Raw genomic sequence first — 144,179 nt, forward strand, 5'->3', positions numbered from 1 at the left:
TTGGCCATTCTAACACCTGGATATGTATATTTTTGAACCATTCCATTGTAGATTTTGCTTTATGTTTTGGATCATTGTCTTGTTGGAAGACAAATCTCTGTCCCAGTCTTTCTTCCAGAATGGTCCTGTATTTGGCTCCATCCATCTTCCCATCAATTTTAACCATCTTCCCTGTCCCTGCTGAAGAAAAGCAGGCCCAAACCATGATGTTGCCACCACCATGTTTGACAGTGGGGATGGTGTGTTCAGGGTGATTAGCTGTGTTGCTTTTACGCCAAACATAACGTTTTGCATTGTTGCCAAAAAGTTCGATTTTGGTTTCCTCTGACCAGAGCACCTGGTGTGTCTCCCAGGTGGCTTGTGGCAAACTTTAAACGACACTTTTTATGGATATCTTTAAGAAATGGCTTTCTTCTTGCCACTCTTCCATAAAGGCCAGATTTGTGCAATATACGACTGATTGTTGTCCTATGGACAGAGTCTCCCACCTCAGCTGTAGATCTCTGCAGTTCATCCAGAGTGATCATGGGCCTCTTGGCTGCATCTCTGATCAGTCTTCTCCTTGTATGAGCTGAAAGTTTAGAGGGACGGCCAGATCTTGGTAGATTTGCAGTGGTCTGATACTCCTTCCATTTCAATATTATCGCTTGCACAGTGCTCCTTGGGATGTTTAAAGCTTGGGAAATCTTTTTGTATCCAAATCCGGCTTTAAACTTCTTCACAACAGTATCACGGACCTGCCTGGTGTGTTCCTTGTTCTTCATGATGCTCTCTGCGCTTTTAACGGACCTCTGAGACTATCACAGTGCAGGTGCATTTATACGGAGACTTGATTACACACAGGTGGATTGTATTTATCATCATTAGTCATTTAGGTCACATTGGATCATTCAGAGATCCTCACTGAACTTCTGGAGAGAGTTTGCTGCACTGAAAGTAAAGGGGCTGAATAATTTTGCACGCCCAATTTTTCAGTTTTTGATTTGTGAAAAAAGTTTGAAATATCCAATAAATGTCGTTCCACTTCATGATTGTGTACCACTTGTTGTTGATTCTTCACAAAAAACATACAGTTTTATATATTTATGTTTGAAGCCTGAAATGTGGCAAAAGGTCGCAAAGTTCAAGGGGGCCAAATACTTTCGCAAGGCACTGTATGTGGCACTCTGTACATGGTTGGATGCCTGGGTCTCGGCGCCAGCCGACAGGCCCTGTAATATACTGTAATCCTTGCAACAGCTCATCTCCCTTCCACATCACATCTCATGATAGATTCATGATGTGGGAGCCTTTGGAAATGTGAAATTGCACTATTCCAGACTTCATCATTTAATGCAGACTATACCAGAACCTATGGCAATGCAGTTCTTCTGAAGACTTGATCCTGTAACTCAATGGAGCACAGTGAGATGAGGACATGGATCTCTCGCAGTAAACATGTAGACATGCTGTAAAGGGGAACTCACTCTCAGTGAACAGTAGATTAAATACGCTCACTGGCCAGTTTATTAGCTACACCCATCTAGTACCGGGTTGGACCCCCCTTTAGCTCCAGAACAACCTGAATTATCTGGGGAATGGATTCTAGAAGTTGAACATGTTCCACAGGTATGTTGGTCCATGACATCACGCAGTTGCTGCAGATTTGACAGCGGTACACCACCACCACCAGCCTGTACTGTTGACACCAGGTCATGCTGCTTACGCCAAATCCTGACTCTGCCATCAGCAGGACGCAACAGGAAGTGGGATGCATCGAACCAGGCAATGTTTTTTCACTCCTCAATTGTGCAATGTTGGTGATCGCATGCTCACTGGAGCAGCTTCTTCTTGTTATTAGCTGATATGAGTGGAACCTGGTGTGGTTGTCTGCTGCAATAGCCCATCCGTGACAACGATCGACGGGTTATGTGTTCTGAGATGTCGTTCCGCACACCACTGTTGTACTGTGCTGTCATTTGTCTGTTTTTGGTCCGCCCATTAGTTTGCCATTCTCCTTCCACCTCAGCTCAATGAGCTCTTTTCACCCACAGGACTGCCACTGACTGGATTATCTTTTGACACACCATTCTTGGGAAACCCTTGACACTGTTATGCGTGAAAAGCCCAGGAGGTCGTTTCTGAGATACTGGATCCAGCGTGCCTGCCATCGACGATCATACCCCACTCAAAGCTGCTTAGGTCACTCGTTTTGCCCATTCTAACTTTCAATCAAACAGTAACTGAATGCCTCGATGCCTGTCTGCCTGTTTTATATACTATAGCAAGCCATGGTCACGTGACTCTGTCTGTAGAAGTGAACGGGGTAGTGTACCTAATAATAATAAACTGGTTGGTAAGTGTATAGTAGTAGTGGTATCGAATTCCAATGTGGAATGTTAACTGCTACACAGTTACCATTCCATTTACATAAGTATTCAGACCCTTTACTCAGTGCTTTGTTGAAGCACATTTGGCAGCAATTACAGCCTTGAATATTCTTGGATATGACTCTACAATCTTGGCACACCTGTATTCTGGGAGTTTCTCAAGCTGTCAGGTTGGATGGGGAGCGTTGCTGCACAGCTATTTTCAGGTCTCTCCAGAGATGTTCGATCGGGTTCAAGTACGGGCTCTGGCTGGGCCATTCAAGGACATTCAGAGACTTGTCACGAAGCCACTCCTGCATTGTCTTGAATGTGTGCTTAGGGTTGTTGTCCTGTTGGAAGGTGAACCTTCGCCTCAGTCAGGTCCTGAGCGCTCTGGAGCAAGTTTTCATCAAGGATCTCTCTGTACTTTGCTCCGTTCATATTTGCCTAGATCCCGACTAGTCTCCCTGACACTGAAAAACATCCCCACAGTATGATACTGCCACCACCATTCCTCACCGTAGGGATGGTGCCAGGTTTCCTCCACAAGTGACGCTTGGCATTCAGGGCAAAGAGTTCAGTCTTGGTTTCATCCGACCAGAGAATCTTGTCTCTCATGGTCTGAGAGTATTTAGGAGCCTTTTGGCAAACTCCAAGCGGGCTGTCATGTGCCTTTTACTGCGGAGTGGCTTCCGTCTGGCCACTCTACCATAAAAGCCTGATTGTCCTTCTGGAAGTTTCTCCCTCCCATATCCACAGAGGACCTCTAGAGCTCTGTCAGAGTGACCATCGGGTTCTTGGTCACCTCCCTGACCAAGGCCCTTCTCCCCCGAGTTTGGTCGGGTGGCTACCTCTAGGAAGAGTCTTGGTGGTTCCAAACTTCTTCCATTTAAGAATGATGGAGGCCATTGTGTTCTTGGGGACCTTCAATGATGCAGACATTTTTTCGTACCCTTCCCCAGATCTGTGCCTTGCCACAATCCTGCCTCGGAGCTCTACGGACAATTCCTTCGACCTCATGGCTTGGTTTTTGCTCTGACATGCACTGTCAACTGTGGGACCTCAACACAGGTTGTGTGCCTTCCAAATCATGTCCAATCAATTGAATTTACCACAGGTGGACTCCAATCAAGTTGTAGAAACATATCAAGGATGATCAATGGAAACAGGATGTACCTGAGCTCAATTTCAAATCTCATCGCAAAGAGTCTGAATACTTATATTTAATTAATAAGTTAGTAAGTTATTTCAAAAAAAACTTGCTTTCGCTTTGTCATTATGGGGTATTGTGTGTAGATTGCTGAGGATTAGTATATTTTAATCCATTTTATAATAAGGCTGTAACATAACAAAATATGGAAAAAGTCAAGGGATCTGAATACTTTCTGAAGGTGCTGTATGCCCATACATCCACATTAATACAGGCCTGGGTTGATAAATAATTCACAGTGTGCATGAGTTTGAAGGTAGGAGAAAGAGAGAACTGGTGTACAGCCCCTTCAGAAAGTATCCACACTGCTTTACTTTTTCAAAATGTTGTTGTTATACCATGAATTTAAAATGTATTACATTTTGTTTTCTGTCACTGTCCTACACCAGAGCATGTGAGAAGAGTTGAGTGGTCGGAAATCCCGCTCATCACTCATGGAAAGGTGCTTGAACAGCTCCAGCTCTCCACATCCTTCTGCTCCACTAAAAAACACTCCTCTCTCACAGAAAAAAACTGCTGCTCCAAATTCGCTCCATTCATTAAAATCACAATTTAACCACAACATTCATCCGTTTTTTGGACTATCTCCACCTACCATTTGGTTTTGAAGTATTTAAACTAAACCATATGATTTGAATGAAAAGTATTATAATAAACACTAAAAAGGATGAATGTAAGAAGCGCTCATAATTTCAAATAGGCTACATACACCTTTCTTAGGCCGCCTCTCCTTCCAGTTCTCTGCTGCCAATGACTGGAACGAACTACAAAAATCTCTGAAACTGGAAACACTTATCTCTCTCACTAGCTTTAAGCACCAACTGTCAGAGCAGCTCACAGATTACTGCACCTGTACATAGACCATCTATAATTTAGCCAAAACAACTACCTCTTTCCCTACTGTATTTTATTTATTTATTTATTTATTTTGCTCCTTTGCACCCCATTATTTTTATTTCTACTTTGCACATTCTTCCACTGCAAATCTACCATTCCAGTGTTTTACTTGCTATATTGTATTTACTTTGCCACCATCACCTTTTTTTGCCTTTACCTCCCTTCTCACCTCATTTGCTCACATCGTATATTGACTTCTTTCTACTGTATTATTGACTGTATGTTTGTTTTACTCCATGTGTAACTCTGTGTTGTTGTATATGTCGAACTGCTTTGCTTTATCTTGGCCAGGTCGCAATTGTAAATGAGAACTTGTTCTCAACTTGCCTACCTGGTTAAATAAAGGTGAAACAAATAAAAATAAAAACATGTCATATTAAACAACATATAAACACTATAAACACTCTAAAGGTCAGGACCACTCTAAAGGTCAGGAGCCAGACAGGGAGCCTAATTATTTAGGCTATATTATTTCAATTATTTCAAGGCTATAGCCTACAAAGAAAAACATCGTGAAGCATTTGCAAGTGCAACACACTAGACTGGTAGGGAGTCAGGGACATTAAGTGTTCAGCATTTAAACAACATTTAGCTGTATTAAATCATTAAATTGCAAATTTTTGCTGTGAATTACTCAGAATTAAATATACATTTAACAAAAAGTGCCTTATCAGGCTCAGTCTACATAGCCTCTTAATTCATTTTTAGAAACACTGCGCTAGCAGAGCCACTGGGGATGCTAAACACCGTTTTGGCCACACTTGCCAGACTGGGCATGGATGCAGATGGTTTTTTCTTCTTCTATAGGTAGGCCTAAAGGTTTTTAGGCAAAATAACCAAATCAAAATGGAAAGCTCCTTGAAAGTTGGATTATGACCTATTGTATAGAATAGATAGAACAAAAATGAACAAAACTTTTAAGAGATCAGATTTTTCATGTATAAATACTTTGCTACAATGACACACTTAGTTATCTACCTGCCTACCTCCTTCCTTTGTTTTAGCATTATCACATACATCTCCAATTGGCAGATGAGTAAAACATTTAAAGCATTCATTGAATATTTATTTGAGCATTATGAAGTTATTAATTAAACTTTGGATGGTGTATCAATACACCCAGTCACTACAAAGATACAGGCGTCCTTCTTAACTCAATTGCCGAAGAGGAAGGAAACCACTCAGAGATTTCAACAGTTACAGAGTTAATGGCTGTGATAGGAGAAAACTGAGGATAGATCAGTAGCATTTTAGTTACTCTGACTTGCTAACTTAATACTAACTTAATTGACAGAGTGAAAAGAAGGAAGCCTATACATAATACCAATATTCCAAAAGATGCATCCTGTTTGCAACAAGGCACTAAAGTAATACTGCAAGAAATGTGTCAAAGCAATACATTTTGTGTCCTGAATACAAAGTGTTATGTTTGGGGCAAATCCAATATGCTTGTAATTATTATGAACCGGGGAGTTTTTCAGCATAAAAAGAAATGGAATGGAGCTAAGCACAGGCAAAATGCTAGAGGAAAACCAGGCTAATGGGGCTCCTAATAAATTAAATCAAAATTCAGTCTGTTTTCCACCAGACACTGGGAGACGAATTCACCAACCAGCAGGACAATAACCTAAAACATAAGGCCAAATCTAAACTGGAGTTGCCTACCAAGAGGAGAGTGAATGTTCCTGAGTAGCCAAGTTACAGTTACACTACTTAAAAATCTATGGTAAAACCTGAAAACAGCTGTCTAGCCATGATCAACAACCAATTGGATAGAGCTTGAACATTTTTGATAGAATAATGGTCAAATGTTGTACAATCTAGTTGTGGAAAGCTCTTCGAGACTTACCCTGAAAAACTTACAGCTGTAATCGCTGCCAAAGGTGCATCTACAAAGTAAATGAGATATTTCAGTATAAAATGTTCAATATATTTGCTAAAAATGTCTAAAAACATGTTTTTACTTTGTCATTATGGGGTATTTATTGTGTGTATAGAAAAAAACAATTTCATCCATTTTGAATTCAGGCTGTAACAAAACAAAATGTGGAATACATCAAAGGGGCATGAATATTTTCTAAAGCCACTGTACATAAAGGTAAGATCTAATGGGAGGGACTCAGATAAGCGACAGGAAAAGTAATACATGATGCCCCCAACTCAACAATGCAATTTACAGCATGGATCTCCCCACTTCAGTCACCACGGCTAAGTTTCACATTTTCATATTTTTATACTGTAACAACCCTACAGAGCAAAAGTATTACAATTCGGGCCCTCATGGTCCAATAGCATCACTGGGTTTCATTCTTCCCCTTTAATCAACCAATCTCGGACCTATAGCTTGATCCGATCCCTGAGCCAGTTAAGTCCTGATACCTGACATGCTATCTCTTTACATCATGAGATTCTACAGCTCAATAGTTCCACATCTCTTAGAAGGCGGCAGGCTCTGTCCAGGCAACCCTGGGAACTGGGCCGCTAAGAAGACAGAGCTGGAGGTTCTTCCCCACTGCCCTTTTTACACCCCCTGAGGGAGAGGAGGCAGTAGATGGAGCCATGAAGACTTTAACTCCAGACCAAATCAATTTGCCTGAGGCTTCCTAGCTGCCCAGACTGTCCAGCGGCCCCCTTACACCACACAACAGTGACCAGTGTTAATGACGTGACAGAGAGCGGCTGTTGATGATGCTATTTCTCTCCTTTATCTATCCAGTAAGGCTTGTCTCATGATCTCTAGGTGCAGTAAATTAGAAGCACCAGAAATACTACATGATTTAGAGAGAAAAACAAAGCAGCTCATTCAACTAATTGATGTTGACGTTATAACAGAACAACTATCGTGGGAATATTTAACAGGCTTTTCTGGTCTTCTGCTTCATGGATAGATAATGGAATCATTGTCCTAATGGTGTTGGGGTTTCTTGTGTCCAGTCTTGAGTCCAGTCACATAATTTTCAAGTGCAAACATCGTACTGTTTCTCTTTCTGGTTTAAAAGGACTCCTTATAAACACAACACAGTGCTAGTGATTTATAGTGGGGGAAAAAAGCAGCATATTCCCTTGCTGCTGACTTCATGTTACTAAAATTGTCAGCGTAAGATTTGAATAGACTTTGTATGCTATCCATTGAAAGGGGATGATGAGATCATGTATTGTACTGTGGATTGTATAGGTTATATAAAAAGAAAGCACAGAGGTTTACATTGTTATCAAACAGTCAATAGAAACTGGAGAAATCCAGAGCCATCTAGTGGACATTTTTTAAATTAATTTTTTATTTAACTAGGCAAGTCAGTTAAGAACAAATTCTTATTTTCAATGACGGCCTAGGAACAGTGGGTTATATGCCTGTTCAGGGGCAGAACGACAGATGTGTACCTTGTCAGCTCGGGGATTTGAACTTGCAACCTTTCGGTTATTAGTCCAACGCTCTAACCACTAGGCTACCCTGCCGCCACATGACTTATTACTGTGCAGTGAACTCACTATTAGCCTGAGTTCTACAGTGCCTTGCAAAAGTATTCACCCCCTTTGCTATGAAGCCCACTATGAAGCCCCTAAAAAAGATCTGGCGCAACCAATTAACTTCATAAGTCACATAATTAGTTAAATAAAGTCCACCTTTGTGCAATCTAAGTGTCACATGATCTGTCACATGATCTCAGTATATATAAAGCTGTTCTGAAAGGCCCCAGAGTCTGCAACACCACTAAGCAAGGGGTACCACCAAGCAAGCGGCATCATAAAGACCAAGGAGCTCTCCAAACAGGTCAGGGACAAAGTTGTGGAGAAGTACAGATCAGGGTTGGGTTATAAAAAAATATCCAAAACTTTGATCATCCCACGGAGCTCCATTATTTAAAAAAAGGAAAGAATATGACACCACAACAAACCTGCCAAGAGAGTGCCGTCCACCAAAACGGACCAGGCAAGGAGGGTATTAAATCAGAGAGGCACCAAAGATAACCCTGAAGAAGCTGCAAAGCTCCACAGTGGAGATTGGGGTATCTGTCCATAGCACCACTTAAAGCAGTACACTCCACAGAGCTGGGCATAAAAAAATAAGCCAACATGTTTGGTGCTCGACAAAAAGCATGTGAGAGACTCCCCAGACATATGGAAGAAGGTACTCTGGTCAGATGAGACAAAAATGTAGCTTTTTGGCCATCAGGGAAAACGCTATGTCTGGTGCAAACACAACACCTCCCATCAACCAGAGAATACCATCCCCACAGTGAAGCATGGTGCTGGCAGCATCATGTTGTGGGGATGTTTTTCATCGGCAGGGACTAGGAAACTGGTCAGAATTGAAGGAATGATGGATGGCACTAAATACAGGGAAATTCTTGAGGGAAACCTGTTTGTCTTCCAGAGATTTGAGACTGGGATGGAGGTTCACATTTCAGCAGGACAATGACCCGAAGCATACTGCAGAAGCAACACTTGATTTAAGGGGAAACATTTAAATGTCTTGGAATGGCCTAGTCAAAGCCCAGACCTCAATCCAATTGAGAATCTGTGGTATGACTTGAAGATTGCTGGACACCATCGGAACCCATCCAACTTGAAGGAGCTGGAGCACTTTTGCCTTGAAGAATGGACAAATCTTGTGGCTAGAAGTGCCAATCTTATAGAGACATGGGGGGTGAATAGGTTTGTGACACTCAAGTTTTCTGTTTTTTTAGTAGTGTTCTCTTGTTTGTTTCACAGTAAAACTTATTTTGCATCTTCAAAGTGGTAGGCATGTTGTGTAAATCAAATGATACAAACTCCCCCAAAATCTATTTTCATTCCAGGTTGTAAGGCAACAAAATAGGAAAAATGCCAAGGGGGGTGTGAATACTTTCGCAAGCCACTGTATTTGTTCCAACGTTTTTCTACTAGATACCATAAGAAAACTGAGCATTTTCTCACACATTATGCATGTTTACAGTTTTCACTACTGTGCAGTATAATATCCACATCCTCCCATTTCTTTTACCTTTATTTAGCCTAGTGGTTAGAGCGTTGGACTAGTAACCGGAAGGTTGCAAGTTCAAACCCCCGAGCTGTCAAGGTACAAATCTGTCGTTCTGCCCCTGAACAGGCAGTTAACCCACTGTTCCTAGGCTGTCATTGAAAATAAGAATTTGTTCTTAACTGACTTGCCTAGTAAAATAAAAAAAAATAAAAAAAATTGGAGGTGTACCTGTGGGTGTATTTCAAGGTCTACCTTCAAACTCAGTGTCTCTTTGCTTGACATCATAGGAAAATCAAAAGAAATCAGCCAAGACCTTAGAAACAACATGTAGACTTAAACACATCTGGTTCATCCTTGGGAGCAATTTCCAAATGCATGAAAGTACCACGTTCATCTGTACAATTAATAGTACGCATGTATAAACACCATGGGACCACACAGCCGTCATACCACTCAGGAAGGAGACGTGTTCTGTCTCCTAGTGATGAATGTACTTTGGTGCATTCAGAACAGCAGCAAAGGACCTTGTGAAGATGCTGGAGGAAACACAAAAGTACAAAAGTATCTATATCCACAGTAAAACGAGTCCTTTATCAACATAACTTGAAAGATCGCTCAGCAAAAAAGAAGCCACTGCTCCAAAACCGCCATAAAAAAGCCAGACTACGGTTTGCAACTACACATTGGGGACAAAGATTGTACTTTTTGGAGAAAGGTCCTCTGGTCAGATGAAACAAAAATAATTATGTTTGGCCATAATGACCATCGTTATGTTTGGAGGAAAAAGGGGGAGGCTTGCAAGGTGAAGAACACCATCCCAACCGTGAAGCACAGGGGTGGCAACATGTTGTCGGGGTGCTTTGCTGCAGGAGGGACTGGTGCACTTCACAAAATAGATGGCATCATGAGAAATTGAATATATTGAAGCAACATCAAGACATCAGTCAGGAAGTTAACGTTTGGTCGCAAATGGGTCTTCCAAGTTGTTTCAAAATGGCTTAAGGACAACAAAGTCAAGGTATTGGAGTGGCCATCACAAAGCCCTGACCTCAATCCTATTGAATATTTGAGGGCAGAACTGAAAAAGTGTGTGCGAGCAAGGAGGCCTACTAACCTTACTCAGTTACACAAGCTCTGTCAGGAGGAATGGGCCAAAATCCACCCAATTTATTGTGGGAAGCTTGTGGAAGGCTACCCAAAACGTTTGACCCAAGTTAAACAATTTAAAGGCAATGCTACCAAATACTAATTGAGTGTATGTACAATTCTGACCCACTGGGACTGTGATAAAATAAATAAAAGCTGAAATAAATCACTCTACTATTATTCTGACATTTCACATTATTAAAATAAAGTGGTGATCCTAACTGACCCAAGACAGGGAATTTATACTAGGATTAAATGTCAGGAATTTTGAAGAACTGAGTTTAAATATATTTGGCTAAGGTGTATGTAAACTTCTGACTTCCAAATGGATCTATACTGAACAAAAATATTAATGCAACATGTAACAATTTCAATGAGTTACAGTTCGTATAAGGAAATCAGTCAATTGAAATAAATGAATTAGGCCCTAATCTATGGATTTCACGACTGGGCAGGAGTGCAGCCATTGGTGGTTCTGGGAGGGCATAGGCCCACCAATTTGGGAGCTTGACTTAGCCAATCAGAATGAAGCTTTATTTCATCACCTGTCTGTGTGACTGGTCTCAGACGATCCCGCAGGTGAAGTCGGATGTGGAGGTCCTGGGTTGGCGCTGTTACACGTGGTCTGTGGTTGTGAGGCTGGTTGGATGTACTGCCAAATCTCTAAAACAATGTTGGAGATTGATTATGGTAGCGAAATTAACATTAAATTCTGCAGTCATCATGCCATTTACATGCTCCCTCAACTTGAGGGATCTGTCACATGTTGTGACACAAAACTGCACATTTTAAAGTGGACTTTTATTGTCCCTAGCATAAGGTCATGCTGTTTAATCAACTTCTTGATATGCCACACCTGTCAGGTGGATGGATTATCTTGGAAAAAGAGAAATGCCCACAACAGGGATGTACACAAATTTGTGCACCAAATTTGAGACCATAAGCATTTTTGTGCATATGGAACATTTCTGGGATCTTTTATTTCAGCTCATGATACATGGGACCAACACTTAATATTTTGCTTTTATATTTCTGTTCAGTATATTTGAAAGTGGAGTCAATTTGGAGAGAAACCTAAACTGGTACCTCCACTGACGACCCTGATCGTGTAGAGGCTAATGGCCAGTAGAGGGTGCTGCTGCCACACTCCACATGCTTTTCCCAGATGTGCAGGTTTTGGTTCCAGAGCAGCGATTGATTCAACAAAAAAAAAGTATAATAATCAAGCCTTTGAGAAGATGCCATTAGTTGAATCAGGTGTTGGTGTGCTACTTTTACTAAGTAGAGGTTGAAAGTTAATGTTTGTAATTACTCATTAAACCCTGACTAAAAATGAGGAAAATGATTGGCAAGAAAGCTGTAAAGTGATGGAGATCACTGCTGCTCTGAAATGGAACCATATTACATATTGCATTTGAAGTCATTGAAAAAATGACAAACCTAAAAGGTAATTACGTGATCAGAGGATTTATAAAGGGGACTGAGATTAATTTGTGCCACAACTCATGAGGATCTGTCCCAAACAATCAAACTGGGCCCTTCAGTTGTCAATGGTTTGAAGCAGAGTCTATATTTACAAAACATTGCCATAGGTTTTGGCTTGGAAGTGCTAGAATGCACCCTCCACATGCTAACAATTAATAAATTATCTTGTTCTTAAACCCATGTCTTCAAACACAGCCTGCCACCCGATAGGGGCAGGAGGATTGAGATGGAGGCCCTGAAAAATTAACAGCCCAGCATAATTTTTTATTTTATATATTTAACCTTTAATTAACTAGGCAGGTCAGTTAAGAACAAATTCTTCTTTGCAATGACGACCAAACCCTAACCCGGACGACGCTGGGCAAATTGTGTGCCGGCCTATTGGACTCCCAATCATGGCCGGTTGTGATACAGCCTGGGACCAAGCCAGGGTTTCTGTAGTGACACCTCTAGCACTGAGATGCAGTGCCTTAGAACGCTGCGTCACTCGGGAGCCCAACTAAAAAAGGTGCCACCAACCTCCTGTGATATATACATATATAGTTCTGGTCTGACTACTTCGTGACCACTGATCTCAAAAGGACTATACAGCACTGTAAAGTAAGAAAAATCCTATAAAATTTTACTCAAATGGTGCGCCAAAATGTACTTTCATCTATCAGTGGTCACAGACCAAAAGGAGATGAATATACATTTACATGTTTTATTGGGACAGTCAGTGGAAAAATAGGATGACACACCGCAGCAAAGCTACCACCACTAACGCAAGTGCCAGCGTTGCGTAATCGTACGCCACCTCCTGCTTGGCTCACACTGCTAAAAATACCAGTGTCTCTGCAGATCCATCCGATATGATCATGTGTGTCTAGGATCAAATGACTTCACCATTCCTCTGTGTCAGGCAGTCGCTAGCCTGCCCAGTGTGTGAAGATGCAACTAGAGCTTATTTTGGGTCCAATTCGGGGCCAACGTCAGGACAAGCTGCTAAGGCTTGGCTGGAAGCAAAGGGCTCTAGTGGCTACCATGGAGAGCTTGACTCCAGGTGACAAGGCCTATAACTAACTCACATGTCCAAGACTCTCTTTAAAAGTTTTTTTTTTAATGCTAAATTCAATTTGTACTGTACATAGATACTCCCCACTGCATGCTCACACAAAACAGAATCCTGTGGTAAGCAGTAACAGCTCAAGAGGAAACAGATGGATGAATGGGTCCAGGAGCAGTAAATCACTAAATAACAGGTAGAGTCAGACCTTTATTCTAGGATTGAAACACTCATAAGACTGTAGAAATAGTTGAGGGCAATGAGACAGTACATTCACAAAAAGATAAAAGAAAATGTCCAGAAAACAAATAATTGAACTGGAGGGTATAACAAAGCTGCCACTGAAGGAGCGCTCAGGTTTCAGAAAGTTGTGTTGTGTTTTTACAAAGAAATCATTCTCACAGAGAATGTTTTATTATTTTTTTAAACAAATCAAAAATCACAAGTCCATCTGAATATTGTTCTGAGAAAATAATGGATAGAACACGTAATACCATGAGCACACGACATAGACGTGTGCACTAACTTTAGAGGACATTCAATACCAGCAGCATTTGATCAAGTGCAGGCAAAGCCATTAAACCACAACAAACAGGATCTAAGAATTTCTGAAGATTGATGAATCTATTACAGATAAAACTTGAAAAATACATGCATGTCTTGCCCACTGTTACAGGATTAGGTGCATGTGTGAGAGATGGAGACAGAAATTGAGAGTTACTAATTCCTGGTTGTAGATATCATTCCAGATGTAAATGTGCTGGCCTGAGTAGAGTTATGCTATTAACTGCTACTTTGACATTTTTTTAAATGAACCAGTATTAGTCTAAGCTCTGCTAACACTTAAAAAGTGGAAATTGTTTTTACAGTACTTACAAATTAAACTCGTAACATACATACACACAAAGTACCAGTCAAAAGTTTGGACACACCTACTCATTCAATGGTTTCTTTATTTGTACACTTTCCTACATTGTAGAATAATAGTGAAGACATCAAAAATATGAAAGAACACATATGGAATCATGTTACCAAAATGTTCAATCCAAATATATTTGAGATTCTTCAAAGTAACCACCCTTTTCCTTGATGATAGAATGCTAAGAGTGTGCAAAGCTATCAACCAGCTTCACGAGGTAGTCACCTGGAATAAATTTCAATTAACAGGTGTGCCTTGTTAAAAAAGTTAATTTGCCTCCTCCTTAATGCATTTGAGCCAACCAGTTCTGTTGTGCCAAGGGTGGTATACAGAAGATAGTATATACTTGGTATTTTACCAAATAGGCCTATGGCAAGAGCAGCTCAAATAAGCAAAGAGAAACGACAGTCCATCATTACTTTAAGACATGAAGGTGAGTCAATCCGGAAAATGTCAAGAACTTTTGAATGTTTCTTCATACGCAGTCAAAATAAAATCATCAAGCGCTATAAAAATGGCTCTAATGAGGCCCGCCATAGGAAAGAAAGACCCAGAGTTCCCTCTGCTGCAGACGATAAGTTCATTAGAATTACCAGCCTCAGAAATTGCAGCACAAGTAAAAGCTTCAGAGTTCAAGTAACAGACACAACTCAACATCAACTGTTCAGAGGAGTCTATGTGAATCAGGCCTTCATGGTCAAATTGCTGCAAAGAAACCACTACTAAAATGACACCAATAAGAATAAGAGACTTGCTTGGGCCAAGAAACATGAGTAATGGACATTAGACCAGTGGAAATCTGTCCTTTGTTCTGATGAGTCCAAATTTTAGATTTTTGGTTCCAACCGCTGCGTCTTTGTGAGACGCAGAGTAGGTGAATGGATGATATCAACGTGTGTGGTTCCCACCATGAAGCATGGAGGTGTCGTGAGGGTGCATTGCTGGTAACAGTCAGTGAAAAATGTAGAATTCAAGGCACGATACCACAGCATTCTGCAGAGATACGGCATCCCATCTGGTTTGCGCTTAGTGGGACTATCATTTGTTTTTCAACAGGACAATGACCCAACACACCTCCAGTCTGTGTAAGGGCCATTTGACCAAGAAGGAGATTGATGGAGTGCTGCATCAGATGACCTGGCCTCAACCCAATTGAGGTGGTTTGGGATGAGTTGAACCACAGAGTGAAGGAAAAGCAGCCATCAAGTGTTCAGCATATGGGAACTCCTTCAAGACTGTTGGAAAAGCATTCCAGGTGAAGCTGGTTGAGGCATAACGTGGCTATTTTGAAGAATCTCAAATATATTTGGATTTGTTTAACCCTTTTTTGGTTACTACATGATTCCATGTGTTATTTCATAGTTTTTTTTCTACACTATTATTTTACAATGTAGAAAAAAGTTATAATTTTTTTTTTTAAACTTGAATGAGTAGCTGTGCCCAAACTTGACTGGTACCGTGTGTGTGTGTGTGTGTGTGTGTGTGTGTGTGTGTGTGTGTGTGTGTGTGTGTTATATATATATATATAAAACTCAGCAAAAAAGAAACGTCCCTTTTTCAGGACCCTGTCTTTCAAAGATAATTCATGGGAATCCAAATAACTTCACTTATTTTATTGTAAAGGGCTTAAACACGGTTTCTCTTGCTTGTTCAATAAACCAGACAATTGATGAACATGCACCTGTGGAACGGTCGTTAAGACACTAGCAGCTTACAGACGGTTGGCAATTGAGGTCCCAGTTATGAAAACGTAGGACACTAAAGAGACCTTTCTATGGACTCTCTATGACAAACACCAAAAGAAAGATGCCCAGGATCCCTGCTCATCTTCGTGAACGTGCCTTAGGCATGCTGCAAGGAGGCATGAGGACTGCAGATGTGGCCAGGGCAATGAATTGCAATGTCCGTACTGTGAGACGCCTAAGACAGCACTACAGCGAGACAGGACGGACAGCTGGTCATCCTTGCAGTGGCAGACCACGTGTAACAACACCTGCACGGGATCAGTACATCTGAACATCACACCTTTGGGACAGGTACAGGATAGAAGCAACAACTGCCCGAGTTACACCAGGAACACACAATCACTCCATCAGTGCTCAGACTGTCCTCAGTAGGCTGAGAGAGGCTGGACTGAGTGCTTGTAGGCCTGTTGTAAGGCAGGTCCTCACTAGACATCATCGGCAACAATGTCGCCTGTAGGCACAAACCCACCGTCGCTGTACCAGACAGGACTAGCAAAAGTGCTCTTCACTGACGAGTCGTGGTTTTGTCTCAAAGGTGATGGTCGGATTCATGTTTATTATCGAAGGAATGAGCGTTACACCGAGGCCTGTACTCTGGATCGATTTGGAGGTGGAGGGTCCATCATGGTCTGGGGCGGTGTGTCACAGCATCATCGGACTGAGCTTGTTGTCATTGCAGGAAATCTCAACACTGTGCGTTACAGGAAAGACATCCTCCTCCCTCATGTGGTACCCTTCCTGCAGCCTCATCCTGACATGACCCTCCAGCATGACAATGCCACCAGCCATACTGCTCGTTCTGTGTGTGATTTCCTGCAAGACAGGAATGTCAGTGTTCTGCCATGGCCAGCAAAGAGCCCAGATCTCAATACCATTGAGCACGTCTGGGACCTGTTGGACCGGAGGGTGAGGGCTAGGGCCATTCCCCCCAGAAATGTCAGGGAACTTGCAGGTGCCTTGGTGGAAGAGTCTCACAGCAAGAACTGACAAATCTGGCGCAGTCCATGAGGAGATACACTGCAGTACTTAATGCAGCTGGTGGGTGGCAACACCAGATACGGACTTACTTTTGATTTTGACCCCTCCTCCCCTGCTTTGTTCAAGGACACATTATTCAATTTATGTTAGTCACATGTCTGTGGAACTTGTTCATTTTATGTCTCAATTGTTGATACTTATGTTCATACAAATATTTACACATGTTAAGTTTGCTGAAAATAAACACAGTTGACAGTGAGAGGACGTTTCTTTTTTTGCTGAGTTTATATCACACAAATATTGCAGTGTTATGCAACGTCCATTCCAAAACAGCACATTTCCACTATTTCAAGTAGATATAAAAGACTGTCAAGTATTGCAACACACTGGAAAGTTCCAACCATGACAATGTTGTGCTTCTTCTCCTTCTTGGATTGATGTCTGCTCAGAGAGATGGGTCCCGATTGGAGTGGAGAATTTGGACAGCCTTAGTAAGGTAGATAAAGCCTGGTCAGACAGGAAACGGGAAGTTTCAAAATGTCAAGTCATCCCCCACTGGCTGCGAGATCAGAAGAAATCCTGAGGACCCAGGTGAATTATAATAGGAGTGGCAATTGTCTGTGGCTGGTAAAAGGCACTATCAATGTACAAACCACCTACAGAGAGAGGGAGAAAGAAGGGGAGGGAGCAGAGAGACTTTAGTTACAACCGTGGCCTGTGGGAATCAGTGTTACACACTAGTAGACATGACGCCATTTTTGGTCAGGATTTGCTGTGTTGGATCAGGTGAAGAATGAGAGGATTGCAGTGGATATTTAAAACAAAAAAGTGGTGACTTGGGTCTAGCTGTGAATTTCAGAACACTAGGCAAGAAGTAATGATATACAATTGAACAAAAATTAATTAATATTATTTATCTCAAAATACATCTCAAACAACTCAAGTAACCAATTAAATGTATAGATGTATAGAAATCAAGAGAAAACTGCAAGACTCAATAGAAGACAAAACAAGGAACAAACTAAACAAGACAGGCTTTTGAAAAATTAACTATTTTTTTCATAAAATTGTACAGTTATCTTAGCTAGGTGAATTGCTAGCAGAATTGTTTACTTGTTGCTAAGCAGTTGCTAGGGACTCTCCTGGAAGAAGCTAGCTAGCTTACAAAGAATAACAACAAAAAATATCTAGTTAACAGAAGAAAGGAAGACAAAATAAGGACAAAAGAAGGACAGAAGAAAAAGGAAAAGAAAGAGGACAACAAAGTGAAACAGTCAGCACTTCTATTGCAACTTCGTATTTCGTCGTCCTAACGTAGTCTACACTGCTATCTGCCCAGCAGCTAGCCAGCTAGCAAACGTCCACCGTCTACCGAATAGCAGCACTGTAGAAACTATTACACTCAACTGAACGACTTGATTAGTGTAGTGTTAGCTAGCTACATAGTTGTCTTTGCTGTCTTCGTATCCAAAATAATTGTGTAGTTTAGAGCGTGTAGTCTTAGAGTGATTATCTTAATTTACCGAGGTTAGCTAGCCAGCTATTTGTCGTCCTTAACGTAGGAGACACTGCTAGCTAGCCAACAGCTAGCCAACGTCTACTGAATAGAACTTCCACTCAACAACCCGGTCGCATTCCGCTTCGCTCCACAGGTAGTATCACATTTTTCATTTCATTTCATTACAGCACAACGGTTTGATTTGTTTGATCGTAGCTAGCTACATAGCTAGCTACATAGCCGTCTGTGTATCAAAGATAATTGTGTAGTTTAGAGCGATTTTCTAGGTTAGCTAGCCAGCTATTGTCGTTCTTTTAACGCAACGTAACGTAATCAACACTGCTAGCTAGCCAGCTAGCCCCGAATAGCAGCACTGTAGAAACTACTACACTCAACGGAACGACTTGATTAGTGTAGTGTCAACAACGCAGCCACTGTCAGCTAGCCTACAAAGTCAACAACGCAGCCACTGCCAGCTAGCCTACTTCAGCAGTACTGTATCATTTTTAATAATTTTAGTCAATAAGATTCTTGCTACGTAAGCTTAACTTTCTGAACATTCGAGACGTGTAGTCCACTTGTCATCCCAATCTCCTTGCATTAGCGTAGCCTCTTCTGTAGCCTGTCAACTATGTGTCTGTCTATCCCTGTTCTCTCCTCTCTGCACAGACCATACAAACGCTCCACACCGCGTGGCCGCTGCCACCCTAATCTGGTGGTCCCAGCGCGCACGACCCACGTGGAGTTCCAGGTCTCCGGTAGCCTCTGGAACTGCCGATCTGCAGCCAACAAGGCAGAGTTCATCTCAGCCTATGCCTCCCTCCAGTCCCTCGACTTCTTGGCACTGACAGAAACATGGATCACCACAGATAACACTGCTACTCCTACTGCTCTCTCTTCGTCCGCCCACGTGTTCTCGCACACCCCGAGAGCTTCTGGTCAGCGGGGTGGTGGCATAGGGATCCTTATCTCTCCCATGTGGTCATTCTCTCTTTCTCCCCTTACCCATCTGTCTATCGCCTCCTTTGAATTTCATGCTGTCACAGTTACCAGCCCTTTCAAGCTTAACATCCTTATCATTTATCGCCCTCCAGGTCCCCTCGGAGAGTTCATCAATGAGCTTGATGCCTTGATAAGCTCCTTTCCTGAGGACGGCTCACCTCTCACAGTTCTGGGCGACTTTAACCTCCCCACGTCTACCTTTGACTCATTCCTCTCTGCCTCCTTTCCACTCCTCTCCTCTTTGACCTCACCCTCTCACCTTCCCCCTACTCACAAGGCAGGCAATACGCTCGACCTCATCTTTACTAGATGCTGTTCTTCCACTAACCTCATTGCAACTCCCCTCCAAGTCTCCGACCACTACCTTGTATCCTTTTCCCTCTCGCTCTCATCCAACACTTCCCACACTGCCCCTACTCGGATGGTATCGCGCCGTCCCAACCTTCGCTCTCTCTCCCCCGCTACTCTCTCCTCTTCCATCCTATCATCTCTTCCCTCTGCTCAAACCTTCTCCAACCTATCTCCTGATTCTGCCTCCTCAACCCTCCTCTCCTCCCTTTCTGCATCCTTTGACTCTCTATGTCCCCTATCTTCCAGGCCGGCTCGGTCCTCCCTCCCGCTCCGTGGCTTGACGACTCAATGCGAGCTCACAGAACAGGGCTCCGGAAGGCCGAGCGGAAATGGAGGAAAACTCGCCTCCCTGCGGACCTGGCATCCTTTCACTCCCTCCTCTCTACATTTTCCTCCTCTGTCTCTGCTGCTAAAGCCACTTTCTACCACTCTAAATTCCAAGCATCTGCCTCTAACCCTAGGAAGCTCTTTGCCACATTCTCCTCCCTCCTGAATCCTCCTTCCCCCCCTCCTCCCTCTCTGCAGATGACTTCGTCAACCATTTTGAAAAGAAGATCGACGACATCCGATCCTCGTTTGCTAAGTCAAACAACACCGCTGGTTCTGCTCACACTGCCCTACCCTGTGCTCTGACCTCTTTCTCCCCTCTCTCTCCAGATGAAATCTCGCGTCTTGTGACGGCCGGCCGCCCAACAACCTGCCCGCTCGACCCTATCCCCTCCTCTCTTCTCCAGACCATTTCCGGAGACCTTCTCCCTTACCTCACCTCGCTCATCAACTTATCCCTGACCGCTGGCTACGTCCCTTCCGTCTTCAAGAGAGCAAGAGTTGCACCCCTTCTGAAAAAACCTACACTCGATCCCTCCGATGTCAACAACTACAGACCAGTATCCCTTCTTTCTTTTCTCTCCAAAACTCTTGAACGTGCCGTCCTTGGTCAGCTCTCCCGCTATCTCTCTCAGAATGACCTTCTTGATCCAAATCAGTCAGGTTTCAAGACTAGTCATTCAACTGAGACTGCTCTTCTCTGTATCACGGAGGCGCTCCGCACCGCTAAAGCTAACTCTCTCTCCTCTGCTCTCATCCTTCTAGACCTATCGGCTGCCTTCGATACTGTGAACCATCAGATCCTCCTCTCCACCCTCTCCGAGTTGGGCATCTCCGGCGCGGCCCACGCTTGGATTGCGTCCTACCTGACAGGTCGCTCCTACCAGGTGGCGTGGCGAGAATCTGTCTCCTCACCACGCGCTCTCACCACTGGTGTCCCCAGGGCTCTGTTCTAGGCCCTCTCCTATTCTCGCTATACACCAAGTCACTTGGCTCTGTCATAACCTCACATGGTCTCTCCTATCATTGCTATGCAGACGACACACAATTAATCTTCTCCTTTCCCCCTTCTGATGACCAGGTGGCGAATCGCATCTCTGCATGTCTGGCAGACATATCAGTGTGGATGACGGATCACCACCTCAAGCTGAACTTCGGCAAGACGGAGCTGCTCTTCCTCCCGGGAAGGACTGCCCGTTCCATGATCTCGCCATCACGGTTGACAACTCCATTGTGTCCTCCTCCCAGAGCGCTAAGAACCTTGGCGTGATCCTGGACAACAAACTGTCGTTCTCAACTAACATCAAGGCGGTGGCCCGTTCCTGTAGGTTCATGCTCTACAACATCCGCAGAGTACGACCCTGCCTCACACAGGAAGCGGCGCAGGTCCTAATCCAGGCACTTGTCATCTCCCGTCTGGATTACTGCAACTCGCTGTTGGCTGGGCTCCCTGCCTGTGCCATTAAACCCCTACAACTCATCCAGAACGCCGCAGCCCGTCTAGTGTTCAACCTTCCCAAGTTCTCTCACGTCACCCCGCTCCTCCGCTCTCTCCACTGGCTTCCAGTTGAAGCTCGCATCCGCTACAAGACCATGGTGCTTGCCTACGGAGCTGTGAGGGGAACGGCACCTCAGTACCTCCAGGCTCTGATCAGGCCCTACACCCAAATAAGGGCACTGCGTTCATCCACCTCTGGCCTGCTCGCCTCCCTACCACTGAGGAAGTACAGTTCCCGCTCAGCTCAGTCAAAACTGTTCGCTGCTCTGGCTCCCCAATGGTGGAACAAACTCCCTCATGACGCCAGGACAGCGGAGTCAATCACCACCTTCCGGAGACACCTGAAACCCCACCTCTTTAAGGAATACCTAGGATAGGATAAAGTAATCCTTCTCACCCCCTCCCCCCTTAAAATATTTAGATGCACTATTGTAAAGTGGTTGTTCCACTGGATGTCATAAGGTGAATGCACCAATTTGTAAGTCGCTCTGGATAAGAGCGTCTGCTAAATGACTTAAATGTAAATGTAAATGTAGATTAGGAACAAAAGACGTATTAATAACAAAAATGTATGGACAATCAATATCCATGGAACAAGATCAATTTTACAGTGCTTTCAAGTGAGTATTTTTGTACCCTTAAAAATATATCATACAAAAACTACACAAAATATAAAATAAAAACAATCATGTTTTTTAAAGTCTCTGTCCAAGTTGTACACATGGGGTGAACAGCCATCCTAAATCGGAGAGTTGTGGTGCGTGACGGAAGACGGAACAATTGTAGAACAGGGAACATTACAGAGGGCATTCTCGAGCAAAAACCTACAAAGATTTTTACATTTAAAAAAAATGTAGTCTATCCATTAAAATTAAACTTAGAACATAGTCTAGTCCTGTGTATCAGTCAAGTGGACTGAACCAGTCAAGAAATCAAAAATGGAAAAGTGCAGATATAATACTGATCTCACATTCGACTGTTCTATGTCTGACCACCCTCATTAAGAAATCAGGAAATGGAAAGGTGAGGTGGATCAACAAGGACATGCATGACACGGTCTAGTAGCTGCTGGCCCCTGCTTACCATAGGCAGGGAAGGGAGCTGCAGGACCATAGCCAAATGGAGCTCCATAGCCTGAAAACAGAGGTCAAGGAACTTGAGTTACAGGAGTAGTACTTCTACACCGAGTATACCAAACATTAGGAACAGCTTCCTAATATTGAGTTGCACCCCCCCCCTCCCTTTTGTACTCAGACAAGCCTCAGTTTGTCAGCGCATGGACTCTAGAAGGAGTCAAAAGCGTTACACAGGGATGCTGGCTCATGTTGACTCCAATGCTTGTAATAGTTTTGTCAAGTTCGCTGGATGTCCTTTGGGTGGTGGACCATTCTTGATACACATGAAACTGTTCAGCATGAAAAACCCAGCAGCGTTGCAGTTCTTGACACAAACCAGTGTGCCCGGCACCTACTACCATACCCTGTTCAAAGGCACTTAAATCTTTTGTCTTGCCCATTCACCATCAATGGCACACATACACAATCCATGTCTCAAGCCTTAAAAATCCTTCTTTAAATGGTCTCCTCCACTTCATCTACAGTGTTAATCCCATTTAAATTCAATCCCATTTAAATTCCAGTCAATTCAGAAAATGCACCAAATTCCAAAACATACCAATTTTAAAGCATTGAAGAGAAATGACATTTCAGTGTTGTTCCTGAATTGATTGGAATTGAAATTAATTTGACCCCAAACCTGACGGACCACGCACTTACACACCAAGCCCCGGGTCTTACCTGGTGGGAGGTACCCATGGGTAGGTGGAGCGCTGATATAAGGTGCTCTGTGCATCACTGGCCTGGTTCTAGGCCTGCTGTGGGCATGAACTGGGATAGACACGGTTGACGACATAGTTCTCTTCACCTGCAAACACAAATTCATTACGGTTATGGCGTCACCTTTCCATACATTTGGACGTATGCTGCACGACTAATATGAATTCTATGGATGTGCTGACAGTGATGTTTGTCCACCCACCGGTGTCCTGTGCCCCCTTGTATTGTTGTGGGGGTCTTTTGAGTCAGAGAAGAGTCTCTTCAGAGCAGCGAGGGCAGCACTAGCCTTCGCTGCTTTCTTATTGGGCCCAGAGCCTCTGAACTTCTGTTTATCAACTTCCACCTACAGTACACACCACACACTGTTAATCATTCAGAACTACACTAGGGCCATCTCACAGCCCAGTGAAATAGCAAAGCTCAAGATTCATTTTTTTGTTTTCAGATAAGTCAGATAACTTATGTAAAGTGAAAGGTCAAGCAGGTGCATGGCTGTGGTGTGTGTGTGTGTGTGTGTGTGTGTGTGTGTGTGTGTGTGTGTGTGTGTGTGTGTGTGTGTGTGTGTGTGTGTGTGTGTGTGTGTGTGTGTGTGTGTGTGTGTGTGTGTGTGTGTGTGTGTGTGTGTATATAAAGACCTCTATGATGAAGCGTTTGTCGTAGCTGCCGCCAGTCTCTGATAAGAGTTCATACTTCAGGCCTCTGCGTTTCTCGTTCAGCTCCATCACTGGGTTCTTGCCCCCTGGCGTGAGGAGAGGGCCTGGGATGCGGGACTAGGGATGATAATATGGGGGGAAATCACTACCCCCGTATAGTTGAACTGAGCAATGTTAGGGATGAGTCCAGTCGGTGAACCACACAAAACATTAATCCGGGATGTATACCCTTCTAACATCATTCTCACTTATAAGCAAACACAACGAAAGTCAGACAATCTGGACCTGAATAATGAGCTTTCAAATGCTGTTATGACAGAACAGGTTGTCATGTTAGGGTGACGGTTGTGTGGTTAGCTCGTGCGGTTAGTGTGACGGTTGTGTGGTTAGCTCGTGCGGTTAGTGTGACGGTTGTGTGGTTAGCTCGTGCGGTTAGTGTGACGGTTGTGTGGTTAGCTCGTGCGGTTAGTGTGACGGTTGTGTGGTTAGCTCGTGCGGTTAGTGTGACGGTTGTGTGGTTAGCTCGTGCGGTTAGTGTGACGGTTGTGTGGTTAGCTCGTGCGGTTAGTGTGACGGTTGTGTGGTTAGCTCGTGCGGTTAGTGTGATATAGGGCTGGGCGAGATGGCCCAAAAATATCATGGTATTTTTCCATTTTTTTACGGTATTTTATGTTTTGATTAATAAAAGTAATACATTTGCTTTATGAGAAGTGCGTGACCCTTGGGTGGCAACACATCTATTCTAAATTATTTTAATGGGTCTTTCTCCATTCTGATTGTTTTATACGGTTAAATCCAACCTAAAATAATTTCCTGCATTTCCTGCACTCATTTGAGAATTTTCACACTGCCCCAATATGGGCAAAAATACTAGGCCTTATTTTTAACCAAATGTTGAAATTTCGACTTGCATCAAAGCACTTGGGTGAACTATAAAAATGGAAGTTACACGCCGCATATCACATTTAACAAACCAAACATTCAAATAACCTTATAGAAGGTAAAGTAAAAACTCAAACCAGTCCGTGCATTACTTCCGGTATATAGTAAAATACGGTATACTCAGCCCAAGTGTGACGGTTGTGAGGTTACCTCGTGTTGTCAGTGTGACTGTTGTGAGGTTACCTCGTGTTGTCGGTGTGACGGTTGTGAGGTTACCTCGTGTTGTCGGTGTGACGGTTGTGTGGTTACCTCGCATGTGTCTGTGGAGGTGACAGAGTTGCTTCTGGAGCTGTTGGACATTCTGTCGTTTCTCTCACTTGTGTGGTTGCGTCCCTCACCGTCAGACCTCTCATCAGCGCTCAGGGAGTCCAGGTCCACGTCGAAGCCAGCTGGGTAACCAAGAGCCTGTAGGACCTGGAGACCATGAGCAAGAGGAACAAAGGTGTGGTCAAATAATATGCACTGTAAGATCTAGAGGAGCAGCACTTACTTGGACACAGTGTGTTATCATGATAGAGAGCACCCCAAAGTTGTCATATCTGCCATGAGTCCATGTAATACTGTCCGTGCTACAGTACAGGTACAGATGATTCTACGTCTTTGTTCAAAATCCACTTCTGTCCTCTGCCTGTCCTAACTGTTAATCTTCATCCTCTCGTAACATGTATCCCATTCACAGGAGGCTGCTGAGTGGAACAGCTCATAATAACATCCAGAACGGAGCTAATGGAATGGCATATTCCATTCCACTGATTCCGCTCCAGCCATTACCACAAGCCATTCTCCCAAATTAAAAGGTGCCACCAACCTCAAGTTACTCCATTTGTTTATCCTGTGACATTTACAGAAATAGGTTTGTTACCTTAAGTGCTACTTTGAGTTTGGCAGTCTTCTTGGAAGAGCCAGATGCCTCATGGACAGTGCCCTGTACTTCCACAGACATGGTAAAGACTGGAGTGTGGACCGGGCCAGACTGGGACAACAGCTTATAATGCAGCCCCGGGTGGACCTGGTTCAGTCTCATCAGGGCATTCATGGGGTGGTTGGGGTCCATCATCTTACTGTCCAGAACTAGGAGGAGGAAACATGGAGACCATACAGGCATTCAATAACATCAATCAAAAGTATGCCGTTGAAGTCAGAAGTTTACTTACACCGTAGCCAAATACATTTAAACTCAGTTTCACAATTCCTGACATTTAATCCTAGTGAAAATTCTTAGGTGAGTTAGGATCAACACTTATTTTAAGAACGTGAAATGTCAGAATAATAGGAGAGAGAATGATTTATTTAAGTTTTTATTTCATCACATTCCCAGTGGGCCAGATTTTTATATACACTCAATTAGTACTTGGTGGCATTGCCTTTAAATTGTTTAACTTGGGTCAAACGTTCCGGGTATCCTTCCACAAGCTTCCCACAATAAGTTGGGTGGATTTTGGCCCATTCCTTCTGACAGAGCTGGAATCAGGTTTGTAGGCCTCCTTGCTCGAACACGCTTTTTCAGTTCTGTCCACAAATTTTCTATAGGATTGAGATCAGGGCTTTGTGATGACCACTCCAATACCTTGACTTTGTTGTCCTTAAGCAGTTTTGAAACAACTTTGGAAGTATTCTTGGGGTCATTGTCCATTTGGAAGATCCATTTGCAACCAAGCTTTATAACATCCAAGCTGTTTAAAAGGCACAGTCAACTTAGTGTATGTAAACTTCTGACCCACTGGAATTGTGATACAGTGAATAATAAGTGAAATAATCTGTCTGTAAAAAATAGTTATAAAATTACTTGTGTCATGCACAAAGTAGATGCCCTAACCGACTTGCCAAAACTATAGTTTAACAAGAAATGTGTTAAGTGATTGAAAAACAAGTTTTAAATGACTCCAACGTAAGTGAATGTAAACTTACAACTTCAACTGTATGTGGTACATTGTGATTCTGAACAACTGAGTAGTTTCATTCTGTATAGTACTTTCTAGATCTAATTCTATACAGAGGATTCTGATTCTGTACTAGATCCGCACGGCAGGTGTTCAAGGTGTGTTCTAATCTAAATGCCCAGGAGTGATAGTGAGGGAGGGAACAGGTGTGTCAGTGGGAGGTGGTGGTGGTAATACATGGATTGTGCTGTAATGTAGGTAGGGTGTCCTGTGAGAGGTAGGGTGTCCCTGTGAGTAAGGTGTCCTGTAAAAAGAAATACACATTCTGAAAATATTCAGACCTCTTGACTTTTCCCCCCCAATTCTGTTAAGTTACAGCCTTATTTTCCCCTCGTCAATCTACACACAATACTCCATAATGACAAAGCAAAAACAGGTTGAATTTTTTTTTTTATGTAAATATCACATTTACATAAGTATTCAGACCCTTTACTCAATTCTTTGTTCAAGCACCTTTGGCAGCAATTACAGCATTGAGTCTTCTTGGGTATGGCGCAGCGGTCTAAGGCACTGCATCTCAGTGCTTGAGGCGTCATTATAGACCCTGGTTTGATTCCAGGCTGTATTACAACCGGCCGTGATTGTGAGTCTCATAGGGCCGTGCACAATTGGCCTAGCGTCATCCAGGTTAGCGTTTGGCCGGGGTAGGCCGTTAATGTAAACAAGAAATTGTTCTTAACTGACTTGCCTAGCTAAATAAAAATGTTTTTTAAATACAAGCTTGGCACACCTGCATTTGAGGAGTTTTTCCTATTCTTCTCTGCAGATCCTCTTAAGCTCTGTTAGGTTGAATGGGGAGTGTCATTGCACAGCTATTTTCAAGTCTCTCCAGAGATGTTAGATCAGGTTCAAGTCCGGGCTCTGGTTGGGCCACTCAAGGACATTCAGAGACTTGTCCAAAGCCATTCTTGGTTGTCTTGGCTGTATGCTTAGGGTCGTGGTCCTGTTGGAAGGTGAACCTTCGCCCCAGTCCGAGGTCCTGAGAGCGCTGAAGCAGGTTTTCATCAAGGAACTCTGTACTTTGCTCCGTTCATCTTTCCCTTGATCCTGACTAGCCTCCCAGTCCCTGCCGCTGAAAAACATCCCATCAGCATGATGCTGCCACCACCATTTTTCACCATAGGGATAGTGCCAGGTTTCTTCCAGATGTGACACTTGGCATTCAGGCCAAAGACTTCAATCTTCTTTTCGTCAGACCAGAATCTTGTTTCTCATGGTCTGAGAGTCTTTAGGCAAACTCCAAGCGAGCTGTCATGTGCCTTTTACTGAGGAGTGGCTTCCAAAGGCCTGATTTGTGTAGTGCTGCAGAGATGGTTGATCTTCTGGAAGGTTTTCCAATCTCCACAGAGGAACTTTGGAGCTCTGTCAGTGACCATCGGTCACCTCCATGACCAAGGCTCTTCTCCCCTGATTGCTCAGTTTGGCCAGTGGCCAGCTCTAGGAAGAGTCTTGGTGGTTCCTAATTTCTTCCATTTAATAATGATGGAGACCACTGTGTTCTTGGGGACATTCAATGCTGCAGACATTTTTTGGTACCCTTCCCCAGATCTGTGCCTCAACACAATCCTGTCTCGGAGCTCTACAGACAATTCCTTCGACCTGATGTCTTGGCTTTTACTCTGACATGTACTGTCAACTGTGGGACCTTATATAGACAGGTGTGTGCCTTTCAGGATGTACCTGAGCTCAACTTCAAGTCTCATAGCAAAAGGTCTGAATAGTTATAAGGTATTTCTGTTAAAAAATAATAAATGTGCAAAAAGGTCTAAAAACAGTTTTCACTTTGTCATCATGGGGTATTGTGTGTAGATTGATGACGAAACAAATATTTGTATACATTTTAGAATAAGACTAATGTAACAACATTTGGAAAAAGTCAAGGGGTGTGAATACTTTGAGTGCACTGTAGGTAGGGTGTCCTGTAATGTAGGTAGGGTTTCCTGAGAGAGATAGATAGTTGTGTGTGAGACTGCCTGGGGGGGGCTTAATCCCTAACGCATTTCAACACCCTGCTTTGAACTGTGGGAGATTAAAGCCCTGTGGGATTGGTGTCACAGTGAGGGGGGATTTAATTACATCCGTACTAGCCATGAGGGGTGAGTGAGAGATGGTATGGGATGAATACCCCACTCAAAATGCTGTTTTTAAGTAATGACATTCTGGAATGTACCAGCATTCTATTCTAGAGTTCCTGTATGGTCGACAGGCATAGGCTGATCTTTAGAAAGACTATGCATCTACATTACTTCAAGTTGTTCTCCAGGCTGAGTAGAGAGGAAAAGGATTCAGAAATGTTGAGCCAGAGCAACAGTGAATCTGACCTCCCGTCAGGTTGCATTTCATCTTCTTGAAGAGTTGTCTGTCGTTAGTGTGTTCATCTTCATGCTGCCTTTTCCGGCAGATTCCTGTGGAACAAAGTATGGATTCACCTTCAGGAGGGCAGAGACCACCTGAGATCTCTGAGTTTACGCACTAACACATTACATTTACATTTAAGTCATTTAGCAGACGCTCTTATCCAGAGCGACTTACAAGGGTGAACACACACACACACCTTTTTTGTCTGACCCTGAGAGTCTGTGTGAGGGTTTGGTTGGAGGGAGAGGATTCATATTCAGAACCTTATAAAGCTGTCCGAAGGCCAGGAGACGTAGGGCATGCTGAAACACACAGCAGAAACACAGTATGAAACCACATAGAATGAGGGCACAAAACGAGTCAAACACACCCACAACTCCTCTAGGAAAGAGTAATGCTAGAAATACCTACAAGGATGTAATCAACTGATTAATTAAATGTAAATATCAATCAATAGTGTGTATTTACCCCATAAAACTCTAAGTCTAAGTAGGACCCCCCCGGCTTAGACGGGTTCGGGGTTCTACTAAGCTATATTGAATTGTTATAGCAAGGTCATACCAATGATCATTTTTCTATTTGATCAAATTTAAAGATCCCTTGAAGAAAAAAGAAAAAGAAGAATTAGATTAACATTTTAATTTGACCTCACTGCCATTAGCCCATACAAAAGCATTGACTAACAGTTTCACTACATGGAAAAACAGATCTAAAAGGAAGTTTTCTGAAGTGTCTATCCTACATCTGAGAGATAAGACCAGGATTCTTTATTTTATTATTCTGTGTTTTTAACCCCTTATTTTTTATTTGACCTTTACTTATACAGGTTTTTTCTCATTGAGATAACATCTCTTTTCCAATAGAGACCTGGTCCAATAGCAGCAGAGGGAACAACGTTTCAGACAAAACAACTTACATACACTAACAACATTAAACTATAAACACACAAACAGTACAACAAAAACACAAACGTCTTGACTAAAAACAGCTGGCCTAAAAACAATTACACTCTTCTATGATATATACGTCGATCAAGCGTTTAAACTTCACCAACGAAACTAGATCACATTCTAAAATGTTCAGGAGAGAATTCAAGGACCACGGAGCTAAGTAACAAACTATTTCTACCATGACCTGTTCTAATTTTTGGTACTGTTAGAAGCAAATCAGAATGGGATATATATTTATTTACTGACCTGACTAAAAAAAGAATAGAGATAAAATGGCATTTTACCAAATATTGCCTTATAAATCAGTGTTTAAGCCTACACAAGGTCAATGACGACCACTGCATGATACACTGAAGTGCTCTCAGGGTAGTGGCTGAGGCCTGCATATATATATACATATATATGTATATATATAAAATCACTCAAATCTAAAACCGGCAGTAATGTACATCGTACCAGCTCCTTTGTGGCCTCAAATGAAAAAACAGCCTTATGCCGGTAATAAAATACTATTTTCAGCTTGAGCTTCCTTATCAAATTCCCTACATGCACAGTGAAGCTCAGCTCATCATCAACCCACACACCCAAATATTTGTACACTTTAACTTGTTCTATAGTGTGTCCAGACAATGTAGCAATGACATGATTTGTAACATGACTGGCATTTGAAAATACCATGCATTTTGTTTTACCCAAATTTAGAATCAGCTTTAAATAATACAGATTCTGTTGTATGATGTTAAATGCTTTGGGCATTTTCAAAAGCTAAAGATAAACCACTTCCACTTGAATAAAGAACAGTATCATCTGCATAAAAATGAACATCCACTGTTTCAATAAGATCCCCAATTGTGTTTTGGTATACAAAATTAACAACAGTGGGCCCAGATTTACAACCATCCGCCATTACACATTGTGTACGATTTGATAGGTAATTTATAAACCAATCTAGAGAATGACCAGTAATTCCACAACATTTCAACCTTTGCACTAACACAGCATGGTCCACGGTGTCAAAAGCCTTTTGACAAATCAATAAAAGACACACAATATAACTTCTTATCAAGAGCACAGTGGATGTCATTTAAAACCTTCAATGTTACTGAAACAGTGCTGTGGCCAGACCTAAAACCTGATTGCAGTCTATTTAAGATATTGTTTTCTTGGAAGTAGACCTTAAGCTGCCTACTAACCTTTGACAGTATAGACAATTTTGATATGGATGGGTCGATAGTTGTCAAGTAGCGAAGGTTCTCCACCTTTCAGGAGACGCAGTACAAAAGCAGATTTCCATAACTGGTGGATTTCCTTAACATCAAGCGTGAGGTTAAAAATACTTGTTAAGCGGGGTGGCAATGATGTCTGCAGCTAAGTGTAGGAGGCGGGGTCTAGTTCATCAGGACCAGGGGATTTTTTAAAATCTATTTCTTTCAGGGCTTTACACACTTCTGAAACAGAGAAGGATGAAAAGGAGAACCTGGTGAAGGACTGCACAGGGGTGTCAGGTCAATTCCTTTGACCTTTTCAAATAAACTGCCTGCATCTAAAAAATGCTGATTCAAGGCTTTCAGAATGGAGGTTCTCTCAGTTACAATCTGTGTATCGACCAACAATTGTTTGGGAAGCTATGCATCTTTATTGCACTCCAAACCCTACACTACTTGCCAAAATATGGATGGATTATTTAGATTTTGTGAAGTAGATTTCAGGTAGTGGTCTGCTTTCAATTTGTCGTCACTAAACAGTCTCAATATACAGTAGAAGTCAGAAGTTAACATGCACTTACCGGTAGGTTGGAGTCATTAAAACTCGTTTTTCAACCACTCCACAAATTTCTTGTTAACAAAACTATAGTTTTGGCAAGTTGATTAGGACAAGTCATTTTTCCAACAATTGTTTAGACAGATTATTTCACTGTATCACAATTCCAGTGGGTCAGAGGTTTACATACACTAAGTTGACTGTGCCTTTAAACAGCTTGGAAAATTCATTAAAAAGATGCCATAGCTTTAGAAGCTTCTGATAGGCTAATTGATGTCAATTGGAGGTGTACCTGTAGATGTATTTCAAGGCCTACCTTCAAACTCAGTGCCTCTTCGCTTGACAAGATGGGAAAATCAAACAAAAAAATCAGCCAAGACTTCAGGAAAAAAATTGGAGACTTCCACAAGTCTGGTTCATCCTTGGGAGCAATTTCCAAACACCTGAAGGTACCACATTCATCTGTACAAACAATAGTATACAAGTATAAACACCATGGGACCACGCCGCCGTCATACCGCTCAGGAAGGAGACGCTTTTGGAGGAGACAGAAAGTATCTATATCCACAGTAAAAAGAGTCCTATATCGACATAACCTGAAAGGCCGCTCAGCAAGGAAGAAGCCACTGCTCCAAAACCGCCATAAAAAAAGCCAGACTACAGTTTAACTGCACATGGGGACAAAGATTGTATTTTTTGGAGAGATGTCCTCTGGTCTGATGAAACAAAAAATAGAACTGTTTGGCCATAATGACCATCATTATGTTTGGAGGAAAAAAGGGGGATGCTTGCAAACCGAAGAACAACATCCAGACCGTGAAGCACAGGGTGGCAGCATCATGTTGTGAGGGTGCTTTGCTGCAGGAGGGACTGGAGGGAATTGTGAAAAACTGAGTTTAAATGTATTTGGCTAAGGTGTATGTAAACTTCCGACTTCAACTGTATACACAGTCCTCCATAAATTTTGAACTGGTACCAGGGACCTTCAGGCGAGTCGTGAGGCCTGTGGGTGGCTTACTTTTACACAGAGGGGGGGATTTTTAATAAGGTCAATGTCCTTAAGTGATTTTTGGGCATTGGAGAGAATCTTTACATTGGGAGCAGATTCACACTCACAAAAACCTCGACTTACTGCATAGTGCAAGGACGAACAGATTTCCTCCTGCCTGGAGCGAGAAATGGAGAGATCCTCACCTCCCTATACCATCACATTGCATTCTGCTCAGGGCAGTCTAGAAGTGTTTCATGTAGTACGCAGCACAAAGCACTGCTGGCGTGGTGGGAGTGCTTTCCCACGCTCATTAGTGGGCTAATCGTCAATCTCCTCAGCTCCAAGGGGCTGTAGTGGTCGAGTCTGAAGTACTGCAGCAGCACTGATCTAACTATAGACCTGGACTGGGCCTCTGGAGTGGCCGTAGCCGGCTTTAAATTAACCTCATCATCCAATCAACGCTAGGGGGAAGGTAACAACGAGGAGAGCAGTGTCATTTATTTCCTGATGTACAGTTGAAGTCTGAAGTTAACATAGCCAAATACATTTAAACTCAGTTCACAAATCCTGACATTTAATCCAAGTAAATATTCCCTGTCTTGGGTTAGTTAGGATCACCACTTTATTTTAAGAACGTGAAATGTCAGAATAATAGTAGAGAATGATTTATTTCAGCTTTTATTTCTTTCATCACATTCCCAGTGGGTGAAAAGTTATACTCAATTAGTATTTGGTAGCATTGCCTTTCAATTGATTAACTTGGGTCAAATGTTTTGGGTGGCCTTCCACAAGCTTCCCACAATAAATTGGGTGAATTTTGACCCATTCCTCCTGACAGAGCTGGTTTAACTGAGTCAGGTTTGTAGGCCTTCTTGCAAACACGCTTTTTCAATCCTGCCGACAAATTTTCTATAGCATTGAGATCAGGGCTCCAATACCTCGACTTTGTTGTCCTTAAGCCGTTTTGCCACAACTTTGAAAGTATGCCAAGGTATAGGTCATTGTCCATTTGGAAGAACTATTTGCGACCAAGCTTTAACATCCTGACTGATGTCTTGAGATGTTACTTCAATATATCCACAATTTTCCTCACTCATGATGCCATCTATTTTGTGAAGTGCACCAGTCACTCCTGCAGAAAAGCACCACCACAACATGATGCTGCCACCCCCGTGCTTCATGGTTGGGATGGTGTTTGACTTGAAAGCATCCCCCTTTTTCCTCCAAACATAATGATGATCATTATGGCCAAACAGTTCTATTTTTGTTTCATCAGACCAGAGGACATTTCTCCAAAATGTACAATCTTTGTCTCCATGTGCAGTTGCAAACCGTAGTCTGGCTTTTTTATTGCGGTTTTGGAGCAGTGGCTTCTTCGTTGCCGAGTGGCCTTTCAGATTGTGTCGATATAGGACTCGTTTTTTAATGTGGATATAGATAATTTTGTACCCGTTTCCTCCAGCATCTTCACAAATTCCTTCGCTGTTCTGGGATTGATTTGCACTTTTCGCAACAAAGTACATTCATCTCTAGGAGACAGAACGCGTCTCCTTCCTGAGCGGTATGACGGCGGAGTGGTCCCATGGTGTTTATACTTGCGTACTATTGTTTGTACAGATGAACGTGGTACCTTCAGGCATTTGGAAATTGCTCCCAATGATGAACCAGACTTGTGGAGGTCTACAATTTTTTCCAGAGGTCTTGGCTGATTTCTTTTGATTTTCCCATCATGTCAAGCAAAGACACACTGAGTTTAAAGGTAGGCCTTGAAATACATCCACAGGTACACCTCAAATTGACTGAAATGATGTCAATTAGCCTATCAGAAGCTTCTAATGCCATGACATAATTTTCTGAAATTTTCCAAGCTGTTTAAAGGCACAGTCAACTTAGTGTATGTAAACTTCTGACCCACTGGAATTGTGATACAGTTAATTATAAGTAAAATAATCTGTCTGTAAACAACTGTTGGAAATATTAGTTGTGTCATGCACAAAGTAGATGTCCTAACCGACTTGCCAAAACAATGGTTTGTTTACAAGAAATTTGTGGTGGTTGAAAAATTAGTTAATGACTCCAACCTAAGTGTATGTAAACTTCCGACTTTAACTGTATACAAGTCTGACTTTACAGTATTGTAGATGTATTGTTAGGGTGTCTCACCTGTGCGTTTTGAGTGATAGCCTCAGCCTGTTGGCCAGTGATCACTGACAAGGTGTCTGTTGGCTCCCTCTCACAGGGGTCGTGAACTCCCGGCCCATCTGGAACAGCAGTCAAAATCAACATTCAAAAAGCTTCTTACATTGTATGGGCTTACTGGGCTAGTGAACAGGCAAGTAATATTTTTTATTTAACCGGAAAGTCCCAGTTAAATGCAGACCTCTTTCCCAGGAAGGCCTGGATATAAAACCTAGTCCCTGTGGCTAACCTGGGAGGAGGATCCCTGAGGCAATGCACTCCATGACCCTGCGCAGGGCCTCTCCGGGCCCCAGGGGCCGGTTACAGGTGGCAATGGCTTTCTCACAGATCAGCTCCATGGGCTGTGGGGGGGGGTGAGATAACAGATCAGCTCCATGGGCTGTGGTGGGAGGGGGGGGGGGGGGGGGGCAAAGATACATGATGTACTCTGTCACACACAGACACACCTCTCCCTGGACCACTTACCCATCCTTTGAGTGGCTCCCACACAATTAGTCTGTTGCACATGTCTCTGAGAATACGCATGACGATGACACACGACTTCAGATCTGTCACTCTGGACTACATGGGGGACAGACAAGACAATGTAAACAAACTCTATATACCTTCAAAGTCCAGTGATGCTAAAAACAACATGTACAGTCTACCAAAATAATTACTCAATCCTTCAGTCATACAATGGATGTTAGGGGAGAGTGGGGTAAGTTGAGCCAAAGGGGTATGAGCCAGTCTTGTATGTAGGAAACCATACAGAAAATTAGTAATCTGACCAAATATTTAAGAAGAGGTCATCATTTCATGGAGTGAGAAGGAAGAGTACGCATGGAAAAAGTAAGTTAGGTTAAGCAAGTTAGGTTCCCAATAATTATTTTCACCAAGTCAAATTAAATTGTGTTAGCGTTTTCATGATGCTTGCATCTTCGAAATTTATGGATGTTGCATTTATATTCTTGTTCAGTGTAGATTGATCGCTATAAGCTACAATAAAAAGTGCATTCTTGTAGCTGTGTGGGCTAATATACACAATGTAACTCCAAGTCAATCACACTTCTGTGAAATCAAACTGTCCACTTAGGAAGCAACACTGATTGACAATCAATTTCACATGCTGTTGTGCAAATGGAATAGACAACAGGTGGAAATTATAGGCAATTAGCAAGACACCCCCAATAAAGGAGTGGTTCTGCAGGTGGGGACCACAGACCACTTCTCAGTTCCTATGCTTCCTGGCTGATGTTTTGGTCACTTTTGAATGCTGGCAGTGCTTTCACTCTCGTGGTAGCATGAGACGGAGTCTACAACACACACAATTGGCTCAGGTAGTGCAGCTCATCCAGGATGGCACATCAATGCGAGCTGTGGCAAGAAGGTTTGCTGTGTCTCTCAGCGTAGTGTCCAGAGCATGGAGGCGCTACCAGGAGACAGGCCAGTACATCAGGAGACATGGAGGAGGCCGTAGGAGGGCATCAACCCAGCAGCAGGACCGCTACCTCTGCCTTTGTGCCAGGAGGAGCACCTCCAGCAGGCCACAAATGTGCATGTGTCTGCTCAAACGGTCAGAAACAGACTCCATGAGAGTGGTATGAGGGCCCGACATCCACAGGTAGGGGTTGTGCTTACAGCCCAACACCGTGCAGGATGTTTGGCATTTGCCAGAGAACACCAAGATTGGCAAATTCGCCACTGGCGCCCTGTTGGCGGATGCTTGAGTCCAGGTCTGGGAGGAGATTCCTCAGGAGACCATCCGCCACCTCATCAGGACCATGCCCAGGCGTTGTACGGAGGTCATACAGGCACGTGGAGGCCACACACACTACTGAGCCTCATTTTGACTTGTTTTAAGGACATTACATTAAAGTCGTATCAGCCTGTAGTGTGGTTTTCCACTTTAATTTTGAGTGTCCTCCAAATCCAGACCTCCATGGGTTGATAAATTTGATTTCCATTGATTATTTGTGTGATTTTGTTGTCAGCACATTCAACTATGTAAAGAAAAAAATATTTAATAAGAATATTTCATTCATTCAGATCTAGGATGTGTTATTTTAGTGTTCCCTTTATTTTTTTGAGCAGTGTATATTTGTTAGAAAGAATCCCTTGACAAATCATTTCTAAACATAGCCCACTCTCCCCTCAGCCATTTAATGTTTCCTAGATACCTCCCAGGGAGAAAACTGTTCTATCTGAATGAGATATGAATTGAATATCAAACCATGAAATCAGAACAGATGTCCCACCTGGAACCATTTGTTGTGTCTGAGTGTTGCCAGTGCGGCCTGGCACCGCCGCTCGTCCAGCACCTCAAGGTCCCCCACGCCTTCCTCTGGAGAGAGGGACAGGATGAGGACACACATTGTGTTGGCCGAGGGGACCTTCAGAAAGACTGCCACACAGACACGTGTTGCATCTGAAATGGTACCCTATTACCCATGTGGGCGCTGGTCAAAAGTAGAGCACTTTAGGGAATAGGCTGCCATTTAGGATGTATCCACAGACACACAGGCACGTTTAGGGAATAGGCTATCATTTAGGACCGACACACAGGCAAGTAGGGTGGCCGGCTATAAATAGCATCCCACTGATCTGATAGAATGAGTTGAGGGGAAATTTTGAAATTTGAAAGTTAGACTTTTTCCCCCTCCTGCACAGAAGCTGACAGAAGTGTTACAGAGCTGTAACATAAGTAAATGTGAGTGCATGCTTCTGCTGTGGCTCTGCCGGATGGACACTCAAGTCTGGATGCAGATCAGTGGCACTGAGATGGCTTCACCACCAGAATAGTGTGTTGTCGGTTCAGTGCAGGACAACGAAAATGAGAGCATGGCCACATCTCAGGACACACGACAGACTTTTAGATGAGAAGAACGTAAGGGGATCATGTCTGGAGATTAGTTCTGTAACCCCAGGATGTTTAGAGAAGTAGTTGGAAAGCCTTGGAATTGAAATTGTAAAAATGGAATTTAGTCATAATTCAATTCATTTGTAATGTATTGTAGTAGGATGCCATGCTAGTATTTTCTGTCTTGCAGGTTGATCAGATGTTTATGTTTATTAGAAAGTTTCCACACTGGCTTCCTGTGGGATCAACCGTGCCGTGCCATGGTTGGAACAGAGCCGTGGGAGAAAATAGAAAGCAACGGCAGAACATAAACATCAGAGTGAGGACGCCACCCTGGAAAGAAAGTGAAGGCTCGTTTTCTCGGGAGCAACTAGCTAGGAGGAGATTACTCTGGGCCGAGCAAACATACTGCACACCACACTAAAGAACTCAGAGCTTGGTAAGAGAACCTCTCCATCTCCCCCCAAATAATTACCGTGACAAATTGGCAATGGAATTCACATTCAATTACATCTACTGTATATTGGCCTACATCGAGAACCACAAATGACACTGGCTATTTCAAAAAGGTACAAAAACTTAGCCCCCACTCCTCACAATCCAAATGCCTTTTCGGCAGTAATTATATTAGGTCGTACCTCTTATTTTAGAATTAGTAATTGTACTTTTTGAGGGATAATTGACTCCAACCGTTGGGACATATTTTCCTGCAAATATATATATCAATAAGACTAATGAAATTGGACAGTAAGAGACACTTATTTTTAGGTTTTAAATGTTAATTCCTTGCTTGGTTTATTGAGCTGTGGAGAATAGAGGAAGCTGGAAATCAAAATACTTTTCTGATTTCTTTAAAATGGCAAATTCTTGTTCTAAGATAATTGGCTTTTTAATTTAGTGGCCACACTGTCCATTTCAAATGCATGGCTAGTAGCCATGTGCAGTAGTATACTGTATTTACGGAAGGGTTTGTAAGAGCACTGTGTGTGTGGTTTTGCAGATCTTTGCTTTAGAGTCCATTGTGAAAGCTAAACAGGTTGGAAGAGGTGGAGGACTAACAGACAAGCCAATGAGTGACACAGGCCAGAGTCAACCCGTATCACAACACAGGATCATTCCATGTCCCACCTCCTAATATTAGACTGAGGGCCTTCATGGTCTGAGCCAGGGGAGATCTGGGAAATAAAATACAGGCATCTGATAAAGATCTTGGCCCAGAGACTGCAAGGACATAAATAGGACAATAGAGGCACTGAATACACACTAAATCTCAGTCCTTTCAGGATTTCTCAGGGATTTTGTGATATTTTCTGCGGAAATGAGATTGTCCAAGAAACCAGGCAAATGGAACCTCATGAGCCCTTCCTATGCTCTCCACCAGCGGCAGGTCATGAAGAAGCCATCAATCATAAGTACCACATTCCAATAAGACAACACCAATGAGCTCTCCCACACGTCATCAACTTAGATTTTGATTAGTGACCAAAAACCAAAGAAAATTAATACCACTGACTTTACAACATGAATTTATGGGATGTCATTCTGAGCAAATCAACTGCAACGTTAGAGGCCTCAATTATCAATGGGCATAGACCACCAGTCTTCCACAAATAACAAAATATGATGAATATCAGGAGTCAAGAAGGCAGTTGGATACCAGTTTGTCTGTCTTTGGTCAGCTCTGAAATGGACATGGACCAAAATGTCATGGTATACAGTAAACCAGTGAAGAGAAGTACAGTGAACAGAAGAGGGAGCCATGTCTAGGGCTAGACAGAGTGGTTTAAGGGGGAGCCCCTTGTACCCGGGCATCCTGCGCTGGGCCTCGTTGCTAGGCGGGCTCCTAGCCCGGAGCTCCCAGGTTTAATAATCCACAGATGCTGGGCTGGAGTGCTGTGGTAAAATACAGAAATTTGCACATATACTCCCAAACATTCAATGGAGAGAACCGTTTCAGGGCAATGTGCCTTCCTCAGGGTTGAGATGCTACAGTAAAGTACCACAACTAGTTGCGAGGCCAGATGGAACTGTGTAAATGTAATCCTAATTTAAATTCTATGGATAGAATAGTCAGTCAATGTTCCGCTCGGGTTATTCCCCAAAACTAGAGGTTGCCGGGGGACTTGTGCTGGCATATTGTATTGGTTACTTCTTTGCTTGTGCTGTTTGGATTATTTGGAGGCTCAGGACAAAATCTTTCTCTCCTAGAATTTATCTGCTCCAGTATTACACTTAACACTCAATGCAATATTTATGCTGCAACGACCTTTTGTACAGAATGCTGAAAACCTTTTTCAGTCTCCCCCAGGAGGGTTGACACAACAATAGGTGTTACATAATGGCTGCTCTTCATGTCTGACTCACCTTTCATTCATTCCCTTTTTAAAAACCACAGCATAAGCACTCCTCTCACTCTCCAGTTTCCCACTAACTGGATGTTGGGCAAGGAAATAAGCATCCTGACTCTCTGTTGGACAAGAATGATGAGACAGAATGCTGTAGGAGAAACCTGAGCAGAGATGGCTCTTTTTACACTTCGCTGTATCCCAACGAAGATACGCTTCAAGATCTTACTATCGAGACTCTTATCAGATTCATGTCCCTCCCCTTTCTCCCGACCACCTCCAACCCCCTCCCGTCCCTCCCCTTTCTCCCGACCACCTCCAACCCCCTCCCGTCCCTCCCCTTTCTCCCGACCATCTCCAACCCCCTCCCGGCCCTCCCCTTTCTCCCGACCACCTCCAACCCCCTCCCGTCCTTCCCCTTTCTCCCGACCACCTCCAACCCCCTCCCGTCCTTCCCCTTTCTCCCGACCACCTCCAACCCCCTCCCGTCCCTCCCCTTTCTCCCGACCACCTCCAACCCCCTCCCGTCCCTCCCCTTTCTCCCGACCACCTCCAACCCCCTCCCGTCCCTCCCCTTTCTCCCGACCACCTCCAACCCCCTCCCGTCCCTCCCCTTTCTCCCGACCACCTCCAACCCCCTCCCGTCCCTCCCCTTTCTCCCGACAACCTCCAAACCCCTCCCTCCCCTTTCTCCTGACCACCTCCAACCCCCTCCCGTCCCTCCCCTTTCTCCTGACCACCTCCAACCCCCTCCACTACCCTCATTCCTGCAGTCTCCCTCCTCTTTCCTTTGCTCCCCCTCCTCTCCCTCCCTCAACTCTGCCTCGTTAATTTAAGGAGAAGACCACAACGGAAATAAGGGTTAAGGTTTTACTGTGTACATCTTTAAGGAATTCAAGATATGAATGTATGATTTCATCAGACAATTAAAACATAAAACTGTTTCAGCTGGAGACAACAATTACTTTTAAAACTCTAAAAGGTTAAATAAGAGAAAAAACATCTCATGGCAAGGACAAACAGAAGGGGGAATACCTTCTTCTGTGGCAGTGTGTTTTTGTCTCATGGCCAGAGAGGACAGGGTAATCTTCAGGCTGAATTTGGGGTTGTTGGTGTTGACCACCTGGATGGCTGACTCCGACACACTCGGCCGCACCTCATACTTGTCCTCGGTCAGCGTCTGAAAGGGCAACCAACCAGGGTTGAGGCAGATCATAAGCCAGCTGTGGTACGTCCAACATCACACACACACACACACACTATTATATTACTAAAGTTTCAACTTTACAGGCAACATACTAAGAAACTTCCAATTCAATTTCCTATGCATGGCATCTTATTTTGTAGTGATTATGTTCAAAGGGAGAAAGATTCAGGTGTATTATCTAGTCTAGTTCCTGCTAGTTCCTTTGAAGAATGCATCATCGCTCTACTTCTGTGACAACCTCTCTCCACCCCCTGTGCTGTGAAGCCGAAAGGTGCTAATGGAATCGTCCCTTGATGATAACCTTCACAGCAGGCTGGAGCGGTATTTAACTGGCTGACGAGGAGACCATGTACAGTACAGTCAGCTCTGCAATGCACTAGAGACTGCAGTTGTTAGGTCTGCACTATATTACAGAAAGCAATGGTGGTAGGCTCAGATCTGCACAACCTAAAGTACTGGTATTCGAAACTCACATTGGAAAATTGTACATTTTTTAGGATAATGTGCCATCCCATCCATTTTAAAATGTTAGTTAGTTTGCTCATGTAAAATGCTTGAGTGGAAACAGACCAGTAGTTGCACTGGCAGGTTGGTGCTGACAGTGTACAGCAGTAGTTTGGTGGGTTTGTCTCTGCACATCAGGACCAGCTCCAAGTCCATGTCTCCTTTAACCAGGAGGCCTTTAGCCACAAGACCAACACGCATAACCCCACACAGGATCGAAGCATTCTGGGGCCTGGTGAGGATAGAGCAGAGCAGAAAATCAGCCACATAACACTAGTTTCTAAGGATGTCATTGTTTACTAAAAATGTTTTGCTTTCAGACACTCAAAATTAAATTGATGTAGCCCACACATTTTCACCAGAACATAGGTGGCAGTAACACATTTTCACCAGAACATAGGTGGCAGTAACACATTTTCACCAGGAATAGATGGCAGTAACACATTTTCACCAGGAATAGATGGCAGTAACACATTTTCACCAGAACATAGGTGGCAGTAACACATTTTCACCAGGAATAGATGGCAGTAACACATTTTCACCAGGAATAGATGGCAGTAACACATTTTCACCAATAATAGATGGCAGTAACACATTTTCACCAGGAATAGATGGCAGTAACACATTTTCACCAGAACATTACATTTTACATTTAAGTCATTTAGCAGACGCTCTTATCCAGAGCGACTTACAAATTGGACATAGGTGGCAGTAACACATTTTCACCAGAACATAGGTGGCAGTAACACATTTTCACCAGAACATAGATGGCAGTAACACATTTTCACCAGAAAATATATGGCAGTAACACATTTTCACCAGGAATAGATGGCAGTAACACATTTTCACCAGGAATAGATGGCAGTAACACATTTTCACCAGGAATAGGTGGCAGTAACACATTTTCACCAAGAATAGATGGCAGTAACACATTTCACCAGGAATAGATGGCAGTAACACATTTTCACCAGAACATAGGTGGCAGTAACACATTTTCACCAGAACATAGATGGCATTAACACATTTTCACCAGAAAATATATGGCAGTAACACATTTTCACCAGGAATAGATGGCAGTAACACATTTTCACCAGGAATAGATGGCAGTAACACATTTTCACCAGGAATAGGTGGCAGTAACACATTTTCACCAGAACATAGGTGGCAGTAACACATTTTCACCAGAACATAGGTGGCAGTAACACATTTTCACCAGAACATAGATGGCAGTAACACATTTTCACCAGAACATAGGTGGCAGTAACACATTTTCACCAGAAAATATATGGCAGTAACACATTTTCACCAGGAATAGATGGCAGTAACACATTTTCACCAGAACATAGATGGCAGTAACACATTTTCACCAGAACATAGGTGGCAGTAACTGTATCAGTGCCCTGTAAAAACCTACCATGTAGAGTGTCTCAAGCTTTTGCAACATGGGAGAAGAAGACTCACTTTGTGGTGCTGCGGCTACCGGTAGAGTCTTCAACATCCTTGGGGTCGCTGGTGGTGGGGGTCGGGACCTTGCTTTGGGAGGCGTTGAGGTTGTCCATCCAGTCGGATACCTGCTTGAGGGCACATTCCACGGTGGACACCAGCTTCTGGACAGCCTCCAGCTCCTCTGGCGAAGGGTAGATGTTGGCGTGCTTTGCCATGACGTGGCGGTCGTCATTGGCAAACAATCGGATGGACCTCTGAGAGGAAGAAAGAACAAAGTAATTGAGAACATGATCCTTTGTAAAAAAAAGTCTGAAGAAAAACTCCAAATGACTTTGTCAATTACAGTTAGGTGTTTGTTTGCTGAGCCAGACAAGCCATCTTACACTGCATATACTTGACAGTAACACCTCCTAGCAACAGGTGCTGCAGCATATTTCCATTTGTCCTACTTACAAAGCCCATGTTGCCCTATACAATATTAACATTACGAGATATTCGTAGGGATAGCGTGCTTGCCTAGAAATAAGCTGCATCGGCTAATGTGTGCCGATTTGCAAGCCTAACTGTACACAGTAGAGAGCACCATGTGGAGCTTTGAGCCCAAGGTCAGTCTCTCTATTCCTCTCCCCCTCTATTCAATGTTAATGGGCTTTAGTGGCATGGGAAACATACATTGCACTGCCTGACTACATCAGTGTTAACGCTTTACACTCATGAGAATTGGCTTATAGAGAAAGGTCAAAATTATATTCTTACAGAACAAATATTAAAAGCATATGCATAATCATGGTAGCAATTGAAAGGGAAGAGTTTGGTGATTATGGGACAACTATTTGACCAAATTTGAGGACAATAGTTCACGTGACAAGACTGACAAGACTTCTCCTTCAATGTTGTGCTATGTTGACAGTCATTGATCTACAAATAATTTTTCATGCCGAACCACACCAGTGAATATTTGTAGCCTAGTCCAAATGCGCCCTGCTTCCTGTGAGGTAGGTGGCCTGTTCCTGATCTTGTACATCTGCGTCGCTGGCTATTTTTAGGGCCTTCCTCGGACACCGCCTGGTATAGAGGTCCTGGATGGTAGGAAGCTTGGGCCCGGTGATGTACTGGGCCGTACGCACTACCCTCTGTAGTGCCTTGCAGTCGTAGGCCGAGCAGTTTCCATACCAGGTAGTGATGCAACCAGTCAGGATTCTCGATGGTGCAGCTTTAAAACATTGAGTATCTGAGGACCCATGCCAAATCTTTTCAATCTCCTGAGGGGAATTAGGCTTTGTCATGCCCCTCTTCACAAATGTCTTGGTGTATTTGGACCATGATAGTTTGTTGATGTTGTGGACACCAAGGAACTTGAAGCTTTCAACCTGCTCCACTCCCAGCCCCGTCGATGAGAATGGGGGTGTGCTCGGTCCTCCTTTTCCTGTAGTCCACAATCATCTCCTTTGTCTCGATCACGTTGAGGGAGAGGTTGTTGTCCTTGTGTAACGGATGTGAAACGGCTAGCTTGGTTAGCGGTGCATGCTAAATAGCATTTCAATTGGTGACGTCACTTGCTCTGAGACCTTGAAGTAGTAGTTCCCTTTGCTCTGCAAGAGCCATGGCTTTTGTGGAGCGATGGGTGGCGATGCTTCGAGGGTGACTATTGTTGATGTGTGCAGAGGGTCCCTGGTTCGCACTCGGGCGAGGGGACGGTCTAAAGTTCTACTGTTACACCAGCACCACAATGTCAGGTCTCTGACCTCCCTATAGGCTGTCCCATTGTTATCAGTGATCAGGCCTACCACTGTTGTCATCAGCAAACTTAATGATGGTGTTGGAGTCGTGAGTGAACAGGGAGTACAGAAGGGGACTGAGCACACACCGAGGGGCCCCAGTGTTGTTACCTGCCCTTACCACTTGGGGGCGGCCCATCAGGAAGTCCAGGTTCCATGTATTAAACCATAAAGGCCTGATTGTGGAGTGCTCCAGAGATGGGAGAACCTTCCAGAAAGACAACCATCTCCACAGGAACTCTGGAGCTCTGTCAGAGTGGCCATCGGGTTCTTGGTCAGCTCCCTTGACTAAGGCCCTTATCTACCAATTGCTCAGTTTGGCAGGGCAGCCAGCTCTAGAAAGAGTCTTGGTGCTTCCAAAGTTCTTCCATTTAAGAAGGATAGAAGCTACTGTTCTTGGGGACCTTCAATATTGCAGACATTTTTTGGTACCCTTCCCCAGATCTGTGCCTCAACACAATCCTGTCTCTGAGCTCTACGGACAATTCCTTCGACCTCATGGCTTGGTTTTTGCTCTTGACATGCACTGTCAACTGTGACACCTTATACAGTGCCTTGCGAAAGTATTCGGCCCCCTTGAACTTTGCGACCTTTTGCCACATTTCAGGCTTCAAACAAAGATATAAAACTGTATTTTTTGTGAAGAATCAACAACAAGTGGGACACAATCATGAAGTGGAACGACATTTATTGGATATTTCAAACTTTAACAAATCAAAAACTGAAAAATTGGGCGTGCAAAATTATTCAGCCCCTTTACTTTCAGTGCAGCAAACTCTCTCCAGAAGTTCAGTGAGGATCTCTGAATCATCCAATGTTGACCTAAATGACTAATGATGATAAATACAATCCACCTATGTGTAATCAAGTCTCCGTATAAATGCACCTGCACCGTGATAGTCTCAGAGGTCACACCAGGCTGGTCCAAGATACTGTTGTGAAGAAGTTTAAAGCCGGATTTGGATACAAAAAGATTTCCCAATCTTTAAACATCCCAAGGAGCACTGTGCAAGCGATAATATTGAAATGGAAGGAGTATCAGACCACTGCAAATCTACCAAGACCTGGCCGTCCCGCTAAACTTTCAGCTCATACAAGGAGAAGACTGATCAGAGATGCAGCCAAGAGGCCCATGATCACTCTGGATGAACTGCAGAGATCTACAGCTGAGGTGGGAGACTCTGTTCATAGGACAACAATCAGTCGTATATTGCACAAATCTGGCCTTTATGGAAGAGTGGCAAGAAGAAAGCCATTTCTTAAAGATATCCATAAAAAGTGTCGTTTAAAGTTTGCCACAAGCCACCTGGGAGACACACCAAACATGTGGAAGAAGGTGCTCTGGTCAGAGGAAACCAAAATTGAACTTTTTGGCAACAATGCAAAACGTTATGTTTGGCGTAAAAGCAACACAGCTAATCACCCTGAACACACCATCCCCACTGTCAAACATGGTGGTGGCAGCATCATGGTTTGGGCCTGCTTTTCTTCAGCAGGGACAGGGAAGATGGTTAAAATTGATGGGAAGATGAATGGAGCAAAATACAGGACCATTCTGGAAGAAAACCTAATGGAGTCTGCAAAAGACCTGAGACTGGGACAGAGATTTGTCTTCCAACAAGACAATGATCCAAAACATAAAGCAAAATCTACAATAGAATGGTTCAAAAATAAACATATCCAGGTATTAGAATGGCCAAGTCAAAGTCCAGACCTGAATCCAATCGAGAATCTGTGGAAAGAACTGAAAACTGCTGTTCACAAATGCTCTCCACCCAACCTCACTGAGCTTGAGCTGTTTTGCAAGGAGGAATGGGAAAAAATTTCAGTCTCTCGATGTGCAAAACTGATAGAGACATACCCCAAGCGACACACAGCTGTAATCGCAGTAAAAGGTGGCGCTACAAACTATTAACTTAAGGGGGCTGAATAATTTTGCACGACCAATTTTTCAGTTTTTGATTTGTTAAAAAAGTTTGAAATATCCAATAAATGTCATTCCACTTCATGATTGTGTCCCAATACTTATGAAAATAAGGTAACTAATTTTTTTTACACATTTTTTAACATTTCCAACATTTTCTAAAAACCTGTTTTAGCTTTGTCATTATGGGGTAGTGTGTATATTTATGAAGACTTTAAAACACTATCCATTTTAGAATAAGGCTGTAACTTAACAAAATGTGGAAATGCTTTCCAAATGCACTGTGTGTATATATATATTTTTCATTGGCTATGTCATAGCTAATTTGTAAACAATAAAAATGGATACATTACTATCCCAAACACTTAATCTGCAAAAATGACAAGTTAATTAGTGGGTGCTAGTAAATTCAGAACCAAAGTGGGGGGACATAATAACAGATGACATATTGCTGCTGGTGCAAATAGAAAGGAGTCATAAGTGCATTCAGGTGTGTGTTTTCTGTGGCAAGGTTTCTTCACCAAACATTGTGTTCAGAACAACCCAAGGTATGGCGCCATGTCATCTTATAACTGTACATCAAACCTAGTGAACATAAACGTTGACACTGTATATGACATGATTTTATATGGAAATCTGAAGTGCACATTTGGACTCTCTGGCTTGATTCAGAAAGTATTCACACCCCTTGACATTTGACACATTTTGTTGTGTTACAGCCTGAATTTAACATGGAATATATTGCTTCTTTTTTATATCAATGGTCTACATGCACACAATACCCCATAATGTTAGAGGAATTACATTTTGCAAAATTTTTGCAAATGAATAAAAAATGGAAAGCTGGAAAGTCTTGAGTCAATAAGTATTCAACCGTTTGTTATGGCCTAAATAAGTTCAGGAGAAAAAATGTGCTTAACAACTCACATAATAAGTTGAATGGACTCAATCTGTGTGCAATAATAATTTTTGGCATGATTTTTGAATTACTACATCATCTCTGTACCCCACACATACAATTATCTATCTGTAAGGTCCCTCAGTCAACCACTGAATTTCAAACACAGATTCAACCACAAAAAACAGTGAGGTTTTCCAATGCGTCGCAAAGGGCACCTATTGGTAGATGGGTAAAAATTGACAAGCAGACATTGAATACCTCAGAGCATGGTGAAGTAATTATTTACACTATGGATCGTGTATCAATTGAAAGATACAGGCTTCCTTCCTAACTCAGTTGCCGGAGAGGAAGGAAACCGATCAGCCTCATGGGGACTTTAAAACAGTTAAAGTTTAAATAGCCGTGATAGTTTTCTCCTGAGACTGGATCAACATTGTAGTTACTCCACAATACTAACCTAATTGACAGAGTGAAAAGGAAACGCGTACAGAAAAAAACAAAATCTTCCAAAACATGCATCAAGGCACTAAAGTAATAATGCAAAACGTGTGGCAAAGCAATTTACTTTTTTGTCCCGAATACTAAAGTGTAATGTTTGGAGTAATTTCAATACAACACATTACTAAGTACCACTCCTCATATTTTCAACCATAGTGGTGACTGTCATGTTATGGGTTTGCTTGTAATCGTAAAGGACTGAGGATGGAGCAATGATCAACAACCAAATGAGAGAGATTGAAGAATTTTGAAAATAATAAAAATGGGCAAATGTTGCACAATGCAGGTGTGGAAAGCTCTTAGAATGACTTACTTAGAAAGATTGATTCTAACATGTAGTGACTCAGGGGTGTGAATACTTGTATTAAATGAAATACAGAAACATCTCATTTAATACATTTGCCAAAATGTCCCCAAAATGTTTTTCCCATTTTGTTGTTATGGGGTATTGAGTGTAGATTGGTAAGAAGAAAAATAAATATAATTCATTTTGAATTCAGGCTATAAGAAAATGTGGAATAGGTCAAGGGATATGAAAACTTTCTGAAGGCACTGTATGACATCAAAGCAGGTATTTATTATAATCCTCAACGTATCATCTTTCAAAATATATAGAGTCCTCTTAAATTTACAGCATTTTACTCACTCAGACTATTTGTTTTGCAAAAGTTGCCGAATTAGCGGGAGAGATGGGGGCAACTTCTTATCGTGTGCAGCGCTCAATATCAGAACGGCTGTCAGTCAAAACCCATAGAGCGATGTGAAGAGCACAGCCTGAGCGCTGGCGTAATTTATATAATATTCCGGTACAGCTAATGCGTTACTATTGAGGCGCTTATTGGTACCCAAATCTCCAATTTTCAAAGGTGTAAAGGGGCTACTTTTAGCAGCTATTTTAGATTCAGTTTTATTCTTAAAATATACTTTGGTCTTAGTCACTTTAGTAATTTCATTCTTTGGATTTAGTTATTTACCATTAGTTTTAGTCAGTGCATTTTTTTTCCATTAAATAATTTAAATTTACCTCTTACTTGCATCATGTGCACACTCAGCCTATTATTGCCTCATATTCCTTAACTGACAACATTGTAACCAATGCCAGCCAAAATTAACCACAGGCTATAGGATTTAGCTCTGATTTTCTCTACATAATAACCGTCGGAGGTGGGTAAATAACATTGATTTCCTTTTAAAGGGGAGAATATGAGCCTTCCAACAAAGCCAGAAGTATTACTGTACTCCTAATATTTCAGCTAAAAGCATTTGTTTTTCCAATCAGAAAAGGCAACTGCAACATGCAGATAAATGACAGCGCACATGACAAAAATAGAGCTTCCATGTGATCAGAGCAAAAGTGGCATATATGAAAGCAAAGACATTCAAATAAATGATTGTTTCTAATTGAGGTTAGTTTGTTACAATTGAACTGTCCTGACTGTGCAGTCAATTCAAATGAATCAGTTCAAAAGAGACCGAAGTGTCCGGGAGCTGTGTGCGTGTGGGAGAGCCAGATCAACGCAAAAATCCTGTGAAACAGAAAGATGTTATCAGTCAATGAGAGGATTGCATGATATATTCTGCACAGGGATGCCTGCTTATGATTGGACAAAACAGATGAGAGTATCATGTCTACTTGAATGTCCATTAGTCTCACGTGGAATTATCGTCTTGTTAAATTTCATTAAAGTGAAATTAACACTGCAGGGAAAATCACACCTCTACATCAGAGAGAGGGGTGCACATCAACAACCAAAACAAATACATTACACATCACCTCTGTGACCGGTCTTTATGGAACAACTGACATACAGAAACATACACACAGACCCAAAATACATTACACATCACCTCTGTGACCGGTCTTTATGGAACAACTGACATACAGAAACATACACACAGACCCAAAATACATTACACATCACCTCTGTGACCAGTCTTTATGGAACAACTGACATACAGAAACATACACACAGACCCAAAATACATTATAGCCACAGACAAAGATAGCCACCTCAGACATCCTCACACTCAGACAGGCACACCAGAGGCTGATGGGAGGTGCTATATGAGGACGGACACATTGTAATGGCTGGAATGGATTCAATGTTGTTTCCATGTGTTTGGTACCATTCCATTGAATCCATTCCAGTCATTATGAGTTGTCCTCCTATAGCTCCTCCCACCAGCCTCAGACACACACACACACAGACAGAACACTCACCATCTCTAGAGGAGAGGACCACAGACCTCTGGTCTAGAAGTGTGACTGGTTGGGGTCCAGGTCAGGACCAGGTTCCCTTAACTCTGCCTCCTCATGCAGTCAACTCTGACCCTTCAGTTAGCTCGTGTCCCATGTGGCAGAGATACAGGTAAATCAGCACAGCTGTGGAAAAAGCTGTGGGATACAATGATAGGCATTCAGCACACTGTATTGCCTGACGACAAATGGAATTCTTCCGCTGCTCTGTCGTTCTCTACATACTTCAGTCTGAGACTGCAATCACTGAAGTTAGTTGTTGTGATGTCAAAATGAGGAGTATTGTACAAAAAAAAAAAAATTAGCGATTAGATAATCTCTACCCAATGCCGAAATTTCAAAACGGCTCTTTACCCACGTGTGTTCTGGCTCTGGCTCAATCCATCGGTTTCTGGGACCGAACAGAACAGTTAGAATGTGTTTGCGTTTTACAAATCGTCAGAGGGGTACTCCGATACAGGGTAGCAAACGGTGTAGGATCTCGAAATCTAAAACCCAGGATGGCACTGCTCAGGTAGCCTCATTTCCAACTTTTAGAGAAGTGGTTTGTCTGCACTTCACCTTCCTGTCCTCTATTTGGAGAAGGGTATGTGAACCCAGGGAGGTTTGTTTTGGGGTTGTGTTTATTTAGGTCATTTTCACTGCAGTAGACTTTATGAGCTGGGATTTTATGTTGGCAGAGGACTTCTTCCAAATGACATTCTGTCTGCACCATGTTACTGGCCAGGACAGATGAGCGCTCACTGAATAAGGCCTATTTAGCCTACAGCTATCTACTTCAAATGGTGCGTCGCTCAACATTTGATGTATGACGATGTCAATTTCTCACTTAGTAAATCACATTGTTAACATGATTTCAAAGTTATGACTTACGCCAATTCCATAACTAACCTTGGATCACACAGTCCTGGAGTCAGATCGTAAATAACTGGACAAAAAAATATATATTTAAGTGTCAAATATGCACTAGTAGACGAGTCAAATTCCAGGACTACACAAAGTACACAAAGTCCTAATCCATGTTCATGAAACCAACTATTTTAAAGTAATTTAGTGCAATTTAGTCCAGGGGGGGAAGCTTTAATCTGTCTGCGAAATTGGCCCTTATGTAACAGAGGCACAGCTGGCTGCTTTAAAAAAACAGATTAGGCTAAGTGGTACACAATCTGAGCAGCGGGCAAGGCATAGAGCTCTCCATTTTGGTTCGCTAACAACTGCTCTTATTCAACGGGATTGATAAAGTAGTCTAAAGTATCTTGATAGTGACACAGGAGGTCTCCTTCTCAAAAGGCCAAACCATCTGCCCAAGGACTCTCCAGTCCACTCACTTACAGGCTACATGAGGACAGTTTTGTCTATTCTTATAGTAATGTAACTTAACTTGCATGCTCATTTGAATGAAACAACTGGCCTAGAAGATGTTGTGGTTCCCTCAAATGTTTAATCTGTTCTCAAAAGCGTATTTATAGAGTCCCGCTGTGTCAGACTGGGCAACATAACCCTGATGGGGACTGCACAAACAACTGTATCTGTTATGAAATGTCCGGCTTAAAAGGAAAACACATTTTATATTTAGGATTATGCCTTCGTTAATACATTAATGGATCTATGAGAAAACAGTGTGATGTGCTGTAGGCATACAGCATACGTACAATGCTCTTATCATAGTCTGTTCCTAAAAGCAGCTCAGAAAGGGCGTGTGTATGCATGTTCGTGTGCGCGCGCTCGTGTCCTCGTTTCAGGCCTAGCTGATTTCCTATTCACACACACGCCACAGTAAGAAATCTGAATGTTAAGGTTGGGTTTGGGTCTATAGGAGCTGCAGCAGAGTATCCCTGTCCTGACCTGAGAGCTATCATTGTCTATTTCCCAGGTAATGGAAACATCATGTTCCCATGCATGAGTGAGCACTGAACAGCAGCAATCACAGTCCTATCCAATACACCATCAGACAGAGCCACATTGGCTGTGATGACAGTACTAGGGAGGACAAAGAGCAAACAGGCAGCAAACAGTGCAAGGAGGCCAACATGGACAGGGCGGAGAGACTACCATAGATGAATCTGTGCCCAAAACACAACTTTCATGCAGATCAAGTGGACACATTCAGGACAGCTTACATATAGGCTTGTAGACCTCGAGATTGAAGCTCTGAATTGGCTTCTGATTCAGATTCACCATCCGTGAGACTATTATCCACCAAGTCCTTTGGACAAGCAGCAGGCCAACCTTGGGGGGATATCTTTACAACAGCTCTGGATTATGTGTGCGTGTCTAAGGTTTAAAACACTGCTCACATAGCTTCACCACTTAACTGGTGCCGAGGTAAAAGACTCAACCACTGTCACCACCACCACCAAACCTTCAACTAACTAGCCTGCAGCAACCAGCGAGTCAGTGACTACCCCAAGGGACCTAGAAAGTCCTCCATGGGAGAGCTGAAGGGAGAGCTAAATGTGTCAGAAAGAGGGGAGCCTCTTGGTGCTTGTTCAAAACACAGTGAAAGAGGAGAATGTTGTGCCTGTTCAAAAACTCTAGCATGAATATTTCAGTGCCAGTAAAACAGACAGTAAAAAAGCCTCTTTGGCTCTGAAGGTCCTATATCAGGGATGCTGAAAACAGTTAGAGGCAGACTTCATGAGCAGTCCATTACAGTGCTGAAGAAGACGTGAGGATAACAAAGGAAAGAGTCTGTGGAGACGTAACTAGCTGGTGTTTATCTGAGGTTTGACATCCCCTCAGGTAGGCCTATTTATTCACACACCTGCTCCAAACCAGGCCTACCATTGTGACAGTAACAAGAGGCAAATCAAGTTCTAGCCTTTATATGGAACTTAATTTGGGAATTTGGTCAGCAATGTGGCTACTGGCTAGTAGTGTAGCTACAACCTGAGCATGATAATGCATTGCAAACCTCTTACAGGTGCAGTAGAGAATAATCTGCCCACACACGCTCAAACTGTTTTCATTTTTCATAGCACATTAAATAGTTGAGGAAGAAAGAATCCCCGAGGTCAATCAATTCTGCCGTCTCTCTGGGTAAAGCACATATTTCAGACAAGGCCAAATGAGTGTTCTAAGTAAGACTTCGCTATTCCACACCATATACACTTGTTTCAGGCATCCTCCTCCCTGTGTGTAGAGATAGAAAGGGGGGGGGGGGTCATGATGCACTATTGTTAAGTGACTGTCCCACTGGATGTCATAAGGTGAATGCACCAATTTGTAAGTCGCTCTGGATAAGAGCGTCTGCTAAATGACTTAAATGTAATGTAATGTATAACAGCACACCGAATTATCATTATTTTATTAGTCATTATGGGATACTGTCTTTGATGTCTGGGATTCAGCCACCCAACAGTAAGCCAACAATAATCTTCAAAGATTGTGTGTGCGCACACGTGTGTAAGAGGAGATTAAAAAAACAGCAATTCAGTAATAATATCTTAAGACATCTTACCCATCAAGTCAGAGAGAGAACATTCCATCCATTAGGCCTTGATGACTGCCAACACTTAGTTGAGGCAGATATGGTTTCAGTTTAACAGTTAGGCTATGAAGCGACTGAATTCCAAAACATCCCCTTCTGAGCAGCGGAGCCTTGGGCATGGAACACTGGAATATGTTGATAGCAGGGAATTTGGGTTCTTTCAAAATGTATAACTATGCACACCCACAAACAGGCAACCCATCATGTATTACGAAAAGGATTGAAGATAAAACAGGATCATTGAGATGGTTTAGTGGTCATTATAGATGTACCATTGATCAATGGAATGCAATTAATCCATTTCAAAGGGGTCATATTACGAGTCCGATGTGTCCATGACTGGACTCTTCCTTTCAAACCATCTATCCTGCTCTTCAATGACATATCTGCTGGTTATAGTATGGCTTCTCCTATTACTGAAAAAGTAACACTCAAAAAGACTGGCAAGCAAAAACTGCATCACCACCTCGGCACTGTTGACAGTAGCCTCACTGTTAGACGTGTGGTTGAGAAAACAGTGGTGTACTCTGTATAAACAAGACGCATAACACTAATTGCAAAACAAAATGTCACACACACTTCTCATTTACAAGCCGTGCACTCTATGCCCGTTTAGTTTAGCTTGACTGGGCCAGGGAGCCTGAGGAAATTAGGCTCCGGTTACCGTTTCCATTCCATAGGCAAGGACCAGTACCTGCTACATACAGTCTGTTGCTTACTCTGCAGTAAAGCTGGGACGATAAAACAAACATTATCGACACCGACCATAACGAACACTTATCGCAGGCATTTTGCTGATATCGTTCCTTAGGTTTACTAATAATGGTGATTGTTAATGGCTAATCAAACTTGTAGTAGCAGTGGTTTAAAAGGGTCATTTAAAAATAAAATTCATCCATATCGCCCAAGTCTACAGTCTTGTACAGCAGGGGTTCCCAAACTTTTTCACTCAGGGCCCCCTTCCAGCATTGGGGAACATTCCGCACCCCCCCCCCCCCTGGCTCCCTTTTGCACACACACCACTTCTATTTCAATGGGCACAAGCACTGTTCATGACAAAAACTGTTCACACTCATCTTGTTGGCAGAGAGAACATTTTGCAGGTTTAAAGCTCAATTCATGCAATTCTACACATTTTGTCATGGGGTGCAGATAAAATGTGGCAATCTTGCCATGTCTTATGTGTGTTCGTGTGTTATTTGAGGGACAAACATTACAGCAACATCTATGGACGACAAAAAAACAGAGCAACGTTTATTTTGCAGACATGGGCAAGTTGATCTGTACATTTCTGACAAGTTATAAATAGCTCTCTGAGGTCTGCAATGACAAGAAGAAAACTTATGATGCACTACCCAATTTCGAAAGTGTACCTTGTGCATTCTACTATTTCAACTTTCAGGAGTAAATTGAGATAAGTTGCATGATATGACGGGTGTACTTCTACATCAAACAACCGTAAGTGAAAATATAAATACACAAAACTCGAACCAACATAAAAGTTAATTTCGTCCTCTTTTCAATTTGTTTCTGACAATCCTTTTGAATTGTGATATTACGTTAACTAGCTAGCCAAATGGCATGGCTTCCTACCTTGACAGACAATGATTAGATCACTGAAAGTCACTGGAAAATAAAAACATCCAGAAGAGTGCATGTCATATAAAGGGGGAAATAACAAGTAGCCACCTATCATGTTCAGAAAACGTTCGGAATTTGCATGCTGCCTTGTTAAGTTGCTAGCAGCACCGCTGACCAACAGTGCGCAGGATATGCATCCTTGCCGGCGCTATTTCAAGCAAAATTTGGCATTGAGTAAATACTTACATAGTTACAGTTCTTGAACCAAACCAAGGCAACACATCCCAAATATTTCAATGGTAGCTTTTTACTGGTAGGACTTCGTGTTTGCGCAACCCAACTCCGTTTTCATCTCGGTTTGGGACAGCGTGAATTCAGCACCCGACAGCACACGCTTGTTTCTTGGTCACAACCGTGTCAGGCGCGCTCACTGACAGTGGCAGCAACGAAGAGCGGAAGTTGCGCACGCGCGTTATGGTTGTTCAGCGCTGAAACGCAAGACATATGACTGCATTTGGTAAGCAAATTATGCCTTGGAGAATTGGACTAGGCCTATATGATTGTGTGAGAATGAATATGACTGAAAATAAGTAGTGGGTGCATGCTTTTTGTCCCAACATTTCACAGTGGGAATGATTCACAACCTCGAACAAGCCAATAAAACATAGGCTAGGCCTACAGAAACGGCATGGAATTAACCAGTGTTACTTAAAAACAAAGTCAATCAGCACAATAATTACATCCACCCCTGCACAAAAAGACCAGGACATAATGTCAAACCTCAATGGTAGGAAAATGTCAGGGGTGGATATAATATACATGTTACATGCATAATTATACAGTTTGTTAAATAACATCCATTAGTATATAGTTTCAGCTGAGAGTCGCTTGCACACTCCTTTCATATACACTCTGATTATGAGAATGAGTTATTGGCCTCACTCTGACAGCTGATAATTTAAGCCCTGTGTGCATCACCTCCAAACATACACACGCACGCACGCACGCACGCACACACACACACACACACAAGGTGATGTTGACTCTTAGCCTGCAATATCAAGATCAATAGTTTGCTCGATCTCCAGTGTCGGATCATTCATACACTGAATGCCCATGACTGTTTGATTCACTGTGCTAGACGTTACGGTTTTCAATTGTCATATTATAATAGTATCTTGTTTCATATGATAGTACTGTACTGTGCTATAGAACGGTCTCGTTTCAGTGCTGTGAGATTGCTTGTGGTACAGCCCCATCAGCAGAAGGCTCGGCTGGAGGGAGTATGACGTGTTCTCAACCTGCGTCAGACAGCAGCAGGTGTACCTCAAGGTGAGACAGCCATTGCACTGCAGAACAAGATCAGCAAACATGCAGGGGTTTGAAATGCGTATAGACAGGACACACAGGTAGTTGTTTCTCTGGAATTAATCAAGTAACATCACTCCTTCATATCTACAGGTTATGGAATGTGGCGTGTATACAACGATGTCCGAAAAATAATAACTCCTATGATTGAATCTTTCAATGCTAAACACTGCAAATATAGGAACCCGTATACGACCATCTGAGTGTTCTGTAGGATAGTAGACAAGGAACAGCTATTTTCAACACTTACAAAATGAAGTGAAAAAGAAAGTACAGTGCCTTGCGAAAGTATTCGGCCCCCCTTGAACTTTGCGACCTTTTGCCACATTTCAGGCTGCAAACATAAAGATATAAAACTGTATTTTTTTGTGAAGAATCAACAAGTGGGACACAATCATGAAGTGGAACGACATGTATTGGATATTGTGTGCCTCTTGGCTGCATCTCTGATCAGTCTTCTTGTACGAGCTGAAAGTTTAGAAGGACGGCCAGTTCTTGGTAGATTTGCAGCGGTCTGATACTCCTTCCATTTCAATATTATCGCTTGCACAGTGCTCCTTGGGATGTTTAAAGCTTGGGAAATCTTTTTGCATCCAAATCCGTCTTTAAACTTCTTCACAACAGTATCTCGGACCTGCCTGGTGTGTTCCTTGTTCTTCATGATGCTCTCTGCGATTTTAACGGACCTCTGAGACTATCACAGTGCAGGTGCATTTATACAGAGACTTGATTACACACAGGTGGATTGTATTTATCATCATTAGTCATTTAGGTCAGCATTGGATCATTCAGAGATCCTCACTGAACTTCTGGAGAGAGTTTGCTGCACTGAAAGTAAAGGGGCTGAATAATTTTGCACGCCCAATTTTTCAGTTTTTGATTTGTTAAAAAAGTTTGAAATATCCAATAAATGTCTTTCCACTTCATGATTGTGTCCCACTTGTTGTTGATTCTTCACAAAAAAATACAGTTTTATATCTTCATGTTTGAAGCCTGAAATGTGGCAAAAGGTCGCAAAGTTCAAGGGGGCCGAATACTTTCGCAAGGCACTGTATATAGAAGTGCAATGTGTTTCATCTTATCCTGTAGTGTGTGATTTCACACACCAGCAACGAGTGTTTCTGCAGACACACCTGGCTGATACTGTCTGGCTTTATCGTAGCTGTCAAGATTTCTGTTGAAGTCAATAGCAGCAGTATCTCCAAGCTCTTCAAATTATTGTCTGTATGTAGTTAATTTACATGACATATTCCTCTATCAAAATATACATTAAAACTCAGGTAAAACAGGTATGAAACGTGTGTCTAGTCCAACTAATCATGTGATGTCATTGGCCGTGTTCGAGATCATCAAAAGGGTGATGTATCATGGGTACATTGACTGATTTACAAATATTATTGAGGAGTTATTTATGATGCAAGGTGATTTGTAGAACAGTCAGTCGGCAGTCTCCTGCACTAGGGGCTAGGGGGTGTTTGGGTCGGCAGGGGGGAACTCATAACGGCTTTCAACTTACTCTTGAAAGTTGTAAGAGTAGAATGCACAAAGTGCAATTTCGATATTGGGTAGTGTATCATCAGTTTTCGTCTTTTCATGTCAGTAGTTCCACACCTTAGAGAGCTTTTCATAACTTGTCAGAAATGTCCAGATCAACTAGCTTGTCAGCTAGCATTTTTTAGCTAGCTTTTTTTAGCCCATAGACCCATGTTTGAGTCACTCAAATATCACATGAATACACATTAGACATTGCAAAATGTATAGAATTGCAAGAAAATTAGCTTTAAAACTGAAGAAAGAAGAATGTTCAGTACATGAGAGTTCCTTGATTACTTCTGGAAGTTTGTTCTGGCTATTTCGGCATTGTTCATTATCCAACATCAAGTTATTTTTACTCTGTACTTAAGACATTGGTTTGAATCTTGGTTGTGCTTTTAGATTTTGAGAAAAATCACTGCAAAAACTGGATGAATCAACATGGTTTCCACTTAATTTCATTGAATCTATGTGGAAAACTGATTGGATTTTAAAAACGTCATCCATAAACCTAAATCCAATGACATGCTGAAATGTTTTGTTGATTTAACATTGAATTCACATTAGTTGACAACTCAACCAAATGTAAATCAAAACTAGACGTTGAACTAGACGTCACTTCTCTCATTGACTTCTCAAACCCCAAACCCCGGCCTGCTGTTTGGTCTGCTTCGCAAGCGATCCCGGATGTCTCGCGATGTTGCGCCTCTGGGTTTAGAAACTCTGTGACACAACTAATAACAACAACACTGAACAGCCCATCCAGATGTTAGATATTAGCCTAGCTTTATTCCTCCCTCTGCCTCTCTCCCTCTCTCCCTCTCTCCCTCTCTCTCTCTCTCTCTCTCTCTCTCTCTCTCTCTCTCTCTCTCTCTCTCTCTCTCTCTCTCTTCTCTCTCTCTCTCTCTCTCTCTCTCTCTCTCTCTCTTCCTCTCTCCCTCTCCCTCTCTCTCCCTCTGCCTCTCTCCCTCTCTCTCTCTTCCTCTCTCTCTCTTCCTCTCTCTCCCTCTGCCTCTCTCCCTCTCTCTCTCTTCCTCTCTCTCTCTTCCTCTCTCTCTTCCTCTCTCTCTCTTCCTCTCCCTCTCTCTCTCTTCCTCTCTCTCTTCCTCTCTCTCTCTCCTCTCTCTCTCTTTTCCTCTCTCTCTCTTCCTCTCTCTCTCTCTCTCTCCCTCTCTCTCTTCCTCTCTCTCTCTTCCTCTCTCTCTCTCTCTTCCTCTCTCTCTTCCTCTCTCTCTCTCTTCCTCTCCCTCTCTCTCTCTCTTCCTCTCTTTCTCGCTGCCTCTCTTTCTTGCTGCCTTGCTCTCTTCCTCTCCATCTCTCCCTCTCTCTACCCCCATTCTGTTATTTCTCTCTGACACAAACATTTAGCTCATTCTCTCTTTATCAGTGTCACCTTCACTGTCACACTATTTATTTATTTTTCAATCCAACCCACTGTAGAATTTCTCCTGGTCTTTCCTTCCCAGTTACCTACACAGCAGCTTGGCCTTCACCTCTGCTGTGAGTTCCTATCAGGGGATCAGGACAGAGAAAGGCAACAAAGCAGAGCAGTCTGCTAAATCAACAGGGGATTGCTGATTGCATTGGTGGGGGGGGTGCTACCAGGCCAGTGAGCACATTACAGGTAACATTAAGAGCTGTAATATGTGATACAGAAGGAGGAAGCATGTTGATGTGGAAGGGAGGGGATGTGAATGATATTGCGGTTCTCAGTAAATTGAGGTCATCTCAGTGTTTCGAATTAACTTGAGTATTTAAAACAGATTTTTATGTGAATTGGAGATTTTTTTTAAACTAATCTAATAAAATACATTCCTCCAAAAAAATCCCCTTTTCCTCCATGTTTACTCTGAAGCAAGCTGGAGCAGTCATACAGATTTGTTTCTTTTTACTTTACTCAACCCCAAGAGAGATGGATCCTGGCCCCAAAGCAAAGGAAAACCACATGAAGTCCTGAATTAGATCTGGGTATAAATATTTGATGGGCTGCTGTATGTTCACAACTACTCTGCTGATTCATGGGCATTCAAGGTCAAGAGGAAATGACTGCAGCTATAGGGAGAGAAAGAGGATGGATGGCTAACACGCCTCACTGCTGTTCAGCTGACAATAATATGATAATATCATGATGGACACTTTTATCCAAAGCAAATTACAGTACTGTCAACATATATTCAGCATAAGTGGCCAATGAGAGCTTTGAACTCACAACCCTGATGCTACAAACACCATGCACTGACCTAACGCACTAGCCATTGAAAAATGTATGAATGAGGAGTGAAGACTATGAGAGATCCCTGATCCATTCAATCAAAACCTGTACTGAACTCATGCATCATGGAAGTAGCATCGATACTGAACACATACATAATTGAAGTAGCATCGATACTGAACACATACATAATTGAAGTATCATCGATACTGAACACATACATAATTGAAGTATCATCGATACTGAACACATACATAATTGAAGTATCATCGATACTGAACACATACATAATTGAAGTATCATCGATACTGAACACATACATAATTGAAGTAGCATCGATACTGAACACATACATAATTGAAGTAGCATCGATACTGAACACATACATAATTGAAGTAGCATCGATACTGAACACATACATAATTGAAGTAGCATCGATACTGAACACATACATAATTGAAGTAGCATCGATACTGAACACATACATAATTGAAGTATCATCGATACTGAACTCATGCATCATGGAAGTAGCATCGATACTGAACACATACATAATTGAAGTAGCATCGATACTGAACACATACATAATTGAAGTAGCATCGATACTGAACACATACATAATTGAAGCATGGCAGGAGAGCACTGTATAAAAATAACCATGTACTTGATTGCTATGCCAATGCCTCAGTCTCAGTAGACTGCAGTTCAGTTGCCACTCATGCATCTAGTATAGATGCCCACACTAAGAAAAAAAGGTGCTATCTAGAACCTAAAGGTCCCCATGGGATAACCCTTTGAAGAACCCTTTTGGGTTTCATGTAGAACCCTTTCTACAGAGGGTTCTACATGAAACCCAAAGGGTCCTCCTATTGGGAACAGTCGAAGAACTCATTTTTAAGCCTTTTTCTGAGTGCATCCTACACTGGGTTAGCCTGGCTGATGCTACTCACATGGTACACAGCAAGGGAGTGCTGTTACACACTGGTATGGACAGGAGAGCATTGATGGTGCAATATTCACACAGAAATTGTCTTGAGCTTTGATTGGTTCTCTCAACGTTTTCTTTCCTGGTGTTGAGACATCTCAATGTTAAGATTTGAAAATTCAACAGTTGTTTTGGAAGGGGGCGGCACTCAGGGGCTGTGTGACTGTCCATGTGGGTGTTTGGTTCTCCTGTCTTTCTCACTCAATCAGAAAAAGCACAGCTCCCTTCATTATCAATGCATTGTGCCTACAACATAAAGGAGCCTTTCCAGACTGTAATCAGGAAGACTTTGAGTTTGGTGTAAGCCAATCTGTTTTAAAAATAAGGCAGCAACACTTGAAAACATGATGTGAAATGGAACTCTGTTACCTTTTTTAATGCACTACATTTGACCAAGGCCCACAACCTATTCCCTATGTGCACAAAAGTGGCACACTACATAGGGAATAGGATGCCATTTCAGATGCAGCCGGACTGCCTTTGAAAAGGAACTGAGAGGTCCATCTGTCTGCTGTTGAAGGGAAATAAAAGAGGACATTGGTCAGCTCATACAAACCTTTTGTTTTCCTTTAAGCTCTAGCTGCACCTAGGTGGTTCCAAGCAGCAAAATGAGGCAGGAACCATTTTAATAGTCCGGCCTGGGACAAAACATTGTGTGGATCCAGCAAGGAAAGATCTACATTCCCAAAACCTCACTGGCCCAAGAAATAAATCATTTTATCAGGGCTGAGAAGACAGGTATGTTCACCTGGGAATTACTGCAGAGGAAGGTGATAAATCACACCAATTAAAAAGAGCTACTGCCTGTGATGTCTTCTCATGACCCATCAAATGATATGTCCCTACAAATGAGACATAGATTAATTTAGGGAGAGATATTTTTAACTTGCTTTGACAGGTAAAGACATCATGAAAGCACGTTGAATTATGAAAAAGAGATACGATACAGCTGCACATTTACAGGGTAGTAGTCCCGAAATGTTTGCAATAAGCTCACAAAAAAGATATCTAAAAAATGTCCCCATCCACATTCCCTTATTCACATGCATCTAGTCACAGAGCTTTCATATGACAAAGATGTAAACATTGCAGCTGTTGAAACACAAGCACCATTGTGCCTGGGGTCCCAAAAGAGTCACTTTAAAAAACCATCGCCTCCATCAGAAAGGGATACAAAGACAAAGAGTTTAGAGAACAAGAAGATCAGGATTGAATCAATACGTCAATGCATAAAATCAGGACGTCATGTCAGCTCTACAATAAAGGTCTGCGAGATTGCCATGGTCTCATTATTGAAATATATATTCCATGGGGAATATCCTCTCTATGATCATATGTTTCTAACACCCTTGGCACTTGTGAAGGTCTAAAAATTATTTGATAGGTATAGTGTACATGGTGTGCAATGACAGCTTTTATTCGTCTGAACAAGTGAAAGTGTAACCCTAATAAATTAACAAGCTTACATCTCAAAAGGTAGATGGTAATGCAGTGATTGGCCCATTTTAATTTGATAAACCAGATGTCTTCATAGACTTTGTTTATTTGCATTATAGAGACTTTGACAATGTCAAACACCAGACTTCACTTAATGTAAAAGATGTACAGTTCAACAGCCCACATTCTGTCCTCATAACAACCATTGAACCTTGTAAAATCAGCCTTATAAAGATCAGCATTTTAAAAGTATTTTCCTCTGTTTATTACTTCATGAACTACATACTGGATTTAGTAGATGGACAATTGGCTTTGTTACAGTATCACCTTTATTATTTTGAGTATACATTTCTAATGTTTATTGTTTGGTTTTAGTCTCCAAATAAATTTGACCTAAATCATAACACAAAATAACAGAGCCTTTATTAGATTTCTAGAGATAATATTATAGTGTCTGGTCTGTCTGCTTCAGTACAACATATTCTAAGAGTTGCTCCTGCCACCTAGTGGCTGGAAAAGAAACAGAATTAGTCATGTCATTCCAAAAAGTTAGCATAACCATGTAGCAACATTTATTTTTTGTTGAAATGTCCCATTAAAAGGGGTCCCAGTCCTGCCTATCTGAGGATGGGTTCAGCGGCGCTGCCCCTGGTTGGAGAGGGCCTGTGGGGGGAAAGCAGGCTCCCTCTGAAAGGGTCCCTGAGTGAAGGAGCTGGACCAGAGGGTTTAGATGGGCTGGTCCTCTTCTGTGGTGGTGAGACTTTCCTGACAAACAGAGGCGCTACGGTCACAAATACATTGACACAAACCGGTTTACATGTTTACATTTAAAAAATCCACTTAACATAAAACATCCCTCTGACCATTGAATTAAATAAAACATTCCCCACAATAAAAACATTATCTACTGTAACTAAGTTACAATATATATTAATATATACACTGATGACATTGCATTTCCTAATCTAAGAGTATTTTTGCAGCTCAAATCACCTGTGCAGTTGAAGGCGGGTGCTCTTGGAGAGGGGTCCCATCTTGGACAGGATGTTGTTGTAGTTGTGTGTCCGTCGCGGTACGAGGCCCAGGTCTCCTGTCTTGAAGTGAGACAGCTGGGTGGTGTCCTTGAGAAGAGGACCAAGAAGCCCTGATGATCTGGAGGAGGGTGTAGGAGACAAGTATGCATGTCATTTAAGAAACATAGTGAGCTAGAGAAATACACTATATATTCAAAAGTATGTGTATATATTCAAAAGTATGTGGACACTTTTTCAAAATTGGTGGATTTGGCTATTTTAGCCACGGACCGCTTAAAGTTGTCTGTACTCGGTTGCAACACTCATTATCGAGTTCCAAACTGCCTCTGGAAGCAACGTCAGCACAAGAACTGTTCGTCGGGAGCTTCATGAAATGGGTTTCCATAGCCGAGCAGCTGGACACAAGCCTACGATCACCATGTGCAATGACAAACGACGGCTGGAGTGGTGTAAAGCTCGCCGACAATGGACTCTGGAGCAGTGGAAACGCATTCTCTGGAGTGATGAATCATACTTCACCATCTGGCAGACCGATGGACGAATCTGGGTTTGGCAGATGCCAGGAGAACGCTACCTACCCCAATGCATAGTGCCAAATGTAAAGTTTGGGGGAGGAGGAATAATGGTATGGGGTTGTTTTTCATGGTTTGGGACCTTTAGTTCCAGTGAAGGGAAATCTTAACGCCATCATACAATGGCATTCTAGACTATTCTGTGCTTTGTGGCAATAGTTTGAGGAAGGCCCTTTCCTGTTTCAGCATGACAATGCCCCCGTGGACAAGCGGGCTCCATACAGAAATGGTTTGTCGAGATCGGTGTGCAAAAACTTGACTGGCCTGCACAGAGCCCTGACCTCAACCCCATCGAATCGAACACCTTAGGGATGAATTGGAGTGCCGACTACGAGCCTAACATCTGTGCCCGACCTCACTAATGTTCTTGTGGCTGAATGGAAGCAAGTCCCCGCAGCAATGTTCCAACATCTAGTGGAAAGCCTTCTCAGAAGAGTGGAGGCTGTTATAGTAGCAAAGTGAGGGCCAACTCAACTATAAATGGTCATTATTTTGGAATGAGATGTTGACCATGTAGTGAATCTTGAGCTTCTTGATAATCATACCATATGGCAACAATGTACTAGCTCTTGCAACATAAAAAAATAAACAGTAATTGTTATGATGCTGTAGTTCTGTATTGACAGCTTTCTCCAAGACTGTGCTAATGTACAGAGTAAACCTGCACAATGGTTACTAGTGCACTAGCTCACATCTGCTACACTAGCATTAGATGAGAGGAAGGCAGTATGTAGGCAGCCTCCAGTACCTTCCTGGGCCAGGGCCGGTCTTGAGCTCGTGGAGGGAGTCTCCCTCTGGGATGAAGTCCTTCATGGCAGGCCCTTTCCCCAACAGAGCAGCACTGTCCAACACAGCCAACAGCTTCTGCATCATTTGGTTCCTCCGGACCAGAGTCTTCACCTCAGAGTCCTCCTCTTTAGGCACCTCCTGTTAGGATAGGCGAAGGAGTTACGTTAGTGCTACTAATCGCAATGTGACATTTCCAACTGGTGAGCAAATGCGAGGTAAATCTAACCACAAGTGTTAATTACTCATCTCAATGTGGAAACATTTTACACACGTGTTTATAACTAAAGTAACAAAATTCTGACTCATAACTACAATGTAATGACACAATAATTGCGTCAGGAAACAGTTTATAATACATAGAATACTATCTACACGCATGCAATGTTTACACCAGTGGAGGAAGGAGAGAACCATCCTCAATGAATTTTAGAAAAAATCTCAATTGAAAAAATAAGTTAAGTCCTTTTTAGATCAAATCGTATTAGTCCCATGAGCCAAATACAACAGGTGTAGACCTTACAGGGAAATGCTTACTTACGAGCCCCTAACCAACAATACAGTTAAAAAAATATATATGAATAAGAATAAGAAATAAAAGTAACAAGTAATTAAAGAGCAGCAGTAAAATAACAATAGCAAGACTATATACAGAGGGGGGTCCCGGTACAGAGTCAATGTGCGGGGGCACCGGTTAGTTGAGGTAATATGTACATGTAGGTAGAGTTATTAAATGGATTATGCATAGATGATAACAACAGAGAGTATCAGCAGTGTAAAAGGGGGGGGGGGGGGGGGCAATGCAAACAGTCTGGGTAGCCATTTGATCAGATGAACATCTAATCAAATGGCTACCCAGAAGCTGTTTAGAAGCCTCTTGGACCTAGACTTGGCGCTCCGGTACCACTTGCTATGCAGAAGCAGAGAGAACAGTCTATGACTAGGGTGGCTGGAGTCTGACAATTTTTAGGGCCTTCCTCTGACACCGCCTGGTATAGAGGTCCTGGATGGCAGGAAGCTTGGCCCCGGTGATGTACTGGGCCGTACGCACTATCCTCTGTCGTGCCTTGAGGTCGGAGGCCGAGCCGTTTCTATGCCAGGCAGTGATGCAGCTAGTCAGGATGCTCTTGATGGTGCAGCTGTAAAACCTTTTGAGGATCTGAGGACCCATGCCAAATCGTTTCAGTCTCCTGAGGGGGAATAGGTTTTGTCATGCCCTCCTCATGACTGTCTTGGTGTGCTTGGACCATGTTAGTTTGTTGGTGATGTGGACACCAAGGACCTTCAAGCTCTCAACCTGCTCCACTACAGCCCCGTCGATGAGAATGGGGGTGTTCTCGGTCTTCTTTTTCCTGTAGTCCACAATCATCTCCTTTGTCTTGATCATGTTGAGGGAAAGGTTGTAGTCCTGACCTCCTCCCTATAGGCTTTCTCGTCATTGATCAGGCCTACCACTGTTGTGTCATCGGCAAACTTAATGATGGTGTTGGAGTCGTGCCTGGCAGTGTAGTCATGAGTGAACAGGGAGTACAGCAGGGGACTGAGCACGTACCCCTGAGGGGCCCCTGTGTTAAGGATCAATGTAGCGGATGTGTTGTTACCTACCCTTACCACCTGGATCCAGTTGCAGAGGGAGTTGTTTAGTCCCAGGGTCCTTAGCTTATTGATTAGCTTTGAGGGCACTATGGTGTTGAACGCTGAGCTGTAGTCAATGAATAGCATTCTCACATAGATGTTCCTTTTGTCCAGATGGGAAAGGGCAGTGTGGAGTGAAATAGAGATTGCATAATCTATGGACCTGTCAGGGTGGTATGCAAATTAGAGTGGATCTGGAGTTTCTGGGATAATGGTGTTGATGGGAGCAATGACCAGCCTTTCAAAGCACTTCATGGCTACAGACTTGAGTGCTACGGATCGGTAGTCATTTAGCAGGTTACTGTAGTGTTCTTGGGCACAGGGACTATGCTGGTCTGCTTAAAACATGTTGGTATTACAGACCCGGACAGGGAGAGATTGAAATTGTCAGTGAAGACACTTGCCAGTTGGTCAGCGCATGCTCGCACAGTACACGTCGCGGTAATCAGTCTAGCCCTGCGGCCTTGTGAATGTTGACCTGTTTAAAGGTTTACATCGGCTGGGGCGGGGGGGGGGGGGGGGGGCGTGAATACATAGAAGTCATTTAGCTCATCTGGTAGGCTGGTGTCACTGGGCAGCTCTCGGCTGTGCTTCCCTTTGTAGTCTGTAATAGTTTGCAAGCCCTGACACATCCAACAAGCGTCAGAGCCAGTGTAGTACGATTTGATCTTAGTCCTGTATTGACACTTTGCTTGTTTGATGGTTCGTTGGAGGGCATAGCAGGATTTCTTATCAGCTTCCGGGTTAGAGTCCCGCTCCTTGAAAGCGGCAGCTCTAGCCTTTAGCTCAGTGCGGATGTTGCCTGTAATCCATGGCTTCTGGTTGGGGGTACGGTCACTGTGGGGACGACGTCATCGATGCACTTATTGATGAAGCAAATGACTGATGGAGGAATCCATCATGCCATTGGAGGAATCCCAGAACATATTCCAGTCTATCCTAGCAAAACAGTCCTGTAGCTTTAATCTGCTTCATCTGACCACTTTTTTATTGATCGAGTCACTGGTGCTTCCTGCTTTAATTTTTGCTTGTAAGCAAGAATCAGGAGGATAGAATTACGGTCAGATAAACCAAATGGAGGGTGAGGGAGAGCTTTGTATGAGTCTCTGTGTGTGGAGTAAAGGTGGTCCAGAGTTGTTTTCCCTCTGGTTGCCCATTTAACATGCTGATAGAAATTTGGTAAAACAGATTTAAGTTTCCCTGCATTAAAGCCCCAGGCTACTAGGTGTGCCGCCTCTGGGTGAGCGTTTTCCTGTTTGCTTGGCGGAATACAGCTCATTCAGTGCGGTCTTAGTGCTAGCATCAGTCTGTGGTGGTATGTAGACAGCTACAAAAATACAAATGAAAACTCTCTAGTTAGATAGTGTGGTCTACAGCTTATCATGAGATACTCTACCTCAGGTGAGCAAAACTTCAACACTTCCTTAGATATCGTACACCAGCTGTTATTTACAAAAATACATAGTCCGATGCCCCTTGTCTTACCAGACGCCGCTGTTCTGTCCTGCCGATACAGCGTATAACTAGCCAGCTGTATGTTGATAATGTCTTTGTTCAGCCACGACTCCGTGAAGCATAAGATATTACAGTTTTGAATGTCCCATTGATAGTTTAATCTTCTGCATAGGTCATCAAATTTTATTTTCCAAAGATTGCACATTTGCTAGCAGAATGGAAGGAAGTGGGGGTTTATTCAATCGCCTACCACTTCTCGGAAGGCAGCCTGGCCTCTGGGCCCCTTTTTCTCCACCTTCTCTTCACGCAAATGACGGGGATCTGGGCCTGTTCCCAGGAAAGCAGTATATCGTTCACGTCGGGCTCCTCGGACTTGTTAAATTAATTAAAGGATTCTGCCAGTCCGTGGTGAGTAATCACAGTTTTGATGTCTAGAAGTTATTTTCGGTCATAAGAGATGGTAGCAGCAACATTATGTACAAAATAAGTTACAAACAACGATAAGAAAAAACAAAAAAACACAACTGGTTAGGAATACGTAAAACGTCAGCCTTGTTCTCTGCCGCCATCTTGTCACACATGACACCAAATAATTGATTAAAACACACTGTTTTGCAATGAAGGTCTATAGTAGCCTCAGCAGCACTCTGTAGGACAGCACCATGGTGTAGTCGGAGAACACCTAGTTTCAGTCCTCCTCTGGGTACATTGACTTCAATACAAAACATAGGAGGCTCGTGTTAAACGGCACCGACCGCCTTTGGTTTACACTGCTATGATTTTGATTCCTAGCACTTCTTTACCATGAGGGCCTGTTTCAGGGCGAATGCAGCCGCCTGTAGGATGGTCTCCAGTTGTCCTCTCACGTCCCTCTCCTCCTCCAGCGCTCTCCCCAGCCTGTTTGCCTCGGCACAGTTCCTCCCGGTCTCCTCCAACAGAGAGGCCTGCACCTGCCTGTAGGAACAAACCAGAAGGTTGGGGTTAATTACTAATTCAGTTCTTCAATATCAATTGGGTTAAAAACAAAAGACAGGAATCATACTTTTCAGGAAGTACCATGCATGCAGTTCCATTGAAATTCAATAGATTGTGAGAATTAGTTTGACTGTTAATTGAACATATCTCTCACTCGTCGCTGGCATTTGAGGCCTTCGTGTAACAATAAACTGACTAGGGGAGCACCTGACATTTAAATGTCACAGTCACAGGCTGAATGAATTATTATTTCTTTGCCTGACATGAATAAGATATACTGTATCATTGTTACACATTAATTGTCCTGTGTGAATCTAAGTGTGCGTTCTCTAATTCTCTCCTTCTCTTTCTTTCTCTCTCTCTCTGAGGACCTGAGCCCTAGGACCATGCCCCAGGACTACCTGACATGATGACTCCTTGCTGTCCCCAGTCCACCTGGCCGTGCTGCTGCTCCAGTTTCAACTGTTCTGCCTTATTATTTGACCATGCTGGTCATTTATGAACATTTGAACATCTTGGCCATGTTCTGTTATAATCTCCACCCGGCACAGCCAGAAGAGGACTGACTGGCCACCCCACACAGCCTGGTTCCTCTCTAGGTTTCTTCCTAGGTTTTGGCCTTTCTAGGGAGTTTTTCCTAGCCACCGTGCTTCTACACCTGCATTGCTTGCTGTTTGGGGTTTTAGGCTGGGTTTCTGTATAGCACTTTGAGATATCAGCTGATGTACTAAGGGCTATATAAATTTGATTTGATTAATGTCAGTAAGCCAGGCAAAATACTAATTAAATCATGTACAGGGCCTCAGTCCTGCTGGTTTTGGTTTCTCCAAGGCATTGATCAGTAAATTACACTGACTGCTCAGAGAACAGTCACTGAATGACAAGGAACAAAACCAGCAGACACTGCGGTTTACCAGGACCAGAATTGTGGACCCCTGATGTACAAAACAGGAACTCTGGAGTATTTTTTAATTCTGAATGGAAACATCAGACCTTAGGGCATGCATCTCTGCCAGCAGTACAACATGATCCTTCTGCAGTTGTTGATGCTCCTCTTGAGCCCTAGCATACTCCTCCAGCTCAGCCTGCATCTGCTTACACTTCTCTGTGAGCTGATGGATCACCTGATGAAAAGAGAAGAGGAGCAGAGAGGAAGAGCAGGGTAACCTGTCAGCAATCAAAGCAGGCTTCAGACAGGTCCTGTCATTATCATGTGGAGGTGTTGATACACCAAAATCATGCAAGCTTACAATCATGACAATCATCACTCTCACCCCTTATCCCTCCACAGTACCTTCTGGTTGCTGAGGCTCTTACGGGTCATCTTGTTGAACAAGGGCTCCAGGACCTCCATCTCTCTGCGGATATGCTTCTCTTTATCCCTCAGATCCTCGTTCTCCTCCAGCAGCTGCTTGCTCTTGTCTGACAGCTGACTAAGCTGGGCCGTCACAGACACATTCTCGTGGATGGCCCTCATGGTCGTCTCGGGCATCTTCCTGTCCGACACGCGCCGAAACTCTGCTGCCACCGCTGCCACGTGCTGCTGCATCTCCTTCTTTAGTCTAGAGGGGGCAGGGAGGGAGGACAGCATGAGCAGGAGCTCATGACCAGATCATAGTGTACAAATGGCTTCTTAACATAATTGCATTGACCTGTCATTGTCCAGCACAGCCTTCCTCTCCAGGCTGTAGATGACTGTGTGGTGCTCCTGTCTCTGCTTCCCAAGCTGCTCCTCCAGGCCTTCCAAGTGGGCCATCAGCTCCTCCTTTTGCACACGGAACTCCTCGAGAGCTGCTAGCTTACCCGCTGCATGGGGATGGAGATAGGAATAATACAATTACAGTTGAAGTCAGAAGTTTACATCCACTTAGATTGGAGTCATTAAAACTTGTTTTTCAATCCACTCCACAAATTTGCTTGTTAACAAACTATAGTTTTGGCAAGTGGGTTAGGACATCTACTTTGTGCATGACACATGTAATTTTTCCAACAATTGTTTAAGGACAGATTATTTCACTTATAATTCACCGTATCACAATTCCAGTGGGTCAGAAGTTTACATACACTAAGTTGACTGTGTCTTTGAATAGCTTGGAAAATTCCAGAAAATGATGTCACAGCTTTAGAAACCTATGATAGGCTAATTGACATAATTTGAGTCAATTGGAGGTGTACCTGTGGATGTATTTCAAGGCCTACGTTCAAACTCATTGCCTCTTTGCTTGACATCATGGGAAAATCAACTGAAAAAAATGGTAGACCTCCACAAGTCTGGTTCATCCTTGGGAGCAATTTCCAAACACCTGAAGGTACCACGTTCATCTGTACAAACAATAGTACGCAAGTATAAACACCATGGGACCACGCAGCCGTCATACCGCTCAGGAAGAAGACGCGTTCTGTCTCCTAGAGATGAATGTACTTTGCTGCAAAAAGTGCAAATCAATCCCAGAACAACAGCAAAGGACCATGTGAATATGATGGAGGAAACAGGTACAAAAGTATCTATATCCACAATCAAATGAGTCCTATATCGACATAGCCTGAAAGATCGCTCAGCAAGGATGAAGCCACTGCTTCAAAACCGCCATAAAAAAGCCAGACGACAGTTTGTAACTGCACATGGGGACAAAGATTGTACTTTTTGGAGAAATGTCCTCTGGTCTAATGAAACAAAAATAGAACTGTTTGGCCATAATGACCATCGTTATGTTTGGAGGAAAAGGGGGGATGCTTGCAAGCCGAAGAACAACATCCCAACCGTGAAGCACGGGGGTGGCAGCATCATGTTGTGGGGGTGCTTTGCTGCAGGAGAGACTGGTGCACTTCACAAAATAGATGGCATCATGGGGAAAGGAAAATTATGTGGATATATTGAAGCAACATCTCAGACAAGTTAAAGCTTGGTCGCAAAATAGTCTTCCAAATGGACAATGACCCCAAGCATACTTCCAAAGTTGTGGAAAAATGGCTTAAGGACAACAAAGTCAAGGTATTGAAGTGGCCATCACAAAGCCCTGACCTCAATCCTATAGAAAATGTGTGGGCAGAACTGAAAAAGTGTGTGAGCAAGGAGGCCAACAAACCTGATTCTGTTACACCAGCTCTGTCAGGAGGAATGGGCCAAAATTCACCCAACTTACTGTGGGAAGCTTGTGGAAGGATACCCGAAACGTTTGACCAAAGTTAAAACAATTTAAAGGCAATGCTACCAAATACTAATTGAGTGTATGTAAACTTGGAATGTGAGAATGTGATGAAAGAAAAGATTAAATAAATAATTCTCTCTACTATTATTCTGACATTTCACATTCTTAAAATAAAGTGGTGATCCTCATTTACCTAGGACAGAGATTTCTTACTAGGATTAAATGTCAGGAATTGTGAAAAACTGAGTTTAAATGTATTTGGCTAAGGTGTATGTAAACGTCCAACTTCAACTGTAAATGATCAAAGTTTGATCAGACATTTTAGAGCTGGTTTTAAGTAAAAGTCTGGTGGTGGATCATGTGGATGGAATGTTATGGTGTCGAGGTTCTTAGTATCTTACCAAGGACCATGTTCTCTGAGGTGAGCTTGTCCTTGTTCTCCTGGAACTCTTGGCGAAGTTGACTGAGCTGCAGCTCAAAGGAGTCCTTCTCAGCATCCTTGGCCTGCTGCAGTCCCACCAGTCTCTCCAACAAGTCTGTGAGCTCATCCTCCTTCTGGGCCAGCGAGCGCTTCAGGTAGAGCACAATGTCTTTCTTCTCCTTCTCAACTGTGAAATACTGAGAGGAGAAGTCCTTCTGTTGCACCTCCAACTCATCACATTTGTGCTGATATCTGCAAATATGAGGTGAGAAAATAGGATGATGGTGGGATTCAGTCATGGAAACTTGATTGGAATATTTAGTTTCATATTCATGATTTAGTTTCATATTATTATGGTGTATTTTGTTTTAACCGTTAATGTGCAGTATTTTATAAATAACATAGTTTTATGATTTGCATTAGTCCTAACTGATTCGTGTTTGATTGCCAATTTTACGCACATGCACCGCAGTTTTCATAACGGCAATGGGTTCTAATTTTGTCATTATGTGGTTATATTGTTCCAACAATAATCTGATGGTGTCAGTGCGTGTTGACTCGCAACATTATTTCTTATTCAGAGGATCAGATATTAGCCTAAATATGAATAGAAATTATCTGTGCGGACCACCCAATGAAAACTCTCACTTTTCCAATTGTTCCTCCAAGTCTCGTATCTGCGACCGGTAGAAATCTTTTCCACCTTCAGACAATGCGTCGTCAAAACACGTTTTGTCTCCAAATCCAATGATCTCTTTTTTGGTTGATTTATCTCCGCTTTTCTTTCCATTCTTTTTTGGCATATTTGCAATGAAACTTTGTGATTGCACTATTAAACAACTCGGCAACCACAACACACGTTGTTACCAAGAGAATGACGTCAGGTGCTGACCAGTTGAATTGGAATGTTAGTCTGCGCCAAGTATCCCTGACTGCAGTGTGCAGTTCGGGGCCGGGCTCGACGTTTGACCCGCCCACTTTTTTGTTGGTCCGTCTGAGTTTTGACAGTCCCACACTGAATACAAACACACAAGTTTGTGCAAGGCACACGTTGAATACAAACGTATTTCATTTTGGAAGATCATAAGAAATATTATATAAAGTGGTACCAACATATGTGTTGAAACACTTTTTGCATCATGCTATATTTGAGGTCAGCTACTGATATTGTTGCAGGGAACAACAGACTTGTCATGTACTGTTGAAATACTACCAGCTCCAGTACAGAGATCAGAGACTCGGGTGACTTCTATGTCATCTTTACTAAACAACACAATTAACAATTGAAACAATTAACACAGCAGACAAAAACACGATTTGACCACTCCTCAAAAATGGCTTCACTCCTGCTCCTCAAAAGAGGCAGACAGTCATTTTCTTGTTGTCAACTGCCTCCACATAGAACATCAACTGCCTCCACATAGAACATCAACTGCCTCCACATAGAACATCAACTGCCTCCACATAGAACATCTCATCATCTCTCTGTAGCTGGAACATGAACAGTTCCTAGAGGATAATATGTTCCTCTTCATCCAGGCCATCATACAACCGTAGGCCGATAGCTTATTGGCCTCATTGGGTCCTTCCCTGGCTTCCGGATTGGTACAACTACTGCCTCCTTATAATTGCTTGGTAATTCCCCCCCCTCCCACACTGTGTTGTACAACACCAAAACCTTATCCAGTGCCTCATCACTAAGATGGGCAAACATAACATAGCACACCTCATCTTTCCCAGGTGAAGTTAACCCAGCCTTACCTATTGCCCTTTTCATCTCTTCCATGGTAAATGGTGCATTCAATGCTTCATTTACATCTTCCCTACTATCAAGCATACCGGGGTGCTCCTCTCTCGTTCTCTCTCCCCCTTCTGCCTCTCTGACAAACGCTTTGGTCATCATCTCTGCCTTCTCATGTTACTGTCAAATCCTCTCCACTCATTAACACTGGATAATCTCACTCCCTTCTGACCCCACTCATCCTCTTAATCATCCCCCACACTTCTCCCACAGGTGTCGCCCTTCCAATGTTTTCACAGAACCGACGCCAACATGATCTCTTTGCCTGACGGATAGTTCTCCTCACCAGGGTCTGGGCCTGCTTATACTGAATCAGGCTGGGCTCCGAGTGGCGCAGTGGTCTAAGGCACTGCATCTCAGTGCAAGAGTCATCACTACAGTCCCTGATTCGAATCCAGGCTGCATCACATCTGGCTGTGATTGGGAGTCCCATAGGGTGCTGCACAATTAGCCCAGCGTCGTCCGGGTGTGGCCGGGGTAGGTCATCATTGTAAATAAGAATTTGTTCTTAAGTGACTTGCCTAGTTAAATAAAATAGAAAATTTGTTATGTATCCTTTTCAGTATTCTAAATGCCCTGTTCCTACTACTAAACATTGCCCGTCCACCATAGGACTGCTTTTCTCCTCCTCCCTGAACTCTTAGGTAGACTCAGTAGCTGTCCCAACTAACGCTGTTCTCACCCAGTTATTCATACTATCCACATCCACTCTCATATCCACCTAAGACATCACCTGCTCACTCAGCTCCTGAAACTGATCCCACTTTGCCCTTCCAAACACCCACCTGCCTGCTCCATCCACTGACGTCTCCTCCCTCTGGGCTACTGTACATTCCATTTACAGATTCCTGCCATCGCACTAGATACCAGAGTGAGGTCCAAGGCAGACTCCTTCCCTGTGGCTAAATCAATCCTGGTCCCTCTGCCATCATTCAGGCACACCAGATCTTTCATCACTTGGCCATTTCCATCCATCCGTTTCCCACCCAGAGTGTGTCATTGGCATTAAAATCCCCATACCACATTACCTTACTTCTATCCTGGCCCTCAACCCTCTCGAGCACTTCCAGGTCCAATATCTGACTTTATAGTAGTTCACTACCACTATCACCCCTCCTCTCAACCACATATTCCTGTTCAATACCTCTGCCTAGCATCCTGTTGGAAAGTACTTTCTTTATGGAGGTGACACATCCCCCTCCCCCTAGATCTCTGTCCCTACAAACCACTACATATCCCTGTATGATAAACTCCACATTCGGTTTGAGCCATGTTCCATGCACACAAATAAATCACATCAGTCTTGGCTGGCATATCTACAATGAACTGCTTGTACTCCTGCCCATGAGCCAACAGGCTTTGAGCATTCCATTGTAGTACTACCACCATAACTAAGATCCAGTAATACACGACTCCAGCCTCGGCTGATTGAGGTCGTCGCAAACCTCTTCCCATGTCAACCCTGTCATACTCAGATGTCTCCCAGCAGCTTTAACTATTAGCTGAATCCTCTCCGTTTTAGACTCTACTTCAGCAGTGCTATTGATAGCTCCTGCTATGAACGTCACCAGCTTTCTCTTTTCTATGTATACCATATCGCCTCCCACCTGCCCCGTAATCCCTAGTCTAGATGCTCCTACACATCTCTCCCTTGAACCTGTATCTCCCTGGACCACCCTCACTACCTCAGCATATGACACTCCTCTCTTACTTGTTGCACCTCCACTGCCTGCTCCATAGCCTCACACCCACTATATGTCACACTATGAGCACCCCCAAAGGTGCACTTCGGTTGTACACCATCCCCACACTTCCCATACTCATGCTCCCCTCCACACCAATTTCTCTCTTTACAGGCTGTTGCCACACGCCCAAACCTCTGGCAGTTATAGCATCTTAAAGGCTTTGGTACATAAGCCCTCACATAATAACTCATATCCTATGGTTACTTTATTTGGCAGTACCTGGTCCTTGAAGTGTAACAGAAGATGGGCTATCTAACCTAACCCCCACCCCTTGTTGCTTGCAATCTTTGAACATCCACTAGAACGCCTCCTCTCAAAGTGTCCCTTGCATAGCACACCTCACACTCACCGGCACTCCTGTTATCGCCCCTTTATCATTCCAGCTGCTCAACACCACCTTACACTTCCCTATTAGCTTCACTCTGAGAGCTCTCTGCGCCATGTCCGTACAGAACACCAACAAGTTCCCATCTCTTAACTCTTTTATCACAGACGTCAACCTTATTGCTCATCGTCCCCTTCCTCCCTAAACTTCAGAATCACTTTATGCTCCTCCTCAACCACATGCTCCCCTAGCGTCTTTCTTGCCCTTCCTCCGCACTTTCTACCTCCGAAATGCCGCTAGCGATGGAAACTATGTTGCTCTCTTCAAACGTATTTTTCTGGCTCCTCTCTGCCTCTTGCTTCCTTTCTAACCATACTCCCTTTCTTACTTCCTCCTTTATTTGTACCACTATGCTCCATATCTGCCCCACTTTCTTCTCTATCACTGCCTCCTACCATCTCTAACCCAATCACACCACAGACGTGCCGAACCGCCGCAATACCGAGTAAAGTTTGATATTTTATCAACGACTGATCGCTTTCAAAACAGTCGGAAATCTCTCGCCTTGACAGGACTTCGTTTATTCAGATGTATTGTGGGAGTTGCTGTTCATGTTAAGCATAGCGGTGGTTTGTTTAAATTAATTTAGAAGAAAAGAAAACTACAAACAACGACCCCAAGCGGTGACACTTGAACATTTTGATTGCGTGGCAACAGATTCTCGGCGGTCAGACACATAACCAGCAAGATGGCTGTCAGAAGGGCTGCTATACAGCTGGTTCTGATGGTTTTACTTTATTTTTCCCCCGGTGTCCAATGTTTTTTTGAACGCATCAGCTGTACCATATCTTCTGACTGCAATTGTGATTTTAAACCAAATATACGAGGTAAGAAAACGGAAGCCATGACTAAATAGCTAACCAGCTGGTGAGCTGCTCCAGTTTGTTTGTAAGAAGACCCCGTGGCTCGAGTTAACTAGCGAACGAACGTAGTGATATTAAATGGTTCTGCAAATGATTAGCTACACTCAGCAAAATTGTAAACCCAACATGCAACAATTTCAATGATTTTACAGAGTTAAACGTTCATGTAAGGAAATCAGTCAATTGAAATACATTATTTAGGCCCTGATCTATGGATTTCACATGACTGGGAATACAGATATGCATTTTGCCTTATGCAGCGTAATACATCTTTGCGTAGGGTTGATGTCTGCGATGAGCTTTTTGTGCATGTGGAAAATTACTGGGATATTTAATTTCAGCTCATGAAAAATGGGACCAACACTTTACGTGTTGCATTTATATTTTTGTTCAGTATATTTAACACGTTTTGAATCTTTATAATAACATTAGCTAACAAGCGAATTATATTAGACTGTTACACGGAACCCAAACCGAGTGCGCCATCATGCAGAAATGTATTTTGTCCCCCCACATCTAACACGATCACGACACGCAGGTTAAAATATCAAAACAAACTCTGAACCAATTACATTAATTTGGGGACAGGTCGAAAAGTATTAAACATGTATGGCAATCTAGCTTGCACATGCTAGATAATTTGTCCTATTTAACTAGCTTGCTGTTGTTATCTAATTTGTCCTGGGATATAAACATTGTTGTTATTTTATCTGAAATGCACAAAGTCCTCTACTCCGACTACTAATCCACACATAAAACGGACAACCCGGCTCATTTCTAGTCATCTCCTCCTTCCAGGCTTTTTCATCTTTGAACTTATATGGTGACTGGCATCTAAACTTTCATAGTATTACCACGACCTGCAAAACAGTTTGTCTTTAAATCACCCAGTGGGTATAACCAATGAGTAGATGGCACGTGGGTATCTGCTTCTATAAACCAATGACGAGATGGGAGAGGCAGGACTTGCAGTGCAATCTGCATCAGAAATAGAAAGGACTTCTATTTTAGCCCTTGGCAACGCAGACACTCGTTGGCGCAATAATTGAATAACATGGATTTCTAAATGTATTTTGCAAAGCACATGACGTGTCTGGTCTGATCAGCATAGGCTAGTTAGCGTTGGTTCATTGCGCGACAACAACGAGTTTCTTCTGCGCTGTGTCACTGTAAGTGTACATTTTTGGGGGTAGCCTAGTGGTTAGAGCGTTGGACAAGTAACCGAAAGGTTGCAAGTTCAAATCCCTGAGCTGACAAGGTACAAATCTGTAGTTCTGCCCCTGGACAGGCAGTTAACCCACTGTTCCTAGGCTGTCGTTGAAAATAAGAATTTGTTCTTAACTGACTTGCCTAGTTAAATAAAGGTAAAATAAAAACATTTTTGGTAAGTTCCGAAACTATATTGATGCCAGCCACTAAACAAAATTGGGGAAACAAATCCTCTAGCTATGAAAGATTACTTGGCAAGTGAGAGCGCAGAGGCAACCCGTTATTGTCATGCGATGGATCAGAGCAAGCTAGCTTGCCAGCTGTCTTAGATGTTTATTGTTAGCTAGCTAGATTACAAACATACTACACTCACAGATGAAAGGGGAATGAAACCTTTCAAAGGGGTTATTATCTTCACTTGACTGTTCCCTCACATCTGTGCATGCCAAGTGTTTTGTAGCCCTGCTGTCATACTGAAATCATGGCAAGTGTGTTGGTCTTGTTCTAACTACATTTTGTTAGTCCAACACCTTTATCTCTGCAAATCTATCTTCCCAGGCCTGGAATGGGATCTGTATAAGAATCTCTACGGACAGCATCTGGCCCAGGACACGGTGTCAGAGGAGGTGGCAAACTTCCTTCAGAAGGAAAGTCCAGACCGGCCCCTCGTCCTGTCCTTCCATGGGGGATCAGGGACGGGCAAGACTCTGGTCAGCTCCATGTTGGGGAGACACCTGTATGGCACGGCTATGGGCAGCCCCTACATCCATCAGTTTGTGCCAACACTACACTTCCCCTCACCTGACCGCGTCCAACAGTACAGGGTAGCGCATCTCTCCCAACTTGGACCACAGAGTATCATGAACTGCTTAGCGCTCACACATACACACCTTTGCAATGCCTACCGTTTGAGACAGTACTATTCCCCTACAATCAGCTTGATGTGCACTTGTCAAGTCACAGCTTTATGTTATAACCACAACCTTTCCTGCATTTTGTATGTCTGAGCCATTCATTGCCTTGTGAAACAACATTATTTTCATTTATTGCTAAGTGGTTCTGACCCCCACTCTTTTGTCCCTATTGTCCCTTAGCTGGAGCTGAAGGACTGGGTGCAGGGGAATTTGACGGCCTGTGCTCGCTCTATATTCATCTTTGATGAGATGGAGAACATGCCCCCGGGGGTCATCGACGTCCTGAAGCCCTTCCTCGGGCCCTCACACACCGTGTTCGGCACCAACTACCGCAAGGCCATCTACATCTTCATCAGGTAGCAGTAGGCTGATGTAGATGGCCTTGTGGTAGTTGACTGAATTTCTATCTCACGGTTACTGTAAATATCCTACGTTTGAAGGTTTGGATGTTGAACTATCATTGTGCTTTTTAGTAGATCGATCCCCTGTAGAGTTCCTGTATTCCTGGCTATTGTCCAGGGAATTTGACAATACTACTGCAGTTCAGTCTAGAAGTGTTCATTTAGTGCCCTGATTCTGTGAGAGGTCTGGTTATTGCTCTAACAACAGGAGCATATCATGTAGGTTGTAGAAATCATTTGTATCACAAAGCCCCTGTTATGAGTTAGCATTCACTGTCATTTGGTTCTGAAATGGAAGTGCTTATAAGCTGGACTTCAATGTGTGTGTGTCTCACCTCATCAGGATAACTTGCCCCATCCATCAGGACTTGCCTGCTATTTGCCGGTGGATACCGCTAAGCAATTTGTCTGTTTGTATTGTGATGAAAGTTTGACTGACTGGCTGTATTTTGTGGCTGCAGCACCATTGGGGAGGAGGTGATTCACCGAATGGCCCTGGAGACCCGGCAGGCTGGCAAGGAGAGAGAGGAGATCAGGCTGGTGGATCTGGAGGACGCAATCTCACAGGCAGTGTTCAATAACAGCAGAAGTAGGAGCCTAATTGACTTATCAATCAACAGCCCCATTCATTTAGAATACAACTGTCCTACAGTTTCATGTTATTATGTTCTAACTGTTATGAAAAGCCCTGTCTTTCTCCCCCCAGGTGGATTCTTCCATTCCAGCATCATCCAGGAGAAGCTGTTGACCAGCTTTGTGCCCTTCCTGCCCCTGGGCAGACGCCATGTGGAGCGCTGTGCCCGCAGAGAGCTCTGCCAACGGGGTGAGTGCCAGCGCACCGATGTGGTGGAGGCAGTAGGGGGAGCTGTAGTCTACATGCCCGAGCAGGGACAACACTTCTCCAGCAAGGGCTGTAAATCTGTGCCGGCCAAAGTCAATCTCTTCCTATGAGTTAAGGTGAAAGCCTTTTTTAATTGTTAGAATTGTTCCCAGAGCCTCAAACTGATTAGGGTGGATATTATCAGACGGTGAACTGAACTGTTTCTCAATGAAGATCATCTATATATCCACACTACAAACAGGAGAAGATTGATTGTATTCAAAGAGGCATGTAGACACAAGGTCAGAGCTGCAAAGGCAGAAACAGTAACATTGATCACATTTTTACTGTGAATCTCTAGTGATGTATCCCCCGGCCCGGATTCAGTTCAGAAACCGTAGGAGAGATATTCTGCAGTGTCTGGAACCCAGAGCCAGCCTCTACCTCCAATCCAACAACCTTTCCTTTAAACAGAAATGTGCATCATTGAAGTTCTGAGTGTAGTGTGGCCGTAGGGGAATGCATCATGGTTTCACAATGTTCATTATTACTACTAGCTAAACCTGGATGAAAGGAGACGGGTCACTAAATGTTGTCAAAATGAACCAGTGATCTGTGACTTCATTCAGGGATGTGTTCTTCCTCTAATAGGAATAGACTCTTCCAGGGAAGTATAATGCTGACCAAAAGGCAGGCCATATTCTAAGGGGAAAGTAAGAGGTAATGTTAAGGGGTAGTTTGGGATTTTGGTAATCAGGCCCATTATCTACAGTCAGATGAATTTGTGGATATGGTAGCATTGCATTGTGTCATATATCCTTGTCTACCTGGTTTTGTTCAATTGAAACAATCTGTCATTACTTGAAAGTTGAATGCTCAAGCGTTATCATGGTGGGATGACCAGGCAACTAGGAGCAGATCAAGTGTGCTCCTCTTGCCACTAAGTGGCAGTAAAGGCTCTTTTGATAGCCAAGGAGACCGAATTGAACCATCTCAAGAGTTTTTCATTGAAGATTATTCTTTTAATCACTGTTTTTAAGAATATTTGTCAAATTATTTGTTGATGAAAAGAGAAACAAAGAATAATTGAGAAATGTTGGTTTGAAATTATAATATATATATTGTATGGATGATGCCCTAGAAGTTGAATTTACGATGAAATAGCCTGAATAATATTTAGAATACTTAAGGCATCCTTTGAATTAGGACATACAGAAAAACAATGTGTTTACTTTTTACATTTTTGTTTGATGCATTTTGATATGCTTCATACATATGCTGTTGAGAAATGCAAATGCTTTTAATTTTACTGATACATGATGGCAAACAGTAAATCTAAATATGTGTTACTTACTTTACAGACTAGTTTTGGACAGAGGGAGTCTGTTCTTTCATAGTAATCTCTAAACAGCAGGCTGTGTAGGTTGTCAATAATTGTTTTCTGGTGGAAGTGGGATAATCAAAGGGTTGCCTTTATACTTGAAATAATGTTTATATAATTTGCACTATTAAGAACAGAACAGAAATGATCTTTTTACCTTTGCTTTTCTGTATATTTATTAGGAAATGTAATTGTTAAAAAAAAAATGTTTTAGTTTGTTTTAAGGTTCCACCAAAATCAGTTATCAAAGTTAATAGGCTTGGTTTCTTTATCAGTTATTTTGCTTTAAGGCAATTGAAACTTTCATCAAGTTTTATAGAAATCTATATAGTGTTGTCCCTTCTTAATGCCTCCAGAGAAAGCTTTACACCACCAACAGATTGAAGTAGTTAGGTGGTGACTAACCCACGTTTGTCCGTATCTTGGTATTTGTGTCAAACATGTTTTTGATAAAGATGCTGTTTGTCTAATCCTACAGTGGACAATGTGCTCCTGACTGAAACTAAACGCGTCCAGAAGTGCGAAAAGGCAGACCAGAAAGCAAGCGTTGACAAAGACCGATTTGTGGTCGAAACGTGTCTGCTTTTCATAAATAAAAGAGCACCTTTGCATTAGAGAACTTTTGTTTGGGCCTTTTTGGGAGATGCCCTCACCTTTTCTTTTTGGGAATATTCAGAACTGCATTTGAACAAAATTGCCATTGTCTTGTCAGTCTAACCTTTGTCTCATATGTATTTATAAGTTGTTACCCCTCAATTTTAATTCCAGTAACCCTGACTGGCTATACCAACTTTTAGCTGAAAGATTAGTGCTTTCTCAAAGTATTCACACCCCTTGACTTTTTACACATTTTGTTGTTACAAAGTGGGATTAAAATGTATTTAATTTTTTTTCTGTCAAAGTTTTACACAAAATAATCTAATATCAAAGTGGAGGAGAAAATCTAACATTTTGTAGAACAAAATAATGAAAAATGAAACCCTGATATATCTTGATTATATAAGTATTCAACCCCCTGAGTCAATACATATTAGAATCACCTGTGTCAGCAATTTACAGCTGTTGGTCTTTATGGTTCCGTGTCTATTAGCTTTGCACACCTGGATTGTACAATATTCTTCAAGCACTGTCAAGTTGGTTGTTGATTGCTAGACAGCCATTTTCAAGTCATGCCATAGATTTTGAAGCCAATTTAAGTCTGTAACTAGGCCACTCAGGAACATTCAATGTCGTCTTGGTAAGCAACTCCAGTGTATATTTGGCCTCGTGTTTTAGGTTATTGACTTGCTCAAAGGTGAATTTGTCTCAGTGTCTGTTGGAAAGCAGACTGAACCAGGTTTTTTGTGTGCTTAGCTCTATTCCATTTCACTAGTCCTTGCCGATGACCAGCATACCCATAACATGATGCAGCGACCACCATGCTTGAAAATATGAAGTGGTAATCAGTGATGTGTTGAATTTGCCCCAAACAACGCTTTGCATTAATTTACTGCAAACAGTTACTGCACGTTTTGGAAACATTTTTTATTCTTTAGTCTTCCTTTTTCACACTGTCAATTGGGTTAGTATTGTGGAGTAACTTCAATGTTTTACTACTCCCTTCACAGAATAGCACAAACTGGCCCTAACCAGAATAGAAAGAGTGGGATGCCCTGGTGCACAACTGAGCAAGAGGACAAGTACACTAGAGTGTCTCGTTTGAGAAACAGACACCTTACAAGTCCTCAACTGGCAGCTTCATTAAATAGTGCCCACAAAACACCAGCCTCAAAGTCAACAGTGAAGAGGCGACTCCAGGATGCTGGCTTTCTAGGCAGAGTTCCTCTGTCCAGTGTCTGTGTTCTTTTGTCCATCCAGTCTCTGTATTCTTTTACCAGTCTTTTTCTTTGCAACTCTGCCTAGAAGGCCAGAGTCGCCTCTTCACTGTTGATGTTGAGACTGGTGTTTTGTGGGTACTATTTAATGAAGCTGCCAGTTGAGGACTTGAGGCATCTGTTTCTTAATAGTTTCTCCATGGGAGATGAACAGGTGTCAGAGGTTCTGTTGGTGTTTACGTTGTGTGTGCGTTCATGGCTGTGAATGAGAGATGCCATAGACTGCCACTAGACTTACCTATAGTTTGTCTTGTCGAGCACAACTCTTCTCCACTAAGACCAACAACTTGTGTACTCGCAACATTTCGAGACCCTTGTCTTAAGACTTTTCAGACTTCCTCACATATATGCCACTTCTCTCCATCCAGCCCTACTGTGATGACTTCATTACCCCCTCCCCACTCTGTCAGTGAGGAAGATTAGGGGCCTAAAGGGTCACTGTTCTGAGTGGCCTCTTCACCCAAGCTGAAGTAAAGGACAGGGTTTTCTGTATCGCCATTCCTGACCGTCCCGTCCCCCTCCAACACCCCTGGCCTGACCTCTGGGCCTGTTGGGGCCTGCTTTCACACGCTCCCCTAGGACAGCTGGACCAGCCTGGGCCCCGGCCTCCAGCCAGACCCTCTGTATGGCCATCTCTCCCCTCCGCTCCTCCGTCACAAATCGGGTTTAAAAAGGCACTGCACCACCTCCCTCACTCCCCCATTCCTTGGGAAACAATGGGCCACCCCAACCCCTCTCCTCCCCCCTCCACATCTGTGAGTGCCCCTCTGTTTCCTTATTCTTTCTCTAACCGCTCCATTATTGGCTTTCTTTCACTTGTAAATGTGGCCAGCGATACTGCTGATGGGTCTTTTATCCACATGGCTGGGGTCAGAGGAGAGGATGGGGGGGGAGTAGGGTGGGCCAGAGTGGAGGGACAATTTCAACAAAGAGTTAAATCCTTTTTTTGTGTGCAATCATTTGGGACTGTTGGCTAACCAAACTCTTGCTGCAAGACATTGCAGAGGCAGCAGGGAGAAGCCACAGGACAAACTTTGGTTGTCATGGACACTTGCTATGTCACTAGCATTACGACCGATGGAGTATGAGTGTAGCGTGATCTCATTGTTCTTATTTGAAATCATTGTGAATCTACTGTCGTTTCCTATCAATTACTAAATTTGCTATTCAATCATGATATGGCTACAGTTATTTTTCTATTTATACATATAATTTGAGTGTGATACTTAGTGTTGAAATAACCTGCTCAAATTGTTGGTGGGTGAGGGATAGAACGTGTCTGGCAGATTCTCCCTGTGTGGGTGCATGTTGCAGGTGAGTGCAGGTAAGGAGGGAGGTGGAACAGCCACCATGGTGTCATGGCTTGTTCGGTATCGTGTGGGATTCTGTTATTTTAGCTTCCATTCTGACCTCAACAAAAACCCTTGCACACAAAAAGGTGGTCTCTGTGACATTAGTCTCCACGACAACAGGTGGACAAAGGGGGGAGTGGTGGGGTGACGGTTAGAGGTAGGAAGGAGGGTGAGGTGACCTTGGCCTTTATGTGGTCAGATGGAGTGCGAGAGCCACTGGCCTGGTGGGTATAGGGAAGAGGAGGAATAATATCATGACACCTCTCATTCTCTTCCAAATAGAATGATTAATGACAACACTAACCCCTCTCTCTCTCCACACACATCCCCCTTCCCAAACCCCACAGTGTGCACACACACCACTCCATCTGACCTCTATAGGCCTACTGCTGCTCAAACACTTTGACATGGTCACTTTCCCAACAATGTTGATTGATGAATGACTATTCCCACCTACGCGTTATGGTAATGCTGATGATTATGCAAAGGAACGTGAAACTTTTGAACTGCTATGTTTGTGGACTAATGCTGCTCAAAGTAGAAACAGCTGCATCCCACTTTAGGTTTTAAATCCTTTCTGTTTCTGCTTGTGCTAGTTTCTAGACATGTTGATTAAAGGACATCTACATCACAGGAGGCCGCTGAGGGGACGATGGCTCATAATAATGACCAGAACGGCGCAAATGGAATAGCATCAAACACCTGGAAACCATGTTTGATGTATTTGATACTATTCTATTTATTCTGTTCGTCATTACCACGGGCCCGTTCTCCCCAATTAAGGTGCCACCAACCTCCTGTGATACATTACAGTATATTAATTGTGAATTATTAACAATTCTGAACATTGGATGTTGATGACACAGGTAATAAAAAGAGATTGCTTCTCTTTCTATCCCTCAATATAAAATCTCCCTGAATTGGTGTCGCTCCAAAAAACAAAGAGCATAATGGCTGTCATTAGAGCCAATCAACTATGTCATCCCTCTCAGTCAGAGCTGGACTATAAACAGTGTATGTCTGTAACTGTGACTCCATGGAGAGGTGGAACAATGATGCAGTGTGGAGAGGAATAGTAGATAGTCACTGTTCTCCGAGACAACAGAGCAGGGTTCCTCTGGTACCAGTGGTGGTGGTGGGGATGCTCCGGGCTCTGTGAGTGGTCAGCGTGCTTCAGCGATGTCTCTGGACATCTCAGACATCTTTCACTCAGTCACCGGTCACACGCCTGCCCGCTGCCACTGACAGAACTAGGAGAGGTCTAGTAGTGCTAGCCTGATTGTGCGGTGCAGCCGTGCTGCTATGACATGTATGCGGATGGACACAGACACACATATAGAATAGCTGCATATTACACACCTCATACAAGACAAGCTTACTAAAGGCTGTTCTCTTATTTATTTGTGTTTGTCCATCTCATCAGAGCGTACCACCACAGAGCAAACTGGCTTGATCCAGCATATCAGATAGTGATGACATTTCCGGGTGGTGGCAGAGGCGGGGTATATCATCATATGGATATCTGCAGTCCCTGCCTCCTTCAGCTCTGTCATCACTATGCTGCTGTGGTAGTATGCATCTCAAGACTACATAAGAACGCAAGGGGTAATATGAAGACAACAGGCTTGTGCACACAAAGACTTATTACCTGGTGGTCTCTCCCTCGCTCGCTATTTCTCAAGATACGTTATTGTGTCACAATCTATGTGTTGTATAAGTGAGGATCTAAGAAAAGCCTTGGGGTTTTAGGTTGTTTGTGGTGTACCATGCCTAGCAGAGTCCATGTGACCAGACAGTGGATAATGTCATGTCAGCTCAGCAGCCCTGTGATGCTCTCACGCCTCTCCGCCATACCCTGCTCTTACATAGTGGTGTTGTCACCCATAGCAATGTTACAGAAGCCTGGTCACGTGACTGGGCTGTCAAAGGGACATAAGGAAGGAAACGACTGACCCGGATCAGAACGAAGGCTGCAATAGTATCAACTGTGTGTATTGAATGTATATGGAACCTGATGATCCAGCAATGGAGGTCACTGTTTAAAGCAGTAGAACAGTGATTAGATAAACAATACATCCAACACATCTTTTATCATCTTATTTTCCTCCACAATCAGTCAATCATGCACTCCCTGTCCATACATCATCCTATAAACATATTACCAGCTTATACGGAATACAAAGTCAAATCACTGCTTCTCTCTGCCATATAGTAGTAACCCCTACCTAGTTGGATATTGATAAATACCTAGTTTAACCAAAGCAGTTGGCTGCTATTTTATGTTGGACTGTGTCTATCTCATTACAATGACGGGTTTAACGGAGGAGTTACAAGGCTGGGTTCAGACCTCAAACACACTGCTGTTGATCTGTAGATCAAAGAAATTACATCAATAGACAGGAGGCAACATACAGTAATGGATGGATATCAGATCATAATCCCAATCATTAGATGGCCTCTTCAATATATAATTTTTACCCAATTTCTTATCCATACACACTGATCATTAAGAATGCTTGTTCAATAGAATGAAATGTGTCAAAATATGCACTTTTCTGTTTATTTTATCCTCTCTACTGTGAACGATTTAAATCTGAAAGATTCAGACTTGAGGCTGTTGGTGGGAGGTTTTTAGAGCTGCTTGTTCGGTGGGAGTGAGAGGAATAAAGAAATATATTTTCTGGATCACACCCATTTACCAGGGACACAGATTAATAAATATATCCTCACATTTGCTCTCCATGCTAACCAAGAGGAATTAGAGAAGAGTCTGGTGAAGGAATTACTGAGAGCAGTACCTATCAGAACTGAGATGATAATGTGATGTAAAAAGAACCCGACTCGATCCCCAAGCTACTGCTAGGGAGTAAAACCCATGGTTGGTTATCCCACACTGGAGACTTGGAAGCAATTCCATACTGACATCTCTGATTAGAGCAACTATATAAATTCTTTCTTGGTTTTAGTTTGAAGCATTATATTTCTGTTCATACTAATAATGCAGTTATGCAGTAACTTCCTAGGTCTTATCGTGAAAGTTTGAAGATGTTATAAAGCTGAATGGTTGAGATGGAATGGCCAAAGAAAAAAATTGTAAATAATGTTTTACAAAGCACTGACCACTCTGCCCCTGACCAATCTACACCTTTAGAAACTTGAATATCAATGATGGGAGGATATGAGTTGATGAGTTGAAATGACTAAAACAAAGGAGTATAAATAGGCCTATTCTATTCATAAAGACATATTGGAATAATTTAGATCATAAGTTATTTGAAGGGCTCCTGTGACAAAAACATTTCAAAAGGTCAAAACCAACGACTGGTCTAAGCAAAGATAAAATTGCAATTTAGGGCTCTATTCAATCAGTTTGTAGAAGTTCAGCATTACAGCGTGATTGAAATTTAAAGGCAATGTTCCCGCGTTAGCAGAGACTGCATAAACGCTGCATATGTCGGCTCAATCAGAAAGTACTTTTAAATTTATATTGCACGCTTCAGCGATACAGATTCAATAGAGCCTTGAAATAAAATATCTGAAAATAAAAATAAAGCCTTGTAATATCACTAACAATTTTGATCATACATAAACATAAATGGAAAAAAATACATAGCTAATTTTGTTGGTTGAATTTGTCATTAATTTATTTGTTCTTTAAAAATCATATTTCAATATCACAAATGTGCAACTCAAGCAGATACATGCAGTATAAAAAATTAAAAAACAATGATATTTCCAAAAAGATAAAGAAAAACACAAACAAAATATTATAAACCTGATAGTAATTGTATTATTAATTATCTAAACCTATTTAAATACCTTGAAATAAAAATGACAAACAAATTCCCTCTATTGGCTTGTAAAGGTGTTTTCAAAGCATAATGTTTAAAAGGCCACGGTTCGTTGTTAAACTAAATGTAAATGATACATTCCTTAAGAATTATGCAAATTATATCATAAAGCAGCACTAAGAGCCGCAAAAAAAGCACACCAGTGGAGCGACAATAAACCAATCGTTGCTTAAGGGCAATCGAAAGCAGGAAGAATAAAAACATAAAAAAACGTTGAAATCTTCTCTTCGTGGGATTGGGCCCTAGGCCTACTCAAAATAAACTGTAGGCCTAGTTGTGTCATTTGAACAAATTCTTCTGAAACAAATTCTGAACGTTTTTAGGCTACTATATGGCAAACAGCTTGCTCCTCCAAAGGTTATGTAGGCTTAGGGCTAATTAAAGCATTATTGATTCAATGTTAATTCATGGAGGCTACACATTTGTAGGCTACTGCAGCCTATAAATTTACGTTTAGTTTAACATAATCGTTAGTCGTTTTGGATTGCCTAATTGGTGGGATAATGAATAAATCTAATAATCAATACTTTAATGCAGATTTCCCAATTAGAAATATGACTATTGTGACAAGACTAAGAACTTTTATTTACGACACTGATGTGAAAGGAACCTCCAGCAACAGATGTCCAGATACAATTCTCGGGTAGTTTAAAATTTCACAAGAATTGCGTTTGGACAATCAACCGCGAGGGCTCAAAGTATGTCTCTCCAAACTCATAGCTCTCATTGTTCAAAACAGTTCTTAATTCAACCATTTGCATTGATTATATAAATTGTCTTTGAATCTGTAAAACATATAGGCCTATAGAAAACATGGAGACACTATCATTGACTGTCATTCCAATCATGCACCTGACTCACCAAGGATCATCTAATTGAGGGGTAAAATATAATCAGTTGCAGGCTACAGGAACCTCATTAATTAAGTTAATCTCGATATTTGTAAATTAAACTAATAAAGTTGAACAATTAGTAGGCCTGTTTACTTATGTAGCAAAACTTTTGTTATTCTACTTAAAACATGTTATTATAACCCAGCAGGTCTAGTAACATGCACATTTCATATAAAACAAATATATGTTATTTTCTATACTCTGATATTTGATAGCTACCAACGGCTGGCTACCAATTACCCGAAGATGTTAAGTCGACGAAGGCCCTCAAAAGATGATTCGATTTCCCATTCAAAAGCATCCACAGCACTGAAATAACTTTTCTTAATTCAATGTCATAATAAGCCTACATGAAAAGATGGTTGATTATTTTGGTGTTTGTTCTAAGCATCAGCATCAGAAGAAACGCACACTTTGGAACGAGGCGTTCTTTAAACTCCATTCCGCCTGCGTTTCGCCATATATGTACCTGTAAGACGCATCTTCTTACACATATAGTTTCCATATCGTTATAGAGCAGAACACAGGCAATTGAACTAGAATTCAAATTCTTCCAATCATACAAATATGATGGTTATATTATTATTTTGCAAACGTTATAAGGTGACAACGCAGAACATTACTGATGCGAGAAAGTCCAAAGGAAAATGGTTAAAACCCGAGTGCACCTGCTCCTCTGCGGTCCCAATCATAATGTCTTGTATACTCCAGCTTCTGGAAAAATCATAGGACGCGAAAAGAAAAGGTTATATGAGTCAACTCGTGGCGCTCCTTCAACTGGCCATTACTTGATAGGACGACTGCATGGGAATGGCACTGCGCGCTCCCTATTCTGTTATCCAAAAGCTTTTCTTGAGCTCCACTAACAATAACGGTGTTACGGAGATGGACGGCGGAGGGAGTGGGGATGGTCTTCGCTTGGTACTGAATTTGAATAACACCACGGGTTGATTAATGTCCATTGTGCTGAATAAGTAATGATTCTCCTAGCACACACAAGCCAGCAGCTGCGAATGAAGGACCAGCAACCTTTTAAAGATACAACAGTCCTATTTTGCCTATCCAGGGCAATCACAATCAAAACACTGTTATCCTTGCAAAACGTATATTGTTAATAGACGAAATGACGTGTCCTCTCCCTCACTTGTTTCAGAAAAACTAACCAGAGGTATTCATACAATTTAGCCTAGGAGGCCCTGACCAGGTACTAACAAGTCACCTTGTTTGTTCATTAGTATATTTAAAATGATTAATGAATGGCATTTGGCAATTGTTTTGGTTGTTAATAATAATTATATAATAATTAGTAGAGCCTTTATCAGACCATACGAGAAATACTATAATTAGGCTACGGGGGAATAAAAGCTTGTGTAGTTTAGGCCTATGCCTAATTTCTCAAATTTCTCAAGTAGTTCTTGGGAAAATCTTCAAGACAGACCACAAATCGCAAGGGTGATGAGATGCTTATGGTTCTAAAATTGTGACCTCATTCTGATGATACAAATTTACCAGAAACTGTCCAGGCGCTCAGAAGATCTGCAACTATTCTCACTACTACTATTCTTCTAGTTTCCCGAATAAAACAGATTTTTCAACTGGCAATTCGATCGAATGGGTAGAATAATTTGATATACGTTCGATTTCTTTATCACTTCCCTTCGAATATCCATCGCATGCTGTCGAGGTAGGTAAACCAAGCCAAAAGGGCATGCTACTTGCGCTTCACACTCTGATGCTTTAGGCCTATAGTTTGGGTTTATAGGCTATACCTCTCTGATAAATTATTAAACAGTGACCGCCTTCGGGGTTGGGCTCTCCTTTCCCCTTTAAAGGCACCTCAGTTGGTTTAATCAGTTAACATTTCCTTTGCTGGGAACATCTTCTCACTTTCGAAGCTCATTTGCTTCTTAAAAGGCCTGCCCGCTGCTTCCTTTTCACCGCCATGTCAGAATAATTTAGTGCAGGAGGCCGCAGATCACTGGAGATTATGGCTAAAGAGAGGGAAAGGACGCGTTAAAGCGAGTGAGGACTTCTGTGATTCACTCAACCCATTCAGTTCATTGGAGAGAAAGAAAATACATTATGAACCCACTTATGGAAGTCATAGAATAAAAATATCTGCATTGGGAAGAAATATAATTATATTTCTCAGATAAGCATGCAAGTTTTCTGCTGTAGTTTTTAGCACATCATGGAAATCTACGTTTCTTTGAGCTGATAAATTGGTCTCCTTGGGTTTTGTGACAGCAAAAAACCTATCCTGTATTAACAGAATCCTATGGTAATATGCAGGTAAATTTCATTTAATTAATTTCCAGTTTAAGAGATTGACTCTCCTTTCACACCTTTTTTTGTTAATGTCCTGTAGTCAACATTGGCATTTCAAAAGTTCCAATGATAGCTGATGCTTCCAAGTTTGTCACCACCAGTCCCCACTACATGGAACACACTTAAGGGCACTCTTTCCCCAGTGCAGATTTGAATAGGCCTAGCCCATTTTTCAAGGTCTGAATGTAATATTTAGGCTGTAGGAAGCGTTTTCGTAAACCTTCAAAGCTTAGGATAGGCCCAAACGTTCGTCCCTTTTATTGGAAATATATTCTCTTTACGTTCCCTTACTTTCGCTGAAGTTCATCCTGTTTTGTAGGCCTACAACAGATGCTGTAATAATGTACAAACCTGGCCCATGATCTGTTCGTCTCAGTGTAGCCTAACTCATCAAGTTATCACATCTACAGTGTCTTTTCTGCGACCGACTGTGTTAATTTGTTGATATAAGGAGAAACCTTCAGACATTAGTTGAATGTGTTAACACGTTTAGTCTCCAAGCGTCTCTGTGCGTCAGTAAAACTAGGGAATCGTCTTGTTTTCACTTCTCTTGTCATATTCGCCTCTCTCTGGACTTAAAACAGCATGCCAATGCTGCACAGTTGCTAGGTGACAAGGGTATAGGGGCCACAATAAGCTAGGTGAGGTTGGCTGGCTGTGACATATGGCATCCCAAAACGGAATCCTCAATATAAGGCCCTGCACTAAACCATTAGGCTTAGCTTCACAGTCCTATCCCAAGGAGTGGGAAGACAGACAGTATCCTTCTTGATAATTACAAAGGACATTGTTGAGAAAGTTCATCTTTACTTTTACAAGCAGTCAATTTAATCCAGATTCCTGTACTGATCATGTCCATATTGAGTTCTTATTGTTCCCAGGTCAGTGTTGGGAAGCTACTCTGAAAATATAGTTTACCAAGCTACCAATTACTTCACACTGAAAGAAGTTAAGCTACATTAAAGCTACCCTTAAGAAAAATACTCTGTGAAGAACTATCATATGTAAATATGAAATGTCATAGACTACAAATTGCAGGAACAGATCACTTTTGCGTTGAAGCTAGAAAACTGTTGACCACGCCTTTGTTATGGTCAAAAGCTGAGGGATAGGCCTGGAGAAATGTAATGACTCCCAAATTCATAAACAGACCTATGAATGCAAGGACTGACCTTCCATTATATCAAAATTATAGTTTTAACCATGTTTTCAGGCTATACAGTGTTTGTTTATATTTCCATTGTTTACAAACATTGGTGTAAAACAAGCTTATATTTGGGGTTCTGACAGTTGAACTAAGCTCATGAGGCATTTATACATAATAACTTGTAATTTATTAGTCCAAAAATGGATCTAACAACTAAGTATTTCAGCTTTAACAGAATGTATAATTTAGTCTATTAAAAACAAAAACAATGTTTTAAGTGACAATTATGCTGGTCTGATGTCAAAAAATAATATACATTCTTGCCTACTTCACCCATATTTTATTTTTTCAAAGAACATGAGTGTGTAGTTCCAGTAGTTATAGCTACACCACTACATGGCAAAAAAAAAGCTATTAACTCCATAAAACACTGCCTAGAGTTAAACTACCACTAAGCTACTGCAACATGTAATTCAATTACTAGATGAACTACATGTTGTTCACTACTCCCCATCACTGTCTATTGGGGATCATGGTGAATAACGAATCCACTTTAAACTCACCTCAACCTAAAGAAATTTCTGAGGGTCCACAATTGGTATCGGGAATGCAGTTTGTGTGTGTGTGTGTGTCCATCCCCCCTCTCTGCCTTTTTGTGTATCCCTGGTCTTAGCACATCTGTGTGCTTAGGGGAAGACCTCCCACTGCGCTTTGGGCTAGTGAAGCTTAGCCTATAGCAGCTGAGGAGGGGAAACCATTCCTGAATACATTTGCCTACTGTCCAGCCTTATGAGTGACCTCTGACCTTTCAGAGAAAAGTTATTGAGGACACCACTGCACTCTCCCAGGCTGACCACTCAGAGGGGCTGGGAAAGTGCCCTGGTGGGGGAGGGGCTGGCTGAAGGGGGGGTCACACAAGAGAAAGTGAACGGCGGGGTAGAGAGGTGGGGGTCTGTCATGAGTGGAGAGATTCCCTTCGAGTCCTATTCCCCACATCTACAAGTGTGGCCCTGATGCTTTGTTGTGACTCTGAGCTAGGTCCAAACAGAAGGCTTCAAACAGCACTATCCTACAATGTTTGTCCACCATTCTTTTCTCTCCCTCCCTTTCTTTCACCCTGCATCGTTATATATTAGGCCCATATACTTATGGGTTTTCCTTTCTCTCACTGTGTCTTTACCTACTTTTTATATGCTCTTTTCTCAGTTTTTGTGAGCTCCGATATTCACTGTGATGAGAATGCTACACTTCTTGACCAATTGCTACTTCTCATTAAAAACACTCGTTGATGAAGCATGGTTATAGGCTGAGAATTAAAGGATGGAATCAATATGTTGAACCAGTAAATACAGCAAAGAGAATGAGCTTAAAAGTTGTGAGGCACTTGGAAGCTTTCAAGAGTGGCTACAACACGAGTGGAGCAGGTTCTGTTATCAGGAAACCCACTGGTAATACCTCAGTTCATTCACCACTAGTTACATTTTTTCTCAATGCTATTGGTATGATGGTTTTATTGTTTAATCATTCTTATATCATGTCTTGGTCACTCCTTGGACCTTTTACATAATTGTAGATTAGGCCAAAAAAACAAAGAATGCATACTATTCTAGGAGATATGCAATGATTATCTTATGCATATCTACACTTTAATATTTGAAATGCAGTGTGCTTACTTTGTATTCATTTCACATACATCCCAAACCAGATAATAAATAAAGTCCCAATAAATAAAAACATGTTCACACGTTCATGTTTCTGTAAGAGGCAGATGTGTTTTAGTAGCAGCAGCAAAGCTACTATCCCAGAGTGCCGTCATAGCTTCACTGGCTCTGTCAAAGTCTCTGGTCAGTCTCATGTCTGGCAGGTTGTGTCGTTTGCTGGAGATATTGAGCAAACCCTCCGTTTCCCAGTCTGTAATGCCGGTCTGCCTCCTGGTGGCAACAGTGGGGACTGCACATCCTCATCAGTGAGCTGGGAGAGGAGAATGTCCACACTCTGCTCTAGAACCCCGCTGAGAATCTTCTGCTCCTCCTGAGAGAAGCGCCCCAGAACATGCCGGTTCACTAATGTTTCACCCGATGGTCTGCCAATCCCAACACGGAGTCTGGGCATCACCTGGAGGGCACAGGATAGAAAAGTACTATTCTATCTTGAGAAATAAATGTGTATTTTTACCCTGAGAAATAAATGTGTATTTTTACCCTGCTCTCACCCCCCTCCCCCCTTTGACAAACATGACATTGCTCTGGACTGTATAACACTTTCCCCAAATTTGTCAAAGGGAAACGTCATCTCTCTTCACTCAATTCCTCCTAATGTGGGAAGGGAGAGTATTTGTCTGTGTGGAAGTCTACTTACATCTGTCTGCAGACACTCAACACAGGACCGCACACCATTGTGACCCCTGTCAATCAACAACATATAGAAGGAGCACAAAGTTGTGAGGATCACGTTGTCAGATAGCATCATTAGTAATGCCGATAACTGGCAGGGAATCAACTCACCTGGCGCTCCCTCCTTGCTTCATAGCAAGCTTCCCAAGGGGCTTGTCCAAGTCGTCATGAACCAGGAGGATGTGCTCAGGCTTGATGCTGTATTTGACCGCTTGATCCAAGGTCATGAAAACAAAACAATATCATGAACAATTCATTTACAGTAGGAATAGCTCACTTTTGTCATAATTCCTCTGACAGTCAAAACTGAAAATTCATAAAATGTCAAAAGACATCAAGAAGACACAAGAATCCTCACCTGCTTTGGCCACGGATACACCGTTTATGTTCATCAGTAGTCGTGGTCGGAGAAGCACAATTTGGGTGTCCTGGATGTCAGATACGATGACCTCACCGGAAACGTGCCTATCACCATGCCAGCTTTCAGCTAACCTCAGCCGGGCAGCAAGTGCTTCCAGCACAGCCATGCCCACACTGTGGCGCCAACCGTTCATTCCAGGGTTGCCCAGTCCCACAATCTGCACAAGGACAAGAAACACTTATTTTCCATCTTTGCATATGATATTTCTCTAAACGCCACTGGAGAGTGCAGTGATCTCCTCCCACAAGAATGGACTGATTTGTGTACATTTTGCCACACATTTGACCTGATATGAGGGTATTAACTAACAATAATAAAAAAATCCTATATACAGGGGATACCGGTACAGAGTCAATGTGCCAATGTGCGGGGGCACCGGTGTCGAGGTAATTATGTACATGTAGGTAGAGTTATTAAAGTGGCTATGCATAGATAGTAATAGAGTAGCAGCAGCGTGGGGGGCAATGCAAATAGCCATTTGATTAGCTGTTCAGGAGTCTTATGGCTTGGGGGTAGAAGCTGTTTTAGAAGCCTCTTGGACCTAGACTTGGCACTCCAGTACCGATTGCTGTGCGGTAGCAAGATCTGAAGGCCGACTGCGAGCCAGGCCTAATTGCCCAATATCAGTGCTAATGCTCTTGTGGCTGAATGGAAGCAGGTCCCTGCAGCAATGTTCCAACATCTAGTGGAAAGCCTTCCCAGAAGAGTGGAGGCTGTCAAATACACTATATATACAAAAGTATGTGGACAGGTGTATAAAATCGAGCACACAGCCATGCAATCACCATAGACATACATTGGCAGTAGAATGGCCTTACCGAAGAACTCAGTGACTCATTGTGGCACAGTCATAGGATGCCACCTGGCACGTCAGTTCAACAAATTTCTGCCCTGCTTGAGCTGCTCCGGTCAACTGTAAGTGCTGTTATTGTGAAGTGGAAATGTGTAGGAGCTACAGCTGTTCAGCAGCGAAGTAGTAGCCACACAAGCTCACAGAACAGCACTGTCGAGTGCTAAAGCGTGTAGTGTGTAAAAATGCATAGTGCCAACTGTAAAGTTTGGTGGAGGAGGAATAATGGTCTGGGGCTGTTTTTCATGGTTCGGGCTAGGCCCCTTAGTTCCAGTGAAGGGAAATCTTAATGCTACAGCATACAATGAACGACATTCTAGATAATTCTGTGATTCCAACTTTGTGGTAACAGTTTGGGGAAGGCCCTTTCCTGTTTCAGCATGACAATGCCCCCGTGCACAAAGCGAGGTCCATACAGAAATGGTTTGTTGAGATCTGTGTGGAAGAACTTGACTGGTCTGCACAGAGCCCTGACCTGCAGCTGAAGGTGGCACAACCAGTTATTGAGTGTAAGGGGGCAATTACTTTTTCACACAGGGGCGACAGGTAGCCTAGTGGTTAGAGCGTTGGGCCAGTAACCGAAAGGTTACTAGATTGAATGCACGAGCTGACAAGGTAAAAATCTGTCGTTCTGCCCCTGAACAAGGCAGTTAACCCACTGTTCCTAGGCAGTCATTGTAAATAAGAATTTGTTCTTAACTAACTTGCCTAGTTAAATGTAAAGGTAGTGATACCTAGTAGGCTAAGGCAGGGTTTCCCAAACTCAGTCCTGGGCCCCCCCCCCCCTGGGTGCACGTTTTGTTTTTTTCCCTAGCACTACACAGCTGATAGTGGGGGGGCAGGACCGAGTAGGGTTAAGGTACCTAACGTCTCCTCTTGCCAACTCACCTACAGCGCGCCACAGCCAGAGTGGTTCTACACCTCCTGTGGACTGGGTGAGAGGTGGGTTGTCTGCATCTGGCCAGGATTATTGTTATATCCAATGAGTGGACGGACCCACGCTTTTATAGGCTTTGCCTGGGGACCAAAAAGGATGTCATAATGGCATTGACATGATCTATTTACTTTACAATAGAAACAGTGTTCTGGTTCTTTGGCCAACCCAATACACCCTGGTAGAAGAAAAAAAAAATCACTCGGGGATTTAACTAGTCTCGTCATGACAAAATATAGCCCAGTTTTCTCAAACTCAACTCTGGACCTCGAAGCCAGTTCCACTGCTTTAAAAAAAATGGTTCCTCTCTAATCAGGATCTAGACCTGGGACACTATATGGGTGCAATTAATTATCCGGATTTCAAAGGAGACTACGTGAATCAGGCCTTCATGGTTGAATTGCTGCAAAGAAACTACTACTAAATGACACAAATAATAAGAAGAGACTTGCTTGGGCCAAGAAACACGAGCAATGGACATTCATCTGGTGGTCTGATTTGTCCAAATCTGAGATTTTTGGATCCAACCTCTGTGTCTTTGTGAGACAGAGTAGGTGAACGTATTGTCTGCATGTGTGGTTCCCACTGTGAAGCATGGAGGAGGAGGTGTGATGGTACTTTACTGGTGACACGGTCTGTGATTTATTTAGAATTCAAGGCACACTTATCCAGCATGGTTACCACAGCATTCTGCAGTGATATGCCATCCTAATCATTTGTTTTTCAACAGGACAATGACCCAAAACCCACCTCCAGGCTGTGTAAGGGCTATTTGACCAAGAAGGAGAGTGATGGAGTGCTGCATCAGATTAAGAAATACTAGTTCATATTTTGACTAGGTAAGCCACTACATGTCATTTCCATTTAGATAAATTGTAATAATAATTTTAGCAAATATTTATAAACAGTTAATAATGCGATGTTTGCAAACTGTAGGCTAATGTGAACAACATCATGTACAGCATCTGATGCGACCTACTGACACACTGTCTGCTGTGGTACTACATTGTCGCCTACAACGTTACGAGCATTGTTACGTTATTATATTGTAGTGATGGGTTGCTATGCCAACAGCAACATTGTAACGAGTAGTAGGCCTACGATTATTACATATCAAACTCTGTGAGCAAGACAAGTGGTTGCAGTGCACTAGACCAGAAGACATTTGTGCAGCAATGTCTTTCCTGAATATTTCACTTACCAGCCTCCGACGAGCATTTGTGTGGACTCCTGCTCCAATGTCCATTATTGGTGCAAAGGGTTCAGTGAGCAACACTCGGTTTATCAGTTTCGATAAAAGTCGTCTCATTGTAACAAAGTTCAACAGCGTCTTGAAAAACTGTGACACACAATACCAAAGTTTACCAGCAACAGTGACGTGTCTCATGAGTGCAAAAAAAGGAACGGCATAAACACTTGAAGCTCCATACCTTCATTGTTGTGTTAATAGACCTTCAAAATCTCCGATTATATAATGTACTCCTGATATTTCACTTCAGTTATAAACAAACCTATTTGAAATGTGTATCGCTTTCGATTTATTAATACAATTGTGAAAACAAAATAAGAAACGTTGGAAAATAGTAAATATTTTACTGAACTAGACCTGCCATGCAACTTCGACATTAGTCAAAGAGACTGGTGGCCAGAAAAGTGAGAGGGTTCAATTGTGACCGACGTCTGGTCTTTTTAAGCGTACCGCCACCTAGCTAGGAGGTTTATACATGCACGTAATACACGCCTACACGCTCAAGGAAAATGCACAGTGTAATAGTGATTTTTTTTTACCTTTCAGCCTTGTGTAATTTTATGTACTGGAATTATATTTCACTTCTAGGCCATTGAAACAAATGATGATGATGATGATGCCTACGTGAGGTAAATCAAAAAAAGTTCAACAAAATGTTGCACCAAAATCATATTTTTTTGTCTGGAAAATGCTTTTCTTGATCACACAACTAAATTGACTGGCTCTTTTATCTGAATATGAAGTTCCATCAGTTTATTGATGACAAGGTATTGTGACACAAGGGTTATAATTTGTTCAGGTTGTGTCTGGAGGGATAGACCACGTGCACATTGGAGTTCTCACATCTAGAGTTTTTCTGTCTCAGGGGTCTGTCTCAACGGGGTAGCAGGGTATGGCATCAGGGACAGGCTGGCATCTCTCCACCACAGCATTGATCTCCCCCATTTTCACACCATCATAAGTCCCTGTGATGGTGGTCCAGTGGGTGTCTCCGTTATGGTAGGTGCGGCTCAGCCTACCCGTGAAGGGGATGTCGGCGGTCATCTTCCTGCCCTCCATCTGCACGGCACAGGAGTGGTTGGGAGGGACCAGCAGCACCACAGAGATGGAGTGGCTGATAGACTCCACCATGGTGGTTCCCTCTGAGAAGCTCACCGTCTGCTCCTTGGTGAAGTCCACGGTGCCTGGGCTGATAATGGGCACCTTGGCCGTCATGGTGGTGGAGCTGTTGTGGCTCTCCCTGCCGATGTCCCAGGTCTTCTCCACACTGCTGGTCTTCTCCAGCAAGACCTTCTTCTCCACACTGCTGCACTCCAGGTTGGTGACCCTGACAAACTGCATGGCCTCAGGAGGGTGGTTGAACAACTCGATCTGGTCGATGGCGTACTCCACGTGAGAGATGTGCTGGCTGTAGGTGTCCCTGTTGATGGCCAGGACCTGGTATCTCTTGTACCAGTACTCATCGCCCTCCCAAGGCAGGAAGAAGGCTTTATGTTGGGTCACAACCTTTCCCAGACCGTATTTGTTCTTACCAACGTATATCTCAACACCTTGGCAGGTCTTGACAGCATGTTGGGGGACAGCACCGTATTCCTCCTCGATCCACTCCACAAACTCAAAGTTGTCCACATTGACCAGGACTTCGAACTTGGAGGATGAATGCTCCTTGTCAGCGTAGGGGTACTGGCAGAAACTGCCTTTGCTTGCGGTATAGAAGCCAGCTTCGCAGTTGACTTTGCAGATGTAGTCATGTCGTTCGGTGTAACCGTTGTAGATGCCCACAGCACCATTAGGGAGGGACCCTTCCCATTGAACCCATTTAAGGTTGGCGTTCTCCCCATACATAAACAGGGAATCGGGGAACTGGGGCTCTAGATCTGAGGTCTCTGTCAGTGTGGATGGACTGTGGATGTCCAGATCAGGGACCACATCTTCCAGCAGAGGGTTGAGCCAGGGCTCTGTGATGAGGTACAGAAAGCAAAGGTCATAGGTTGCAATGGAGTATCTTTTCTGGATTTGAAATCTAACGTATTTGGATTCATTCACTCATTATTGATGAGTTAGTTAAGAAGCTGAGAATAAAAATGGGGCTTCTAGAGAAAAAGGTCCTGCCTCTCGCTAAATAGTAGAAAGCAGATTATTCGGTCGACATTCCTATTGGTTCTAGACTATGGCAACATTATCTATTTGAGCGCAACTGCCACTTCATTAAAGCCATTAGATGCAGTTTAGCACAGCTCACTGAGCTATATTACCAGTGGCAATTTTAGTAGTCATCACTGTATTCTCTACCAGAAAGTTGGTTGGTCCTCTTTGATGTCACGTAGGTTGACACATTGCTATGTTTTCATTTATAAAGCCCTTTTACAAAAAGTCCCACTCTACAGAACATCTTTACTAATCTTTAGACATACGAGTTACCACACCCGGGATGGTTAACTCTGGAAATGTCTTTGGTCTCTACTGAGTTAGATAAATCAGCTACTAGTTTTCTTGCAGCTTATTTGTGGAACAATCTTCAACATGTTCTTAAATTTGATGTTTTTGTGCCTCTTTTGCATTTATATTTTGTATTTATATTGATGCATTTTGCATTTATATTGATGTGTGTATTTTCTGTAATTTATGTAATTTAGAGCTCATCTGTAAAATAGACTTTGGTCTCAGTATGACTCCCTGATAAAATAAAGGTGAAATAAATCAAATAAATACAATACTTTAGTTTGGTAGAGAATATTCAGACAAAATGTTTACACTCTGAGACCCAATTGAAAGTTTTTGATCAATGTTTGTGTAATAGGCTGTAATACAGGGGAGAGTGGTGGGAGGAGCTATAGCAGGACAAGCTCATTGTAATGCCTGGAATGGAATTAATGGAACAGAGTCTAACATGTGTAGTTTCCAAATGTTTGATACCGTTCCACTTATTCCATTCCAGCCATTAAACTGAGCCTGTCCTCTTATAGCTCCTCCCCCCAGCCGCCTCTGGTGTAATATAATCAGACTCACTGCTTGGTGCATCCTGCCCCTCCTCCAGCTGAGAGGTGTAGAGCAGGGGGTCAGAGAGGAAGACTGGGCTGCAGAGCTGCAGCACTGCCAGGATGACCAGGAAAGTCAGCCTCATCTAGCAACAAGCGTGCGCGCACACACACACACACACACACACACACACACACACACACACACACACACACACACACACACACACACACACACACACACACACACACACACACACACACACACACACACACACACACACACACACACACACACACACACACACACACACACACACACACACATCAGTTTACCTATCTCAGATGACATTAGCAGAGTGCTACCCTGTGCATTTTTAACATTCACCACCTTCAATCTGGAAAATGCTCAGTGTTCCTTGTAGCTGGCATTTCCATATAAATAGCCATGCGTTCTCCCATCTACAGTATTTCAAACACTTCATTGAATATACTTAAGTATATTGCTGATGGACTGAATACATTAAGATGCTCATTTGTAGGTCTTGCCTATTATTTACTAAAGAGAATTGGCTTCTGAAATCACAACAAAACTGCCTCTCCAGGTTAGTAAACAAATCCAACATTTGAAATGGCATTGATTGTTTTATGTTCCAGATGTACAATACAGTAAATCCTGATATTAGTATTCAGCACAGAGCTAACAGTAATAGAAGATGTTATACACATAGGTTGATGTAAAGAAGCTGTGTTACCTTGACAGGTTCCTCCTCCAGTGGCATGATCTGCAGCCCTTTGCTACGTTTTAAACCTCCCTGCAGGATAATTGCGCCCAATAAAGTAGCCAGTGCTACAGTGAGTGGCCCCATGCCCATTGGTCTAGTACTCTTACTATATAAGAGTCCTCTGCTGCTGCTTCCGCCCCATTACTTTTGGTGTACAGTGCTTATTGTTTAGTGATTCAAAAAGTAAAGTGAAGGACACTGCACTAAACAGATACAACTAGAGAAAAAACATTCAAGAGGGAGCTGGACAACATGCCAACGTGCCACAAAGGACAAGGGGCAGCTACGCAAGGAGAGACAACACCAAAAAGGCTCAACCACCACTCACCCCTCACCCCTACCCACACTGCACCAACATATGTGGCTGCCGGATCGGCCTCTACAGCCACCTGAAGACCCACAAATAGAAGACCTCATTGAGGACAGTCACACTCGACTCGAGTGATCGCCGATGATGATGATAATAATAATTTGACTATGTCGTTTTGGTGCTCTTGCAGTGGTTGTGTAAGTAATGCTTGAGAGGATACCTTTCTACCCCATTACAGCAGTCAATATGAGCTTTTATATCACTGGACAGGATCTACCAGGAATCATGTACAATATCTAAGAACAAAATCACATTGCATAAGAATGGCTTTGGTATTGTGATGCAAGTGAGGTTGTTCTTGGTAAGCAAAGACAAAGAACCCAGTGGTAATATCCTTTAGAGTCCTCCGTTATCGATTATTTCAGAGACTGTCGCCATTATCACAATAACTATTACCTCGCAGCAACACAGAGATAATAATGTTGACCCTGTCCGGATGAAGGCCAAAAACGTGGAATTGCTCTGATTGGTAAAACCTACTGATGATCACAAGGGTCAAGGCCATCTCTTATAAGTCCTTGAACAGATAGCTATTATCAATTCCATTATCATGGTAGATTGAAAAGACTCAATGTTCCTTTGCAGATAATAAAATAGGACAGACAGTGTAAGGGCCTTTACATTGATAGAATATGTCTTTGATCATTCATTATCACCGCACTTGTCAACACATTTACATCAATTACACATGAACTGCTCTTCTGGGACAATAAAGATTTATTGAAAGAAATGATGCTATTATACTCACAACTAAATAGTGCTTCCTAATCAAATTATGGAAAGGACATGTTTTGTGCTGTGTCTGTGTGTCATTTCACAGGACTGGAGGTCACTGAGATAAGGCTGAGATAAGGCTGTCTGATATTTCAGGACAGTCTGCGCAGTTCTAGAACCTTTTTTATCTCTGTTAGCTTAATCAGGTTAATAGTCCTCATCTTATCTTCAATATATCTGTTCTTCCCTACTGGTAAGATGATGGGATGAACAACAACAAGAAAAGTGCACAACAACAAGAAGCTCCTGAACTATGTCCAATGTGGATTATTTTGTCAGCGTGTAGATTGTCATAGTGGGATGTTGACTGTAAAGGGCGAGAGAGAAAGAGAGACAGAGACAGAGGGAGGGAGGAGAGAGAGAGAGAGAGAGAGAGAGAGAGAGAGAGAGACAGAGACAGAGGGAGAGAGAGAGAGAGAGAGAGAGAGAGAGAGAGAGAGACAGAGACAGATTTATCTTGTGTCCTTTAACTATTTGTACATATATATATATATATATATATATATGTACAAATAGTTAAAGTTATATATGTACAAATAGTTAAAGGACACAAGATAAATCTGTCTCTGTCTCTCTCTCTCTCTCTCTCCTCTCTCTCTCTCTCTCTCTCTCTCTCTCTCCCTCTGTCTCTGTCTCTCTCTCTCGCCCTTTACAGTCAATATGACATTTGTAATGTCTTTACTGTTTTGAAACTTCTGTATGTGTAATGTTTACTGTTCATTTTGTTGTTTTTCACCTTATATATTCACTTTGTATGTTGTCTACCTCACTTGCTTTGGCAATGTTAACACATATTTCCCATGCCAATAAAGCCCTTGAATTGAAAATTGAATTGAATTGACAGAGGGGGAGACAGAGGGAGAGAGAGAGAGATAGAGGGAGAGAGAGAGAGACAGAGAGAGACAGAGGGAGAGAGAGAGAGAGACAGAGGAAGAGAGAGAGAGAGAGAGAGAGAGAGAGAGAGAGAGAGAGAGAGAGAGAGAGAGAGAGAGAGAGAGAGAGAGAGAGAGAGAGAGAGAGAGAGAGAGAGAGACAGAGACAGAGACAGAGGGACAGAGACAGAGGGAGAGGGAGAGACAGAGAGAGAGAGAGAGAGAGAGAGAGAGAGAGAGAGAGAGAGAGAGAGAGAGAGAGAGAGAGACAGAGAGAGAGAGAGAGAGAGAGAGACAGAGGGAGAGAGACAGCGAGAGAGAGAGAGAGAGAGAGAGAGAGAGAGAGAGAGAGAGAGAGAGAGAGAGAGAGAGAGAGAGAGAGAGAGAGAGAGAGAGAGAGAGAGAGAGAGGAGAGAGAGAGAGAGAGAGAGAGAGAGAGAGAGAGAGAGAGAGAGAGAGAGAGAGAGAGAGAGAGAGAGAGAGAGAGAGAGAGAGAGAGAGAGAGAGAGAGAGAGAGAGAGAGAGAGAGAGAGAGAGAGAGAGAGAGAGAGAGAGAGAGAAAGAAAGAACGCATAAAAGAGAGAGAGAGAAAGACTGGCTTACATTTCAGATGATTATAATAATGAAACAATAATACAAATGAAAAGAAGAGAAAGTGACACCTCCACATTCCTCCTCTTTCTTCTACCATGCCAGTCCATGACAGCCCTGAGAGAGTTAGAGTGAGTGTTGTCATTTATGAGTGTCATAAAGGAGCTATATAAGCCTGGAGAACCAACAGGTTCACTGCTCCCTGGGGGGACACTGTGAGGGTGTGTGCATTTAGGTCACTATTTCACTATTTGAAATTATACAGTGTGTTGCTGTTCAATGGAGCCTACATCAAAACTGGCAGAAACAATAAGGAATGGGAGTTTGACAGCAATGTCATGTTGAGTTAATGTAAATTTGTGTAACATTATAGTTATAACTATAGTCCTTGAATGTTTCCTAATATTCCTCCTTTCCCTGGTCTTTCTCAGATGAAGCTGCCGGTCTTGGTGGTCGTCTCACTGCTGCACCTGGGACAGTCCTGTGCCCAGGCTGCAGACCCCCCTCCACGCAGCCTCCGGGACATACTGTAGTGAGGAAGAGCTCCCTGAGACGGAAGGGTAAATTAAACTACATTTGTATACTTCTCTAATTTGATATACTCCTTTAATTCAGTCAATCCCTGCTTTTGACCTCTTAGAAAGGAAAACAGAAAACATTCAAAAGGTCATTCAATGCAAGTTGTTTCAACGCAACAAAAGTAGGTGCATATTGTGACACTGTTTTATTCTATCTTCTAGTGTCCCTCTTGAACCCAGTACTGAAAGGTAGGGTCCCCCCCACTGAACAGTATAGGTCCAGTCCAGGCCCCACTGACCCCTCTTGAGTTTGAGGACCAACAGAAGCCTGCTCCATTCATGTTCCGGGACAATGTCAGGGGGTGGCAGGTAGCCTAGTGGTTAGAGTGTTGGACCAGGAACTGAAAGGTTGCTAGATCGAAATCCCGAGCTGACAAGGTCAAAGTCAGTTGTTCTGCCCCTAAACAAGGCCGTTGACCCACTGTTCCTAGGCTGTCATTGAAAATAAGAATTTGTTCTTAACTGACTTGCCTAGTTAAATAAATGTAAAATATTATTTAATATAGCTCAACTTGCAGTGGCTGAGCTGGAATGGTTCTCTCCTCACTGTAGCTGTGGGCATCTACAACAGCTACACCGAACGCACAGACTACATCTGCAAATATAACTGCGAAGTCGGCTTCTACACAAGGGGCCTTACTGCCAATACCCCTAATGTGACAGAGAGTACTACGTTCCAGATCCTGACCAACAGGGACCACTTTAAATATGTGGAGTGAAAAGAGGACTCACCTGGCTCGGTGCCCAAAGACTCAGTCAGAACGTGCCCTGGAGTGGGCATCTACATGGAGAAGAACAAGTATGGCTTGGGGAGGTGGTCCCTCAGTTCGAGGCCTTCTTCCCGCCCTGGGAGGGTGATGAGTGCTGGTACAAGAGCTACCAGGTCCTGACCATCAACAGGGACGGCTACAGCCAGCACATCTCCTACGTCAAGTACGGCATCGATGAGGTGGAAATATTCCACTACCCCCCCGAGACCATGCACATTTCCGTTATCACCAACAACGAGTGCCAGATGGTGGTGAAGACGGTGACCATCTCCAAAATGTCGGAGGTGAAGAGCACCTGGAACATCGGACGAACCACCATTCTGGGCATCACCACCGGCATCACAGCCAAGATACCCCCTGACTGGCTCCGGGAGGGTGGAGTTCAGTGTGGAGAAGACCCTACAGTTCAACAGGGGCACCACTATGATGGAAGCCCACAGCCACTCTGTATCTGTGGAGCTCAACATAACACCCAACCACTCCTGTAACGTGTACATGGAAGGCCGCAAGTTCACCACAGACATTCCCTTCACAGCCAGGCTGAGCCGTACATATGGCAATGGAGAGGCCCTGTGGACCTCTATCTCTGGGGTGTACAATGCGGTTCAGATCGGAGAGATCCGGGCCGTGGTGGACCGCTGTGAGCCTGTCATAGACGCGAAGCCCTGTCATTAAGACTAATATCATCCAAACTAATTCTAAATCTAAATCTACATACATCTACACTCACACTGTAAGTATACAGTCTGCTGTATACTGTATGTCACAATCTATATTATCAAGTAGTCCCTAGGTTATACCAACACGGATTAATGTGACACATGTAGCACATTTTACACAAGTATTGTACGGTTTGTGGTTCCTGGCCAGGTGTAAACTACAAAGCAATGGAAAAACTGACTACTGTGATTATTGTGTTTTTAAAAAATCACAATTTATGTCTAATGAATTAAATGACAGAAAATACAGAACATGCCTGTTTTGAAATGTATGCTCTCAAAAAATAATGTGTACATATATTGCACGTTGTAATTTAATTCCTTTTTATTGCCTTTTTATCTGCAGCATGGAACCATATTGGAGTTGTTTCAATCACTTGTGCAATTTTCACAAGTATGTGGTACATTTTCACAACTCTAAGCATGGCTCATGTTTCAAAACTAAACACATTTTCAATTGACTGAGTACAACCAACTGATTCCCACTTGTTCACTGCACCAAATCACTCATTCAATTTGAATACATATTCAATCTAAGTATCTGCTTTTCAAAATGCAATATTCACTTTACTTTTGATATGATATTATTGTAATGTGTTAATAACACAATTAACTATCATTTAATCAAAATGCTCAAAACTGATAACTACTGAACCAAAGTGATGTAGTGCCTTGTTAACATATATAGTTCTAAAACTACTGAACACTGTACATTTCTAAATTTGTATCTCATAAATGTATGAATTTAACATCAATTTATGTTGGAAGGTAGAAACAAATCATATATGGATGTGTCTGTAAATACTCCATCATCATTCTCCATCAGCCAGTGTGGACAAAGTGGAAATAGTCTTTGTGCTTGTGCTACTATTTGTAATTATAGTGTAGTGTACAATGCACTGCTGAAATACATGGGTTGTATATAACAATATATTCCACTCATCTGAATTCCATTGATACACTGTACGCAGATAAATTTCAAGCAGAAAGACAGGAGATACCTTATCAGTTGACAAGTCAATTAAAAAAAGGGTGATTTGGCATACTTTACCGTGCTACGATTTTACAGTAGCCAACTGCTTTACAATACTCCTATTTCTGATGATTTGTCCTAAGTGTGTACTATATAAGGATTATGAAACTGTTAGACTGTCAAACAGTATTTCTCAACATGCTCACAATTTGCCATTGGATAGAAATTATATCAAATAAATAGTCAAATACTGTATGGAAAATGATATTACCATGTACTATTCTTTCTTTTCAGCACTTCAAAAAGAACAGTTTTGAAATGTGTATGTTGTGTTTTTTTGCTATTGGATAAAATGGTGAATGAATTCATGTTTTTTTTGCTCAATCAAAGATTCTGAACATAAGATAGGGGGCAATACATTTGTTTTCAGTTTAGAGTTTTGTAGTCAGAGTTATGAAAATATACCACATCTGAAAAATGTGCCAAAGAAAAAACTTTATTTGTGGTCTCATAACAGCGCATAACATTGCCTCCATTGCCATTACTATAATAGAACAGTAGGGGGCAGCAACAGCAAAGTAACGGCTTTCAGAGAGAAGGAGTAGACCGGTGTGTGTGTGTGTTAATATATGTGTGTGTGTGTGTGTTTTGAAGTTTGTGTGTGTGTGAGTGTGTGTGCATGTGTGTGCGTGTGAGTGCGTGCGTGCGCGCTTGGAAGTGTGTGTGTGTGTGTGTGTGTGCGTGTGCGTGTGCGTGTGCGTGTGCGTGTGCGTGTGCGTGTGCGTGTGCGTGTGCGTGTGTGTGTGTGTGTGTGTGTGTGTGTGTGTGTGTGTGTGTGTGTGTGTGTGTGTGTGTGTGTGTGTGTGTTTGTGAGTGTAAGTGTGAGTGTAAGTGTGAGTGTAAGTGTGTGTGTGTGTGTGTGTGTGTGTGTGTGTGTGTGTGTGTGCGTGCGTGCGTGCGTATAAGTGTGTGTGCTTGGAAGTGTGTGTGTGTGTGCGTGCGTGTGGGCTTGGAAGTGTGTGCGTGTGTATCCTCTCCAAAGAGACCTGACTGTCTTCGCTCGTTCTATTACAGTATCAATAAGCACTAACTTTTTACTGCGACCATATGCTATGTCTGAGAAGAGAGGTGGATCAGGGTTCTACATGAAAGCTGTGTATTCAGCTGCCCTCATCGCAATGTTGCTATTGACAGTTATTGACAGTTATAGACTATTAGTGCTTTCTTAGAGATGGTCCATACAGTAGAGAGGACTGGGACTCTCTCAGTATAAAACCTCTAGTCTAGAGTAGTAGACCTGCAGCCTCCCTTCACTGTGACTGCACTTACCAGTGAGATAAATAAAATATGTTCTACTGTATGCCCTCTGTTCTCCCTCTCTCTCATGGCTGAGATGAGACACTCCAGTAATTCTCCTTCATGTGAAATAATGGCCCATGTGTTCTCTGTATCACTCTGCATCCTCTCCCCTCATTGATTGTGTAAGGGGGGGCCGGGTCTGGTCTCTGCAGTCGTTGGAATGGGAATGATGCTGTGATTCGGATGTGTGCTGCTTGTGTGACGTAATGCTACCACTGTAACTCAGAACTATAGATTTGAGGTGATTCCTGATAATAGGGCACTCTCAATCCTTCTGAAATTGATACTTTTTTGTATTTTCTAGATTTTCTAAAGATCAGAATGTAGATTAGATCATTTCTCAATAAACTCAAAGTTGTTTTGGAATTGACTCGTGTCTTGCTCTAACACTCTTTTAGTTTCCTATGTGAATCTCTGTCCATCAACTAGTAGTGTGGTCTGATAGGCCAGATAAAGCTCCAATATAGGTGACATAGGTGAGTGAACACTTTCAGCTGGATGACCATATAATTGTGTGCAGGGTGGCAGGCACAAGGTAGAAGGCTTCTTCAGACTTCTTCATTACTGTATAACTTATAAAGCCGTGCTAGTTTTAATGAGACCATAACAGTAGCTCTGAATGATCCAAGTGCCCATGGATTTCACTTAGCTTGATATTTAGCGAACTCCATGACAGAAGCGTAAGCAAGGGGCAATAGCAGTACACAAGTAGACTACAAATGCAAGCTGGGGCAGGCATGCCCTGAGCTTGTGAAGTGAGCGCTACTAGAGAAATACTACTACTGGAGTGAAATTGGAAGTGGGTGAGAAGGCGGACGCTCCAGCCATTGGGAATCTCGCTTCATCCTCCAGTCAAATTGGGCACGCTCCGGTCTTTGCTCCACTCCAGCCCCACTCCGCTCACATACTCTGGTCCCTCTCAATACACACACACACACACACACACACACACACACACACACACACACACACACACACACACACACACACACACACACACACACACACACACACACACACACACACACACACACACACACACACACACACACACACACACACACACACACACACACACACACACACACACACACACATAAGTAAGTACATAGCAAAGTATGGAATGGTGTATGTAAGTCATAGAAAGCATGTTATTGGTACTGAGATGTATGTAGTGGTGATCGAGGTTGTCTACTATAGGCCCGGTGCTTTTAAGCTCTGTACCCTTTAATAGACTTCCAGTTCCTCCTCTCCAAAGAAAGGTTACTCCTGGGATGCTTTCTGATGTGCTTCAATGGATACTGGCCTGAATTCTTTGAAAAAGCCTCTTCTCAAAGTGGGGTCACAGAACAACTTGGAGGAATGCACCCTCAAACAAAAACATTTTGATTCATTATTTATCTCTTGTTGGTTCCTAGTTACAGTGGGTTGCGAAATTATTCACCCCTTTGCATTTTTCCTATTTCGTTGCCTTACAACCTGGAAATAAAATAGATTTTTGGGGGGTTTGTATCATTTGATTTACTCAACATGCCTACCACTTTTTCTTGAGAAACAAACAAGAAATAAGATGAAAATACTGAAAACTTGAGTGTGCATAACTATTCACCCCCCCCCCCAAAGGCAATACATTGTAGAGACACCTTTTGCAACAATTACAGCTGCAAGTCTCTTGGGGTATGTCTCAATTAGCTTGGCACATCTAGCCACTGGGATTTTTGCCCATTCTTCAAGGCAAAACTGCTCCAGCTCATTCAAGTTGGATGGGTTCCGCTGGTGTACAGCAATCTTCAAGTCATACCACAGATTCTCAATTGGATTGAGGTCTGGGCTTTGACTAGGCCATTCCAAGACATTTAAATGTTTCTCCTTAAACCACTCGAGTGTTGCTTTAGCAGTATGCTTAGGGTCATTGTCCTGCTGGAAGGTGAACCTCCGTCCCAGTCTCAAATCTCTGGAAGATTGAAACAGGTTTCCCTCAAGTATTTACCCGTATTTAGCGCCATCCATCATTCTTTCAATTCTGACCAGTTTCCCAGTCCCTGCCGATGAAAAACATCCCCACAGCATGATGCTTCCACCACCATGCTTCACTGTGGGGATGATCCTCGGGGTGATGAGAGGTGTTGAGTTTGCACCAGACATAGTGTTTTCCTTGATGGCCAAAAAGCTCAATTTTAGTCTCATCTGACTAGAGTACCTTCTTCCATATGTTTGGGGAGTCTCCCACATGCCTTTTGGCAAACACCAAATGTGTTCACTTATATTTTTCTTTAAGCATTGCCGTTTTTCTGGCCACTCTTCCATAAAGCCCAGCTCTGTAGAGTGTAAGGCTTAAATTGGTCCTATGGACAGATATTCCAATCTCCGCTGTGGAGCTTTGCAGCTCCTTCAGGGTTGTCTTTGGTCTCTTTGTTGCCTCTCTCATTAATGCCCTCCTTGCCTGGTCCATGAGTTTGGTGGGCGGTCATCTCTTGGCAGGTTTTTTGTGGTGCCATATTCTTTCCTTTTTTGTATAATGGATTTAATGGTGCTACGTGGGATGTTCAACGTTTCAGATATTTTTTTATAACCCAACCCTGATCTGTACTTCTCCACAACTTTGTCCCTGACCTGTTTGGAGAGCTCCTTGGTCTTTATGGTGCCACTTGCTTGGTGGTACCCCTTGCTTAGTGGTGTTGCAGACTCTGGGGCTTTTCAGAACAGGTTTATATTTACTGAGATCATGTGTCAGATCATGTGACACTTAGATTGCACACAGGTGGACTTTATTTAACTAATTATGTGACTTCTGAAGGTAATTGTCTTATTTCGGGGCTTCATAGCGAAGGGGGTGACTACATATGCACGCCCACTTTTATTTTTTTATATTTTTTATCATTTTTTGTAACAATTTTTTTTTTTTCACTTCACCAATTTGGACTATTTTGTGTATGTCCATTACATGAAATCCAAATAAAAATCAATTAAATTATAGGTTGTAATACAACAAAATAGGAAAATGCCAAGGGGGATGAATACTTTTGCAAGAAACTGTATGTGCTCTGAGTGGGTTTGGGGTATTTGTAATCAGTTGGGACATTGATGGTATAGTAGATTGACTAAATTCATGTAGCTCGGCATGTAACTCATGGATTCAAAAGCTGTGTTTGTTCATCTGGCTGTTATGGTGCATGTGTTTCAAAAGCATGCATTTCGCCCATTTCTGAGTAGCTGTTCCAGCTTGTTTACAGTATATCATTGATTATAAAGTAAAAACTACAAACCAACATGCATACTGTATTTAGGGTTGCTTTGTTAGTACGTATTCTTTAAGTAAGTGAGGGTCAAATGTCATTGTCCTGCTCGAAGTGAAGTTCTCCAAGGCCATTCAGGGTGAAGTCAGAGACAGCGCACTTGCAGTGTTGAATTTACTCCAGTCAGTGAATTGAAACTGTTGACCCAAAAAGTAAAAGCATGTTGAGTGGTCCTGAAGATGAAGACCTAGAAAATGACTGGAAACAAATGAAAAGAAGGAAGGAAAAAAGAACCCCACCCTTATCCCCAAAGACAGGCAGAAGACAGGCTCTTACTTTGTTTTGTCTAAAGGTGAGGGTGTTTTTCTAATGTCCAAGAGCTGAGAGATGTTTGAATGAATCCAGACTCTGAACCCTCATACCCAGACCCATTGGTGACGCATGGAGCGGGAGCTAAGTGGTAGCCTCCCGTGCATTCTGACATCAGAGGTAGTAACTCGAGGCTAACTCTATATATTTTATAAACATTGGGGTTTGGGGTTTTGGGGGCAGCTATGAGGTTTTGTAGAGAGCCGCGACTAAGGCTAATGCACTGGATCCTTGTAACATCACATTTCCTTGCCCGCAGCACTTTTGTCGAATTCAGCTAAAGTCTTATTCACCCACAATACTGAAACCGTCACACTAAAGGCACTGTCTAGCCAAGAGCCTGACCTTTAATGGACTTACTCCTATCCCCCTGAAGGTAACAAACATATAAAGACCTCTAAGAACTTCCAGCAGGTCAGTGTTGGTCCCTGAACTTCTTATATTGAACTTTCTAAGGCACTAGTTGACATCTGTATGGATTCAGTCAATCAGGAAAATGTACATAAGCAATCGTACAATGGGTTGCAGGTATAGTAGTGCTTAAAAGCGTTGGGCCAGAAACCGAAAGGTCACTGGTTCGAATCACTGAACCGACTAGCTGAAAAATCTGTCAATGTGCCCTTGAGCAAGGCACTTAGCCCTTTTTATTCCTGAAACTTTGTCTAGGTAAGATCGTCTGCTAAATGACTAAAATGTAATGTAATAAAACATAATGGCCTATTTTCCAAATCTATACATCAATGAACCAGTAAAATCAACCCATGGAGATTTCAGATAGGTCCTCTGTAGCTCAGTTGGTAGAGCATGGCGTTTGTAACGCCAGGGTAGTGGGTTCAATCCCCGGGACCACCCATACGTAGAATGTATGCACACATGACTGTAAGTCGCTTTGGATAAAAGCGTCTGCTAAATGGCATATATTATTATATATTAAATATATGACTTCTATCTGAAAAGGCCAATTGGTCTGGTTGTCCATGCAATGTGACCTCTCTCTTCAAAGACCTACAGTTCCTTCAGAAAGTATTCACACCCCTTTACTTTTTCCAAAAAATGTTGTGTTACAAAGTGGGATTCAAATGGATTTAATTGTCAAATTTTGTCAATGATATACACAAAATACTCTGCAATGTCAAAGTGGAAGAAGAATTCTCACATTTGTAGCAAATGTAATATATCTTCATTAGATAAGTATACAACCCTCTGAGACAATACATGCTAGGATCACCTTTGGTAGTGATTACAGCTTTGAGTCTTTCAGGGTAAATCTCTAAGAGCTTTGCACACCTAGATTGTACAATATTTGCACATTATTCTTTTAAAAATTCTTCAAGCTCTGTCAAGTTTTTCGTTGATCCTTGCTAGACAGCCATTTTCAAATCTTGACATAGATGTTCAAGCCGATTTAACTCAAAACTGTAACTAGGCCACTCATCTTGGTAAGCAAATCCAGTGTATATTTGACCTTGTGTTTTAGGTTATTGTCCTGCTGAAAGGTGAATTTGTCTCTCAGTGTCTGGTGGAAAACAGACTGAACCAGGTTTGTATGTTCTACGTTCAAGTTTCTTTTCGAAATAAACACCTCATTTATTTGGACTATTTTTCATAATATAAGTGGCAGGTAGGCAATACCTCAATAGCAGCAAATACATTTTCAACAACTCAATGATTCAACTTTTACATGTAAAATGGTACTTTGGGAAGTCTCAACATTATCAACAGAGTAGAGAAGGTTGTGAGGTGTGAGTGTGTATTTTAATTATTTATATAGTTGATAAATATATAAATATATTTATATTTTATTGAAATATATTCCAAAATGCCATTTTTCCATATGCCTCATGCATTGGTTATCTGGATGTTAATCTGTCACAAAGCTGCAGTTTGTAGAGGCTGCCTTGGGCTTCTTAGTCAACATCTACCAGTCCCAGGAGCTCCTCTCATTCAGTCATTCAGTATGAGTGATCAGGTGGGATGGGCAGTCATTACCCAGAGGAAAGTTTTATGAGCCCCCGGTGTCCATAGACTCAGCACCGCAGCTCCGCAAATCAAAAGCTGCCACAGAGAGAGGGTCCAGTGTAGGGTTCTGTCAAGCGCATATTAAGCACCCACTATCTATTATGATGGATTATGCATAAGTGTTTATTGCTATAATTGTGGAAAATAACCCTCAAGTGCAGCAGCACAGATGCACAGGGAGGCGATGGATTAAATCATCCTGCTTTCAGCTGTGTTTGTAGGCTACTCTACTGTAGCAAGCCTGCTGTTGCTCTTGTCTCTTGTATGAGAATTCAGAGATGCTTTGGGTTTAAAATCCTGTTGTACATGTCACTCTTAATGAGCCCATGCTTGTACAACCACAGCAGTGCTTTGGAACAGGGTGACTTGTCAGAATGAGAGATGCAGGAAGCACAATAACAGTTGGTGGGTATCATCATACCAAGCCACACTCAGCATTCACCAGCTTGTTCATGCCTTTCTATCTTTCTTCTCCATTTTAGTAAGTTAGGTAAGTCACACAGAAATATGAGCTTTGGAATGACACAAACCCAGATGGAAGGAGCTCTTTTGAACCTCACATTTTCATAGGCAGCGGAGAAAGGAAATCATAAGGAAACAATGTAGTTTGAGAAAGAGTCATGTAAAAAATAGTGACACTGATAGTTTGCATTGAACAATTTAACAGTTTTACAAACCTTCGAAAAAAGGCTTAAGTCAAAATGGTCAAACTGGCTCTCCATAGAAGTAACATTCCACAAGCAACTCCAACCTCCTATTTCAGATTGAGTGAACAGCCATTGATACTGTGTATCTATTAAATTCAGAGGAGACGGTTAGTTAGTGAACCACATAGTAGACAGGGTTGCTATCTGTCAACTGAACTTGTTAGGTGAACTTGACAACAAGTGTCCCAATGTACGACATTACCGATTGAATCAGTGCTAAGTAGATGACAACTCTGGAGCCATGTTTGTGGTATTGAACTGTTAACAGCACAGCCAACAGTATCAGACATGCAATCAAATAAAAGGGAAGGGGAAGAGAGGGGTGGGGGAGAGAGGGAGGGAGGGGTATGGGGTGGATAGACGCCCGAACATGGAGGGCTATTTGCAAGTACAGACAGATGAGGAGGAGAGGGAAAAGGAGGGAAAGGAAGTCAAGTGAACAGTAAGAGACTAGTTTCTGTATTTAATGTTAGGGTTGAATTCATTAGGGCAGGAGTAGAAAAGTGTTCCTTGACTGGAAATGGCTGACAACTTCTGAACACAGACCCCTTGATTGGTTGCCTGCTTGCCCTGACCCCTGACCCTCAAAGCAGTGTATTTATTGTATTTGTTTATTTGACAGGGACCATGTTCATCAGATTTTAGTATCGGCAGTCTCTGCATGCCTACACTGTTCTAACATGTCAAATCATATCGCTGAAACCAAAGCCTAAGAGACTATACAGTTATACATCTCCAACACACCTGAATGGAAGACAAACCAGAACAGAAAAAGAAGGAAAATAACCCAACCATCATCGCACCACATCTCCACTAATAAATATTACACGACCTTGTCTGTATAATACAGTGGAATCTCAGCCTCCTTCAACAGCTGAATAATTAATGCAATAAAATCTGTTTTTACGCTTCCCTCATTTTCTTGGCTGTACTGGTAGCAGTGGGGAACAGGACTTCAGAGCCAGGCAAAGAGCTGGAAGATAGTGGAGGAGAAAGCGACTGAAGGATGTGTGTGTGTGTGTGGGGGGGGGGGTTATTATAGAAACAGGTTAGATAATACTTGTGGAAAATAAGTCCATGACTCAGTGCTTGTCAAAGCTGACAATTTGATGAATTGCATAGTCAATATCAGACTCCATGATGGCAGTGTTTGCTGCTTTCTCTGCTATTGAGATCATTACAAAGTTCAAGTCAAGTTCAAATCATTACAGATATTGAAGGGTTTCTATGATTAATAATCATAAGGGATTTGGTATTTATATATTTTTTGTAAATGTTTCACTACTGTACTAAGGTGAACTTTCCTATTTTTGTAGCCCACAACTCTTCCAGTGGCTCTAATAACTGTTCAACTCATGGTAATTTTTTTCTGGGAAACCGACCAAGGATGCATTAATCAATTACATGCTACTCCATATCGTTGTCTGGCAAGAACGATGACGTAGATATACGGTTATTCTATCGAGAAAGTCAACTGTATGCCCTTCAGTAAAAGCGCGACGACTCACCACTGCTTTGCCACATGGCCACATTTCATCAGATCAGCAGAGAACATTAAGGTGCGCGTGGAGGTCCGCTGTCATGCTCAGGTGTAATACAGAGGGGATTGGACAGGACAAAGGGCTCGGAAAATATATTAAACGTTGTATCCACTGTACCAATCACCAATCTTGTTTTCTAATTTTGGGGAGACATTTTTCTTCTTATTTTTTTTGCCAGGATAAGGCCACACATTACATTAGGAATGTAACAAGGGTTTTTTCTTTGCATATAGATATTTGGAGTAATGTGTTTTGCATCATTAGTGCCAGTCTTCAGCGGCCCCTATCAAATGTTGACTACATGATAGAATTGAGCGGGAAGGAGAAAGGTAATTTGGAAGCGCGGGAAACAATTCAACTGGCAATACCGTCGTATAAGCGTCCAAATAAACAGAGCAACTTGTATGACTACTTCAGTAATCTTCTAATTGTGCTTTTAAAACTCCTTTTAACGCCTTTTCGAAGTGAAGACAGATGGAGATAAACTTGGGAAATTGTGATGGGAATTTAATTGAAGTGTTTGGTTTCTTTTAGATTCGACACGTTTTTTCCAAGGAAATAAGTGCTTTACCACAGAATAGATACAGGGATTAGTCACTTTAGTCGTTTTCGGTATTAAAGGTACAAAACAAATGTTTCCTCTTAAGAGTAGCGAACCTTATGATAATCCCATTAGTCTACAATGAAAGCCTATTAATCACCTTCAGGCGCGGTTGCCTTTGAGCGTCACGTGGCTGCAACACGGATGCCCAGAACCGGGGCTGCGCGAGCCGGAGGCACCCGGGACGCGACAAATACTTATAGAGGTAAGATTATAACCTGCGTGCGAGTCGTTTATTGTTTAAGTAATTTTGTGTTTTTGCTTTCACACACATTTCACACAAGTCATTTCGAGTATTGCTCGTACTCCTGAATGTAGGCTAAGCTTGGTTAATGTAGGCCTATTATAAAACCCTATATGCTTAATTTAGTTTATTAGATATTGATAAAAGTTTTTATTTCATGTATCTCTCATATTTTGCTGACTATGAGCGTTTTTTTAAATCGATGGACGTGGTCTAAGGGGAGCAAAGACTGAAGACAGAAATGTTCGAGATCCGATGAGACAGTTACAGGAAGTTAAATGTGTCATGAGATTGAAAGTGAGACAATCTGCATGATAATTGAATACCTATGACATGTTTTTATAAATTCAGTACACTTGTCGCGTGCTCTTGGCACTGAGCGGCTGTCCATGGTGCTGATATGCTCTCCATGCGGCGGGGTGGTTGAAACCTGAGACAATTGTAGCATGTGTGATTTGTGCAAATGGGTAGATTGGCTAAAGTACATAGCCTATGTTTTTTGGTCGTTCGTGAGGGGGGTAGGCATCTCTGTCTTGGACCCAGCGATTATATGAGGTGATGTATGATGTGATGTGTAATGTGCTGTGGAGGATTTTGCCATTTTGTTATCAATGGGTCAAAACAGCAATTATTTAGTATGGTTAGATGCCTTGTAAAAATGTGTTAAACGAAAAAATATTTGAACTCTCTCCAAACAAATAGCATTCTGTAAGTCTAGGGAAACTTTCATGGTTTGTTGATGATAGAATACCACGTCTAATGGCCTGTCCATTGACTTTGAGAGTTGGCCCAATGCCTTTCGAGCCTCAAGAGGTCATGTCAGACATTGTTCTGTGAGAGATAGATTTTAACCTAAGAGCCAGTACTCTAATGCTATAGTCTAACGATAGTCAATAGAATATCCTTTGCACTTCTTGTTTAGGATGCATCACTGTCTGTCTGTCTGTCTGTCTGTCTGTCTGTCTGTCTGTCTGTCTGTCTGTCTGTCTGTCTGTCTGTCTGTCTGTCTGTCTGTCTGTCTGTCTGTCTGTCTGTCTGTCTGTCTGTCTGTCTGTCTGTCTGTCTGTCTGTCTGTCTGTCTGTCTGTCTGTCTGTCTGTCTGTCTGTCTGTCTGTCTGTCTGTCTGTCTGTCTGTCTGTCTGTCTGTCTGTCTGTCTGTCTGTCTGTCTGTCTGTCTGTCTGTCTGTCTGTCTGTCTGTCTGTCTGTCTGTCTGTCTGTCTGTCTGTCTGTCTGTCTGTCTGTCTGTCTGTCTGTCTGTCTGTCTGTCTGTCTGTCTGTCTGTCTGTCTGTCTGTCTGTCTGTCTGTCTGTCTGTCTGTCTGTCTGTCTGTCTGTCTGTCTGTCTGTCTGTCTGTCTGTCTGTCTGTCTGTCTGTCTGTCTGTCTGTCTGTCTGTCTGTCTGTCTGTCTGTCTGTCTGTCTGTCTGTCTGTCTGTCTGTCTGTCTGTCTGTCTGTCTGTCTGTCTGTCTGTCTGTCTGTCTGTCTGTCTGTCTGTCTGTCTGTCTGTCTGTCTGTCTGTCTGTCTGTCTGTCTGTCTGTCATGTAACCAAAGTGATATTCAATTTATTTTTTAATAGATACAAAATAAACTAGTAAGGTGGAAGGTACACCAATGTGAGAATGCTATTCATTGACTACAGCTCAGCGTTCAACACCATAGTGCCCTCAAAGCTCATCAATAAGCTAAGGACCCTGGGACTAAACACCTCCCTCTGCAACTGGATCCTGGACTTCCTGACGGGCCACCCCCAGATGGTAAGGGTAGGTAACAACACATCCACCATGCTGGGGTGCGTGCTCATCCCCCTCCAGTACTCCCTGTTCACTAATGACTGCACGGCCAGGCACGACTCCAACACCATCATTAAATTTGCCGATGACAACAGTGTTAGGCCTGATCACTGACAACAACAAGACAGCCTATAGGAAGGAGGTCAGAGACCTGGCCATGTGGTGCCAAGGCAACAACCTCTACCTCAACATGATCAAGACAAAGGAGGTGATTGTGGACTACATACAGGAAAAGGAGGACTGAGCACACCCCCATTCTCAACGACAGGGCTGCAGTGGAGCAGATTGAGAGCTTGAAGTTTCCTTGGTGTTCACATCACCAACAAACTAACATGGTCCAAGCACACCACGACAGTCGTGAAGCGGACACGAAAATACCTATTCTCCCTCAGGAGACTGAAAATATTTGGCATGGGTCCTCAGATCCTTAAAAGGTTCTACAGCTGCACCATCAAGAGCATCCTGAATGGTTGCATCACTGCCTGGTATGGCAACAAATCAGCCTCCGACTGCAAGGCACTACAGAGGGTAGTGTGAACGGCCCAGTACATCACTGGGGCCAAGCTTCCTGCCATCCAGGACCTCTATACAAGGTGGTGTCAGAGGAAGGCCCTGAAAATTGTCAAAGACTCCAGCCACTCTAGTCATAGACTGTTCTCTCTGCTACCACATGGCAAGCGGTATCGGAGTGCCAAGTCTAGGTCCAAGAGGCTTCTAAACAGCTTCTACCCCCAAGCCATAAGACTACTGAACATCTAGTCAAATGGCCACCCAGACTATTCACATTGCCCCCCCTCCCCTCTCCACACCACTGCCACTCTGTTGTCATCTATGCATAGTCACTTTAATTAACTCTACCTACATGTACATACTACCTCAACTAACCGGTGCCCCCGCACATTGACTCTGTACCGGCGCCCCCCTGTATATATTGTTATTTTCTCCTGCTCCTCTTTAATTACTTGTTACTTTTATCTCTTATTCTTATCCATATTTTTATAAACTGCACTCTCGGTTAGGGGCTCATAAGTAAGCATTTCACTGTAAGGTCTACACCTGTTGTATTCGGCGCATGTGACGAATAAAATGTGATTTGATTTGATCATTATGTAGATCTAGAGGACAGCCTGCCATGGAGAGTTGTAACCCCAGCTGAAAGTAGTTGTGTGTGTACTGCAATATGGATCATGAGGAACTTTTAAATCCTGGCTGCATGTGGATGGCCAGTGATTTGTGTATTATGGTGAATCACAGCAGTCAGTGTAAATGACTCCCTTCCTGCAGGGACACTGATACCAGACCAGGTCGTCATGGGAACAGAATGCAATATGTTGAGCTGAAGCTATTTTGTGGCAGAAAGGGAAAATGGAGGCCACCACAAACACTCCGACCATTACTTCTCCTGTCCTCCCTGTGCGTGGCAGCTACAGGATAAGGATAAGGACAGGATAAATAATGGTCTGAGTGTTTGTGGTGGCCTCCATTTTCCCTTTCTGCCACAAGATAGCTTCAGCTCAGTTAGACATTTTGCTGTTACAGAATACCGTATCTGGGGGGTCATTGTGAGAAATTGCGCAGCTCTTCATGCAAGCTAGTCTTTCATAGCCATTCAGATGTGACTATCAAACCTATCACACATCACTTCCAACTGCTTTGGAATGGACAATTCCATTAGCCTTTGCGGGAGCATGGGACTTTTAATGGAACATTCCAGACACCTGGTTACTTCCTGCCTTATTTAGTGGATGTCTACAGCATCAATAATATGTATCTACTTTGGTCTGATGATATATTGTGCAATATTATTCACAGTGTGCTTAAACTAATAACACACACAATTATATTTTTTATATTGAATATATCATTTAAACATTCACAGTGTAGGTTGGAAAAAGTATGTGAACCCCTAGTGGCTAATGACTTCTCCAAAAGCTAATTGGAGTCAGGAGTCAGCCAACGTGGAGTCCAATCAATGAGATGAGATTGGAGATGTCGGTTTTAGCTGCCCTGCCCATTACCTGATGTGAACCATGCTTCGAACAAAAGAGATCTCAGAAGAACTAAGGTTATGTCACGTTCGTTAGAATGAGTGGACCAAGATGCAGCGTGGTATGGTTCCATCCTCTTTATTATGAAGTGAAACTCAAAGAAAGCAATGAATGCACAAACCGAAGCTTGAAGCTATACAAAGTCAAGATCCCACAAAACACAAAGGGGAAATGGCTGCCTAAATATGATCCCCAATCAGTGACAACGACAAACAGCGCCTCTGATTGGGAACCATACCTGGCCAACATAGAAATATAATTACCTAGATGACCCACCCTAGTCACACCCCGACCTAACCAACATAGAGAATAAAAAGCTCTCTATGGTCATGGCGTGACAGGCTAATAATTGTTGACTTGCATAAAGCTGGAAAGGGTTACAAAAGTATCTCTAAAAGCCTTGATGTTCATCAGTTCACAGTAAGACAAATTGTCAATAAATGGAGAAAGTTCAGCACTGTTGCTACACTCCCTAGGTGTGGCTGTCCTGCAAAGATGACCGCAAGAGCAAAGGGCAGAATGCTCAATGAGGTTAAGAAGAATCCTAGAGTGTCAGCTAAAGACTTACACAAATCTCTGGAACATGCTAACATCTCTGTTGATGAGTCTACTACACGTAAAACACGAAACAAGAATGGTGTTCATGCTGCACGTCTGAAGTTTGTAAAAGTGCACCTGGATGTTCCACAGCGCTACTGGCAAAATATTCTGTGGACAGATGAAACTACTGTGTAGTTGTATGGAAGGAACACACAACACTATGTGTGGAGAAAAAAAGGCACAGCACACCAACATCAAAACCTCATTCCAACTGTAAAGTATGGTGGCGGGAGCATCACGGTTTGGGGCTGTTTTACTGCCTCAGGGCCTGCACAGCTTGCTATCAGTGATGGAAAACTGAAATCCCAAGTTTATCAAGACTTTTGCAGGAGAATGTTAGGCTATCTGTCTGCCAATTGAAGCTCAACAGAAGCTGTGTGATGCAACAGGACAACGACCCAAAACACAGAAGTAAATCAACAACACAATGGCTTCAACAGAAGAAAATACACCTTCTGGAGTGGCCCAGTCAGAGTCCTGACCTCAACCTGATTGAGATGCTGTGGCATGACCTCAAGAGAGTTGTTCACACCAGACATCCCAACAATATTGCTGAACTGAAACAGTTTTGTAAAGAGGAATGGTCCAAAATTCCTCCAGACCGTTGTGTACTGTAGGCCTGATCCGCAACTACAGAAAATGTTTGTTTGAGGTGATTGCTACCAAAGGAGGGTCAACCAGTTATTAAATCCAAGGGTTCACATACCTTTTTCCACCCTGCACTGTGAATGTTTACACGGTGTGTTCAATAAAGACATGAAAATTAATGTTTTGTGTGTGTTATTATTTTAAGCAGACTGTTTATCTATTGTTGTGACCTAGATGAAGTTCAGATCAAATTGTATGACCAATTTATGCAGAAATCCAGGTATTTCATAAGGGTTCACATACTTTTACTTTCCACTGTATCTACTTGAAATTCACTGGAAGTCTGTCTCTGCCTTAGTGTTGAGGCTATTTCTGGGTTTGATGTCATGTCTGCTGTGTAACTCCCATGCATTATTCCAGTATGGTCCTACACTGAATGACACGTTCCTGGGACCTTTCCTACAGTACCAAACAGTCTCAACAAGAAGGAAAGCAAACTAAGATGGACTCAACCTATTAGGAAGCTTTTGATTTAAAAACCATACAATGTGTCCATGTCCTCTGCAGTTCATTTGTCTCTTTTACCATGTCACTGCATAGACCAGTAGATTCTTTTGAAATTCATTTTACTTGAGCTTGAATTTTCACTCCAAAACAAGTAAATCGATGGCTTATCAATTCCCCTCTAATGTACATATTTTCGTGAAATAACCTGATGATTTGAAGGAATTTGCAATTACTGCACTATGCCTTTGTATCAAAGTGTGGAAGTGATCACTAAAAGCAGCAACATCAAATTCCCAATGAGGGCTGTTGTCAAGGATACAAATCTATATAGCGGAGATTATCTAAGTTTAAGCACTACTCCCCCCTTCAATCTGTCCCCCTTTCTCCTTCTATTCTTTTCTCTCTGTAGAGTGTTGATGGAGAGGACTTCGAATGTCAGCCGGGACAGTGGTTATCTGTGGTGGAATTCTAGCTACAGTCATCTTACTGACTATCGTTGCAGTACTGTGCTACTGTAGGTTGCAGGTAGGCTAAAGTCTTGCCATGAAGAATTCGATTTTGTGAAGTAGCCATGTTTTTTCTACTTTAGCTGTGATGAGTGCATAAGGTTTTACGGTGACCAGCTTGATCACTCTGTCACATGTTTCTCTCTGCTCCATTGGCAGTATTATTGCTGTAAGAGGGAGGAGCCAGAGATGGAGGAGGAGCAACCGGACCTCACCATCATGTCCTCTCTCCCCACACCAGTGCACACGGCTGATGACCAGGACATGATGACCACGCCCCCCTCTGAGCCCAACGGGCCCGCCTTTGTCTACACTCCTTCCCTGACCCGCAAACCAATGACACACTCCCATAGGTTTTGCCCATCCTGCACTCGCTACTCCTTGCCCTTCTACCTGCAGCACTCCTCTGAGAGACTGCATAACGGTGGCGGCCGATTCAGCTACAGGACTGTGCAGCAGCAGGAGCTGGACCTGCCAATGGCCCTGGCCAGCTTCAACCACAAGCTCAACCTCATCCGCTCTGTCACCATGAGGGAGGTGGTCACTCACAGCCACGGTGTCAGCACTGATGTGTAGCGCCCCATGGTGGCTGGGAGGACTAATGTTAGGGACCTGACATTTTATTGCACTCTTACTTTACTGTAGATATTTTCCACCTCACCAAACCGATGGATATGTTCACTCACTCACATGATGTAGAGAGGTTTTTGGTGTCACATGCAGATATATGGACACCTACTCCTGAATTCACATGAACAGTTCTTTTGAAATGGCTTAACAATCATAGGCATATAGGATCTGTGATTATGAGGGAGACATTTTTTCTCAAGAGAAGCTTAAGCAGACAGATGAATAACTTTGGTACTGTGTATGTTGTGTGATACCTGTACTATACATTCTCTTTGGGTTTATGCAGGTGATGACACATAAGCTACTGTAAGCTGCTAAAATAAGTCCAGAACCCTAAGTAATATTTTAGATTAGACAGAAAATGACCTGATTCCCCAATATTCTGAAGTGTTTTGGTTAAAGTTCTGAGTGTCCTCATAACAGCTTCTTAATAGAGTGTGGAAACTGAACTATTTTAAGAGCTAATTTGGTGACAATTTAAAGGGAAAATATGCTTAAATATGTATTTGAAGGGATTTTCATGTCGTTCATTGTCAAGTCATATACTTCAAGTTCCACAATACATTTGACATACTTCAATTGAGTTGGTTTCTCCAGCAATGTGTGTAATGTTCACTTGGCAAGTATGGGTGGCACAGCCCTTTTTGTTTTGTGAAGAAACGTAACATGTCTTGTTTGCTTTAACAGGGTTTTGTCTTCTTAGTGTAGAGTATATTTGTTTGTTATTTCAGCAGTAAATGTGAGAAGGAAAACGACACACAGAAACCAGCAGGTGGCATCAGGTCCTAATCCATGCTTTTCCCATCATCGATACTACTACTTTGGATGAACCATATGTGAAATAGTGTCAACAATAAACGGTTGGAAAAATAAGTGTATGTTTTTTTGTGTGCCTGATATTCTGAACCCAACATAGCAATCAAAGAAACAGCTATAATTTAGACCTTTTAATGGAAATACAGATAGATACATACATTGAGCATTTCATTTGATAACAGTACAAAATGTCAATGATAACTTTTTTTGGACAAAGAGGCATCAGTTAACAAAACCAGTAAACTAGATAACGATATTTGCCAATATGAGACACACACTCTTGAATGTATTTCAACCTTCTCAAGTGTCAGGAATCTTTCAGTTCATAAATGGGATAACTGGATGGTCATACTGTATGTCTTCAGTCTTACCCTCTCAATTCACTCTCTCAATCACATTTAGCTAACTGGCATTTAGTAACTTCAAGAATTATATGCCACGATTGATAAAATCATGTGTGAGGAGCAATAAATAAATTGTATGTCCTGCAAAAATAACTGATAACGTAGAAATAGCAGTATGGGCATAATAACAATAGAATGGGCAGAATAAAATGGGACACTTACAAGAGATGAAGCAGAAATGAGTCTTGAGACATTTTTTAAAACCTTTCTTTGACATATTGTACTATTTCTTATAGCATAGCCAAGGATAACACTCAGTAAGGCCACCGTCCTTGTGCCAGACACTAATTAAAAATATAATTAAATAATATAATCAATATTTACCTTAAATACAGTCTAGACATGCAGTATAGTCAACCAGGAAATAATTTGATGCATCTTTCCACATAAGTATGGCCCTGTGTGGTTTAAGAGATTTCTGATGTAGGATTCTCTCTTCAAAAGACAAAAATAGATGCACCAGTTCACTCTTTGCTCTCTCGTCTCCCCACTTGACTCTTAATACTTCAGAGTTTCAGTCTTTGCATGTGCCCAATTGACAACCTCTGAAAGAAAGGTATATGGTCGTGGTTCATACTGAAGCCTTTATAATATTCTACTGTTTTTTCCTTATTTAGATCATATCCCTTTGGATATACCATAGCCTACTGTGGTGTAATAGAGTAGCCTACTGTGGTGTAGTAGAGTAGCCTACTGTGGTGTAGTAGAGTAGCCTACTGTGGTGTAGTAGAGTAGCCTACTGTGGTGTAGTAGAGTAGCCTACTGTGGTGTAGTAGAGTAGCCTACTGTGGTGTAGTAGAGTAGCCTACTGTGGTGTAGTAGAGTAGCCTAGTGTGGTGTAGTAGAGTAGCCTAGTGTGGTGTAGTAGAGTAGCCTAGTGTGGTGTAGTAGAGTAGCCTAGTGTGGTGTAGTAGAGTAGCCTAGTGTGGTAGAGTAGCCTAGTGTGGTGTAGTAGAGTAGCCTAGTGTGGTGTAATAGAGTAGCCTAGTGTGGTGTAGTAGAGTAGCCTAGTGTGGTGTAGTAGAGTAGCCTAGTGTGGTGTAGTAGAGAAGCCTAGTGTGGTGTAGTAGAGTAGCCTCGTGTGGTGTAGTAGAGTAGCCTACTGTGGTGTAGTAGAGTAGCCTAGTGTGGTGTAGTAGAGAAGCCTAGTGTGGCGTAGTAGAGTAGCCTAGTGTGGTGTAGTAGAGTAGCCTAGTGTGGTGTAGTAGAGTAGCCTAGTGTGGTGTAGTAGAGTAGCCTAGTGTGGTGTAGTAGAGTAGCCTAGTGTGGTGTAATAGAGTAGCCTAGTGTGGTGTAGTAGAGTAGCCTACTGTGGTGTAGTAGAGTAGCCTAGTGTGGTGTAGTAGAGAAGCCTAGTGTGGTGTAGTAGAGTAGCCTCGTGTGGTGTAATAGAAAAGCCTAGTGTGGTGTAGTAGAGTAGCCTAGTGTGGTGTAGTAGAGAAGCCTAGTGTGGTGTAGTAGAGTAGCCTAGTGTGGTGTAGTAGAGTAGCCTAGTGTGGTGTAGTAGAGTAGCCTAGTGTGGTGTAGTAGAGAAGCCTAGTGTGGTGTAATAGAGTAGCCTAGTGTGGTGTAGTAGAGTAGCCTACTGTGGTGTAGTAGAGTAGCCTAGTGTGGTGTAGTAGAGAAGCCTAGTGTGGTGTAGTAGAGTAGCCTCGTGTGGTGTAGTAGAGAAGCCTAGTGTGGTGTAGTAGAGTAGCCTAGTGTGGTGTAGTAGAGAAGCCTAGTGTGGTGTAATAGAGTAGCCTAGTGTGGTGTAATAGAGTAGCCTACTGTGGTGTAGTAGAGTAGCCTAGTGTGGTGTAGTAGAGAAGCCTAGTGTGGTGTAGTAGAGTAGCCTAGTGTGGTGTAGTAGAGAAGCCTTGTGTGGTGTAGTAGAGTAGCCTAGTGTGGTGTAATAGAGTAGCCTAGTGTGGTGTAGTAGAGAAGCCTAGTGTGGTGTAGTAGAGTAGCCTACTGTGGTGTAGTAGAGTAGCCTAGTGTGGTGTAGTAGAGTAGCCTAGTGTGGTGTAATAGAGTAGCCTAGTGTGGTGTAGTAGAGTAGCCTAGTGTGGTGTAATAGAGTAGCCTAGTGTGGTGTAGTAGAGTAGCCTACTGTGGTGTAGTAGAGTAGCCTACTGTGGTGTAGTAGAGTAGCCTAGTGTGGTGTAGTAGAGTAGCCTAGTGTGGTAGAGTAGCCTACTGTGGTGTAGTAGAGTAGCCTAGTGTGGTGTAGTAGAGTAGCCTAGTGTGGTGTAATAGAGTAGCCTAGTGTGGTGTAGTAGAGTACCCTACTGTGGTGTAGTAGAGTAGCCTAGTGTGGTGTAGTAGAGAAGCCTAGTGTGGTGTAGTAGAGTAGCCTCGTGTGGTGTAGTAGAGTAGCCTACTGTGGTGTAGTAGAGTAGCCTAGTGTGGTGTAGTAGAGTAGCCTACTGGGGTGCAGTAGAGTAGCCTAGTGTGGTGTAGTAGAGTAGCCTAGTGTGGTGTAGTAGAGTAGCCTAGTGTGGTGTAGTAGAGTAGCCTACTGTGGTGTAGTAGAGTAGCCTAGTGTGGTGTAGTAGAGTAGCCTAGTGTGGTGTAGTAGAGTAGCCTAGTGTGGTGTAGTAGAGTAGCCTAGTGTGGTGTAGTAGAGTAGCCTAGTGTGGTGTAGTAGAGTAGCCTAGTGTGGTGTAGTAGAGTAGCCTAGTGTGGTGTAGTAGAGTAGCCTACTGTGGTGTAGTAGAGTAGCCTAGTGTGGTGTAGTAGAGAAGCCTAGTGTGGTGTAGTAGAGTAGCCTAGTGTGGTGTAGTAGAGTAGCCTACTGTGGTGTAGTAGTGTAGCCTACTGTGGTGTAGTAGAGTAGCCTACTGTGGTGTAGTAGAGTAGCCTAGTGTGGTGTAGTAAAAAAGCCTAGTGTGGTGTAGTAGAGTAGCCTCGTGTGGTGTAGTAGAGTAGCCTACTGTGGTGTAGTAGAGTAGCCTAGTGTGGTGTAGTAAAAAAGCCTAGCGTGGTGTAGTAGAGAAGCCTAGTGTGGTGTAGTAAAAAAGCCTAGTGTGGTGTAGTAGAGTAGCCTAGTGTGGTGTAGTAGAGTAGCCTACTGTGGTGTAGTAGAGAAGCCTAGTGTGGTGTAGTAGAGTAGCCTAGTGTGGTGTAGTAGAGTAGCCTAGTGTGGTGTAGTAGAGTAGCCTAGTGTGGTGTAGTGGAGTAGCCTAGTGTGGTGTAGTAGAGTAGCCTACTGGGGTGCAGTAGAGTAGCCTTCTGTGGTGTAGTAGAGTAGCCCTACTGTGGTATAGTAGAGTAGCCTAGTGTGGTGTAGTAGAGTAGCCTACTGTGGTGTAGTAGAGTAACTTACTGTGGTGTAGTAGAGTAGCCCTACTGTGGTATAGTAGAGTAGCCTAGTGTGGTGTAGTAGAGTAGCCTACTGTGGTGTAGTAGAGTAACTTACTGTGGTGTAGTAGAGTAGCCTAGTGTGGTGTAGTAGAGTAGCCTAGTGTGGTGTAATAGAGTAGCCTAGTGTGGTGTAGTAGAGTACCCTACTGTGGTGTAGTAGAGTAGCCTAGTGTGGTGTAGTAGAGAAGCCTAGTGTGGTGTAGTAGAGTAGCCTACTGTGGTGTAGTAAAGTAGCCTCGTGTGGTGTAGTAGAGTAGCCTACTGTGGTGTAGTAGAGTAGCCTCGTGGGGTGTAGTAGAGTAGCCTACTGTGGTGTAGTAAAGTAGCCTCGTGGGGTGTAGTAGAGTAGCCTAGTGTGGTGTAGTGGAGTAGCCTAGTGTGGTGTAGTAGAGTAGCCTACTGTGGTGTAGTAGAGTAGCCCTACTGTGGTATAGTAGAGTAGCCTAGTGTGGTGTAGTAGAGTAGCCTACTGTGGTGTAGTAAAGTAGCCTACTGTGGTGTAGTAGAGTAACTTACTGTGGTGTAGTAGAGTAGCCTACTGTGGTGTAGTAGAGTAGCCTAGTGTGGTGTAGTAGTGAAGCCTAGTGTGGTGTAGTAGAGAAGCCTAGTGTGGTGTAGTAGAGAAGCCTAGTGTGGTGTAGTAGAGAAGCCTAGTGTGGTGTAGTAGAGTAGCCTACTGTGGTGTAGTAGAGTAGCCTAGTGTAGTGTAGTAGAGTAGCCTAGTGTGGTGTAGTAGAGTAGCCTAGTGTGGTGTAGTAGAGTAGCCTACTGTGGTGTAGTAGAGTAGCCTCGTGGGGTGTAGTAGAGTAGCCTAGTGTGGTGTAGTGGAGTAGCCTAGTGTGGTGTAGTAGAGTAGCCTACTGGGGTGCAGTAGAGTAGCCTACTGTGGTGTAGTAGAGTAGCCCTACTGTGGTATAGTAGAGTAGCCTAGTGTGGTGTAGTAGAGTAGCCTACTGTGGTGTAGTAGAGTAGCCTACTGTGGTGTAGTAGAGTAACTTACTGTGGTGAAGTAGGGTAGCCTACTGTGGTGTAGTAGAGTAACTTCCTGTGGGGAACATACTGTGGTGAAGTAGAGTAACCTACTGTGGTGTAGTAGAGTAATTTACTGTATAGTAGTCTACTGTAGTGTAGTAGAGTAGCCTAGTGTGGTGTAGTAGAGTAACTTACTGTATAGTAGTCTACTGTAGTGTAGTAGAGTAGCCTAGTGTGGTGTAGTAGATTAACTTACTGTAGAGTAGTTTACTGTAGTGTAGTAGAGTAGCCTAGTGTGGTGTAGTAGAGTAGCCTAGTGTGGTGTAGTAGAGTAGCCTACTATGGGGGAAAGGCTTTGGGGGTGTCAGGCAATACTAAGAGGTGTGCTGGGCCCTGCAGGAATGGCAGCAGGCCTTGCTGTAGTACCAGTGACTGCACAGGTTCACCTTCAGAGCTAGAGAGCAGTTGGTGGTGGGTCGGTCCTGACAGCTCTCATCTGCATGACAGAGACATTTATGATATGTTCAATCATATGGAAAAAGTAGCCTCATCACAATCAGAAAATACTGTAATGACAAATCTATCAATTAATCAATCAATCTGCCTTTTTACCTCCATAATCTAAACACTCAAGACTTTGGGCTGTTATGAAAGAAAGAGGTGCTTGCCCACACGAATAATTATCTCAGTTGTGAAAAGCAAAAATGTACTGCAAATAATACAATTAAAAACAAGTGCTTTGACGATGCCATGTTCTCCGTTCTACTTTTGCCTGTGACTAGACATAAACTACTGTAACTCTCCTAAAGTTGCCAGAGGCTGGGGTTATGTGCTGCTTGTATAGCCTGATCTCAGATATGTTTGTGCTGTCTTGCCAACTCCTATGGCCAGTGGTGTTGGAAGACAGCACAAACATATCTATTTGGGACCATGCCATTGCTTATATACCTGGGGGTTCAGTGGGACAGGGTTGCAGGGCGCAGGTCTGCTTGGCCACAGGCTTGGTCAGGGAGTCACACCCTCTCACGATCTCCCTAGCCTGGTAGCACTTTACATCTCTCATCCTAACACCCACACCACACATCTTAGTGCACTGAGGAATGAACACACCACACATCTTAGTGCACTGAGGAATGAACACACCACACATCTTAGTGCACTGAGGAATGAACACACCACACATCTTAGTGCACTGAGGAATGAACACACCACACATCTTAGTGCACTGAGGAATGAACACACCACACATCTTAGTGCACTGAGGAATGAACACACCACACATCTTAGTGCAAGGATTGAACACAGCAGCACTGCTCATGGTTGTGATTTGATAGGACACCGTATATGTAAATACAATGTATTGCTCATGTCATGATGTTTTCAGATACAATGTCATGGTTGAAATGGTATCTCACCTCAGACCAGGGTGTGGTGTACCACTTGAAACAGGGCCTCTCAAAGCAGGTGTTCTCGTCCTCTGGCCTCTCACTGGCACCACAGTCCTCGCTGTCGTGGGTCTGAAACTTCCCAGCGGTGATGCCGGCGCATTGCACGATCCTCCGCTTCACACCGCGGCCACATGTCGTGTTACACTGAGAGGAAAATAAGACTGGTTTCAGCTAAGGAATCTCTAACCAAGAGAACATAAACAAAACATCAAGAGAACATAAACAAAACATCAAGAGAACATATATAAAACATCAAGAGAACATCAGGTAAACATGGTCAAAATGCTCATCATAATATCAACAGACCATCAATAAAACATAAATAGAACACCAATAGAGCATGAATAGAACATCAACAGAAGGACCCAGTTGCCTTACCCTCTCCCAGTCCTGAGTGAGCCAGTGTGGGGCACAGTCCTTCTCCCCACAGGGATGGATGGCCAGGGGCTTATTCTCCGGAGAGCACTGAGATTCAGGCACCACACGGCCCTCTGGTGTCTTACAGTACACGTGGCGTACCATCTTCCCCTGGCCGCACAACCCCGAGCACTGCGGAGGTCAAAGGTTAACAGGAATGACACAGCAAAAGCATTAGTGATCAAGAGCAACTTACAGTCAGTGCAATCACTATTCCTATCCGTAATCAATGTATCAATGAGACGGAGTAGTGTGGTGAAAGTAGTGTACTCACTGGCCCCCACTCTGACACAGTCCACTGGCGTTCGCAGGGCGAGCCTGTGCAGTTCTTAATGTTAGGGGGGCGGGTCAGGGGATCACATAACTTGGTTTCGTCTGAACACCTGACCTCCCGGGTCACCTGGGCCCTGTGGCCACACTTGGCTGGACACTGGACAGGAGAGAGGAGAGGGCACAGGACAGACTCCCTTTTAATATCATCTACAGCTGCCCAAACAGTTGTAAGTAGGATGCAACAATGTACTTACTATAGTGTTCCCAGTAATTCCTGTAATGTAAACCACACACACACACACACACACACACACACACACACACACACACACACACACACACACACACACACACACACACACACACACACACACACACACACACACACACACACACACACACACACACACACACACACACACACACACACACACACACACACACACACAACCGTTAACTCCCACAGTATAGCTCCACCCACCTCCGTCCACTCGGCCACCTCCCATTGGGGGCCACAGGTGGGGCTCTTACAGGCACGGCGCTCCAGGGGCCTCTCCAGTTCTGCCACGGTGCAGAGATCACTGTACACAGAGCTGTCCAGCCCGGGGGACAGCATCTTCCAGCAGCGCACCAGACGGAACTGGAAGCCCTCACCACAAGTACGAGAACATTCACTCCAACTGCTGGCCTCCCACCTGAGGGTGAGGGAATGCACACAGAGTAGAGTTCAGGTATAGTTAGTGATCTTCTGAAGTCAATTAAATCAAATGTTATTACTGTAAATGGTATGGTAGTGGCCAACACCAGTTTATAATTCCTGGTTAAGTGTGGAAAAGAGACAAACATTGTTCTCAATGAACTTTGATTGCCACATCGTCCAACTGGTAAACAGTCCTTATATACTGAGTATATAAAACATTAAGAACAGCTGCTCTTTCCATGACATAGACTGACCAAATGAATCAAGCTGAAAGCGTGTTATTTTCTGGTAAGTGTGTTATTTTCTGGTGCATACCTGGGCTGGCACTCCCTCCCAATGCAGAAGTCATGAACAGGCTCAGGTCGGGTCATATTGTCACACCGCATGTCATCTACCTCAGCTCCATCGTAGCGCACACACATGGCAAAGGACTTTGACACTCCTGCAGCGGAAATTATTACAGGCAAACTAAGGAATAACTGAACATGTCATAAGTTATCCATATACATGTGTGTGTGTGTGTCTACCTATAGAGCAGGTGGAGGTGCAGGGTTCCTGAGAAGACAGTTTCCAGCGGTACATGTCTGCAGGGCTCAGCTTGAAGTTCTTCTGCAGGAACCTCTGAATGGTCCTGTCAAACACAACATGACAACAAGGTCTCACACGAATGGTCCTGTCAAACACAACATGACAACAAGGTCTCACACGAATGGTCCTGTCAAACACAACATGACAACAAGGTCTCACACGAATGGTCCTGTCAAACACAACATGACAACAAGGTCTCACACGAATGGTTATGTCAAACACAACATGACAACAAGGTCTCACACGAATGGTTATGTCAAACACAACATGACAACAAGGTCTCACACGAATGGTCCTGTCAAACACAACATGACAACAAGGTCTCACACGAATGGTTATGTCAAACACAACATGACAACAAGGTCTCACACGAATGGTTATGTCAAACACAACATGACAACAAGGTCTCACACGAATGGTCCTGTCAAACACAACATGACAACAAGGTCTCACACGAATGGTTATGTCAAACACAACATGACAACAAGGTCTCACACGAATGGTCCTGTCAAACACAAACATGACAACAAGGTCTCACACGAATGGTTATGTCAAACACAACATGACAACAAGGTCTCAAACACAACATGACAACAAGGTCTCAATGGTTATGTCAAACACAACATGACAACAAGGTCTCACACGAATGGTTATGTCAAACACAACATGACAACAAGGTCTCACACGAATGGTTATGTCAAACACAACATGACAACAAGGTCTCACACGAATGGTCCTGTCAAACACAACATGACAACAAGGTCTCACACGAATGGTTATGTCAAACACAACATGACAACAAGGTCTCACACGAATGGTCCTGTCAAACACAACATGACAACAAGGTCTCACACGAATGGTTATGTCAAACACAACATGACAACAAGGTCTCACACGAATGGTTATGTCAAACACAACATGACAACAAGGTCTCACACGAATGGTTATGTCAAACACAACATGACAACAAGGTCTCACACGAATGGTCCTGTCAAACACAACATGACAACAAGGTCTCACACGAATGGTCCTGTCAAACACAACATGACAACAAGGTCTCACACGAATGGTTATGTCAAACACAACATGACAACAAGGTCTCACACTAATGGTTATGTCAAACACAACATGACAACAAGGTCTCACACTAATGGTTATGTCAAACACAACATGACAACAAGGTCTCACACGAATGGTTATGTCAAACACAACATGACAACAAGGTCTCACACTAATGGTTATGTCAAACACAACATGACAACAAGGTCTCACACTAATGGTTATGTCAAACACAACATGACAACAAGGTCAAGGTCTCACACTAATGGTTATGTCAAACACAACATGACAACAAGGTCTCACACGAATGGTCCTGTCAAACACAACATGACAACAAGGTCTCACACGAATGGTTATGTCAAACACAACATGACAACAAGGTCTCACACGAATGGTTATGTCAAACACAACATGACAACAAGGTCTCACACGAATGGTTATGTCAAACACAACATGACAACAAGGTCTCACACTAATGGTTATGTCAAACACAACATGACAACAAGGTCTCACACGAATGGTCCTGTCAAACACAACATGACAACAAGGTCTCACACGAATGGTTATGTCAAACACAACATGACAACAAGGTCTCACACTAATGGTTATGTCAAACACAACATGACAACAAGGTCTCACACGAATGGTTATGTCAAACACAACATGACAACAAGGTCTCACACGAATGGTTATGTCAAACACAACATGACAACAAGGTCTCACACGAATGGTCCTGTCAAACACAACATGACAACAAGGTCTCACACGAATGGTTATGTCAAACACAACATGACAACAAGGTCTCACACGAATGGTCCTGTCAAACACAACATGACAACAAGGTCTCACACGAATGGTTATGTCAAACACAACATGACAACAAGGTCTCACACGAATGGTCCTGTCAAACACAACATGACAACAAGGTCTCACACGAATGGTTATGTCAAACACAACATGACAACAAGGTCTCACACGAATGGTTATGTCAAACACAACATGACAACAAGGTCTCACACGAATGGTCCTGTCAAACACAACATGACAACAAGGTCTCACACTAATGGTTATGTCAAACACAACATGACAACAAGGTCTCACACTAATGGTTATGTCAAACACAACATGACAACAAGGTCTCACACGAATGGTTATGTCAAACACAACATGACAACAAGGTCTCACACGAATGGTCCTGTCAAACACAACATGACAACAAGGTCTCACACGAATGGTTATGTCAAACACAACATGACAACAAGGTCTCACACTAATGGTTATGTCAAACACAACATGACAACAAGGTCTCACACTAATGGTTATGTCAAACACAACATGACAACAAGGTCTCACACGAATGGTTATGTCAAACACAACATGACAACAAGGTCTCACACTAATGGTTATGTCAAACACAACATGACAACAAGGTCTCACACTAATGGTTATGTCAAACACAACATGACAACAAGGTCTCACACTAATGGTTATGTCAAACACAACATGACAACAAGGTCTCACACTAATGGTTATGTCAAACACAACATGACAACAAGGTCTCACACGAATGGTCCTGTCAAACACAACATGACAACAAGGTCTCACACGAATGGTTATGTCAAACACAACATGACAACAAGGTCTCACACGAATGGTTATGTCAAACACAACATGACAACAAGGTCTCACACGAATGGTTATGTCAAACACAACATGACAACAAGGTCTCACACTAATGGTCCTGTCAAACACAACATGACAACAAGGTCTCACACGAATGGTTATGTCAAACACAACATGACAACAAGGTCTCACACTAATGGTTATGTCAAACACAACATGACAACAAGGTCTCACACGAATGGTTATGTCAAACACAACATGACAACAAGGTCTCACACGAATGGTTATGTCAAACACAACATGACAACAAGGTCTCACACGAATGGTTATGTCAAACACAACATGACAACAAGGTCTCACACTAATGGTCCTGTCAAACACAACATGACAACAAGGTCTCACACGAATGGTTATGTCAAACACAACATGACAACAAGGTCTCACACTAATGGTTATGTCAAACACAACATGACAACAAGGTCTCACACTAATGGTTATGTCAAACACAACATGACAACAAGGTCTCACACGAATGGTTATGTCAAACACAACATGACAACAAGGTCTCACACTAATGGTTATGTCAAACACAACATGACAACAAGGTCTCACACGAATGGTTATGTCAAACACAACATGACAACAAGGTCTCACACGAATGGTCCTGTCAAACACAACATGACAACAAGGTCTCACACGAATGGTTATGTCAATGGTTATGTCTCCTCTCCTACTTGTCCTTCACTTCCTCTACTCCCTTCCTCCTCCTCCTCCACCTCCTATCCTTGTCCTCGTCCAATCCGTTCTTCTCCCCAGTGCAGGGGAAGACAGGGCGGGTCATGTGATGTGTTTTATGGGGCACTGGCAGAAGAACTGGCAAAGCGGTGTTTGGACACAGCGCAGGGAAGCCAACATGAATTATAAATATGATGGAATGCAATCCCGGCCAGCTCTGAGCTTTAGCTGTCTCCTCTCCATGCGATTCTTGGGATGTCTCAGAAGGGAAAAAGAAGCTAGCATTGGATCGGTCCAGAAGCCAGCATGGAGCACATTCCATTCCACTAGCCAGCCCAGCCAGCAGCACAGGCCCTTGTCCCTGGCAAGACTATACAGCACTTTTAAATGCCCCTCTGCTCAGGACCTTGAAATGACTCACTCTGGTCCTCACTTAGAGAGAGTAGTGTTCACTCTAACTCCTCAGCAGCAGCATCCCTTAGTGAAGAGAGGTAGTGTCTGGTAGATGGAAGAGGAAGATCAGATGGGATTCTGAAGTGCTTTTTTTGGATGGGTTCCTATACCTGATAACAAGCTGATGTTGGGCCAGCATTGGCTCAGCGTTGGGATTTACTTTTCAACTATATCTGCTATAACTATAATGATATGTGCCTATTTACTTCTGCTCATTGTGTGGATCTCTCCTTACTCTACCTGGTTCTGTTGGTACGGTTGTTGCTCCTCATCCCTGTCAGCAACGTCCTGTTGGGGAACAGCAGGTCTCCAGTATCATTCCTCCGCCGGCCCAGACTGAACTCACCCAGTGAGCTTTTGAGGGGGAACTTCACACTGCTATGGTCTACCTCCAATGGCCCCACCTCTGACGAGAACAGTCCCTCTCCCACATCTGGACCAATCCGCTCGCCCAGCAAGACTCTCCAGATGAGGTTCTCTGGGTCTGGCACCTCCTCTAAAGGCCTGCTGGCTGCCGGGGCAGGGACTGCTACACTGCCTGTGTGACTGCTGTTGCCATCTTTTGGGATGGCAGGAAGGGAGAGGAAAGTTAGATAAATTATTAAAGTGGGAGAAAGCCTTATATACTCAGCAAAAACAGAAACGTCCCTTTTCCAGGACACTGTCTTTCAAAGATAATTCGTAAAAATCAAAATAACTTCACAGATCTTCATTGTAAAGGGTTTAAACAGTGTTTCCCATGCTTGTTCAAAGAACCATAAACAATTAATGAACATGCCACTGTGGAACGGTCGTTGAGACACTAACAGCTTACAGACGGTTGGCAATTAAGGTCACAGTTATGAAAACTAAACTAGAACACTAAAGAGGCCTTTCTACTGACTCTGAAAAACACCAAAAAAGATGCCCAGGGTCCCTGCTCATCTGTGTGAATGTGCCTTAGGCATGCTGCAAGGAGGCATGAGGACTGCAGATGTGGCCAGGGCAATAAATGACCATTTCTGTACTGTAAGACACCTAAGACAGTGCTACAGGGAGACAGCTGATCGTTCACACAGTGGCAGGCCACGTGTCTGCTTGCTCTGTGCGTTATTTCCTGCAAGTCAGGAATGTCAGTGTTCTGCCATGGCCAGCGAAGAGCCATGATCTCAATCCCATTGAGCACATCTGTGTTAATGTAATTTAATTAGGCCAATGTGCTTTCATTAATTGAAAACCCTTAATCTATTTTATGAGAATTTGTAAGATTCTTGTTTGCATAAAATAGACGCAGACCAGTCTTTCAATAATAGATAACAGAATAGATAACAGAATTTATTCTCGGAGCGTGCTGCCACTTAACCACGAACAACAGTTTATATACAGATCATGATGTCATTTCATTGCTTTAACAGAAAAAGTGCTCTTCACTGAAGAGTCGCGGTTTTGTTTCACCAGGAGTCATGGTCGGATTCGTGTTTATCGTCGAAGGAATGAGCGTTACACCGAGGCCTGTACTCTGGAGCCGGATCAGTTTGGAGGTGGAGGGTCCGTCATGGTTTGGGGCAGTGTGTCACAGCATTATCGGACTGAGCTTGTTGTCATTGCATGCAATCTCAACGCTGTGTGTTACAGGGAAAACATCCTCCTCCCTTATGTGGTATACTTCCTGCAGGCTCATCCTGACATGACCCTCCAGCATGACAATGCCACCAGCCATACTGCTCGTTCTGTGTGTCAGTGTTCTGCCATGGCCAGCAAAGAGCCCGGATCTCAATCCCCATTGAGCACGTCTGGGACCTGTTGGATCGGAGGGATGAGGGCTAGGGCCATTCCCCCCAGAAATGACAGGGAACTTGCAGGTTGCTTGGTGGAAGAGTGGGGTAACACTCTGGCAAATCTGGTGCAGTCCACGAGGAGGAGATGCACTGCAGTACTTAATGCAGTTGGTGGCCACACCAGATACTGGCTGTTACTTTTGATTTTTCCCCCCTTGTTCTGGGACACATTATTCCATTTCTGTTAGTCACATGTCTGTGGAACTTGTTCAGTTTATGTCTCAGATATTGAATCTTGTTATGTTCATACAAATATTTACACATGTTAAGTTTACTGAATATAAATGCAGTTGACAGTGAAAGGATGTTTCTTTTTATGCTGAGTTTACTAAGACGAACAAGAGGTGTTTCATGGTCAGGTGGTCAAGAAGAACTCCTGGTGCTTTTTATAGTGTCATGTTTTGTCATATATTGTCTTGTCCTTGTGCTTTCCCTTCTGTTCGTTTCCCCCTGCTGGTCTTATTAGGTTCGTTCCCTTTTTCTATCCCTCTCTCTCCCCCTCCCTCTCTCTCTTCTCTCTATCGTTCCGTTCCTGCTCCCAGCTGTTCCTCATTCTCCTACTCACTCATTTAGTCTTTTCACACCTGTCCCCTATTTTGCCTTCTGATTAGAGTCCCTATTTCTCCCCTTGTTTTCCGCTTCTGTCCTTGTCGGATCCTTGTATGATGTTCGCTGTGCTGTGTCCTTGTCTCGCCCTGTCGTGTCTTGTCTCCTTCAGATGCTGCGTGTGAGCAGGTGTCTTAGTCTGCTACGGTCGGTGCCTTCCCGAAGCAACCTGCAGTCAATGGTCAAGTCTCCAGTCTGTCCTCGTTACTACGAGTGGATTTAAGTTTTTTCCTGTTTTGTTTTCTTCTTGAGTTTTCCAGGATTATTACTTTTGCCATATACTGGAATAAAGACTCTGTTTTCGCTAAGTCGCTTTTGGGTCCTCATTCACCTGCATAACATATAGAGTATGTAAAGAGACATTTTATGTGCAGTTTGTACACAACAACAAAACAACACACAAAGCCTTTCTGCACATTCCTAACGGTAGTAGAGAGGGCCTCATACCCTGACTACACCACTCGCGGTATTCAATTATTGCACCCACACTGCTCGCGCGCGTCTGCGTTGCCAAGGGCTAAAATAGAAGTCCTTTCCATTTCTGACGCAGATCGCGCTGCAAGTCCTGCCTCTCCCATCTCCTCATTGGTTTAAAGAAGCAAGTACACCCACGTGTCATCTCCTTATTGGTTATACCCACGTGGGTGATTGAAAGATGAACTGTTGCTGGTTGTTGTGGTAATACTATGAAAGTTTAGATGCCAATCACCATATAAGTTAACCGTTGAAAAAGCCTGGAAGGAGGAGAGATGACTAGAAACGATTCGGTTGACCGTTGTTATGTTTGGGTTAATTGTCGGAGTAGAGGACCTTGTGCATTTCAGGCCAAATAAAAACCTCATGTTTATATCCCAGGACAAATTAGCTAGCAACATCAAGCCTGCGTGTCGTGATCGTGTTTGGTGTAGGGGGACAAAATAAATGTATGCATGATCACGCGCGCAGACGGTTTGGGTTCCGTGTCAGTCTCACCCAGTGGCCAAACTCCCTGCAGAACTGTCCCACAGTCCGAGTAGAGTGGCTGTCTGAGACCTTGCTGCAGGCAGGTAGCAGGCAGGCCTGCACCTATTACCACTCATGTTTGTGATGCAGCCATTTTAAAAAAAGGTTTCATAGATCCTAGCTCATCTTTGTATGTACGTCTGTGAATAATGCAGGACTCAAAAGGGCCAGCAGAGAGGATGCTCTTACATTTAAAACATTTTTTTTTACATCTCATCTGATACCTGAGCGGTGAACCAATAAAGTTTATTTGTTACGAACACAGATTTGCAGATGTTATTGCAGGTGCAGTGAAATGCTTGTTTCTAGTTTCAAACAGTGCAGTAATACCTAGCAATAAAAGTAACAAATACATACAAATAAAAATTGAGAAATTATGAAAAATGACATTGCTCGTTCTGATATTGAGACATTTCTCTATTTTTATTTGTACAGTATGTATTTGTTATACACTACCGTTCAAACGTTTGGGGTCACTTAGAAATGTCCTTGTTTTTGAAATAAAAGCACTTTTTTTGTCCATTTTAAAATAACATAAAATTGATCAAAAATACAGTGTAGACATTGTTAATGTCATCTCTCCAAGATGGCATACCAGTCAGACGTCCTTTGTCCTCATCTTGTCGTGTCCCGTATATACTGTATATATATTTTTTTTGACATCTTTCGTCGCATGTCTTTCATATATTTTATTTTCCAAAAACTCAACTTCAAAACACCCTCCTGCAACCCGCCTCACCAATTTAAAAAAAGTATTATTTACCTCAAATCTGAAATCCAAAATAGAAGCTAGCCAGAAGCTAACCAGATGCTAACCAGAAGCTAGCCATAAGCTAGCCAGTTTACTGGCCTACGTTAGTATTCAGCTAACCACGGTTGATGGTCATCAGCTATCGCCAGTCGCAAAGCTATCGCCAGTTTTGTACAACGCGACTCAGACCAGAACATACCGGACCTATATCCCCGGATCCCCGGATTTCAACCGAAAGTTCTGGACATTTACACCTGGATCTTGCAGCTAGCTAGCTGCTATCTGTGTGACTATTGGCTTACGTCGATCCCAGAGCAAACATCAATTATTCCAGAGCTAGCCAGCTGAAGAGTTCCATCAGCCACTCCTGGGCTACAATCACCTATCCGGAACCATTTTACTGCCGACGTGGATCCCCACCGGGCCTTCACGACTGTACTACCGATGTTATCTGCCCGAGGGAGTTATCCAACTGTCTTATAGGCTGCTATCTGAATAGATCTATCAGACAATTTTTCTTGGGTCACAATAACTATATCTATTTACCAATTGGATTGATCCCCTCTACCACACGGAACCCCTCTAATCTACCGAAGGAAACGCATGAGGTGGCTAAAAACAGACCTCCATCCTATGCTAGCTTGCTACCGATGGCCCGGCTAGCTGTCTGAATCGCCATTACCCCAACCAACCTCATTACTAACTGGAACCTTATCCAGTTAGAGAAGGGGAGCACTACAACTGGTCCCGCTGTGGAACATGTTTTAACCAGTTAGAGAAGAGGAGCACTACCACTGGTCCCGCTGTGGAACAAGTTTTAACCAGTTAGA

At 42.9% G+C, this 144,179-nt stretch overlaps 7 protein-coding genes across 10 annotated transcripts in view; 2 read left to right on the forward strand and 5 right to left on the reverse strand.

Moving 5' to 3' along the window:
* Window positions 1-16,784: 16,784 nt before the first annotated feature.
* Window positions 16,785-56,236, reverse strand: LOC124034466 (spermatid perinuclear RNA-binding protein-like). The gene is made up of 18 exons (XM_046347708.1): window positions 56,058-56,236; window positions 50,705-50,878; window positions 43,398-43,636; window positions 42,003-42,168; window positions 41,261-41,405; window positions 37,279-37,364; window positions 35,507-35,602; window positions 35,271-35,382; window positions 35,006-35,103; window positions 29,337-29,442; window positions 29,104-29,187; window positions 25,705-25,913; window positions 25,092-25,256; window positions 23,883-24,017; window positions 23,450-23,590; window positions 23,209-23,335; window positions 22,496-22,546; window positions 16,785-17,392 (listed from the first exon to the last, which is right to left on the reverse strand). The coding sequence occupies exons 2-18, from the start codon at window positions 50,705-50,707 to the stop codon at window positions 17,304-17,306; spliced, it is 2,052 nt and encodes a 683-aa protein (XP_046203664.1). The 5' UTR covers window positions 50,708-50,878; window positions 56,058-56,236; the 3' UTR covers window positions 16,785-17,303.
* A 7,088-nt stretch (window positions 56,237-63,324) lies between these two features.
* Window positions 63,325-77,781, reverse strand: cfap157 (cilia and flagella associated protein 157). Of its 2 annotated transcripts, none has more exons than XM_046347709.1 (10): window positions 77,269-77,781; window positions 74,022-74,388; window positions 73,354-73,625; window positions 71,456-71,609; window positions 71,098-71,365; window positions 70,797-70,927; window positions 69,632-69,782; window positions 65,701-65,879; window positions 64,340-64,498; window positions 63,325-64,111 (listed from the first exon to the last, which is right to left on the reverse strand). In XM_046347709.1, the coding sequence occupies exons 2-10, from the start codon at window positions 74,174-74,176 to the stop codon at window positions 63,964-63,966; spliced, it is 1,617 nt and encodes a 538-aa protein (XP_046203665.1). In that variant the 5' UTR covers window positions 74,177-74,388; window positions 77,269-77,781; the 3' UTR covers window positions 63,325-63,963. The 2 variants fall into 2 exon arrangements, with proteins under 2 accessions (XP_046203665.1, XP_046203666.1); XM_046347710.1 differs by lacking the exon at window positions 77,269-77,781 and adding an exon at window positions 75,135-75,545.
* A 168-nt stretch (window positions 77,782-77,949) lies between these two features.
* On the forward strand, window positions 77,950-83,508 carry tor2a (torsin family 2, member A). The gene is made up of 5 exons (XM_046347711.1): window positions 77,950-78,131; window positions 79,935-80,200; window positions 80,471-80,646; window positions 81,153-81,280; window positions 81,398-83,508. The coding sequence occupies exons 1-5, from the start codon at window positions 77,993-77,995 to the stop codon at window positions 81,640-81,642; spliced, it is 954 nt and encodes a 317-aa protein (XP_046203667.1). The 5' UTR covers window positions 77,950-77,992; the 3' UTR covers window positions 81,643-83,508.
* A 12,428-nt stretch (window positions 83,509-95,936) lies between these two features.
* On the reverse strand, window positions 95,937-100,664 carry ptrh1 (peptidyl-tRNA hydrolase 1 homolog). 3 transcript variants are annotated; one of them, XM_046347715.1, is made up of 6 exons: window positions 100,366-100,664; window positions 100,137-100,274; window positions 97,089-97,308; window positions 96,842-96,941; window positions 96,696-96,741; window positions 95,937-96,452 (listed from the first exon to the last, which is right to left on the reverse strand). In XM_046347715.1, the coding sequence occupies exons 1-6, from the start codon at window positions 100,369-100,371 to the stop codon at window positions 96,189-96,191; spliced, it is 774 nt and encodes a 257-aa protein (XP_046203671.1). In that variant the 5' UTR covers window positions 100,372-100,664; the 3' UTR covers window positions 95,937-96,188. The 3 variants fall into 3 exon arrangements, with proteins under 3 accessions (XP_046203671.1, XP_046203672.1, XP_046203670.1); XM_046347716.1 differs by lacking the exon at window positions 100,137-100,274; XM_046347714.1 differs by having other exon boundaries at window positions 100,137-100,664.
* A 174-nt stretch (window positions 100,665-100,838) lies between these two features.
* LOC124034469 (natterin-3-like) lies at window positions 100,839-104,052 on the reverse strand. The gene is made up of 3 exons (XM_046347712.1): window positions 103,918-104,052; window positions 103,194-103,308; window positions 100,839-102,142 (listed from the first exon to the last, which is right to left on the reverse strand). Exons 1-3 carry the CDS (start codon window positions 104,035-104,037, stop codon window positions 101,046-101,048), a joined length of 1,332 nt encoding a protein of 443 aa, XP_046203668.1. The 5' UTR covers window positions 104,038-104,052; the 3' UTR covers window positions 100,839-101,045.
* A 15,107-nt stretch (window positions 104,053-119,159) lies between these two features.
* LOC124033375 (protein FAM163B-like) lies at window positions 119,160-127,173 on the forward strand. The gene is made up of 3 exons (XM_046345398.1): window positions 119,160-119,631; window positions 125,614-125,729; window positions 125,870-127,173. The coding sequence occupies exons 2-3, from the start codon at window positions 125,637-125,639 to the stop codon at window positions 126,284-126,286; spliced, it is 510 nt and encodes a 169-aa protein (XP_046201354.1). The 5' UTR covers window positions 119,160-119,631; window positions 125,614-125,636; the 3' UTR covers window positions 126,287-127,173.
* Window positions 127,174-132,194: 5,021 nt separating this feature from the next.
* The window catches only part of LOC124033030 (ADAMTS-like protein 2), a 20,304-nt gene continuing 8,319 nt past the window's right edge, over window positions 132,195-144,179 (reverse strand). The window contains exons 8-16 of the mRNA XM_046344955.1: window positions 139,414-139,732; window positions 135,243-135,346; window positions 135,031-135,157; window positions 134,497-134,710; window positions 134,017-134,172; window positions 133,704-133,874; window positions 133,293-133,469; window positions 132,826-132,970; window positions 132,195-132,373 (exon numbers count right to left, since the gene is read on the reverse strand). Coding sequence (XP_046200911.1) covers window positions 132,252-132,373; window positions 132,826-132,970; window positions 133,293-133,469; window positions 133,704-133,874; window positions 134,017-134,172; window positions 134,497-134,710; window positions 135,031-135,157; window positions 135,243-135,346; window positions 139,414-139,732 — 1,535 coding nt within the window. The 3' untranslated portion in view covers window positions 132,195-132,251. The remainder of the gene's footprint in view (window positions 132,374-132,825; window positions 132,971-133,292; window positions 133,470-133,703; window positions 133,875-134,016; window positions 134,173-134,496; window positions 134,711-135,030; window positions 135,158-135,242; window positions 135,347-139,413; window positions 139,733-144,179) is intronic.

Source organism: Oncorhynchus gorbuscha, linkage group LG04 (assembly GCF_021184085.1).
Source record: "Oncorhynchus gorbuscha isolate QuinsamMale2020 ecotype Even-year linkage group LG04, OgorEven_v1.0, whole genome shotgun sequence".
Taxonomy (NCBI): domain Eukaryota; kingdom Metazoa; phylum Chordata; class Actinopteri; order Salmoniformes; family Salmonidae; genus Oncorhynchus; species Oncorhynchus gorbuscha.

Bases quoted from the DNA above. Each gene is read 5' to 3' on its own strand.
- tor2a (XM_046347711.1), top strand. From the start codon at position 77,993: ATGGCTGTCAGAAGGGCTGCTATACAGCTGGTTCTGATGGTTTTACTT. The intron at 78,132-79,934 runs GTAAGAAAACGG...CTATCTTCCCAG, and splicing joins TTTTAAACCAAATATACGAG to GCCTGGAATGGGATCTGTAT. The intron at 81,281-81,397 runs GTAGGAGCCTAA...TTCTCCCCCCAG, and splicing joins AGTGTTCAATAACAGCAGAA to GTGGATTCTTCCATTCCAGC.
- ptrh1 (XM_046347714.1), bottom strand. From the start codon at position 100,322: ATGAGACACGTCACTGTTGCTGGTAAACTTTGGTATTGTGTGTCACAG. The intron at 96,742-96,841 runs GTGAGTTGATTC...GTTGATTGACAG, and splicing joins AAGCAAGGAGGGAGCGCCAG to GGGTCACAATGGTGTGCGGT. The intron at 96,453-96,695 runs GTAAGTAGACTT...TGTGCCCTCCAG, and splicing joins TTGAGTGTCTGCAGACAGAT to GTGATGCCCAGACTCCGTGT.
- LOC124034469 (XM_046347712.1), bottom strand. From the start codon at position 104,037: ATGGGCATGGGGCCACTCACTGTAGCACTGGCTACTTTATTGGGCGCA. The intron at 103,309-103,917 runs GTAACACAGCTT...GCTTGTTGCTAG, and splicing joins TGGAGGAGGAACCTGTCAAG to ATGAGGCTGACTTTCCTGGT. The intron at 102,143-103,193 runs GTGAGTCTGATT...ACCTCATCACAG, and splicing joins GGGGCAGGATGCACCAAGCA to AGCCCTGGCTCAACCCTCTG.
- cfap157 (XM_046347709.1), bottom strand. From the start codon at position 74,176: ATGCCAAAAAAGAATGGAAAGAAAAGCGGAGATAAATCAACCAAAAAA. The intron at 71,610-73,353 runs GTAAGATACTAA...ATCCCCATGCAG, and splicing joins CTCAGAGAACATGGTCCTTG to CGGGTAAGCTAGCAGCTCTC. The intron at 64,112-64,339 runs GTGATTTGAGCT...TCTGTTTGTCAG, and splicing joins ACCCGCCTTCAACTGCACAG to GAAAGTCTCACCACCACAGA.
- LOC124034466 (XM_046347708.1), bottom strand. The intron at 35,104-35,270 runs GTTAGCCACAGG...CTGCTGTTCCAG, and splicing joins CTCAGGGATCCTCCTCCCAG to ATGGGCCGGGAGTTCACGAC. The intron at 29,443-35,005 runs GTGAGACACCCT...TGTGTGTTTCAG, and splicing joins CTATCACTCAAAACGCACAG to CATGCCCTACGTCTCCTGGC.
- LOC124033375 (XM_046345398.1), top strand. From the start codon at position 125,637: ATGTCAGCCGGGACAGTGGTTATCTGTGGTGGAATTCTAGCTACAGTC. The intron at 125,730-125,869 runs GTAGGCTAAAGT...CTCCATTGGCAG, and splicing joins TGTGCTACTGTAGGTTGCAG to TATTATTGCTGTAAGAGGGA.